The sequence below is a fragment of the Diospyros lotus genome, chromosome 3 (genome assembly GCF_014633365.1).
Source record: "Diospyros lotus cultivar Yz01 chromosome 3, ASM1463336v1, whole genome shotgun sequence".
In the NCBI taxonomy this organism is placed as follows: domain Eukaryota; kingdom Viridiplantae; phylum Streptophyta; class Magnoliopsida; order Ericales; family Ebenaceae; genus Diospyros; species Diospyros lotus.
Genome location: NC_068340.1, coordinates 38070755 through 38213199, shown reverse-complemented (window position 1 = coordinate 38213199; position 142445 = coordinate 38070755). Strand labels below are relative to the sequence as shown.

Below are 142445 nucleotides of genomic sequence, written 5' to 3'. Positions count from 1 at the left end.
TTATATGAGGCCATTCTTATGCTTTCTTGATAGCAATTAATATAAGCAAATTCTACCAAACTTAGATATTCGTCCCAATTGCCTCCAAAATCTTGCACACAAGCCCGAAGCATGTCTTCCAAAATCTGATTAACCCGTTTGGTTTGACCGTCTGTTCGAGGGTGATAGGCTGTGCTAAAATTCATATGGGTTCCAAGTTCTTCTTGCACATCTTTCCAAAAGTTTGACATGAATCGACTATCCCTATTTAATACGATGCTCCCAGGAACTTCGTGCAAGCGAACAATTTCCTAGATATAGAGTTGGGCAAGTTGTTCAACACCTATAGTGCTCCTTATAGGTAAGAAATGTGCCAACTTTGTTAGTCGGTCCACCACAACCCATATAGCATCCGCCTTCCTCATGGTCCGGGGTAAACCCATGATGAAATCGGTTGTTACATGCTCCCATTTCCATTCCGGGATCTCCAAAGGTTGCAAGCTTCCTGATGGTTTTTGATGTTCAGCTTTTACCCGTTGACAGGTGTCACATGCTCTTACGAACTCTGCTACGTCTTTCTTCATTCCTGGCCACCAATACACTTCCCGAAGATCACGATATATCTTGGTAGCTCCGGGGTGTGCTGTATAGGGTGTCGATGTGCCTCATTTAGAATCTCTTATTGTAGCTTCCCCAAGGCTAGCACGTACACCCGCCCATTCATTCGGAGTATTCCATTACGATACTCAAATTCTGGCTGCTTGGGTAGCCCATTCTCATCTATCCATTGTTCCAAATTCCTCTCATAAGCCGTAGCAAGTTTAATCTTATCCCACATATCAACTTGTAATCGCATCTGTGCCACAATTGTTGTATCGCCTTGTGGTTCTGCCTTGATGGTTAAATTTGCGAACTTTTCAGTTAAGGCATGTAAACAGATAGCCAAGCATACCCCTGATGCAATGCCTTTCCGACTCAATCCATCTGCTACCATATTTGCTCGTCCTGGGCGGTAATGGATGGTATAAGCATAATCTTTTAGGAGCTCCATCCACTGACGTTGTCGAAGATTTAAATCTCGTTGAGTGAAAATATACTTTAGACTCTGATGGTCCACATATATAACGATTTTTTCTCCGTATAAGTAATGCTGCCACAACTTTAAGGCATGTACCACAACTGCCAATTCCATGTCGTGTACCAGGTAATTCTTTTCATGGGGGCACAATTATCTACATCCATATGCAATTACCTTACCATGTTGCATTAGTACGCACCCTAACCCTATTCCCGAGGCATCGGAGTACGCCTCATATCCTTCAGACCCTTCAGGTATAGCCAATATTGGTGCTTCGGTTAACCTACACTTGAGCTCCTGGAAAGCTTTTTCACAAGATTCATCCCAGACAAACTTGGTTCCTTTTTGGGTCAATTGAGTTAACGGGGCAGCAATACTCGATAATTTCTCAACAAATTTTCGATAATACCCCGCCAAACCAAGAAAACTTCTAATTTCAGAGACAGTAGTAGGTTATGGCCATTCTTTTACCGCTTCCACCTTGGTAGGGTCCATAGATATGCCTTATCCTGAAATTATGTGCCCCAAGAAAGCAACTTCCTTCAACCAGAAATCACATTTGCTAAATTTGACATAGAGCTTGTGCTCCTTCAGTGTCAACAAAGTAATTCTCAAGTGTTCTTGGTGAGCCTCCTCATTGGACGAGTATACCAATATATCGTCAATAAATACGATAATAAATTTATCCAGATAAGGTTGGAACGTCCAATTCATAAGATCCATAAAAGCTGCTAGCGCATTAGTTAAACCAAATGGCATTACCATATATTCATAATAGCTATATCGTGACCGAAACGCGATTTTGGGAATATCCTCATCTTTTATTCTCAATTGATAATACCCTGATCGTAAATCAATTTTGGAGAAAATCCGAGCTCCGTGTAACTAATCAAATAGGTCATCAATCCGGGGCAAAGGGTACTTATTCTTTATTGTAACCTTATTTAGAGCACGATAGTCAATGCACATTCTCAGACTACCATCTTTCTTTCATACAAACAATACAGGTGTACCCCAGGGCGATATATTGGGGCGAATAAAACCCTTTTCTAGTAAATCTTGCAATTGAACCTTAAGCTCTCGCAGTTCTGCTGGGGCCAATCTATATAGAGGGATAGATATCGGTCGAGATTGAGCTTCAGGAGGTAAGCCAATGGCAAACTCAATTTCTCTGTTAGGTGGTAGACTCGGCAAATCCTTTGGGAATACATCCAGGTACTCCCTTACAATTTCAACATCCTCACATTTTCTCTATGCTTTTCCATTAGTCACCACCTACATTGCGTACCCCAGGGCCCTTTTTTCTAGACATTTTTTAACTCTTAATGCAGATACAATTTTCAAGGGTTTCCCTACTTGGGTCCCGACAAATTTTACAATCTGTTTATCAGGTCCAATTAGTTTGACTGCTCATTTCCCGCAGTCCAGCTGAGCTTGGTTTTGGGATAGGAAATCCATTCTTAGTATAATATCGAAATCTTGGATCTCCAACAAGTTCAAGTCCACTAGAAATATGGTTTCCCTTATCGTAATTGGACACTCTGGCATTATCCGTTGTGAACAAAACCAAGTTCCCATTTGGGTTTGCACACTCATAGGTACAATGGACTCTTTGGTGCTTAATTCTGCACATTTTACTGCGGCATATGATATAAATGAGTGGTTGGCTCCTAAGTCTATCAATGTATGCATACATATATCTTGAACAAGAAACGTACCTTCAATCACTTGTGGGTTTGCTGTCGCGTCCACTTTGGTCAGATTGAACACCCTCTTAGTTGCCGCTCGTGCTTCTTCCCTGGTTGATCTCGGCGGTCCAGTCTTTCCACGTTAGAGACACCAGGAAGTTATGTGCCCTGGTGTATTGCAATTAAAGCATACTATTGGTTTCCTCTAAACCCCTCTATCTTAACAGTGTTCGTCTCTAACCATTTCGAACAATTTCGGACAATATGTCCCATCTCACCACAGTGATAGCACTCCTTGGTGGCTCTGAGAATTCTGCAGGGAAGATTCCATCGATAAGGTTTATGACATTTGGGGCATGCTCTTAATTCCTTCTTAAATTTACCTGCCCCCGGGCGAGTAAACTGATATTCCTACTTTGGCACAACTTTCTTTAGCCCTTCATTGGACGGTTCCTTTGCTCGAGTGATCTCCCCATAATTCATTAGTCTCTTTTCAATATTCACGGCCCTAGCCACAGCTTCACGAAAAGTATGGGCCTCAACGTAGTTCATCCCTCGATGTACCTCCGGACATAACCCTTGCATAAATCGCTCTATCTTATCAACCTCTGACAACATATAAGTTGGAATATATTTCAACAACTTCACAAATTCATTTTCATACTGTGACACCGTTAGGTGAGACTGTTGCTTGAGTTCCATGAAATTTGTTTCTTTTGAATCTGCCAATCGTGAGGATAATACTTCTCGTTAAACGCTTCCCTAAACTATTCCCAACTTATCAGTTGTACTTGCTCATCGACAGTCGCCAACTGAGCATTCCGCTCTCTTAGCATCTCAGCTATCGATCACCACCATACCCTGACCTGTTCGGTGAATATAAAAGTGGCGCATCTCACCCATTGGTCTTTAGGATAATCCATGTATTCTAACAACTGATAAACATCTTCAACCCAATACTCTGCTATGCTCGAATCAGCATCCAGCTGTCATTTGAACGTTGGAGGGTGCAAATCTATGAATGCTTTCAACCAGTTGGCCGCTTCGGCATCCACTTGGCAACCACCAGCTAGTTCTCACCCAATTAAATGACTTTGGATGTCTTTATAACACTCAAGCCCCCTCCTTATGGCCTCTCGGCCAGCATTTCTCGACTAGGAATTACGGACAGTTGCTCGTGTCATTGGTGCCATCTACACACCACAACCATTTCCCATTAAACACATGTCATCAAAATATAACAACAAAGGTTTATTAACTATAAAGAAATTATAGTCCATTTCTTACGAGCACACAAAAAACATGATTCAATTCCAAGTAGCTAGCATTTAATCAATCACTCTAGCTAGTTCAAACTTGTAACTTTTCCAATCCTCAAGTGAATTGGAAACTTTAGCACCTTACGATCATTGCCATCTTCACTCCAAGCGCGCTTGAAATTGTTGATCAGATCATCCGTCAATAACTCAATCCCTTTTTCTTTTGCAATCTGATACGCTGACCATGACCTTATGAATGTCAAGAAGTTGTCCAAATCCATCAACTTCTCAGAAGCAAACTCAAAAGGCCCCGTGTGATCGGTTCCATCCACAGGCTCAAATGGAAAATCAATCGTCGTGTATTTGTTATCCACAAGCTCACGTGCGCTATTGCAAAAAGGAGAACAATCGACCAAGTAAAATTGTCGGAAGATGGCGTCGAAGCCGTCATTGATTTCAGGCATGGTGTAGCACCATGCAGCCAAGATTCCATGGGATGGCTTGAGCAACCGTTTGACTTGCTGGTAAAAAATAGGAAGATCGAACCAGTGCATGGCTTGAGCTATGGTTACAAGATCAAGGCTTCCCTCGGCTGCAATGTAGGTGTTGAGCTCGGCCGTGGACATGGTGGGAGGAGTGCATTGGTAGCGCACGTTAGGGAGCTTGGGCGCAAAATCAAGTTGCTTCTGGCTGGCATCGCTAGCTATCACATTCTTATAGATTCCAGCTAACTAGAAACATATATGATGGGGTAATATCATCAGTAATCTTATATATGGTCTTGTATGGTAGGATTTTCCTTTTTGATTTTGTAGTTCAGTTTTACTATTTTGAATCAAAAATAGAAAATAGCTTCTAATTGGGTTTTTGTAAAACTAAAAAAAATAAAATTTCTAGTTTGAGAGGGTTCAAAACTTTTATTTTTGTAGTCAATCCTCAATTCATTTCAAAAAACATGAAAACTTATTAGGATAAAAGTTTAATTTGGACCTTCTATTTTTCACCATATGTTATTTTAGCCTCTAAACTCTTTTTTTTTTTTAGTCCTTTATAATGTAGGGTTAGACTAAAATTATTCGTAAATTATGGAGCTAGGTGTATTTGAGCCAAAAACAAAAATTTAGGGGCTAACCTCCCAACCTTTTTTCTGTTCAAATCAACTCTTGAACTTTTTTTTTTTTTTCAAATACACCCATATATTTTACAAAGTGAGTTGTTTAATTTAACCCTATGACTAACAATTCTTTAATGAAATAGTAAAAGCCGATCAATTTATTAAGTTGAGAAAAAATTTTATGAAATAAAATGATAAATCTCTAAAAAAAGTCAGACCGAATTGAGCTTTTATCCAACTTATTGTAATTAATGTATGACAATTTTTGTTTTCTTTTTATTTTTCTTTTCTCACCTTAAACCGTAGTAAATCCACTCTTCATCAAGGATGGACAATCACTGGAAGAGTTATTTGAGATTGTCAAAGGAGACACCAGATTGGGAATGTACCCTAGGGGATTCCCTTTTAATTTTGTAAAAAATAATTTGTCCTGGGCGGTGATATTAACACTCCCAAAATAGACCTTTTGGGCATGTGAATAATAATAATAATAATAATAATAATATCACGACCCATTAGTCTTCCATTTTTCAAACTAAGACTCTTAAGACATTTGGACGTCATCATCGAAAGTAGAGTGAAGGGGAGATCAGGCTCACCGATGAAGCGGCTTGACCGGTACCAGTGGCGACATCCCATGCAAGGTCGTGGCACGGCGTTTTGGATGCGATGAATCGGAAAAGCTCCGCTGGATAACTTGGCCGCCCGGCCGCGTAATGCTTCCCTTGCCTCAAGAACAACTCTGCCATCTCCCTCTCTCTCTCTTCTCTCTCTCCGTTTGGTTTCGCTTCGGATCCCACTAGCTATTTGTAAAGCAGTGAGAGATTATTGGTTCAGAGGAAGCAACGCAATGCGTCATGCATTACGTGGTAGCTTACTTGTCCTTGACTGCCTCGTCTAATTTGGAACCAATTTGGCCACGGCTCTCCCAACAGACAAAGAATTAGCTAACTTTGACATAATATTTCTGGATAATGATTCTTAATTTCAAAATATAGCCATAATGGGAATGGCGGCTACATTTATAAAAAAAAAATATTTAAATTTTTTATTTGTTTAAAGTGTTATATATTGAACTTGAGCAAGTAAGTTTAAAACTGAGGTTCAATTCGTGAGTTCAAGTTATATTAAATGTGCACTATGAGATTTTCATATGATTTTTTTTTTTTTTATAAATTTTAAATTTAAAACTTGATTTCAAACTCATGAATGTACAGCATTTAAAATTAGTTATTTTAATATTAAACAATACACATCATACCGTCAAAAAAATCTTTAATTGTAATTTTTTCAAAATAGGTTCACAAAATTAATTTTTTCTTTTTTTTTTGTAAGTCACAAAATTATTATTTTTTTTAAACCTTAATAGGGTTTGAAAATTCTGTAAATTTTAATTCAAAACCTTCTTCTATTCTAATAAATCATTTGATCGTGTCAGGCTGCAAATTTTTTGAGACTGAGATTATTGAAGTTTAGTTTGTTTATTTAGAATATTATTGAATTGAAGGTTTAGCTTAAATTTAGCTCATTTATGTAAAATAAACACAAATTTTTGTAGAATATGTAACATTAGTTTCATTATATATTTAAATTTTAAATAATACAGATAATATGACAAAAAAAATCTCATACAATACAATTTTTTTTTTTATAAACAGGTTAGATACTTTAAACTTGAAATTCAACTTGCTTAAATAATTTTAAAAGGGACTTGAATGGCAGAGATCAGATGCCTCAAGTTAGTCAATAACATTATTACGAAATTGAATCTAGAATAAACCACTATTAAACTATAATATTTACACGAACATAAAAATTTTCGTGAAAAACTCAAATTAAAAAAAATTACAAGTAGAAAAATAAAATATCATTAAATAAATAATTACTAGTATAAAAGTGATATTGTGACACATAAAATATTACTAAACAAATATTGTTATAACAAAAATGATATAACCGTAACTAATTTTTGGACATTGAACATCTATTTATAGATCTAAAATCATCTATAAATATAAATGTATACAACAAATCATATCTTGATCAAAACATGATTTATGAGAATATTCTTTCAAATGAAATAAATTCAACTTAAAATTGAATTTGACTAATATTTTAATCATAATTAAATTTAAAATTATAATTATAATCGAATTAGGAGTCCTAATCTCAATCAAATTTAAATTTCGAATCACAATTGTAACTAACATTCATTCTGGATCAAACTTCCAACTCTTCCAATCCTCAAGTGAATTGGAAACTTGACTACCTTAATATCATTGCCATCTTCACTCCAAGTGCGCTTGAAATTGTTGATCACATCATCTGGCAAGAGCTCAACCCCCTTCTCTTTTGCTAGTTGATAGGTGACCATGACTTTATGAACAACAAAAGATTGTCCAAATTCATCAACCTTTCATAAGCAAACTCAAATGGCCCAGTGTGGTCGACTCCATCCACAGGCTCAAATGGGAAATCAATCCCCGTGTATCCAAAAAGGACCGCAATCAATGGAGTAAAAAGATGGCGTCAAAGTTGTCATTGATTTGAGGTATGGTGTAGCCCCATGCTGCCATCACTCCGTGGGGTGGCTTGAGCAACCGTTTGACTTGCTGGTAGAAGATGGGTAGGTTGAACCAGTACAAAGCTTGAGTAACGGTGACAAGGTCAAGGCTGGCCTCAGCTGCAATGTTGGGTTTGAGCTCGACCATTGACATGGTGGGAGGAGTGCATCGGCAGCACACAATGGGGAGCTTGGGTGCAAAATCAAGTTGCTTCTGACTGGCATCGCTCGCTATCACATTTTTATAGATCTCTGCCAACTAGAGAGAATGATATTGGGCTATTATCATTACTTGTATTATATTATATTTTGTTGAGGTTTTGGTATAAATGTAGGGAAGATTAGGCCGACTCATCATGTTCACATGGACCCGACCCACCTAGCTGAGCCTGTGAAGGCCCAGCCCGACCCACTCCATGACTGCCAACGGGCTGACCCATTTGGCAGCCTCTACCAAACTTTTGGGAACCCCTTTGAGTCACTCGAAGCCCTTATTAACTCAAATGAATTAAAGTTAGGGAATAATATTTATTTTTTTGAATTCAATTTTCATTTTTTTCAGGAAAATGAAAACTTATTATGACATTTGACAATTTCGCTTTGTATTTGATTTTTTATTTTGTATATATTTCCCGTATCCACTTGTCCAATCGTCATGGACAAGCGAACGTTGAATGGCATTTTTGGAAGCGATGAATTGGAAAAGCTCCGTCGGATAACTTGGCTGCCCATCCACTTAATGCTTTGCTTGCATCAGAAACAACTTTGCCATCCCTCTCTCTCTCTCTCTCTCTCGTATCGCTCCAAATTAATCCTTCATCTATTTATAAGACGGATTATTCTATTTTGTCCAACGAGCTTACAAGCAGGCTTACTGAATGGGGTCGAAAAGACCCAAATGCCCTTGCTCAACCTTCCCCTCTCTCCCTTCTCCCATGGTCGCGCGACCGTCGACCCCTGACGCTACTGCCTTCACCTCGCCGTGTCATTGTCATCACCTTGCCGACCATCGGAGGATGCAACGATGATAGACGAAGCGATGGCAGCGAGGCGACGATGCGATGGTGGCCAGGTGAGGCGACAGCGTAGGGGTCGGCGGTCGTGCGACCATGGGAGAAGGGAGAGAAGAGAGATGCGAAGGCTGGGTAGTGGCATTCCTTGCAAATTTATATTTTAAGTTAGAGTATTTTGATATTTTCGACTCTATTTTGTAAGTCTTTCGATGAAATTTTCTATCCCTATAATAAAACTCTTATAAGACAAGCTGGAGCAAAGCAATTGAGAGGACGAGGTCAACTGAACTTATTTAAGTGATTATAGGAGTAATGTTTAGAAGTTATGATGCATTTTTTTTTATTGGTTGAAAGTAAAAGTATCATGTCATTATTTTTTTAATAAAAATATGATACATAATTGATGATACCTAACATTTCTCCTAACATTACTCATAGTTAAAGTGTGATGTTAGTTAATATTTTAATTTTAAAATAGGGCGGGACGAGGCCTTTGTTTTATTTAATGTAGAGTTTTGAGTAATTGTGAGTATTATTTTAATTTTTTGAACCATAAAAAATTACTTTGCTGGGTATTATAAGATCTTTTTATGAGATTGGAAATAGCATTGGATTATTTTGTAAAATATTAAATTTATTATTCATTTTTTCTAAAAGTATATAATAATAATAATAATAATATATTTTGGGCCAATTGAACAAATATTCTACACTTGTAATCATTCCAACAAACCACGACTGGGGGCTTCGTGATATGGCATCCAAAATAATATTTTTTTATACCAAGTGAAAAATAATATATATTTTTTTTATTGGTGGAGGGGAAGCAACGTGCCAACAAGGACTGCGTCATGGATTACTTAAGCAGCTTCCTTGTTGTCCTTCACGGCCCCCCCCCCCCCCCCCCCTTATATTATTGTTTTTATATTAATAAAAAAAACTCTAAATTTACAATAATAGAGTATATAAAATTACCACTGTCCAAGAATATGAAAATAATAATAATACAAATCAAATTTACTTCATAATTTCTATAATAATAATAATGGTAGAATCTTTTCTTGAGATTTGCCTTAGTATAAGACACATTTAATTGTACAGTTACCGCACAATGGCAGTTCAAACAACCTTCTCTTGAGATTTGTCTTACAGTTAATTTGTTCAATTATTTTCTATATGAATGAATTGGTCACCAAATCTAACTTTTTTAAGTTAGTAGAACTATTACTTAAATACTCTCCAAGTAATAGATGGAAAATAGAGAGTGAGCTATTAAAAGTAACATAGAGAGATATAAAACCCAAGTGCTCACTCGTCCTTATTTTATTAGACTAAGACACGTCATCCGACGGAACAATCCTCTCTAACTAATAATTTTTTAGTGATATATATAAACTTGAGATCGCTTCACGCCCATCTCATCTCACTCTAGATTGGTGTGACGAGATCGGACGGCCTCGGGGCTCTGATCCAATATCTCAGCCAATTGGAACACCACCATCTCGAACAACACGAACATCGCCCCCTCGTACACGCTCCCCATCGGAAGCAACGGCCGAGATCCTCCTTCCTCCGCCGCCTCACCCCCATCGTCCGCCATGGTCTGCGCCGGGATGTAGCCGATCGCACTCGCGTACTTCGCGGCCGATCCGGACTCGGGCCGGGCCGTGAGCAGAAGGATCCGGGCGCCGCATGACCTGGCGACGCCGCAGATGGCGTCGACTGTGGAGAAGCCGCCCGGGCCCGCGGAGGCGATGAGGAGGTCCGGGGCGGAGATGGGAGGAGCGGTCATGTCGAAGACGCAGTGGGCCTGGAGGCCCAGGTGGGCCAGCCTCATGCAGAGGGCTTTGAGCATCAGGCCCTCTCGGCCCACTCCGTAGACGAAGATTCGGGCGTTCCGGGCGGCGGCGGCGGCGACCTCCTCCCGCATGACGTCCAGCGCCGGTGGACTTGAGGTGGACTTGGCGAAGACGGAGTTGATTTGGTTGCATATTTGGGTGGCCAACGCCGCCGTTAGAGTGATCTTGGGCTCTGCCATCAGTATCCAAGTCTCTCTCTCTCTCTCCCTACCCCTTTTCTGGGTCAGGTATCGCGGTGGAAGTGGATATAATGATTAAGCGATGATATCCAACCAAATAATATATATGCTACATAAATGTGGTGGGCACATATACAAGGAAACAAATGGAAGATATAAATTAAAACAGGGGGGTTTAATTTGTAATTTTATTTTCGGTTTTTTGTTTTTATTTTTTAAATTTTACGAATAAATTTAAAAATAAAAATAAAAAACTAAACAAACGATATTGCACTAAAACAAATTCTAATTAAGTAAAAGAATAGATTAAACTTTAAATAACAAAAAAGGTAAATTACAAAAAGGAAAAAGTTAGGGCCTTTCAGTTGTAAAAAATATTTTTTATTTCTTAATTTTAATTTTTATTAAATAATTGATTTTTTCACTAAAAAATAGAATACTCATTTTTATAATCTTTCAACTTTATATATAAATATATTTATATTTTTTAAAAAAATTTAAGAGTAATTCATCTAGAGACCTCGACTCGTCCCATTCTAATTAGTTACTAATTCTTAATTCTAATTTGATATTAATTATATAGACTCTTGGTTTACAGGGCCTGTTATGGCAAATGCTTGTTTGTTCATATAATCGAGTAGGAGATTTTAGTTTATTATTTAAAATTTTGGGTTTTTATTATTTGGCAGTGCAGTTGCTAAATCTGCACAATTCCCTCTTTATGAATGTACGTTTACTCTAATGCCGCTACTAATTAATACTATGGTAGCAGCGGGAATTTTTCATCCATTAACTGGTGATGAAAACAATGTTCCTATCATTATCAAGCGTCACCTTAAGTTGTGGAGGCAATGGTTCAAAATTTTGTTATATTTGGTTTCAGCCAAACTTTTGCCATAGGCAGGATTCACCAGCCCACCATTACGGCAGCTGGGTGGCTTTTTCTTCCACACTTGCTGCCAGTTCAAAAACAATTAAGCATTTTCTCCGGCACTAGAAAAGATGGCAAACTATCAAAAGAAATTCCAAGTAGAAAATCAGAGGCCAAGAGTCAATTCCAAATATGCAGCATCTGTTATTCACTTTTAATCACTGGCGACATTCTCCAACAATTCAACATAATGCACCCAGAAGTTAAAATCTCTGTTTTCTTGATGAAAGTTACAGCCTTAATACTACAGTATGATTACCGCAGGAACATTCTAATTCTATACTAGGAAAATAAACTTACTTCTTCCGGGAACACTCCCATATATAACTCTTTCTTGGCATCTTCACGTTGGAGAATTTTCAGTTCAGAGGGGCGTTGATCATCACTCTTTGTCAGCGTCAGCAGCAGCTGCGCTTTCTGTAAGTCCAGCAGCTGTGCTCCCAGATGGGCCATTTCCTGCAGGCTTGTCATCAACATTGTCATTGGTTGCCTCAACAGGTTCGCCACTGGATGATCCATCCGTCACTGGTACTGTCTTCTTAACAGTCCCAACTTTCACATACTTGCTCATGAACTTGTACTCCCAGTCCTGTAATGCATCGAGTTCAAATGGACCAAGACTAGAGATATCCCCAGTTAGATCTTTCTCCTCAAAAGACATCTTTGCTAGAGCCCTGCTAGCATCCTTTCCAGCAAATAGAGCATAAGGGCCCCCAGGTCCATAAAACATCCTGCAATAAGCGATCAATTAAAATGCAAGTCAATAGGAAGATTCATTATCTATCAAACTAAACATCTTGCAAGTACCAATGGCTTATTTTAAGTGTTGTAAATAAGTACCCAGTAAAAATAGCGTGTGGATACTAGGGATGGGGGAGGAGAAAGGGAGAAAAAAAATAGAGAAAAGAGAAGGAAGGAAGAAAGAAATAAACAAGTCCTTTTTTAAGTTATTTTCACAAGAAAAACAAAACTAATAATCTGTGCAGGCTATGCCCACAACAGTAGTTCTTCTTCCTCTATTTGGATGAAGAAATGTTGAACTTAGAGAATTGGAATATGTCGATAAAGCCCGTATTACATAAATGGATTTCCGCAAGATTCAGTTATACTCGTGTCCAAGCTCATCTTGTATGGTAAAATCATCATATAATGCGACAAATATGGCTAAGTTACCCAATCAGTGTCTGTGTCATTATACCATGATGTACTACTCGTTACAGAGACATTAGAAACTATGTTTACTGGCGAACACAAATACAACAGCCAAACCAAGTCTGTCGAGTCATCTGTAGAGGAACCAAGGGCAGAGTAAACTAATCATAACATACGAGTGCAATTAAAAAAAGAATCCTCTTGGAAGGTGCAAGGACAAAAAAGAGCAGGGGAACAATAGAACAACTAAGAAATACCGGCAACGCCAAATGATTCAAGACAAATTCTAGCTGAACAAAGGTAACGATCGGAAAAATTCCATGTAGAATCTAACTACCAAAAAAGTATCACCTAATCGGTTCTTCACAAAATTCTTCTACAGATAAAGAAGATAGCAAATGATAGTCAACCACAAACGCCATGAAGAAAGGAAAAACTCGCAAACACTTAGAGGGGGGGGGGGGGGGGGGGGGGGGGTGTTATAAATGGAGGAGCAAGAAAAGAGATTAAAATGTTTCCACCATAAATGACCAATTTGCAATAAGCTAAATAATCCAAACAAATTTTATGTATCCCTTCAAACATAATTCCCATAAACGGAATTAAAATGTTTCCACCATAAATGACCAATTTGATATAAGCTAAATAATCCAAGTAAATTTTATGTATCCCTTCAAGCATAATTCCCATAAACGGAATCCAAAGTAAGCAAGCCCCTTCGCTTGCACCACATAAAAGTAAAATGCTTTTCAAAAGTCAAAGAACCAGCCAGCAGCAGGAACCCAAACTTACAAAAAGAACTGGTAGAATCAAAGGGCAGAGGAACCCAAAATGACTTGCTTTATACAAAAATACAACAAAGGGACAGATGCCAAATTTCAACTGCGAATATTCCTAATTCATCACAATTACACGCTAATAACTACAGAAATCATCGATCGAAATTCTTGATATTCAAACACGAAGCATTAGCAAACATTCCATTACAGTACTATGCCCTAGAAAAGGTCATATTATTGAAGTTCTTGACATCCAAATGGAATAAGTTAAAAATACCACAAAAATAAACTAAAAGGCCACAACATCAAACAGTATCTAGGTGCATAACAAAAATCCTCCGGATCGATATCATGAAACTCAAATAGATGAAGCTAAAACACGATGAAATACACTAAACCGCCCAATTAAACGAAATCCAAATGCAAAAAACAAATCCAGTTTCTCTAAACACGGAGGGGGATTTCAAATTTCAATCGATATACCTGCTCTGCGACACATCATAGATCTGGCCCTTGATGGCCATAAGCAGCGGCTTCTGTGGATCTGTGCCATCGTAGGCCTTCAACTCCTCCTCGGTGATCTCCCCGACCTGAACCGGAGGAGGAAGAGGCTGCATCTCCTCCTGGGAAGCCCTGCTCAACCGCTCGTACTGACGATCGGGGGATCCAAACAGCGCGGAGACCACATAATAGACGGCCAAAGCCAGGGCCAGAGCGGTGAAGAAGGCGGCCGGAGAGAGACCGGTGTAGACTGTGATCGATTCTTTGAGGGTTTCCCAGAGTTGCAGCGCCATGGCTATGGCTGTGGCCGTGTATCTCGACGGGGCGGCTAGGCGACAACTACAAGGACGAGAGAAGACAGCTTTCTTCTTCTTTGAATGAACTGTCGATGATATCTACGTTCTACCTGCTATTTATCGACTCGTAAATCTGTGGTTTGGTCTTCCGTTTGACTCTTTTCCATTTATTTTTCTTATTCGTGTTTGATGGGCTCCACTTCCACTTATCACTTCGTAATTTCATTTTTTTCCTCCAAATTTTCGAAATTTCACTTCTTTAATTCAAACACTTAATTAAATTTCAAATTTTACTTAATTAATCCCTCTTTCTTAAGTTTTAAGGTTATCCTATGACAAGTTTTAAAAAATTTAAAGTAACTAACAAAATTTAAAATTTTAAAATATGTTATTGCCGACCAAAATTTAGGGAATATTATCATATATCACCTCAAAAATAAAACTATAAATTGACAAAGATTATAGATAAATAAATAAAAATCTTTTATCTAAAAACATTCCATATATAATCATCAAATCTCTTAATTTTAAATTATCAAACAATCACTTAAACAATTAAAGAAAACTCACATTAAATCATGTAATTTTCTTCATTCCAATAGAAAAAATATGCAATTATTTGACATTCATTTCTTAGAAATTGAAAGAGGTTGGCACAAAATTTGACCAATGACAATTTATTCCAACAAAATGTAGATTTGGTCAAGGTGAAAACGTCAGTAGGGCGAAAGATGTAAAGGCTATCGACGATCTTTATATCTTCTTCCATCATTGATGCTTTTGTTAATTCGCCTTTTATCTTTTTCAATTAACGACAACTTCCACATATTCTATCATAGTCAGTAGCCTATACCTATTTTGTTGGTGACTAATGAATAAAGAAGTTATGGCAAATATGGTGGTTGTGTGGGAAATAATTTCAATATTTTAACTTGCGTGTATTGTACACTCTAACTGAGGTATGTAATTGAGTTGAAAATATATAATTTATCGGTATAATTAAAATAACAAAAAAATTGAGTAATTATAGGAAAAAATTATATAAAAATAAAAATATGTATTAGCCTTAAATTACTAGGACACATAACTTCTATTACTAATGATATTAACAAAATTAAAATTAATCTCTATTTAATTATTACCCCTTGAAGAGTTGGATAATTGACTTTTCATACCCTCCGTGGAATTAGTTTCATCACGCGTGGCGTGATGAAATGCGGCAATACACCATCAATTTTAAGCTGCTGAAAGCAATAGCCTACCTCTGCTCTCTACATCGACTTCCCTTTTTCTTAATTTTTTTTTTTTTTAACAAAATATATATTTTAGTTTCTATAGTTATACATTTTTTCACTTAGACACTTATTTTTTTATTATTTTAATTATACTCTTAAATTATACAATTTTAAGTAAATTGTACCCTTAATTTGTTTTATTATTTTAATTATACTCTTGAATTATATTTAATTCATTATTCTTAATTAAATTAAAATTATATAGTTCTAATTGAATAATAAAATTTTTTGAATGTTTAAATAAAAAAAACATATAACTACAAGAAATAAAATATGTATTTTACCTTTATTTCTTAAAGATCAAACCTTTCTCCGAAGTTTAACAAATTCTTCCCTTCAATTCCAGCAACAAAAAAAAAAAAAAAAAAATATTCCTTTCAAAAAGTTGGTTAGTCAACTTAGTCAGCTAGCAGAATTCGTATCTTTTGATTGTTTAATAAATTAATATGTAATTTTTAAGAATTTACAGTTTATGCCTGAATATATTATGTAAATGCACAAAATAGTCCAATACAAGTACAACCATGTCATCGGCCCAACTCTTGCCGTAGAATCCTTTACTTCTTACTATTCGATTCAACATTATTTCACTTCGTCATTTAAACTATAAAATTCAAAATATTTTAATTTGTCCTAAGAACAAATGAGAGGTCAAATGACCATATTTAAGCACAACTTTTAAGTAATATGTATATAATAATATTATTTGATTCAATTAGTCCAACAACTTAACTTTAGGGAATACTTTTGAATTTTTTCAAATAGGTTATCAAAGTGAAACATGTTATTGGATTCCATTGAGTAACCCAACCAGATTTAAGTCCATTGTTTGAACTCAACATCTTATTGGGTTCATGATGAATTCATTGAGGACAAAAATAGATGGAGAAAGAATATAAAAAAAAGGGGGTAAAAGTAATCAGATTATTACTTTTTATAATAGTTAAAAAGAAGAAGATATGAGAGAGAGAGAGAAGAGGAGAGAGTAAATTTTTTTAAATAAAGGCAAAGATTTCATGCAAGGAGGTTTGTAAAGCGAAGGAAGTTTCGTTGCTATTTTTCATACCTCAAAGGTATCGCTTACAATTAATCCAAACATTTGAGGTACCCAAATGTATCTTTTCTTAAAAATTATAAAATAAATATATTTAATAATACATTTCTTTAATCGATAAATTTCGCACAACACTTATAAAGTTTAACTATATAAATCCACGTCAATCTTTCTTGGTTTTCATAATTCCACATCAATTTCCTCATTGTCATCTGAAAATGGTCTTTAAATATTTTGTAAATGTACTAAACACCAGCATAATTATATCAATCAATCAATTTTTTATTCACATCACCTTTTTCTTTCACTTTCATATATATCTTACCGGCAAAATATTGCAAATTTGATCGATGAAATTGTTGGAGACCATGCTATTCTCTTCTATTCCTTTAAAAAATACAATACCCCAATAAGTATGATTACAAAGAAGTTGTAAACACCTCGCTTGGATATTCTAACCACCCAAAATACCCGAACGGAAGCATTTTCGAAAAGAGAAAGAATGAAATATACAAGATAAAAACTACCCTGGCATGCATAAACAAGAATTAAAACAACGAAAGCAAAGCTATATATATATATACATGCATGTACTACGGGTACCCTGCTAGTACAGTGATCATAAGATAAATAAATGATTACAGACACCTATGCCGATATACATGAGGCACAAGAAAAGACCCGGCACAGTCAAGAATAATAGAGTAAATCTTACTCAAACATCAGAGTTGACGGGGACTGACGAAACTGCTTGTACACCATACCGACTCTGTCGCTAAACGCTAGCTCCCTTGTCCGGACCCACGCTGCGACTACCTGGAATGATGGAAAAACAAAGTGAGTCGAGAGACTCAGCAAACATAATAAAAAAAAGGCTGAATGTTGTATGGATCCAATAAACTTTCCCCTCGAACACCAACGCTCAAGCACATATAAGCCATGAGACGCTACTACACAAAAGTATAGCATAATGAAAGCACATATCGGTCCTTGGGGCCCACACAAGACACACGGCACCCAAGTCCCATACCAACCTGCCGCTATCCTAAAAGACAACATAAATCTCCAACAAACCTGCGCGCACTGTCCCGGGTCGGTGCTCCTGTCACTCGTGTGTTCGTGTCGGTACTCCCGACACACCGAGCCATAGGCTCCATCGGAACGGTTCTCCCGTTCGAGAACTAATAATTACCAATAATCATGTAATACACATAAAAATACAATGGCGTAGTGAGCATCAACGTGATATACTGGCGTCCATACATCCAGGCATCAGGCCATGCTCCGCCCATATAGTAAACCACACACGATGCATATGCCTATGCTGGATGCAACCTAACCAAGCTAGAATGTTCGTGTCCAAGCATACTCAATAAATGAATATCCAACATGCATCTCGTACCCATGTACATACCAAATCATGAACAGTAATACAATGTAACTAGTCATACAATAAATCACATACTGGCAAAGCAAGTCAGCAGTGCCTGGCACCGGTCAACGGCTAGTGACTAAGAGTGTCCACCCGACGGTCCACATCAGGGCCGTACAATAGTCTACCCCACTTCATCAACAATCGACCCTTGCCCTACTACTCAATAGCTCTAATAGAACCATAAATAAACCTAAGAAAATAGTAAATAAACTCGCATGTCTAGGAATCTAGTCCCCAAGTTGGGTTTTGCATCATTCCAAAAGGAATGGGGGCGGTACAAACCCCTGTAGGCTTTCAAAATTAAATTCTAGAAGTCCAAATTTAATTTAAATTAAATTAAATGAATAATAATTCAATAATTAATGCCAGACGCCAAATTAGAGTAACGGAGAGGATAACATATGGGAAATCACGGGGTCTTTCACTGGAATTAAAGATCATAAAGAGAGGGTTAGGAGTTTGCCTTTTAATAGTAGATTTCCACCTCCTTGCTCAGCCGCTACACAAATTAATAATTTTTACTAATTAAACTAAGCTTCTGTATGGAACCCATATGCGTATCTCCAATAATCTAACTAAATCAGTCTAAATTCGAAGTTATTACGGGTATAAAAGGTCACTAAAAACTAAAAAGTAAAAAGAGCTTACCTTATTTTACAGATTTTTAGCCTTAAATGCTCACGCACTGTAAAATAATTATAACATTAAAATAAGCTAAAATACAGCCTAAAAACAAAATTTAATCCATAGAAAATGGTTAATAATAGCTGATTAACCTACCTCGCTCTTCAGATCTAGAAAAATCAATTTTCCTGAATTTCTCCTATATTTTCTCCTTTTTCCTCGTTTTCTCGCGACTGTTTCCTCTCCCAAATGCTCTCTGTTTTAATCTTCAATTAAGCTTCAATTGAAGCTTTAATAGTAGCAGAAATCGGCCAAAAAATATGGCCAATTTAGCCTTAAATTTCGTGCAAAAATAGAAGACAAATGAGCAGCCGCGCGGACGCACTAGCGCCCGCCACGTGGCCGCGCAATGGGCCAGCACTGGCGCCCCAAAATGGCGCCGTTTTAGCGCCCCCTTGCTGCCCAAAACAATTAATTTTTTTCCCAGCCGCGCGTGCACGCTCGCCCCTTGGCTCGATCCCGCGCCTCACGCCAGCACCCACGCACACGTTACTTCCTTAGCAATATAGACACACTTAATTAATTTTATAGTGACTTTCAGTCACTTCCGAAAATCCACACTTAACCCCACAACTTCCAAAAACCTCCACGTACACCCCTAACTCTCATTTCCTTTATTACACTTATACCCAAAACATTTCAGAAATTTTTCCAAATTACTTTATTTTAATCTTTTCCTAAATATTCTCCAATAAATAATTATTTCCTCAAAATAACATAAATAAATATTTTTCTTAAATCTCTAAATACCCAAATAAATTAATATTTCTTTTTAACCCACAATTATTCAATAATCATCACAAATACAATAATTAATAATGATTAACCATTTTCAAATAATTTAATTAATTACCTTTAATTCCTTATTTTTCTCAAACCACAAATAAATATTTTCTCTTAAATTTTTAAATATTCAATAATGTCTTCAAAAATTGATTTGAGTAATTATTATTTATTTTTAAATTTTAAAATATTACAGAAGTCCTATAACCTATTACTTATGAGTTTGTAAAACCCATTTACCATACCATTATTGCCAACGAGGATGCAAGACTACCAATTGGTATAAAAAGGAATAACATCACGGTGGTGACATTGTTTTTACTTGGTGACAATATTGAGTATATTTTTATTTCTTTAAATTAGTGAATTTTCTTTCTTTCTCTTTTTTTCTTTATTCATCTCTTTGTTTTTTGTTTTTTTTCATATTAAAAAAATTGTCATGAACACGAGACAACTATGTTATGTTAGTCAAGGTTGGAATAGGTTTGAAATAAGTCAAAATAATTAGAATAAAGTAGATCTAAACTGTTAATAATAGAGAATTTTATTTTATTATTCGTATAAAGAATTCAATGCAGACTAACAAAGGGAGACGTATGTAACTCAATATTTTTATAATAATAAATATCGTAGATCGGAGTTTTGTTACCGTTTGTTTGCTAATTTCTAAGAGGAGATGGACATTACCATGCCAATCTCTTTATAAATAATGTCGAGTGAATCCAACAAATCTATCAATCAAATTGCATTGAAAAGTCTCTCGTCTTCTGTCCTTTCCTTTTCGAGCTCGGGAGTTCTTTTCTTCTTCCTCACCCACTATGAGCCGTAAGAGGGGACAAGGGAGGGGTCAAGCAGTGTAAAATCGGGTTCATTTTCAAACTTGAGGATAAAGAAAAGTTAATCTTCAAACTTGAGGATGACAAAGCCCACCTGAGTTTGAGTTTTGGATTTGTTAATCTCGTACTGCGTTCAAATTAAATTTATCGTTCATTTGGTTCTGTTTCTTTATTTTAATTTTTTTTTCTCTTATCTCTCAGAAGCTGCCATGCCCAAACCCGTGATGATACCATCAATGAAAGAAAAAAAGGAAAATATAAATAAGAGTAAAAGAATCAGTGAAGCTGCTTCAAATTTATCCTATTTTATTTATTTATTTGTTGAGAACCCTACTTTAATCTTTGTGCAGTATTTTTTGGTTGTCTTATTTTGTTCGTCCTCCGAAGTGCCGTAGTTGAGATCAGAGACGGAGAAAAATGGAGAGTCGGGGAGGAAGAAGGCAAAGATGGGCGGTGGAGGAGATCACGGCGGAGGAGACTTCAGAAGCAAAGTATGGAGCATGACTGGTGGCCCATACTGCTGGCCTAAGCACTGGAAACGGAACACTGCCATTACCATGGCCGGTGTCTTCCTCATCTGCATCCCCATCGCCATGAAATCTAGCTGAAGTCGAGGTATTTGTATATTTTTCCTCTTAAATTTTCAGTTCGATCAATTTTACTGCGGCAGAAAGATTTGAGCATTTGGCAGGAACTGTGATGATACGATGTTGATAAGGTTTTTTTTTATTATTATTATTATTTTTTTGCTGAGGTTGATGAGGGTTTTTAGTTTTATCCATGATCGAATTTCTGTTGCCTGTTATTTGCTTACTATTGAAGATTGAATCTTTTAAATGAAATTGTGATTATACGTCGTCTAATCATAATTTGTCAATTTCTCAGTCTGTTTTCTCAGTTGTTGGTATCATGTTGTAAATTGTAATCTGTGTCGGGGATATTAGAATAAAATAAAGACATATAGACTTTTTGTTAATTAATCTATGACTTCAATTTATAAGAGAAAACTAAATATGAAAGTAGCAAGTTCAGAAATAACTTGGAATGAAGATTGAAGCACACAGAATGCACTCTCAAAAGAACTGAAAGGCCTCCTGCACTAGATTTGACAGCGTTCTCCTCCCAAGACAGTATAATCTCTCCAAGGAGTCTCGTGCAGTACAATCTCTGACAAACCTCATTTACCTCTATGCTGCAAACATAAAAAGCATATAGAAATCAAGAACTTGAAATAATGATGAAAAATTGCAGCAAGATGAAGTTTTTCTTCTTTTTTCTTATGCACATTTTCCAACAAAATAAAGGGTTTGATGTTGTTGGCAGATTGATATGGATGGATTGATCATCCCATCCACAACTCCTTTTATGCTAGAGAGGGCCGCCCACCAAAATTTTTTAGTATTGAGTCCTGTTGCCAAAGGATAAATATTAAAGCTATTCTCCTTAAGATGGCTCAGGAACGGCCCCAGCTATAGAATTGATTCTAACATTATAAAATATTTAAGAGAGATTTAAGCAACTAATGGAGATGAGGGAAGGTGGTTAAAGACCAACTCAACAAGAGAGAAAGAGAATTAAAATCAAATAATAAAAAAAACAAATAATCATATATAACAATCCCCCACATGGTTATTTATTTTATCATAAGGAAAATATTAAAATTATATTGGAGCATTTTTACTATGTAATAGGTTTAGATATTTTCAAGACTGGAACATTCACTTAGTGTAAGCACAATTTTTATATAAAAGAATAAGAGTGAAATAAATGTTGAACTCTTATCCTTTATTTTGGACTTCAAAAATGCCACACATAGTGCAAGATATATGAAGGTCTTGTCATGTTTGTTTTTACGGTTATGCACACATATCTTAGTTTCATTAAGTGCCTTTAAGGAAATGTCCAAAATCCTATAGTAACAAGCCTACTACCACACTCAATTAGGTGAGTCCTCCAAGGGTGTTCTATGACCAACACCCTGCAGAATCTTCCTTCGATCCCATTTAGAGGTAAATGTGTTCCTCAAAATCTCACAGTTTGAGCACTCTTACCATCGAAATGGAGCCAGGGATATCCCTCAAATGCATATAGATATCAATGCTCAACATTGTCACCCTACAGCTTTGTTTTATTCCCATTGAACCGCATTCATGGGATCTCCAATCAAAGTGGTTTGGTGTCCATTGTGGTGACTAATTGGTGGGCTTCAGTCCCATTTCCCTTGATAATTCAATAACTGACTTTACATTAAATGTAAATTTTATAACTGCAACCCAAGCAAGTTATCCTTCTCCGTCTTGGATATCTGACCAATAAGAATTATAGATGCAATTCCTCCAAGACGCTTGTATAGGGTTCCAGACAATCAGTGTAAAAGGAAACCACTTGTGCTCAACTGCACCACAAAATTAATGAATGAAGCAACCATCTTTAGAACATAATCAGCCACAGTGTTTGATACATTAACATCTTAATGCTAACACACCTTGGCAATCATGCAAACATATGGACTGATAAAACAGACATGGTTTGGACACAACAATTGGAAAATCAGACTCACTTTACCACTAAGTGTATTTTCCTTTTTTTCCTGATTATGGAGGTTTCATATATTTGATTGCTTCAGTAAATACTTAAAACTTGTATTTTTTACTCACAAGAAAAGAAACTCATGGGCTGAATACAAGCAATTGATTTGGATCAATGTCAATCCAACCCCCACACTTTGAGATATTTATAGCAAGGCCTTTTATTTTCCATAATTCATGTGGAATTTTATTTGTTTTATTAATAGTTGGATTGGACGAGTTGCCCCCCACAAAATCCATGTATCATCAACTTGAAGGACATTGAAATTGGCAAAATTCCAATTTTATCTTAATCCAAAGCTACAGATCTGTAAAATATTCATGTTTGAAGGCGCCCTTGGGTTTCGCATTATCTCTACAAATAAAACAATAGATCTAATAAAGCTCATGCAGTTTTTGTAAATATGTAAAGCCCATTAATAGAGCTTCACTAAATTGCCCTTTAAAAATGAATAAAAATAATACATTCTGGAAAGTTTTTTTCACTTCTCCAAGTGTTCAATCTCTACTTTCTCCCCATTTTATATGACTCCAGGACAGACAAATCCCTCATGAAGAGTTTAACTTGACATGCGCCGAAAACACGTAGCAGTCAGTAGTTCCACCAAGGAGTAACAGATTGAGCATGCATGTTCAGGCATAAACATATTAATATGTACCAGTCTCCTATTAGTGTTTAATCTTTTTAAAACTTGAAACTTCTCCAACACTTCATATAATCCATGGAAACGACATGTATGTCTATTAACAAAATAGATTTGTACTGCAAGTTTAAAATAATCAGTTATAAATAAAAAATTATGTCTACCGAGCAAAAAAAAAAAAATCCTATTTGGCTAGTTATTTGACCTTGTTACTCTTAATTACTTAACCACGTTCTAGTTTTATTAAGAAGTCCACCTGTGTGGAGTAATCCTTTCAACGCTTATAGTGTTGAAGCTAGTTCAATCTTGTTACATCAAGGACAAGGTATTTCCAACACAACTGGTCCCGGGTTCTGATAAAGAAGGATTGTGTTAGGTAGCTGACATACAACATAAAAGTTGTTAGATCTTTCATCATTATGTCTTAATTTCATTAGGAATTCTTACAAATTACACAAAAGAATTCATGTACTATACAGTCACCATATCAAGTCAGTCAGGTTTATAATGACTTTTTCAGGCATTGTAAAATTATGATTTTGTAATACCAGTTAAATATTTGAAAGAGCTTTGAGCTCTCTCTTCCATTCCTTATCTCTCCTTCTGTTCTAGATTTCTGCCTCTATGCCTCTGCATTCTCTTCCCTTCTCTTCTTGTTATCTTTTCTTGTTCCTCTTTCCCATGTTTCTTCTTAATTTCTTCCACTTCCTTGTTTCTGAATCACCTCTGTTGTTGCTGATCTCCTCCTACTTTTTCTCTTCTCCTTCTAATCTTTCTTTTACTGTTGTTCCGTTCTTCTATTGCTACCCTCCCTCCCCCTACAAGTTATGTGCTCTCTGCCTAATTAGTCTTCTTTATATTCTATCTCAACTTATTTGTATATCCTGTCCTTCCTCCTTCTCTTACTTCTCTTTTTACTTTCTACCAGTCTATCTGTCCAGTGGTACTGCTGCTACATTTTTCTTTAGGTGTGATTTTTCAGGCTACATGTATCAGAGGAAAGATCCTATGTTAAGGGTCTTCCCAATTGTGAAAATTGGCAAAGCTTGAAATCGAGTTTTCTTGAACAAGGTTGTGAAACATAAGATAACTAATAAAGTCACTAATTTGATGGGATTAAGAGTTTTTGGTTTTATCTTAAAAAGTATTTTAGTTTTGTTAGGAGGTTTAGTAGAGTATATGAGAGAATAGATAACTAAGAAAGTCATTAATCCTTGTCGGGGGGTGGAGAATAAAGTCATTAGTTTGATGCAATAAGAATTTTCGGTTCTATCTCAATGTATTTTAGTTTTATTAGGAGGTATAGTAGATTACATGAGAGAATTTGAATGGTATTAGCTTACTATGTCAGGTAGGACTGTTTTTAGGAGTTTATCAAGCGTATAAATATTGGCTTATTCAGGTAATATGAAATAAATGGTTTTGAGAATGAATAGTTAAATTTTTGGAAGAGCTTTACCCCTTGTTTGGGTGGGTGTTGGGGGGGGGGGGGGGGGGGGGGGTTGTTAGAGACTAGAGAGGGGAAATCCTTGCCTTTTTTTGGAAGAGAATTTAATAATGAAAGGGAAGGGAAGGGGGGACATGATACCCTCCCTCTCCCTTCCCCTTCCATTTACACTTTATTATCTATTCAATGTGTCCCAACTGTCTTAACTGCATTCGTTTCTCTTTACTACATTCCCTTCTTTCTTAGTATTAGTTCTTTAGACCAATCCTAAAGAAAAGTTTGTTGAACTCTTTTTTTTTTTTCTTTCTTTCTTTCTTTCTCCAAAGCTCCAAATGAAATTGGTAAATTGATAATTTCTAAGTGTCTTATGAGAATAAGCATCTCTTCTTGTTCCTTTTGTGGATCAAGATGCAGTTTTGAAAAATTCGAATGATTAAGAGAGATATACAGAAACCCTCAATATTTTGGATAATGGGTTTCTCAACTTGGTTTTCATGTGCTTGCTATCTCTTTATCAATCTTTGAGAGTACCGACTACCAAGTTTTCTGGCAGCTTTTAGGACTAAGCCTGTTTTAGGAATCTAAGTATTATATAGAATATGATAAGTTTTATCATGTCTCCTCTTGTTTATGCTACTTCTTTCTATATGCTCTTTGGCCTGCCTTTCTATATCATATGAAAGGTTATAGATGTTCCTGTGAGAAAAGTGGATGAAAATGAAAGAAATTTGTAGCTAAAATGTTCCTTCCTTTATCTGATGGGGGCTGACTCAGCCCCAGAAGCCTTACTTTTGTCCAAAAGGTGATGGCCATGAAGAAAGCTGTAAAAAATTGTCATTGGAATCAATCTCCCAATATTGAGTTTCTTATTCAGCTCATCCTTAATGTTTGGGGAAAGAACCATGTAATGGTGTCCATCATTCCTACTCTTTTATCCACTTTGAGGATTGTTGGAAGGGTTTTACAAGAAACCTAACCATGCAACTTCACATGAAATGCCATTCTTGATAATCAAGTTTAGCAAAATTTTGTAGCTTTTGAGCTTCTTTGAGTCAACCGGTGAGCAGAGACCTGCATAACCCAAGTGCTTCAGTGATTCTGGTGAAATCCAAATATAGCCACATTTAAGAATTACCCACACCATTCCTCATCGTATGAGGACCCAAATTGTTGATTTTGTGTGATTCAAAATTACTTAAATGTTTTCTCATTTTTTGTTGATTTGTCAAATCTGATTGCATGCTGATTATATGAAATTGTTGAGCTACATTTGTTACTCATTTTTCAAATGAATTTAAAATGATGTTTAATATATATAATCTGTTGGTATATCATATGGGCTATCTGTTTTCATGTGGGCTGAGTTTGCTATGGGTCGAGCCCATGTCCGTATTATTTCCGTGTTGCATCTGCTGCTGGCCCAGCCCATTTCCGTCCATTTTGATGATGCTATATAAGGGCGGTAAGATGCCCTAATCTCGTCAAATTGCACTCTCTCTTTTCTTGAAACCCTAAGTCGGCGATTTCTTGAAGTGAGACATATCCTGTGAATCCTTCGTTCTGATTTCTGGTTTCGATCGGTTAGTTGATTGTTTCCATGGTAAGATCGTATGGTAAGTGGCTTTATTGCTTAATCTCTATGTTGTTTTAAACGCCTGAGGCGTGAGAGATTGGTTGGCTGAAAGAACAGATCCTTAGTCTTGATCGCGAGATCAGTATAAAACAAATCTACTCTTGTTCTTGTTTTTTGGTTTCTGTTTTAATTGTATTTTTGCAATATTGTTTTACTTCCGTTTGATATCTTGTACCCGATTGTAAAACTTGAGATCTAGTGGATTGACTAGAGGCAGAGACTTTGCCGTGAGTAGGATCTATTGATGCTGTGTCGATTATTTGTACGTGTGAGTTGTGGTTGTAACTTTCGTTTCTGTGTTCGTGTTTACTGCACTTGATCTGTGTTTGGCCGAGATAATAGGTTGGTTAAAGCCTACACAAACTCTTCTTCCATCCAAATAGAAAAACACGCAGATTTGGAATTATTTTGCAGCAGTCAATAGACAGGAATATTAAACATGGATCAAGCTTGTCCTATTTTTGCGTTTGAATAGTCTTTATGCGTTAAAGGAAATGAAGCAAGGTAACACTTGGCTTATTTTTGTCTTGATATGAAGAATGTGTTGGATGCGATACAATATAACCAGACATCTTAATTGACTTATTTTATACTTGCATGAGTAGTAGGAAGATAGAAAATTCAAGGAAACTAAAGCTCACACTTGGGACACCAAAGTTGTCTTCTTTTTTTTTTTTTTGTTTCCCTGGCGTGGCGTAGGTAAAGAGGTTTGCTAGAGAAATATTCAAAGCCCCATTGCTGTCATTAGCATTTTGAGTCTGGCCGAGCAGAAAATATATTTCATAGGCTTTTTGTGCATTATTTTGCAGTCCACCTATATCAGAAATATGTTTTTTTGTTTCTTGTGTTTTAATATTGAGTGAAGTGTTAAATAAACTATTGTATTTTAGAGCGTCGGGGCCAAATTGGTCACTGTGCATTTAAGAGTTAAATAAGCCATTATATTTTTGGAGTTGAGGTTAAATTGGTCTCTGTATTTTAAAAAGACACAAATTGCAACTGTGTGGGGGTTATATTGATTTGGAGATAAAGTTGGTGATATTAATAAAATTAAAATGTGGTTAGAAGGTGTTAAAAAAAAGGTCTATCATAATAGCTAATTTGGCCTGGATATCTGAAAATATAGGGATTTATTTGGCCTTTGTCAATATATAATGATTAAATTGATCCTTAGATCAAAGTATATATAGTGGTTTATTTGACATTTTGCTCTTTAATATTTATATATATATAAAAAATATTGTGTTTTAGTATTGATACAATTTCCTCTCTGTAAAATTATCTTCTGCAGCAACGGCCACACCAACCAGTTCGCCCAATACCGTCACAGCTCTGGTGCAAGAACTTTGGGAAGAAGGATTACTGATTGATCTGTAGAAGCTTTTGCTTGGTATGAAACAAAATACAACTGCTTTTGAGTTTGGATTTATTATCCATTTTGCTCTTCTTTCTATTCAGTTTCTATTATCTCTCTCTCTCTCTCTCTCTCTCTCTCTCTCAAACAGGGGAATTCTCCTCTTTTATCTGTTTTCATCCCATTTGCATCTCCTAAATGACTGTTTAGTGTTTGATATTCGAATTAAACATTGATAGGATTAAGTTAAATATGTGATAAATTAGTAATAATAGAATTAAATAATTTCATCGGTTTAATTTTGATGTAAATTTATGCATGTTTGGTATAATAATTTTGGAGAAAGGATAATTAGGCTTCAAGGGCTAAAACGCCATTTCTGTAAGTAAAAAGAGGAGAAAATATTTGAGCTTTTATATATATGCTAGCCCATGGTGGATATGAAATTGTTTAATTCCACTTTAGTGGATAAATTAAGACATAATTTAGGTAATTTCATCTCATTTTTGTATTGTTATTCAAACGAAGTATTATCATGTAAAATGATAATAACTCTTTGACCCATGTGTCGTTAGATTAAATCAGGCTGAAAAGAGCTTCTAAGGCATGGCGAAAGTGGTAAAGTTCTCAAGTTTTCTTAAGAGTGACGAATGTTCGATTTTTAGTGAAAATAAAAATGCCTCATTTGATAGAGATTGACTGCATGATTGTTTGAAAATGTATAAATTTATGATCGCATTTAATTTACCTAGAGGTTGAATCAAAGGAGAATGTCGGTCTCTTCTAGTATTAAGCGAACGGAGCCCGAACACCTGGATCCAAAAAAAAAAAAAAAAATCAGGCTAGAAGGAATTATTCAATCTACAAATATATGGTTTACAAATCCCATTTTGGGCATGGAATTAAGCACAGAAATAAACCTCCCTTTTGCCCTTAATAACATTTCATCACCATATTTATATACATAGATGGTGTTTGTTAATTAAAATATAGAAGAAAAAATCAGATATTAGAAGTATTTTAGATGTTTGTTATTTTTAATGTGACTTCTTATTTGACTTTTTTTCAAATAAATTTATCAGATCCATTCCAAGTAATTTATTTAATATTTTACAGATGAATTTAAATTATTCATTTGTCATATAATATATTTTTAAAATTTAATTTTATTAAATTTAATTTTTATAATAAAATTAATTTAAAAAAAACTTATTTATTTAAGTTTTAATAAATTTTTAAATTACTATATGTTTTGACAATTTTTAAAATTTAAGTGATATTATTTATTTTACTAATTTTTAAAATTTAAATTTTCTTCTCTGTATATATATTTTATTATTTATTACAAATTTTTTAATTAATTTTTTAAATTATTTTATTTAACTTTATATTTTATTATTTATTATGAAAATATATTTTGATAATTTTTAATTATCTAAATGGAATTATTGTAATTTCATTGATAATTATTTTTATTTTTTGAGTCTTTTTACAATTTATTTTTGAAAATAAATTTAGAAAATAAAATATTATTTTTATTTTTATTTTTAATTTTTTAACAATTCACATTAATAATAAAATACTATTTTTAATCATAAATTTATTATTGATGTTAACATATAGTTTTGAATAAATTTAGTTAGAGGAATATTTTAATAAAAAAAATTATCTCAATACTTATTATATGTATTTAATAAACATATAAAACTAAGTATAATTCTCAGTGAATTGTAAAAAAATTAATAAATAATTTGATAAAAATTTTAAAATATTTTTCAGATTTTTCTTGATTATTTCATATTTTAGTTTTAAAAATATTTTATTTTTATTTTAATATTTTTTATCTTATTAATTTCAACATATATTATATATGTTAGAAAGAGAATGTGTTGGTGTTGGGGGACACGTCTAAGCTACCACTTCAACCATCCACAAACAAAATAATAAAAGAATAAGCTCAAAAGAAAAATGGGGTGGTCCTATAATATCCATAAATCCTTAATTGCGGGTAGGAAAGTGACGAGGATGGTGTGTCATTTTCTCTTCCATAAATTGTTGATGGATGAATATAGCCAATGTCACCAAAGAATAATATATCAAAGTGGTTAAGATCAGGAATAATAATATTATTAATTATTATATATTAAAATTGAGGATGATGAGTTTTATGTATTTTAATATTAAATAATATTAAGAATTTTGATTGATGACGATATCGTTAATTATGTGTCACTTTTTCATTTGAAGAGATTATGTATCACTATCTTTCTGTCTAACACCTTATTTGATAAAAATACAAAGTATGATTAATTTTAATAATATTTTTTAATATTCGTGTGTGTGTATGTGTGAGAGTGATTTAAATATAAAACTCGAAAGGACAATTTAATTTAAGCGGGATTATAGAATTTTTCGCATTGTCCCAATTTCTAGAAGTGGCAAGTGAATTAATAAATAAAAACATGGGATTTATTCACTTCCTAATTGTTTCAAAATTCAAACTTGAAACACACATTAAATTCGAATCTACAATTTGGTGTGATGAAGAAAATTCCACCTAGCCCTGATCTGACCATTCAGCTACCGCCCTTTGTGTGTGTGGCTGGCTGGCTGTCTGTTGCACCTTGCAAACCAAAATATTTTTAAATTATTATTATCCAAACATAACAAAATAATACTGAGTAGTGTTACGTTAAAGGGTGGGTGGGTGTATTTATTTACAGCAAGAAGGAAGGAAGGAAGGAAAGATGTGTATTTACCAGAGGGCGTGGGCAGTGAAACCTCGTACCGTGGGGCTCTCCTCGTCATGGCAGGAATAGGATTAATGGTGCTCTTAAGGTGACTTTTGCACCCAAGGAATAGGATCAATGGCCAATCAATCAAACTACTGGGATAAAAAAGCAAGCAATACGAAACCAACCACCCCCTCTCTTTTTTAAATAAATCAAAGTACCAGTCTCAAAATAGAGTGCTCAAATGTGGTCCTTCCCTTCCCTTCCATTGATGGATAAGACTCCTGCTTTTCTGGCCTCGTCAGTTATCAACTTTAAAGAAAAAAACAAGTACACTACTTGGCATCTCTTTCTTTCCCATCAAAACTCAACCCCATTTATTTAATATACGGATGTGGGCTGGGCTGGGATGGGATGGGATGGGATTACTACTGGTTTACTTTTAAAAATAAATTTGTTATCTACTGGCCGGATAGGCGTCTTTCCTAACAATTAATAAAGAGCGGAGCGGACTCCTCGATCGTACGTGTTCCAACTGAAAAAGACTAATAGATCTAAATTTCAAAATATTTATTTATGATTAATTTAAGAAAATTTGCACCTATCTGCACTTAATTAGTATTATTATATAATGGTCGCAATTAATGTTTTGATTCCACCAAATGGTCTATATATATATGATAATTGAACATTAATTTAGGTTACTCATTTTTCATTCGAGACAAAAAAAATCATGTTAAATTCTGAATCATACAAATGAATATAATAATAATAATAATTACACTATATATATATATAATCAGTAGAAAATTAATTAAACATTCTTAAGATCTTAATTATTAGGAAATAAAGATTTCAATGTTCCTCAATCGGATAAATTACTTATTTTGTTCCTTTGGCGTGTTACATATATTGTTAGGTTTCCTTAATAATAATATTATATAGCTTAAATCATTTTTTATATAGAAGACACACTACAACATTGGGAAAATTGTCCAAATTTTATTTATCATACTTTAAAATACATGAAAATTATAACCATATATATGCGTGTGTTTTTAATTTGTTCGTATTATTATTATTATTATATTCCTTGTAAAATGATCTGGACAACTTGAGCCTATATATAGTCGCAGGCAGGGCCCATCATTGATCACGCCCCTAACAAATGGGGACAGCCGTGACCGACTCCTACCAATTCGAAAGGTCACCACCAAACACATCCTCAACAAATGGCCACCATTGGTTATGTGTCGTAGCTGTTGACGACGTGTTTTGTAACTTCGAATTTTTAAGAGCAAAAGATCTCAACGACTATAAATAAATATCAACAACAGCATCTTAATTGGAGAATATATAACTTCTTCTTCTTCTTCTGTTTTTTTTGTAGATATATATAAATGGCGGAGAGAATGACTTTTTCTACGCACTCCATCTCCATCTTCCTCAATTTTCCAATTTCCTGCTTTAATTCCAGACTGACTAGCTAGTACCATTTATTTATCACCCATTTTTATATATAGAAAAGTCTAGCTCTTTAAATTCTATTGTTTAGGTGTTTTTGATTTTTTGAATATCTATATCTATACATATATACGCCTTAACTAATTTGATTCTTACGTATCAAATTGACATTTTCAAATATATATATATATATATATATATACGCCTTAACTAATTTGATTCTTACGTATCAAATTGACATTTTCAAATAAGCTCTTAATTATATATATATACTCCTAATTGGGTTTGACAGGTAAGCTAGCTACCAATCTCACCGTTGTTTAAGTTATACAAATCCAACATGTTTTTTTGACAGGTAAGCTAGCTACCAATCTCACCGTTGTTTAAGTTATACAAATCCAACATGTTTTTCCAACATCACATATGTATATATATATATATATTTGCTAAAAATCTTTATAGAGAAAACAAAAGAAAAATAAATAAATCCCATTTCCATTCTTGATTAGATAGTGTTGACACACATTTTTATAACACCCCGCATCGAGCGATAGGAAGGTCCAGCACAACTTATCTTGATGGGCCTACGTGAACTTCCCAGAGAGGTCACCAATTCTTGGATTACTCCAAATCAAGCACGTTTAACTTGAGAGTTCTTTGCTTACATTCAGCCCAAAAAATATCCAACTGGTGTTATTTCCTTTCTTACTTATTCTCGATATATACTACCCTTATCTGGGTTCTTTGAGATATTACACACATCGTGTCATCATCATGGGGCCCACAGCTACGAGTCAGCTCTCAGCTATCACTCTTTAACGACCAAAAAGCCCACCGCACTTATGAGCCCCTCAATGATTGCCCTCTGGCCAACCGATGTGGGATTCATGCCTAAGGGCCAATTGGCCCCCTAGTCGAGATCATCGCCTCAGAAGACGAGACGAGTTAAGGGATGCGAGAAACTTACCACCCTTGAGTCAGTTGTTGCGAAAGCCAGGGGTGGGAATAGGTTGAGGAGCAAAGACAAAGAAATTTCGAGACCGACAGCAATGGAATCTCGGAATCGAGAGGAAGGAAGTTGCGGAAACAAGGGGAATTTTTGATATAATGCGATAAAGAGAGATGAAGGTAAACCCCTCTCCCCTTTTATAGTTCAGGACACTCCACCGTTGGATAAAGAGATCGTTGAGCTTCCCTAGATCCAATGGTGGTGCGTGAAAGTGTGGGGCCTACGAACATGATGATTGAACTGTTGCGGGAAACGTGTGCATTAAATGCGCCATAGACAAAACGTGCAGCATGAAACAACGTGATATATGAAATGATTGGGCGGGAAGGTGAAAAGGTGTATTAATAGCTGGAGTAGCCGGTACGTGTCAGCTCCCAACCCGAAGATCGTGCTACGAGTATTTCCTGCTCTACTCTGTGTGGGCTGGACTTGATTTAGTAGGCCGACCCAACCGCTCAAGATCCAGGAGACCTCGAGCTGAGCTCATCAAAGCAAGCTCGCGTGTTGTTGGAGCCCGGGCTCATACGACGGGATCGAGTAAGCTCCTAGTAATGCCTTTAACATATCAACGTATTCAGACGAGCTCCCAACTACGTTTCGAGCTCACTCCCCGTGATCCTTGTAATCCGTTGGCTCAGTCGATCAGTTCGTGTAACAGAATGGGCGTATACCACTGTATATCAGCAGGCTAGGGGCCGCCCCAACTGGACTATTCATGCCCATTTTCCCAGCCCATTTGGCTGGCCCATGCCGGTCCCATCTTGTCCATTTTTTCACAACATCATTCCAGCTGCGTCTGGATTTCTGCGCGTTCACCTCAGATCCCATCCTCATTAATGGCAGATTCCATCCACATTAATGAGGGTTTCGTCGATACCTTGTCGCTGCATGGACATCCCCGCCGACGCCAGCTATTCTATCCCATCGTCTGTATACGTATAGCGGATGCAAAAGGGCATGCCCTCCTATATATATCAGCTAGCTCTTCTGAGAGCATATGTATGTTTTTCTTGAGTCCATAAATGAATACCTTGCACACCTACTTACTCGCTCACTGACTTGGACATCGGAGTACTTTGCAGGGAAGAACCAACAAGACAAGGCATTGAACCAAGTATCATGTTTTCTCTCCCTCGAATCCACCGTACCAGAACGGGTAAAACAAATCACGGTCGACCAATTCGGAACGTCGACAGATAGCTAGCTAGAAAGACTTACTTATATATAAAGGGTTTTTGGTCCATGGATCATATATGATATATATATACATGGTGAATCTGACTTTGATCCATTCATGAATATTCCTATACATATGAAATTTAATTTAACTATATATGGATATATATATATATATTGTACTGTACAAAATCATGTATCTTCTCGCCAAAATTCAGTTCTCAGCTTATATTCCACTTTAATTAATTTCGATCCACAACCTTAATTAATTAAGACATGCACTTTTGCAGTTGAAGAAACTAAATTTGGTTCTACAAAATGTAAGCAAAACGTACGTACGTACCCTTTCTTGTTCCTGAAACCTTAACTTGCAGTTTCATTACTTATCGTCAGCCGTAATTCTCCTTTAATTTCATGCTTCGTCATTTCTTTATGCTTAATTAAAACCAGATCGATCAAAGCCCAATTTTTTAACAAAATACAAATAATTAATCACCTATATATATATATATTCTTTGTCTCTGCAGGATCAATTGGAACATTATATAATAATAATAATTCAACTAAATTAATTACTTGTTAGCAAAATCCACACCAATTAATTAATCAAACGAATTGGCTTGGCGCAGTGTTGTTGCCCACCCTTTGTCATTTTGCTTCAAAATGAAATGGCAAATATAGAAAAAGAAAATGAAAATATTGAAAAATGTGTCACCTTAATTAATTATGAGTATCTAGCTAGCATTCTTTCGCGGAAACCTCATACACCTGCAAAACCCCATCTGATCCGCCGGCGACGAGAGCAGAGTGGTCCTCCCCCACCCGCCGCCAGCACAGGCCGCTGACGAACCCCGGCTGAGCGGCCTCCTGGAAGCCATGCACCCAAATGGGCTCGCCCCACCTCTTATCGTACACAAATACTTGGTTGCTCTCCGAACCACAGCCGATCAGCCCTCCATCTTCTCCGTGCTTCCAAACCGATAAACCCACAAATCTCTTCGAGTTCAAATGGCCTTTGTACGTTCTGACCAGGTTCTGATCCTCCGTGCTCCACAGCTTCAAGCACCCATCTGCACCCGACGTCACCACCGTCCGATGATCGAGAAATCGGACGTACGTCACTGTTTTGGAGTGCCCATCGAGGACCAGAACCGGGTCCTGCATTTTCCTCACATCGTAGCCGTACGCTCTACGGTCGGCGCATCCGACAGCTATTAGATCGCCGCCGAATGGATTGAACTCCACGCAACAGACCGAGCTGCCTGCCGCGCTGGGCTGGACAGCGCCCACACACTTGTCGCCGTCGCAGCGCGGGTCCCACATTTGCACGGTGCCATCGTCCGCACCGGATGCCCCCACGACAGGGTCCCAATGCGAATAGCCAACGCTCCAGACCCGCCGCCCGCCGTGCTCGTCGCGCTCGAAGATGGGCACTCTGCGTTCCAGATCATATTCCATGACCACGCCGTCGTAGTCGCCGGACCCGATGACCCGCCCATCCGAACAGGGCCGCCATTTCAGGCTGCTCAGCTTGGCGGGAGTACAGATACAGTAATCACAGGCACTGTTGTGATCCAACAAACTGACTTCAGTACTTTTTCCATGGGGCAACAGTGAATTGAAACTATAAACCCTAATCTTCCTGGCAATCCCGCCGGTGGCCAGGAGGTTGCCGGAGGGGTCGAATTCGATGGCGCCGAGGGTGTCGCAGGTGGAACTGCTTGATGAGACAATGGTGGAGAGGGTGAAGTCCCAGTCGCACCTGGCTCCGCTGCCTTCTTCTTCATCATCGTGTTGTCCTTTTTCTTGTTTTCCTTCTTGTTCTGTTTCTGGGTTTGGCTGAATAATATTGGAGTGAGCCGAGAAGTTTTTCATTTCCCATTCATATGAGCTGATAGGTATTTTTTTGGGTGGTAGTGGCGGATATGGATTTCTTCAGCTCACCTCTCAGCCAGTGAAAAAGCCCCCATCAGAAAGTTATCCATTCCCATATATATTATACATGCAAATTAATAATTCAGTTCTTGTGTGTTTGTAATGGAGGATGATCTATACAAAATTAAGCTTCACAAATATTGTATAGTATCTGCTGTGTATATATATATATATATATAGCTAGAGAGAGAGAGAGAGAGGGAGGGAGAGGTTATAATATGGTGGGCTTGTTTATTTCTGAAAATGGGAAGCGTTCATTAAATGGGGAGAGGTGAATACGAGTGGAGGAGGAAGATGAGACATGGGTGGAGGGTTTTGTGCCTCAATTCCATAACGAATGATGTGGATCCAGGCTGTTCCCGCAGCCTGCCTTACGTGGTCTTGTCCAAGCCTTTTGTCTCCCCCTCACAATTTTTCTATATAAAGTATTTGCAGCCAAAATTTTCAAATTAAACTTTTTACCAAAAAAAAATAAATATTGACGTACAATGATGTATTTCTATGTTTTTATTTTAGTGTTTAGTACACGTTTAATTTAATTCATGAATACAATTAGGGTTTGACCACATTTTTCATGAAACATGATTATTTTTTATTTAAATTCTAATTTTTTGAGATGTTTGATTGATTAAATTTTATAGACAAATTATTTTTTTTCACTTTTGATCACGTGATTTTTTTTTTCATTTTACTAGAAAAGGCTCACTGGGGAAGGAAGGGGGAGTAGATCAAATCTTTTAGAGAATTGAAAAACAATCTACATCTCCATCTTCTTTCTAATATATGTGTCGAAGACTCGATCTAGCAAAAAAGAAGAAGTGCGGCTGGGTCTCGAAGAGGAGCAACGAGGCCGATGGTCACAAGAAGAAGGAAAATGATCAGCAATCGCGAGGAGAAGGAGGAGTGTGGCTGGCGACAAAACTTGAAGAGAATCGTGGCGACGATGATGCTTGAGGAGAAGCAATAAAAGTAGGTACGTGTTGATTTGGGTGAAATTTGGGATGAGAGAAGAAGAGAGAGAAATGGGGAAAGAGATGGGTTTGGGGGGGGGGGGGGGGAGGATGGGGTTATCACTCATGGCAAATTAATTTTATATAAAATAGTAATAATCAATAACAAAAAATTAAAAAAAATATAATAACTTTTAGATAAAATATTAAGCTAATCAAATATTCTTAATTGATAATTTTTTTATAAATTATTTTTACACAATTCAATTACTTATAATTTTTTTTTTTCATGTAAATTTTACTGACAATCAAATGCATCCATAATATTCAGCCTAAAAATTTTATTTCTATTAAGATAATCATATATATGTGCTCTATCCTCCTAAGGTTTGCATGCATTATATATATATATATATGATATGTAATATTATTTATATTATTAGGAGTTTTATGTACGTGACGTCAGATATTTAAGTAGTGGGGTAAATAATAATTATAAAAAGGTCAAAATTTAAATTATATAACAATTATCTATATTGATAAAAAATATTATAATGTAATGTTAAAATATTATATTAAATATCATTATAGTATTTTTACATAAATTCTAACATGTATTTATGAGACCGAGACAAATAGAAATAAAAAAACATTTTTAATCTACAATCCACATCATTCGTCAACAAATCAAAATTAGAAAAATAAATTAAATCATTTTTAATCTACTTTAAAGCCATCAAAATGTCAAAAAAAAAAAAAAAAAAACTAAGAAGGAGATTTTACCCATAGTTAAGAAATTTTTTTTATTGAAACTAAGAAAATTGAAAATCCATCTTCAATTCTTCCTAACTTGTTAACAAAATTTGAGAAATAAAAAGAAAATGTCAAAAAAAATTGAGAGACAAAGAGAAGATAGAATGCAAACCGAAAAAAATAAAAATAGAGGAAGAGTTAGAGAACACGAGAAAAGGGAGAAAAGATATTTATGATGAATTTGAATTATAAGTACCATAATAATCTAACCTTTCAAAATTTTTAAACCAAAATATTAGTTGGGGGAGGGGGACATAAACCCAAAACAAATATAATAAATTGGCTAAAGCTCATTTAACCACTTGGCCTCCTCAATTTTAGAAGGTACCTATTAACCCCCTTAACTTTTATTTTAGAGCCTATTAAACACTCTAGAATGAGAATCTCTTGTGGTGCAATACACGCGCTTTGTCATTTTTGTTAGAAATGCTCAAACCTAAGCAAAAATCTATTCGTCCGAAAAGTTCTTAAATGCATTGCCTCTGTATGTATCTCTTGCTCTGGGTGTTGTTCTCGCTTTTGTTGTTGATATCGCGTTTGTTGTGGCTCTTTCACACGCCGTCGAACACATTATCGTCGTCCAGATCTTGTTGTTATCGTCCAAATCTTGTTGTTGCCATTGATCTCGGCATCGATCTTAGTCTATGTCGATATCTCGTTGTCGTCATGGGTCTTGATCTCGGTGTCTCGATCTCTCCGTCGATAACTTGGTGTCGCCGTTGATCTCGGCCTTACTCTTGGTGTTGCCGTTGATCTCGATCGATCTCGTTGTCGCTCTGTAGGTGGTGGTTGTTGGGTCTCTCCAATGAGAGCTACCTGTTCGGCTCTCGCTCTCACTAGTTATCCTAGGCGAGGTGCCTACCTTTGTGTTTCAATTTGCTACAAAATGGACTAATATTTACTACTTGTGCGTATATTTGGGTTTCTGCCTATATTATTCTGTATTGGTTATCTGAATTTTAGGGGTTCATTCTGTTGTGGTGTATGTGAATTTGCTTGAGTTTTTGCCTTTATTATCTATATTGATTATATGAATTTTAGGGATTAATTCTGTTGATGTTCACTGTGGTGTACGCAAATTTTCTTGGCTTGTCACAGGCAATCTTGGCTTTAAACCACCAGACTAAAATGAAAAGAAAATAATGCACTAACAACCAACAGCAAAAGGTTGGCAAATTACGAATAGGACAGCAACAAATTGGAGCCACAACTGAAGGATCAAGTGCGACCAACCTAGCAACAACATATAGACACGATACAGCTTCATAAAATTAATTTTGTTTTAATGCAAACATTTGTTTAATTGCATATATATTGCAAGCATTTATTTAATTTTGTTTTAATTTTACTTCCAATCCTAAAGTCTAATGTGTCAGTCTTTGATTATGAAATTATCGCATGTTTGATGTATGGATATTTGATTATGAAATAATATGTAACTGGGGACTGATCTTTTTATTACATAATTCAATACAATAATTTGATCGTCATGTTTACAATATAAAATTAAATTAAAGTTTTCTAACATATAATTTTACACTTGACTTGATAGGATATAACATCTACATTTCTCAAATATTGGCATTCTAATAAATTAAAATTACAGTAAGCAGAAAAAAAGAAAATAGCAAGCAGCAAAAATATTAGTATTTAAAAAAATTAAAATTACAGTAAGCAAGCAAGAAAATATTTAACAACAAAAAGGAAAATATTAAGCAGTATTTAACAACGAAAAGGAAAATAGTAAGAATATTTAACAATAAAAAAGAAAATAATAAGATGCTCCTATTTTTTCCACTCACGTGCTCTTCAGTGTTGTTTTATCCCACGCGCGTGCTGACTGGACCATGAGGGGGCTGATGGGTCTTTTTAAGTTGGGGTGTTTAATAGGTTCACTATCAGGTCCCAGAGACTAACTGGTTAAATGAGAAAAGGTGAGGCGGCTGCATGTGTCGTTAGCTATAATAAATTTTCAAAAAAAAAATTGTTTGGGCAGTGGGGGCAGCTGACCCCACGGTGGATCCGCCGCTGTTTATCTTCATATTATTCTCCCTATATATGCTTGAAAAGCATGAGACGGAAAACAAAACACAAGAACAAAAGATGTAATTAAGATGGCTTGAATAGAGTTGATGTGAGATGGGTAGATGAAATTAAAGAATTAGACTAAAAAGTAAAAAAAATAATTGGACTATGTTTGGAATAAAAGCTTTGTGATAGAAAAATAACATAATTTACATACATACAATTTTTTTTCCAAGTTGTGTTTATCCAGAAGATGATGATGTTGGGACTGATCTCTTGAGCCAACTTGTATTATTGTTAAGATTTTGATCATTAACAAAAGGACCCATTTTTTATTCATGTACAAATTGTTAACCCTTAATTTTATTTTTTAATAATTTTTTATGACATTAATTTAAATAAAGTATGATTATTTATTTAAATCATTTTGTAAATATTTGTTAATGGAGAAAACTTATTTTCAACATTTTTAATTCATTAGTCAACTATCCATATAGTATTAGTCGACTAAGCAGAGACATCTCTGCATAAATGTTTTATTCCATGCAACATTAGTCGACTAAATCTCAAATTAGTCGACTATTGAATTTCATTATCGACTAGAGATTCAACAATAGTCGACTAAATGTTCTAATTAGTCAACTATTCGAGTCTAACAGGTAGAAAAGTTTTAAAGGAAAGCCAATCGTCCTAAGGAGTATAAAATCTTCTTAAGCTCAATTTAAAGCCTCTTTTAATCACATTCAAGCACTCCAAGAGCCATCAACAAGAAGTTCAAAAAGCTTGTGTGCTCGATTGCTCACTCAACATCAAGCTCTAGGCAATTGAAAGTTGTAGCGCTGAAAAGATATATATTTTTTACTCCATCAACTAAGGGTATAATTAGTTTATTCTCTTATTGTTTTATAATATTTTTTTGTGATTTATTTGTGTCCTTGTGAGGACAATCTTTGTAATCGTTAAATATTTGTGTGGTTTGTTTTGGCTTTCTAGATCTGTTGAAAATCTAAGTGTTTTTGTGTAGTTTTCGAGGTAAGCGAAGGAAAAGCCTCGGCGTTGATTGGATTAATAGAACCCCAAAACTAGTTGAGATATTAGGAGTGTAGAGTAGGTGTTTGAGATATACCGAACCACTATATATTGCCATGTTTATTTCTTGTTCTTTATTGCTTTCATTTTTGCATCGTTATTTATCATATTTGTTGTAAAATAGATATATTTTGATATAAGGTGAATAATCATCTAAAAAATTGAATAAATAAAAAGTTTTATTTAATCACTCAATTCATCCTTCTATTTTTGAATGACTTAAAAATTGCCATTATTTAAGAGACCAACACGATCACTACGAGTTAGTGTTGGGCCAAGCATCTCCAAAAGAGATGAGACTTAGATCTCGCAATTTAGTTTTCCGTGTTCTCATGATAGGAGCATTTTTTTATACTTTGGTCATTTTTTTTAACTAAGGAGCTTGCCTAAAAATACAACTGCTAAGTGTGTTTTTAGGCAATTACAATTGGGCTCAGAAATACTCATGGTAAGTGTGATTTTAAGTCCCCCTTAATCAATTATTGGCCCAATCTTTTATTAACTCAAGAAGTGTTGAAAACATGTTTTAAATTTATAAAAAATTCACAACCAATGCCCAGTAGCTGCAGTTCATAGTTAATTATTGTTAATAATTTTTATAGATTTAAAATAGATTTTTAATAATTGATTAACCTCATATCACACTTGCCATTAGAAATGTTTTTAATTGTGATTTTAAGTAAGTTCAAAAATTAAAAAATAACCGGTACAAAAAAAATACTCTTACATTGGGTTGGCAAGAGCGTTTCAAGATCAAAATAAAAAACAATTTAGACGTAGATTTTCATATTGTATTTCTATCACATGTTACAAGAACATTCTTACTCGTGTAATAGTTAAAAGAGAGAATATTAAATTTAAAAACGCTTATGACTTAATAATATTATTTTAATCAAATAATCTACTTTTCTTTTTAACACTTGCCTAAAAGTTATGAAGCACGAAAACGACTTTGATTCATTGTTTTGACGTTTTCGATTTCAGAAATAAGAAAAATGACTTGAAACTTTTTTGAACAATTTTTGTAATTTATAAAAAGTTTCGAGTTGTTTCAAAAATTATATAAATTTGATGGGAACGTGTTTCTAGTCGAAAACGCGTTTTCGACGAGTGCCGCACAGATCAAGCAATAATCCTAATGATTACTTTTAGCCTTTTCTTTTCAAGGTTCTTCTTTAGTTTTATTTTTTTCTTTTCTCTTTTCTTTTCAATCTTCTCATTCTCCTTCTTCTTCTTATTCTAGCAATTACTTTTCCAATCCCACATCATCTCTTGTTGAATTGATGCTCTTTCTCTACAGTTCGTTGAAGATCAGGTCCATTGCTTCGATTTCTAACTCCCTCATCGTCGATCGTGGTCATTCCCTTTCACTCTCTTGCTTTTGTTGTGTTTTTCTTCTCCTTGCCCTTTCCTCTAAGCAACCCTCCATAATGGAGTGTACTCCAAACTTTATACTATGCATTTTTATTTTTTTGATATTTTCCTATATATAATTATTATCTTTGAAAAATTATTGTTTGCTCCAAATTTCTTTGACATGAAACGAGATAGTTTAGTATTGATTAATTTTGTTACGCCAATGATTGAAGAATGGAATAGGAATCAAAATTAAACAATCATTCTATTTATTTCTTGCAAGATCAGATTTTGAACATTGTGGAAACGGAACTTTCCACTAGAGTTTGACTTGGTGGAATAGGAAAGTGACATTTGACTTATGAGTTAAACTTAGGAAAGTTTCCAGCATTACTTTTAATTGATTTCTAGCATTTCTTTTAATTGATTTGATTTGGATAATCAACTGTAATTTAATTTGGTGGAATTAATCTTATATTATGAATTTTATATTAATTTAAAATAAAATTTTATTTGTTTATATTATGTTTAAATTATTTTTTATATAAAAAATTATATTTATAAAAAATATTTATATTTTTTAAATTTATAATTCATCCTGTATTTCTATTTTTTATATTTTTTTTAAAAAATATTTTCACATTTTCATTATTATTAAAAATATTTTCTTTTTCAAACAACCTAACTTTAAAGACAAGTATAAACCTTCACAATTTCTATTTTTTTTTCTCCCTCACGTGTAGGGATGTGCAATTAGTCATAACTGAACCGAATTGAACCGACCAGACCAAAAAATACTAACCAATTGAACCGACCAACATATAATAAACAAACCGAACTGACCAACCCCATTAACCAAACTAACCGAAACTGAAAACTAAACTGAATTAACCGAACCGATACCGATTATGCAAAATTAGTATATAAACAAACCATTATGCCAATTTGCATAAATGAAATACAAGAACAACATATGCAAAAACAGCAAAACCATTTAGAAGTTGAGAGAATACAAATTGAAATACTAATAAACTAACCCATAGCAAGGAGACGAAAATGACGACTGATCATTACTGAAAGTCAAAAAAATTGAAAAATTAAAACCCTAACCTAACGTCAATACTAACCTTTGTCTAATGGTCGATCATTGTTGGTATGGGGTCGATCGTTCAAGCACAAGGAAAGGAAGAAACAAAGAGACGAAGGGGACGACGATCAACAAAATATGTGTACCTTTGAGTCTTTGACGCAAGAGTTGAGGTCCTCGGGGATCTTGTAGCGCTTGGGAAGAAAAATGACATGGTCGACGAGCGTCGAAGGGCACGTCATCGTCGTCGTCGCCGATTGCCCTTGCGCCACTTCAGCAGCCGTCGCCATGGCCCAGATCTTGGAATAGCCCTTATCGATTGTCCAAGTATAAGGAAAAGAAGAAACAAAGGCGAGAGATGGTGGGGTGAGGGTTAGGGTTCGATTTGGTTGGGTGTGGATTCTGTGTTTTGGGGTTGCCGGAATCGATCTCGCAATCTCGCTTGCGAGTGGGAAGATGAGGAGAGAGAGAGAGAGAAAAAATGGGGTGTGATTTCAGCAACAGTCGCAGGCAAAGGTAGGGGGAGATAGAGAGAGAACTCAGAGATGGAAGGGAGTATGAGTGTCACGAGTCGGGTGGGTTCCATGTTTGGGGGGGAGGCGATTATGCTAATGAATCGGTTAGTCCAATTAACTGAATAATAGAAAATTAGAAATATTATTAATAGAACCAAATCGTTTAATAAAAAAATAGAATCAAATTAAATTATTTCATAAAAAAATCAAATCGAACCAATCAATTTGATCGATTTAATTTAGTTAATTCGATTTTTTCAAACTTTTGATCGATTTAATTTAGTTAATTCGATTTTTCCGAACTTCTGCCCAGCTATACTTGGTGGATAGGTCGGGCACCCTCTACTTGAATAATTTGGATCTAATGGTTCAGACCCGATCCATTTGGCACTCCTCCGTTAGTCAAATCTATAGTATGATGACAGGTATGGGCAAATGGTTACAGCCGACCTCAGCCCGAGAGTGGTGCGTTCCGACTCCGAGTACCAGACAGCACAGTGGTCTCGTGCCGACCCTCAAAACCCTCTCCTTTGATCCGCCGGTCCGGCCGTGTGCAAATTTCTAAAAGAGAGCAAGAGTTTAGAGAGAGATATGGTGACATCGCCGGTGGTGAACACCTACCCACTCTCGAGCTACACCTTCGGCACCAAGGAGCCCAAGATGGAAAAGGACACTTCCGTCGCCGATCGCCTTGCGCGCATGAAAGTCAAGTAACAGCTTATCCCTTTCTCTCTCTCTCTCTCTCTATATATATATATATATACATACATATATATAGATATATATACGATCCCTTCCACTATTGTAAAAACCCTAGATAAACCCTTCGAACTCAAATTCTCTCTTAATCGTCACGTCAAAAGCCCTAAGATTGTTCCACGTCCTAGGCTCTGTCCTTTATGCTATGTTTGGAAATGGATCTGGAATTCTGGAGGGAAAATATTGAAGGAATTAGGAGCTAGAAAATGAAAAAAAATGGTGGACGTATATCAAAAGGCTCAGTTTCTTGGTTTGATTATTCATTAAAAGGATGAAGGTATAAGTAATTAATTATTTTTTCATTTCATTTTCCTTCCATTGGAAAATCCTAGTTCAAACTATAGGAACAAAATGATACATAATGTAAATAATTTTATTTTCCTTTCATTTTCAGAGTTTGTAGTTTAGTTCCGATTTGCAGGCCTTTTGCTTTCAGTTTTCATTTTCACTATTTTGAAAACTAAAATAGAAAATGGCATTTGGTTGCTTGTTTAGGTTTTCATATAATTTTAAAGACTTTCCAAAATTTTGAAAGCAATATAAATTCTCCCAGTTTCTTTCAATGAGATTGCTTGAGTTTGTTCTTGTGCTGCAGCTACATGAAGGAAGGCATGCGAACTAGTGTGGAAGGAATTTTAGTGGTACTCACTCTCTCTTTGCATCCTTAAATGCTTGTTCCCTGTTGTCCAAATGATGAGCTTATGATGCACAGTGACAATTAGACATCCTTTCTTGACCGTAGGGTGTGATAATCCTTTTTAATTTGATTATTGAGAGATGGTGTTCATTCTAGTATGTTGTTTTGTTCCCTTGAAAATTTGTTACTTCTCCAATTATTAAGCAGGAATGATACAATAGTTGTGGAATATGAATGGAAATATTGAATGTTTTTATTACGAGAGGCAATTAAAATGGTTGAGTTTGTAATCTATAAATTTGAGGGCAGAGAGGGTTGAGTAAGAAGTAATTTTTTTCTGATAAATTCCCCTCCAAATAAAAAAATAAGTTGTATGCTGAGGGAGAACCTTAGTAGCAATGATAAGGTTGTTCTTTTGTGATTGAAAAGTCCTTTTGCAGAAAGCAAGGGTGGTGACGCTGCGTAAAAACAAAATCCCTCCCGGATTCTTGCAAAGCAAGGGCCCTTGTGTACTTGGGGTTCCTTTTTTAAAGTTGTATGCTTCATGAAGAAGACTACCAGTTTGTCCCCCTTGCCTCAACCCTCTAGATATAGACCTGGAATATTCATCTTTTTTTTTTTCCCATATGCATTTTGCACGTATCTGAATCCACATTGCTGCTGCCTAGGTTTTTTTTTTTCTCTGAATGTGAGAAAATTTTGATGTCACTTGTTTTGATTATCCGCTGCCTGCCCGCTACCAAATGATTCCCTAACAACAAAAATTTAAAACAGGAAATCTAGTACTAGAAAATACATTTATTAGGATCAGATTCATGAGAATTCAAAAAAATTGTGGTGATCTCTCTCTTTTTATTGTGACCGAAATAGATAAGATGATTTAATTATTAGCATTGAGTTCTTGAGAATCGTGAACTTTGGGAACATTCTTCTTTTTGTTTTCTTGTTTAGAAAAGTAGATAAAGGCACAATGATTGAGATACTCAAACCATTAACATCTTTGTTTTTTTTTCATGGATAAATCATGTAGAAAATAGCAGAGTTTGTTTTTAATTGTGTTAAATTTACTTTTAAGTACAGTTAGTAAGATTAAAACATCTAAGATGTTGCAATAGTAGTTTTCAATTTACTTTGTTTTAAGCTTAGTCTAGGCTGGTATTTTTTCTATTTGGATAATATAAGAATGCTGTGATGTGCAAACAAGTATTGACTTTCTAATACCTATAAAGCTCACAATGTTTGTTAAATGGTTGATCACAATGTTATCATCTCTTGTTTGATCACAATCTAACATGAATGCCCTATGTAGTACATGTTATTAATGAAAACAAGCTTTTTGCATCTTCCAAATGACTTTTTGACCTCCCTCCCACTCTCTTTGGCATTTGTTGTAGGATTCTTAAATTTAAAAGTCAATAAAAAGGGAACCACTAGATTAAGATTTCAACATACATTGTGTTTCATTTGGCTATTAAGCTGATGAAAACATATTGTGTGCGGCATCCTAGGTGGTACATCTCTTGCTCTTATAAAACATATTGTAGCTATTAAGCTGATGAAATCTTGTGCTTTTTACACTTCTCTTGCTCTGCGCCGTCATTTGAAGAGGAGTCTTCTTATTCTGTCCGATGCTTTAATTTATTAATGAAATGCTTTTTTTTTTTTTCCTAATCTTTTTGTCATTATGTACTATGACATCCTTTAGGGGTGTTCCTTATTTTGTTTAAATCATTAAATCGCACAAACCACTTTATAGGTGTGTTGGATCTTGTTATTTGACCTTGTTACTCTTGATTATGTACTATGATGCCATTATTTTATCTAAATCATTTTTCTCTTGCTCTGTGCTGCTGTGCTTAAAAAGCACACCGATACCAAACAGGCCTCAAGTCATTCTAAGAATGTATTGGTTAATGTATATTGGATCAATTGTCTGAAAAGATAGAGAGATTATTGAGGATACAACTCATGAATTAAGGCAAGATGATTAAAATGAAGAAGCGTGTCCAATGTGTAACGTGATATTAAAATCCCTTAAAGCTAAAAGAAAATGTTTATCAGATCAACTTTGTTGTATGGTATGAAATGTTGCACAGTAAACACCTACATATATGAGGATGTTATGATGAATGCACTACTTTATAAGAAATGATAGAATTAAACTTAGGGTTATATGTCATAAAGTTAGGGTGCTCTATTGAAGATAAGATTTGTGAGGCACGGTTAGTGTAGTTTATACATGTAAGAATAAGATAAATCATAGTTACCTAATACGCCCTCCCCTCTCGAGAACCACGTTCCAGTACGCACGCACTAAAACACGGTGCATTTGTGTCTTGGAACGCCTCGAGACAAATCCCAATTCCCCTGTAATGAAGACCCAAATCTCTGATGCCATCTTCTTCCTCTCTCTCTCTGCACCGGTGTGTCTTCTTCCTTCCTCTCTGCAACAGTTCATGGTCTTTGTCAAGAAGGTGAAGTAGTGACAAGGATTAGAACTGATATAAGTTGATGAAGATGAGGTTGCAACAAGTTCCCCAACATTGGATCTTCTCATCTCCAAACATAGGCGAGTACGGATGAACAACAAAGAAAATAAGCTTCCTTAATGATGAGCTATTTTCTCGTGATTATGAATTTCGATGGAGTACTTCAAGTTGCAGAAGTATTTGAACTTTGAACTATTTCCTTCTTCCACATTTGGAGGCTTCAAGTTAGAGTAGCAGGTGCCAGGTGGAGACAACAATTGGGTTTGCAGAGAGGCATGGCCTAGCCTCTTGTGAGTTGTGCCTTCACTTTATGGGTTTATAATATACAACTTTAAAAGTTTTATTTTGGAAGAATTTGTATTCTAAGGAGTGTGTGTATATATATATATATAAATTTTAATTAATTTTATAATTTTAAAATATTGTATAACAATTAAATATAAAACTAATAATTATGGCAACTGAACATTAAATAGCTGAAACATTTTATTGGGACTCCACATCGCCATTGTACTTTTTTGAATGTTGTGATTTTATAATTATTATATTAATATCTATTTATTGGGTATTTTTATCATTATCAATATATTTACCATATTTTTCTTACCTAATTTATATAGTCAAAAAATCTAAAATATTTTTTCAAAATTTTATATATTTGATAGGCATTCCACTAAGGCTCCCCACAGCTTACCATGACCTGAAGTGGTGAACTGATAAAGCCTACGATCCATGCACTGCGTCCTGGGAAAAGTGGCGTACCATGTCCCCGTATCGTGTTCCACGAACTAGGTAACTATGAGATAAATCTTCCCCTAAAGAGAGTGGCCTCACAAAAAATGTGATATGGAGATTGTTAGCATTCGGAGAATTCAAGGTGATATGAGTTTCCTAAAATTGGTTTAGGGAATCTTGTCTAAACCAGTCTTAGGAAACTCTCCTAAATATACAACTGCTATTCTTTCATATTGTATAGTTTCCTATTGTGTATAGATCTATAGTTTCCTATTGCATAGATTGATTGTTTTCCTTTTATGTAAATACCTCTTAGATTGATTGCTTTCCTTTTTATGTAAAACCTCTTATATAAAAGAAGAGCCCATGTAATTAGATTGATGACATAATAGAAACAAAATTTTTATTCCATTGTTTACATGGTATCAGAGTCATCATAGCCCTACAAACCCTAGTGCCTTCATTGCACCTTTCAGTGTCGTAGCAACTTCTGAAACCCTACCTGCATCACACGCATTCTTCCTGTCTTGACGCCGATCGCCTTGCATTTTTGATTAAGCTCTTTGCAGCATGTCTAAACTATCTGAAGCAATGGTAACCGGAGAGACCTCACTAGCAGTAGATCAAGTTCCCGAAGCAATCCCAGAAGCTGGGCATGGAGTAGTAGCAGGGGAGTTGCCCAATTTCCACATGTCCTATCGACTAGATGGGAAAAACTACTTGCAGTGGGCTCAATTGGTAAGGACATTTGTTAAAGGAAGGGGTAAGATCGGTCATCTCACTACCTTTCCTCCGAGGGCAACTGATCCTATGTACCTAAAATGGGATATTGAGGATTCCCAAATAATGTCTTGGCTGTGGAACGCTATGCTTCCAGAGGTAAGTAGGAATTACATGTTTTTGGGTACTACTAGAGATTTGGGAAGTTGTGAAGCGAACTTACTCCAAAATTTAGGATGCATCAGTCATCTATGAAGTAAAAACTAAAATTAGTGATTCTAAACAAGGGGAGCTATCTGTTATGAGTATTATAATCATATGAATGGTTTTTGGCTAGAGTTAGACCACTACCAGAATTAAAGGGGCAATGCTGTCATTAATTATAATTGTTTGTTAGGAGATGCTATTCATTTTGTTAAAGTGCACATGGGTGCTGTTCTACAATATTCTATCAGTGGATCAGCCTATAAATAGGCCATAGCATGTAGAGAAATGTATGCTGAAATGATATAGTGAATTCATATTTTTCCTCCCTACTTTCTCTCTCTGGTTCTTCCTTGTTTTCCTGCATTTCTCTTGATTTCTGCTCTATATCTCTTTCCAATTCCTCTCTGTCTCTCTCCCGAATTCTTCCCATTTCCTTCCTAGACCTTAGCTAAACCCTAGGGTCATGACAGCTGTGGAATGCTATGCTTCCAGAAGTAAGTAGGTATTACATGTTTTTGGATACTGCCATAGATGTTAAAGGCGCGCCTCATGAAACCAGCTGTCAAGCAGCCCGTTGCCCACCGAAACCAGCTGCCATTTTCGGTTTTAGCCTCCCCTCTTCTCAGTTCCAGCTTGCTCTCGTGAGTTTTTTACTTGTTTTATTTGATTAGAATTAGAATTAAACAAACTCGATCACAAATTGGGTTCAACTTCATCTATGGCTCTGCTACCACCACAGTTTTCCTGAAAAATCCACATTTGGGTTTTGTCTCAAATTATCCAAGCTGGGTCAAATAACGGGTTTTATTCTGAAAATCAAGATTTACTTCAACAACTTCTTTATTGATTGTGGACTTGTAATGTTTATGTGTTTGTTTAGAACTTTGCATGATGATTGGTACTTGTTTGAGGTTGAACTTTGATGATGTTTCTAGTTTAGAATTTGTATGATAAATGAATCAATTTTGATGTTGTTAGTTTAGAATTTGAAGATGATGAATCATGAATGATATGCATGTGTTATTATTAATAATTTGATAGTTGTTTATGATTTTACAAGATTTTGAATTTTTTTTCCATAAAAGACGTGTCTCGCTTCGCAAAGGCGCGCCTCAGGCTTCAGGACCCTTTGTGCCTATCACCTTTCGGAACTATGGGTATTGCTAGGGAGATTTGGGAAGTTGTGAAACGAACTTACTCCAAAATTCAGGATGCATTAGTCATCTATGAAGTAAAAACTAAAATTAGTGGTTCTAAACAAGGGGGGCTATTCGTCACCGAGTATTATAATTATATGAATGGTCTTTGGCTAGAGTTAGACCACTACCAGAATATGAAGATGATTTGCAGCATGGATGCTGCAACCCTTAACCAAATGGTCGAACGAGATAGGATTTTTGAGTTTTTGCCTAGCCTTAACCCCGAATTTGATCAAGTGAGGGTGCAGCTACGTGGTTGGACAAAACTTCCCTCTCTTAATGAGGTATTTGTTGTGGTAAGAAGTGAAAAAAATAGGAGGCTGGTGATGCTAAAGGAATCTGCCACTGACGGATCAACAATGGCAGTGAACCTTGGGGACACGGCCTAGATCTGGGCGAATAGAGGCTCAAACTCGAGCCAATGGAAGAAGAGAGGGACTATGGTGTACTCATTGTAAGAAACCCAGGCATACCCATGACACATGTTTCAAGCTTCATGGCAAAGAGGCTGTCCTAAATAGGAGTGGAGGAGGATTCAAGAATCTGGCTGTAAGAAATCAAGTTTATCTATCACACAAGGAGCAAGAGGAAGACCAGACGGGAGTGAAGGCCGAGGCTGACAACAGCTCAGATCTCACTCCATTTAATGCTGAGGAGATCAACAAGCTGAAGTCCTTCCTCAAATCAATGCAAGATGGATCTTGCTCTCTAGCACAATTGGAAATCCTAGGTAAATGCACTCGTTCTGCAATCTGTTCTACCTTAAATACTGATTGGAATGATGTTTGGATCTTGGATTTGGGAACAATAGACCATATGACACCTAACGTCTATGTATTTTCCACCTATCAACCTCTTAGGATGACCAAAATGATCGCAGTTGCTAATGGCACGGTAGTTCCTATTGTTGGCCATGGCAGTGTGGATCTTAGCCCTAATCTCTCCATTAAACCAGTTCTTCATGTCCCACACTTATCAGCTAATCTCCTGTCCATTCATCAACTCTCTAAAACCTTAAATTGCCAAGCTGTTTTTTCACCTAATATGTGTGAGTTTCAGGCACTAAAGACAAGGATGAGGATTGGTGTTGCTAAAGAAAAATGTGGGTTGTGCTGCTTTGTAGGGAAGGCTTCTTATCCATCTAGAAACTAGCCATTGGTGGCTTATTTCTCTCAAACTACAACAAATCATCACAATATATGGCTGCATCATTACTGCCTTGGTCACCCTCCATTTACTCTATTAAAAGTTACGTTTCCTACTTTATTTCATTCTATTGATCCCAATATCTTTCATTGTGATGTATGCATTCTTTCCAAATAGGATCATGTTCCTTATCCCATGAGTAATAAAATCAGTTCTAAACCTTTTGCTCTCATTCATTCTAATGTATGGGGGCCTTGTAAAATTCCTAATTACTCTGGGACTTGGTGGTTTATCTCCTTCATTGATAATTGTTACTCGAATGACATGGATGTTTTTGCTAAAAGATAATGCTGCCATAGGAACAATGTTGCCAAATTGTTGTAAGATGATTACTACTCAATTTGGAACACCTATACAGAAACTTAGAACTGATAATACCTGGGAGTATTTTAGTCACCATATGCATCGGTTTTTTCAACAAGAAGGAATTATTCATGAATCTTCTTGTATAGATACTGCACAACAAAATGGAGTAGCTGAGAGGAAGATGAGACATCTTCTTAATTTAGCTCGTACACTACCTCATCATCATAGAGTTCCTAAAAGTTTTTTGGGGGAGGCTATCCTCATTGCTGCCTTTCTTATTAATTGAGAACCCACAAAGCTCCTTCACCAAGAAAGCCCTCTTACTTGTCTAACCACTCATTTTCCAGATTTCAATGTGCAAATCCTCTTCCTCTTAGAGTATTTGGGTGTGTATCATTTGTTCACATATCCGAACAACATCGAGATAAGTTGGATCCAAGGGCACTCAAGTGTGTTTTCTTAGGTATTCTCCTACCCAAAAGAGATATAAGTGTTACCATCATTCTACTTGCAAGTTGTATGTCTCCAAAGATGTTACTTTTGTCGAATCCCTTTTTTTTTTTGGTTCCTCTCTAGCTGGTCCCCAGGGGGAGAGACTTTCCTTTGGGGACTACAGCTTCAATGAAAGCTTTGATGATACTCTCTTGTCTACCTCTCAACATACTCCAATTCTAATTCTCTTGACCAAACCAGCCCTACTACCGCTCAAACAACTCAGCCATCACCAACCTGACCTTCTCAACCTCTCATTAGTCTGTCCCCTTGCAGTCACAAAGAAGTGCATGATCAGGCTGAGTTGGGTGAACAAGCTACCATCAAAAGGTTGCCCTCTCTAGTTCGGTACAAGGGGTCTCCTTACATTTACAAGTGAAGGTAGCCTATCCAAGACACACCTTCCAGGTTTGAATCTCACGCAGGATACTTTCTCTTTTGATGACCCTATCTTTGATGATTTAGACCTACTCACATAGTTCTGAAAGGCGCGAGGCGCAAAAGGTCCTGGAGCCTGAGGCACGAGGCGCACGAGGCGAGGCGCACCTTTGCGAAGCGAGGCGCACCTTTTAGGAAAAAAACTCAAAATCTTGTAAAATCATAAACAACTATCAAATTATCAATAATAACACATTCATATCATTCATGATTCATTATCTTCAAATTCTATAAACTAACAACATCAAAGTTAATTCATTCATCATGCAAATTCTAAACTAGAAACATCATCAAAGTTCAAACTTAAAGTCTTAAACTTTACCAAGTACCAATTATAATGCAAAGTTCTAAACAAACACATAAACATTACAAGTCCACAATCAATATAAAAAAGTTTTTTAATCAATCATCATCAAGGAGATCATCAACATCAAGGTTAATATCTTCATCATCCCCTTCAATCACCCCTTCATCTTCTTCTTCATCTCTCAATTCTTCTCCCTCTTCCAAGTCTTCATCATCTTCGGTCCCTGCCTCACTTTCCTCCTCTTCAATCTCTTGAGTTACTCGCCGCTTTGAAGTCGAAGCCGAAGTTGATCCCAATTGTGATCGAGTTTGTTTAGTTCTAAATTGATAACTAGGCTCTCCAACTCCTGCAGCCGCAGCAACATTACTCCATGTCAACCCATCCCCAATGTCATCTGGAAAAACAGTTTCATCATCTTTATCATTCTCCTCATCAAGTTTTCCAGTCAACCATTCATTGCTTTCATCAATGTCAGTCAATATGATAGGGTCAATGGTATCACGCATTTGATATCGATGCCTCAATGCTCTATTGTATTTCACAAACACCAAGTCGTTTAAACGAAGTTGATCAAGCCTGTTTCTCCGTTTAGTATGAAGCTGCAACAATTTATGCAAAAACATACTAAGAATAAGTTACATGAAATAAACCAACTACTAATAAAAATTGTAAGTGTATATGTACAATGCACTTACATTTTCAAACACACTCCAATTACGTTCACACCCAGATGAACTACAAGTCAAGTTAAGAATTTTAATTGCAAATTTTTGCAACGTGGGTGTTGACATTTCATATGAAGCCCACCATTCAGCTGTCCAATAAAATTCATGGGTTAGTTATTATCTATTATCTAGAATGATTATATATATATAATGTAATATAAATATATGTACCTGGTGATTTCTTAGCTCTCTTTCTAATAGCCATATAGTTTCCAAAGAACCCATCTGCATTGTTATACATCGAAAGCTCAGTATCAATTTGGTCTTGAACATTTATATCTGGATTTAACTTTCTAATGCATTCATATAAGCCATTCATGATCTCTGGATCTATATGTTCAGCCTTGTAGAAATATTCTGGGTTCAAGTACCAACCAGCTGCGTGCAAGGGGCGATGAAACTGAACATCCCATCGATTATCAATAATCTGAAAAATGGGTGCATACTTCTTTTCATCCCCATTAAAAGAGTTAGCAATCGCTTCTTTGGCCCTATCCATGGCCTCATATATGTATCCCATAGCAGGTTTCTTCTCACCATCCACTAAGCGCAATACACGCACCAATGGACCAGCCACCTTTAAAGCAAATACAACATTGTTCCAAAATGAAGGCATCAAAATCACTTCTACAACCTTTTTAGCCCCCGCTTCTTTTACCCACTTGCTTGTCATCCACTCCTCGGAGGTAAACATCCTTCTAAGGTTGCTTTTCAGACTATGCATCCTACCCAAAGTGATAAAGGCAACTGCAAACCGTGTTTTTGCAGGCCTCAACAACTCTTTCTTGTCAGTAAACCTTCTAAGCATATTTACTAGACCCGAACGAGTATAGATATAGCTATTCACCATAACAGCTCTCTCAAATGTCTTCTTCATATTAGGCAACTTGAAAATATCTTCCAACATTAAATCCAAACAGTGCGCTGCACATGGTGTCCAAAACAACGTAGGATATTTTGCCTCCAAAAATCTTCCTGTTATTATTTAGAGTGAAATTAACAAGATATTAGTAAATAATAAATATCTAATGAATATTCAAATTGTTCTATTTATAAACATAATACAAATTACAAAAATAAATTTCATACCTGCTAAAACATTGTTTGAAGCACTATCGGTGACCACTTGCACCACATTTCTTACTCCAATCTTTTCCACACATTTACTTAATAATTGAAACATCTTTTCCCCAGTCTTTGAATAGCTAGAACCATCAACAGACTCCAAGAACATACTTCCTTTAGGAGAATTGACTAAAAAGTTAATCAATGTCCTTTCCCTCTTGTCTTTCCAGCCATCTGACAAAATGGAACATCCATATTTGGCCCACGCCTCTTCATGATCTTTCATCATTTCACGAGTGGCTTCCACCTCTTGTTTGAGAAGAGGAACCCTGACTTCATGGTAACTAGGCGGCTTCACACCCGGACCATACTGACCAACTGCTTCTATAAATACTTTAAAACTGTCATATGTCACTGCATTGAATGGAATGCCTGCATCATACATCCATCGTGCAAAGCTTCTACAAACTCGAGCTCTTAACTCTTTTTTTGCAAAATCATGCTCACCCAACCTTGTTTGCTTTCCTTTGCCCTTGCTTTTCAACACATTAACTTCTGGGTCTTTAAAAAAAACATCAAGTGGACCCTTTTGTGTTGGCCCTTTAACACTACCAATACTACCAGTACCGCTTCCACTTCCGGTAGATACATTGGGTCTTTTTCTACTTTGAGGCAGCGGCTCATCATCATCATCATCATACCCTTCACCAAATTGAATATCATCATCTAACGATGCTATATTTAGCTCATCCCTGTTATTTTTCTTCTTTTGCATGTACTCTCCAATCTCTTCTTTTACTAATGGAGGACATTTTGGACAAGCTTTAGTATTCCTAAAACCGCCCACAAGATGTTGTTTCGCCCGAAATATACCACCTTTTGTTACTTTACGACAAAATTTACATGTGGTGGTATTTCTATCATTAGGATCAGCTTCAAAATAATTCCATGCCTGGTCCATTTTGGAAGTGGTTGACGACATTTATTGGGCTGTTGCAACACAGTTCCAATTTCATCAAAATTCTCCTAATTATAGAAATAAATTATAAAGACTTAAAAGCAAATTTCAGCAACCAGCTGCCAGCAAAATAAATTAAGCAAAAATGCAAGAAATAAACAAATAAAATACAACTAAAGAACTTACAATCTGAAATTATGAATATAGGAGAAGATGTGGGCAGCAGCGGCGGCAGCTTTAGGGCCTTAGCAGCTTCAACTTGAAGAGCTCAAGAGCAGATGAGAAGAGGCGAGGAAGAGAGGAGAAGACCGTGGAGTGGGCAGACTCAGTAGAGGAGAATAGAAGAAAGGGTGCGGCTGGAGACTGGAGAGGAAGTTCGAGCAAGCAGCGAGCTGGAGAGGAGAGGAAGAGAGGAGGCAGGCGCGGCAGAGAGGAAGAGGAGGATCGGGCTGGGGCTGGAGAGAAAGAGAGGAGGGGGTCGCAGCTGGAGAGGAGAGGAAGAAGAAGATCGGGCGAGGGCGAGCTGGAGAGAAGAGGAAGAGAGGAGGCAGGCGCAGCCGCGCGGCTAGGGCTAGAGAGGAAGAGGAAGAATGGAAGATCGGGCGAGGGCGAGCGAGCAGGGAGGGCGAGCGAGCAGCGAGTTGGGAGGAGAGGCAAGCACGGTAGATGCTATAGTCGGGAGGAGTGAGGAGCGAGCAGCGAGCTGGAGAGGAGAGGCAAGCGCGATTGGGCTGCAAGATTTAAGTAGAAAACCTCAGTTTCATGAGGCACGCCTAGGCGCGCCTCACGCCCCAGCGCCTAGGCGCGCAAGGCGAGAGCCTCGCCAAAACCGCCTCGCCTTGGCCAAGGCGAGGCGCCAAACTGGCGCCTTAAGGCGCCTCGCGCCTAGGCGCACCTTTGATAACTATGCCTACTCATTGTAGTTAGAAAAGGGGTTAGGAGTTGTACACAACATCCCTTAACCAATTTTCTCTCCTATCATCGTCTCTCCCAAAAGCATAAGAGTTTCCTTGGATTCAATTATCATTCCTAAGTTAGTAAATGAGGCATTACAGGATCGGAACTGGATGAGTGCCCCAAAAAAGAACCATATATGGGATCTTGTGTCCAAACCTAAGGGGATCAATCCGATGGGGTGTAGATGGATTTTTAATGTAAAATACAAGGCTGATGACACCCTAGAGAGATATAAGGCCAAGCTGGTAGTTAAGGGATACACACAATCTTATGGAGTTGATTATCTTGAGACATTTGCTCCAGTCACAAAAATGACCATGATACGAATCCTTCTCTCATTGGCAACCTATTTTGGATGGAACCTACATTAGTTAGATGTAAAAAATGCATTCTTCCATAGGGATTTGGAGGAGGACGAATATATGGAATTGCTACCAGGGTTCCAAGAAGGGCATAAAGGGCAGGTATGTCAGCTCAAGAAAGCTTTACATGGGTTTAAGTAGTCTCTCAGGGCTTGGTTTGAACGGTTTTCCAAAGCTATGAAAGTTTTCAGGTATGATCAAAGTAGGGGAGACCACACTCTTTTCATAAAACACTTCAAAGAAGGTAAAATGACAGTTCTGTTAGTATATGTAGATGATATGATTGTCACAGGCAATGATAAGGAGGAGCAAGGAAAACTCAAGAAAAGGCTATCCAGGGAATTCGAGATCAAAGACTTGGGGGTTCTCAAGTATTTTTTGGGAATTGAGGTTGCCTATTCTAAAGCTGGGATCTTTTTTTCTCAAATGAAGTATGTGCTGGACTCGTTGGCAGAAACAGAGTTGACAGGTGGAAAAGGGTCTAAAATCCCTATTGAACCTAACAGTAGGTTGTGGAACAACCCTAGCAGCCAACAAGTGGACAATAAAAGATACCAAAGATTTGTTGGAAGGCTAATTTATCTCTCCAACACAAGGCCTGACATCACTTTTGCAGTCAGCCTTGTGAGCTAGTTCATGCACAATCCAGTTGAGAATTATATGCTTGTTGTAAGAAAAATTCTAAGTTACCTCAAGACCACTCTAGGCAAGGAAATTCTATTTAAAGCAGGGAATGAGCTAGACATCAAGGGTTTCTTAGATGCTAACTATGCTGGGTCTATCACAAATAAGCGGCCAACAAGTGATTATTGTGTTTATTTAGGCGGGAACTTGGTGTCATGGAAGAGTAAGAAACAAAGTGTTGTAGCAAAATAAAGTGCAAAAGCGAAATTTAGGGCTATGGCCCTTTGCCTATGTGAAGTTTTGTGGCTAAGAATTATCCTTGAAGACCTGAAGATTCAAGTCCAAGGACCAATTGGGCTTTGGTGTGATAACCAATAAGCAATTAGCATAGCCCATAATTCTGTCCAACGTGACAGGACTAAACATGTTGAGATAGACCAACATTTCATCAAGGAGAAATTGGAAGCCGACCTAATTCATTTACCCTATATGCCATCCGAAGAACAAGTTGCGGATATCCTAACCAAAGGGCTACCAACGAAGAGATTTGAAGACTTGGTAAGTAAGCTGGGAATGTGGGATATACATTCTCCAGTTTGAGGGGGAGTGTTAGTATTCGAAGACTTCAAGGTGATATGAGTTTCTTAAAATCAGTTTAGGAAATCTTGCCTAAACCAGTCTTAAGAAACTCTCCTAAATATGCAGTTGTTATTCTTTCCTATTATATAGTTTCCTATTGTGTATAGATCTATAGTTTCCTATTGCATAGATTGATTGCTTTCCTTTTATGTAAATACCTCTAAGATTGATTGCTTTCCTTTTTATGTAAAACCTCTTCTATAAAAGAAGAGCCCATGTAATTAGATTGAATGAAAAAATGGAAACAGAATTTTTATTCCATTGTTTACAGAGATGATTAAAGAACTTTTAACAAAAGAGGTGGTAGAGGAAGATTAAAAAAACTTGATGAAAAACTCTTAGGCATAATATGCGTCATAATGGCTTCACAAAAGATATGATATAGAGATGATTAGCGAGTCATAATCTATTTTGCGAACCCACCTAGTGGGATTAAGGATTGATATGTTATTGTGATAGTCAAAATGGGCCTATGGTTCTCAAGATTGGTTGACAGGTGGCAGCCTGGTCTTTGCTCGCTCTGTTTTTGTTTGTTATTATCTTTGCTCTTCTATACTCTTTTTAGAGTTTGATTGATATGCATTAACCTAATATATGGTGTTTTTAATTTAATTTACTCATCTGATGAATTAGTATATTTATTGATTCTTACTTATTACCTTGCCTTCGGCCATCTACTGCTTTTATTGCTGCGTAAACTTAATTTGTTAGGCATTATGCTTCTAGTTTAGACTTCACTTTTATATATTTTCACTATAGGAAGGTGGTTTTAAAACATAGAATATATGTTTTTTATTTTGTTATAGGTTAGATATTAATCTGATTTCTTTGTCTTGCAGGTGCAGGAGCATAATCATCCCCATATTCTTCTCCTGCAAATTGGAAACACATTCTGCAAACTTCCTGGTGGACGTCTGAAGCCTGGGGAGAATGGTGTGATATTATCCTCCTTCATTATTGCTGAAATTTATCTTCTTTACTATTTTAATCTCGCAAGTCACTCATAAGTTTTGAGTGTTGATTTCTGTATTTTACTCATTTGTTGATATTGCAGAGATTGAAGGTTTAAAAAGAAAACTAAACAGCAAACTTGGTGCAAATTCTCCAGCTCTTCAGCCAGACTGGCAGGTATTGTTCGATAATTTGTGATGTTGCAGGTTAAAGGGAAAGGGGTAATGTATACAAAATTACACTGGAAGTGTTCAATCTGCTAGAAGTCAGAAGGGAAACAAAAAAGAATGCTTATTAATAAACACAAAAAGGTAATATAATTCCTGGGAGGCTGGGATTTTTAGGTTCCAAAACGTACTAGGAAACAATTGTGGACATTTTGCTGCAAATTTTGTTAGTTGGGTGCCATTTTCCTTTTAATCCAAATCCAGCTACTTGTGTTTAAAATATATTCCAGTCTTTAATGGTTGTTTATTTGCATGATTTGTGCATGCTATTACAGATAGGTGAGTGTGTTGCCATCTGGTGGAGACCAAATTTTGAGACCATAATGTACCCGTACTGCCCACCTCATATAACTAAGCCAAAGGTAAACATGTGAACTACAAGGGGCTTATCCTATCTTTTGTTTTATTTTCCTCCTTTTGCAAGGGGCTTATTCTTTTTAACTTATAATGCCCCTTTTCCCTGGTAATGCAGGAATGCAAGAAACTTTTCCTTGTCCATCTTTCTGAAAGAGAGTACTTTGCAGTGCCAAAAAATTTGAAACTTCTTGCTGTTCCATTGTTTGAACTATATGATAATGTCCAGGTATGGGAAATAAAATTTTCATATTTCATAAGTTATGAAAGTAGTTACTCTGGGGCATTTTAATTTCCTTATTCAGATTTCACTTATTTAAAAAAGTAGAATAAAAAGTTAGTTTCCGTCAATCTGGCCGTTGGAGGCAGTTCTATGTTTTTGTTGCTCACTGATCGAGTTTTGGAAATCTTTCTAATCATTGACTGATTCTTCTAACATCGTGCCCCTCTTTGAAAGCAATTTTCTGGCATATTCAGCATGATTCTTTTCCCTTATCATCATCAACTACACCTAAATTAGGGTTGGTAGCAGGACATTCATAATGTCAATTGACTTCTAAAAATTACATTGACAATACAAATCCATGCAAAAGAAAAAAATGGCAAGATCCTTTTCCCTGCAAGGCTATTTTTGGAACATAGATTTTGCGTCAGAAAGAAGGAAGGAAAGAAAATCAAGTTATTTGTGTACATGCATTTTTTCCATAGGAACATTTATTTTTGTTCTACCGATCCTAGTTCCGAACATAGTTGTACCCTATGCTGCGGCCATTGTTATATCCTATAATGGCATTTTCTGTTGTGAATATCGTCTAATTTTCTATTCTTATCGATCATATTTTCCTTGTTGCTGTGGTGACTTTCAGTTTCTCTGGTAAAATTACCTTGTTTATTTTGTGGCAGAGATATGGGCCTGTCATATCTACAATTCCACAGCAGTTGTCAAGATTTCAGTTCAAGATGATCCATGCATAAATGTGGGCTTCGCGGTTTCAACCTGAATAGAAGAGTTTTGACTTCATCAGTTCCCAATTTTTCAGATGGTAAGAGACAGATCTAAATCTGCATAGTGAGACTTTCTGACCTTCGTCGGCATACATTTTTTGCTGAAATGTGCATCACACGAAATAGTTACTGGCTTTATTGTGTACACCTATATTTTTAGGCAACAATCATTTCAACTATCGTTATGACCGAATGCTAGACTTCTAGATGTCTGAAGTATGAACTCTTTTGCCACACTATATTTATTAGGAAAATGATAATCCATGCAGAACTTCTTCTACACAAAATATCACTAAGTAATGTGACAGTTGCTTGTAGTGGAAACTCTGGAATGTTGTCCCCAATGGAGGATGTCATTTCCTGAAGCCTCTAGTTTGCACGGTGAGCCCACATATGAATTTTTGTGTGTTTTCCTGATGGGTGTAATTTGTGAGCTATTGCCAGTGTTACAGAGAGTTTATCCAATGCATACTACGGATGAATCAGTGAAGTTCAGGCCTTTGTCAAGATTAAAATTCCTAACGATAGTTCTTCAAGAAGATCAAGGGTTTGTAAAATTCTCAATCTGATATTGAGAAGATGTCATGTTGCATCAACTAGGTACTTGATGCAAAATTAGCTCATGATAATTAGACAGCTAGTGGGATTTGAAACTTAAAAACTATATGTAACTTGCAGAAATTGCCTAAAGCGGGCAACAATAATATTAATGATTTAACTTAGAACTTCACAACTATAAATTCCCACAGCAAAATGGTTAGCATTTATTGTTTTCAGATATTAGGTCAATGTACATCTCTTGCCTTTCACGCTAAATGTAAAATCTTGAATAACCGGATAAAAAAAGGAAAAAAAGTTATGATTGTTGTAGCGATCGTGCCTAAACTATAAGGTGGCCAAATTTAACCCTATAAAAATATCACTACCGTATTATTATTCAACTAAAGAATTTCAGGACTCTGTTTCTATACTCAGAGATGTGACTTCTTAGCTTTACTGCGATTTCGGTTGAGCAAGCAGGGGGGAAACCAAAGCTGTAAACACCAGATTATATATGTGTGGGCCAAAAATTACAAGAAAGTGGAATGAAAGTACAAAAGGAGATGCATGGAATGGTTCGTTCAGATAATAACAAAGGCCAAGCCGAAATATCCCCATGTCTTCTTACCATTAGATATCACAATTCCGTTCCCACATAAGTAAGATAAACCATCACCACAACATTAGGCCACATCTCACAATGCAGAATAGCTATTTTCATCTTCAGGAGGAGCCTCCGACAAAACCGTCAGCACCACAAAGACTCCAAAGAGGACTGTGACAACGGCGGTGAAGTTGACAAGGAAGGCCTCGGAGCCATACTTAGCAAGCCCAGAGTTCTCGAGGAATGTCAGCTTCTCAAGAAATCCCAGCGCGGCATTGCCTACTGCCAGCACGTAAGCAAGAAGCCCCACGATCACGTGCCATGGGAGCGACCCCCTTCTGATTGCAGGCGTGCCCCCGGGGAAGAAGAAGACCACGAATCCATAGATCCACTGCAAATTGTGCCCCCATTAGCACTGCAAACTCAGAATGGAAGAGATCTGAGAGGAGCTGGCAGGTGAATTTAGATTTACCTGAATACCATACAGCACAATGATTCCCATCCCAAGCCAGGAATGTAAGCTGTATAGATTGGCAATGTTGCTCTCATTGTGATACTTGAATGCTGCATAAATGCCCACTATGCCAAGTACCAGTGCAACACCATGGAGGACTAGATGGATTAGTTTCTTCACCTCTTTCTTCAATGTAAGAGCTTTGTAACTTATAATGGCTGCAAAGGGAGAGACAAGAGAAAGAATTGCTCAGTTTGTTGAATCTACAAAGCAACCATGGAAGATGGAACCATGAGATAGAGATAGATAATTTTTTGATTACCTTCACCTCCTATGACAATGAGGCCAATCAATATCAGAACAGGATGAATCTGCAGTGGCCAAAAAGTAGTTTTCAGCTGCTTCTATTGTTTGTTGTATGGCAAATGAGAAGAACAATCTCTCCACAAAATATTTTTTTAAAAATATATTTAAAATAAATTTTAAAATTAATCCAATAGTAAAGAACTATATACACCTCATCAGTCATCAAATTTAAAATATTTTTAGAGACACTTGAATATAAATTTTGATTTGTTTACATGACACACGAGATCAATGATTTTCTTCTGTACCTCTTATAGTGTGCGAGTAAAATATATATTTGTGCCCATCTAAATGTTTTAGGTATATTTAAAATAAAAAAAAAATTATATCTAACTTTGTGAGAAAAAGGGAAAGAAATATTTCTCTATTCACTTTTCTCACCCTTAATTATTAAAATATTTATTAATTCACAAGATATAGATGATAGGTAGATTAGATTAGAGATATTAGACGAATTGGGCAATTTATGGGTATACCTGATTCGTTACTATAATGAGTGCACTTGATTAAACATGAGATCAGGTTGAGTCCATTATTTTTAAATTTGCAACTTAACTTGACTTGGCCTTGTGGGTTCAACTAGACTCGGTTAAATTTAAATTTTATAAAAAAATATAAAATTATAAAAAAATTAATTTTTGATATTTAATTTAATAACTCTAATACTTTAAAAATTATATAGATAATATCACAAATTCATAAAGACAATCAATAAATCTCAAATAATTTATATCTCATACATAATTTTACATTTGCTATAAAAAAAATTATCTCATCCAAAAAAGTTATAACCATCTTGAAAAAAAATTTAAATATATATCTCGTACACAACTATTACGTCCAAATTAAAAAAATGAAGTAATTTTTTTAATTTTTAAATTTTACAAAATTTAATACTACTTCTAAAAGTGAAACTAAAAACCATTAAAAGTTTTTCGATTCAAAATTTTAACTTTTAGTTCTAAATTTTTATTTTATGAGTGGAATTTATATTTTTTAAAATATTTTTATCTCTTTGATATTAAATAAATAAGTATATATTTTTAAAATTATTTTAAAATAGGTCAAACTAGTAGGTTTTTAACAAGCCTGGAACTTGCTCGATTCATTTTAAGTAAATTCATGAGCTAAGTCAGGCTCTCAATTTAATTAACAAATCATACTTAAAACTTAACCCAATTAGTTGAACAAGAGTCAAACAATGGGTTTGAGGAGGTCGGACTCATTTATGAGTAAGATAAGATTGTATTAAAATAAAATTAAAATATTTTTTAAATCAAAATATATAATTGTCAAGTTAAAGTTGGGAAATATTTTAAGATTTTTATCAAATTATTTGTTAAATTTTTTAAAATATACTAGAAAACATATGTATTATTTTTTTTATCTGTAAAATTCAAGATATTCTTACTGAAGGAGATGGGAGAGATAAATATATCTAGAAAATATTAAATACAAAGTCATATGATTTCTTTTTCAAAGGTCCCTAAATAAGTTTAATAAACATATTGAAAAGGATAAAATTTTTAAATGCTTTATATATTTTATATTTTTTAATTTATTTTTTGATTAACAAATTTTACCTTAATAAACTAAAGATTAGTCAGAGATGCAGATAATAATGCAACTCGGGAAAAGTTAAAAAAAAAATACAAAATCAAAATTTTATATATATATATATATATGCACTATAACATATAGAATAATGAATGCATGGATGAGAAAAATCATCTATGCAATTATGAGTTTTCTTTTTCCCCAGTGAATTATGAATGTTTCTTTTGGAAAACTTCTCCTCCTATTGAATGTTACATGCACACAACACACGTTGCTTCAAATTTCAAACGATTTTAACCATATATCAAACACTATGTATGTAGTAATCTAGTTCAAATTATAGTTCCAGTTATTGAAAGCAGCCTCTTATTTGACTTGACCACAAGAACCCCTTATGATGACCAGAATCAATCAACTCAAAGAAGAAGGAAGGAAAGGAAGGAAGGAAGACGTGAAGGATGGTGGTGCTTACATTGAAGATGAGGCTTTTGTTGGTGGCTTCCCAGGCCAAGCCACCTCTGAACTGGATGCACCAAACCACCACCATTACCGCACCAACGATGCCCAGCAAGTGTACCACATATGAGAACACCACTGCCTTCACTCCAGTCGTCATCTTCCCCTTCTGTCTTCTTCTTCTTCTTCTTTATGTTTCTGCTTCTTCCTCGATCTGGTGAATCGGCTCCAACCTATCCAGAGAGATGATACAGATAAGCATAAGCACAGGCTGTTCGCATATATACACACACACATATATATACTTATTTCCAATAAATAAAAATAGCAGAAATTAAGAAATCTATTAATGAGAGAGATATTTTTTGCATAACATTATCCTATTCTTTGCACTCACAGTATGGACCCTCGGATCCGGATCTCACATCTTCCATGGATGAATATCAGGCGGCAGCACTTGACAGACAGGGGCCATCTTAGACTTCGTGCCACTCCCTCTCCACCCATCATTCTGCCAACTAATTATATATTCATTCATTAGCATAAAAAAGTAAAAAACAAAACAGAAAAATCTAACTATATATATACATATATTAAACTTTGTAAAACAACATACACACACACACACACACTCATTAATTATCGACAAAAGGCTTCCAGATGACGTACGATGAAAAAGTCATTCTTATGGATGGAACGACAAAGTTTATTAACGCACAAGCGACGAGAGGCACATTAGAGGGTGGGTGGAGGGACAGGGACTCCCCCACATTTGGACTGTCCATCAACCTTTTCTAATTGGTTGTATACAGATTGATAGGACGTCTAGTGTGAACGAACAAGATGCTCCTCCCTCCCCACCCCAACACGCATATCCACACACACACACATATTTTACTTTATAAATATTATATAGAATTGGATACATTTATCTATATATATATATATATATATATAGCAAACTTCTGGTCAATTAAACATGCAGACAGATAGAATTGTGTATATGTTGCAGATTTCAATCATTTACGGGAAGACTTAGTTATGGCTGCTTAAAGTTGTTCTTGAGAGTCTCCCTCTAAATCGAGAGTTCCTATTAGACGTCAATGATTTTGTTAAGTCCCACCCATCTATAAGTTATTTTAATTTTTCGTAATTCAAAGGTTAACATTCACAAAATTTCTCTATAATTATATCTATAATTTACGACATTTAATTTTTTCGTATTTTTATTTTTGCCAAAAATTTCCTTTTAACATTAATTTTCAACCAAAAAACTAAATTTATATGTTAGAAAGGAAAATAACCATGATAGTTCAATCAATCTTAAACAATTATATGCAATTCTATTATTACGAATTAATTAAAAATAAAAATATCAAACTTACTTTTTAAGCAGAGAAATTAAAGTGTTACCAAATTAAATGATAATTTGAAAGGGAAAAATAAATAAAGAAGTGAAATAATATAACCACTTGCCTAACTGTTCAGGTAGAAGCACACATATGGTGTTTGAAAATTTAATTAAAAATCATATTTATTAAGGGAGCGTTCGTTAATCAAGATATGAGATGAAAAAAATCAAGATATGAAATGCATTCTGAATTTTTATAATTTTCAACATGTTTGTTAAGTTTATCGGACCATTTTTAGAAAAATCATTAATGACTTCTTATCTTGATATTTTAAGATATGTTTATCTCTCCCCCTCTTAAGATAAGTATATCTTGGTTCTTATAGATAAAAAAAAAATGATATTTATGTCATCTAGTGCATTTTAAAAAATTTAACTAACAGCTTGATAAAAATTTTGAAATGTTTTTTAATTTTATCTTGACTATTCCATATCTTGATCCGAAAATCATTCTGACTTTATCTTGATACTTTTTTATCTTATTCATTTTAACAAACACTACCTAAGAAAAAAGAAAATTTAAAGAATTTTGTGTTTCAAAATTCAAAACTCAGTATTATCTTTGAAATTCTTGAGTTTAGTAGGCTAATGGAGGATTTGAAGGATCAAATTTGGACAACAACAAAATTATCAAATATGTTTCAGATCCTTCGAGGCTAATATCTAAGAGTTGAATCTATTGACTTTTTTTTTAATCGAATATAAGGGCATATGTCATTTCTCTATTATTGGTTAATAGAGACATACATGTAGCCATATGAATTTGTTTTGCTTGCTAGAGATAGTTTAGTAATTTTATCTTTTATAAGTGTTTGCTCATCAATCTGGTATTTTTATTATTAATGAATTTTTAATAGTAGAATTGTGTAATTATTTAAAATTTATTAGAACGTTGTGGCCATTTTGTCAGGTATATAAATTTAGTTTTTTTGGGGCCAAAAATGACGTCCAAAAAAGTTTTCAATAAAAAAAAAAGAAAAACATTTTAAAACCACAAAATTAATCGACCCACATAAAGTAAATGTGAGTGCAATTTATCATATGAATAATTTTTGAAAACATATAAATACATATTTGTTATATATACAATTACATTTTTAGGATTCAATATGAGTTAAAAAAAATATGTATATATATGTTTCTTTCGGTTCAAAGGGATGGTTGGACGTGAGCTTGCAACGACAAAGAATAGACTCCGATGATTGACACAATGGGAGGTGACTGGCACCTGCAAGCAGAGCCGCCTCTACTATAAGGCTAGATAGGTGCCTAAGGCCCCCAATTGTGAAAGACACATTTTTCAAATTTTATAATTTATATATATATATTTATTTAATAACAAATACTTTATTAAAAAATTAAATTCAAAATTTTATTTTTATATATTTTTTCTGTGTTCGTTAACTTTGATTTTTTTTTTTTTTACTTTAACTTTTATTTTTTGGTGTATAACATATGTTGTTTTCTACGTTTTTATATTCTTGTGTGAGTATTTTTTTTGAATTTAATTTATTGATTATTCTGTCATAATTATTAATTAACAGCTAAGCTAGCTGTCTTTTTATTTTTTATTTTTATTACTTTTCAACTAACATATATCTCCAACTATTTTTATTTAACATAGATGATTTGAGATAGAGTCTAATATAAATTTATAATACATTTTTCATGACTCTAATGTAAATTTAAAAAAAAAAATTATTTGGTTATTTTTCATATTTAATTAAATTACTCATTTAATTTATAACTAATAATTGTAATGATTGAATTAATGTAAGTCTACCAATAATATTCTTTTACCCATTGTATGAATGTAATGTTGAATACAAATTTTATAAAATTAAACCGATGTTTTCAATTTTTATTTTTAAGAAATTAATAAATAAAAATAAAAATGACATCAATTATGTAATTGATTGAAATAAAAAATTAACAAATTTGTATTGAATTGAACTTCAATTTTTTTTAATTTAAAGAAATAAAGAAATTTTCTTGAAAAAAATATGTATTATTTATTTTTTTATAAAAAAAAATAATGCTTTTGAAAAAGTCTCAAATAAAATTTTTCGCCTAGAGTCTCCAAATTGGTTTGGTTGGCTCTGCCTGCAAGCACTCCAATACTCAAGTAAATAAGAAATTAAAGTAGCAGAGTAACAATAGACTAAAAAAAAACATATCTTGACTCTTGATAGATCTAGTTTATATAGAAGGAAGAGAAGTCCTCCTACATGTATATTTGCATTGGGTGTTGTATAGGGTGATGGAGTTGGATATTCGGCACTGACGAGACTCCCTAATAGCAGCATAGTACTTACAGAATCTTTATTAAATGTGAATAAGATTTGTCATTAATAAAGATGAGATGAGATCTGAAGCGAGCGCGAGAGTATCTAGTATACAATGATAGTGATGATTGCTACAAACTGACGTAGGGCCAAGATCGGGCCATGCGCCGAGCTGTCTTTGGGCCTTTTGAGCTGGGCCAAGCTTGATTTGGGCTAATACAATCCAAAATACATGTTATATCTATTATAAAATATCATTTTAAATTTTTAATATAGCATACATAAATTATATACACCACATTTACAAATAAAATTTTAAACTTAGCCTTCCATTCTTAGTCGAAGAATTAAAATTAAATTAACATGGCCTCACATTCCATTTATTATTATTATTATTACAAACGTTAACATAATTCAAAATCATTAAAACCATTGGCTTTAAATTTCTTTCATTTACCACATCCACACAAACAATAACAAATGTAAATTTATTTTGGGTAACATCTCAAAATTTTAAGCAAAAAAATCTGATTCCAAAAAAATTGGAAAGAGAACTTAATAGTAAGTAAACTAATTTAAAAAATAATTAATTAAAAAATGGTGTTTTCAGAATTTTGAATGTTTCCATCACTAAAATATAACAAGAAAAATAAAAACAAAACCAGTCAGAGCATAACGTTAACAGGGAACGACTTATATTCAACCAATAAATAGAAAGGATAAGAAAAGAAACCACTCCCAATTGTTTTATTTATCCTTTCGGGGGAGAGGAGAAAAATGTGGATCTGTATGGTCACGTGACGTGACTCTCAAGGCAGGGACCACCGCTATGATCGCAATGCCCGGGGAAGCCGGAGAACTTAAAATGTTACTCACACTGCTAACCTAATCCCAAGAAATTCACTCCAACTTTGGGAAAATAGTTAATTTTACTGAATGTATGGATGGCTTCATAAACTCGGTTAAATGTTGATTATAACTTTTAAGATTTTTTTTTTAAAATTTTGTTAAATCATTTTAATTTTAATTTTATTTAATTTAATGAATTGTCTAAAGAACAAGAAGTCTTGAATAATGTTGTTAAATGTTGATCATTGAACGTATGCATTTACCCATACACTCGGTGTTAAAAGGAATTTAAATATAGCTGGTCCAGTTCAAGACCCAGCATGCTCAGCCGACTCTTTGGTTTGGCGTTTGGTGTAAATCAATTTTCTCTCCTCTTCAAAAAATTTAACAAAATAAGTACTCTATAATACTATTGCTATATACTGTATACACATAATATAATATATATATATGATATGTTAATAATATAGTGATAATACGTGCCCAAAATCCCGAGAAGGAAATCTAAAAGCTATATATTTTTTAAATTGTGTTAGAAATATAGAAAAAAAAGGATCGTACAAATTAAGACTAACCAAATGAAACCAGTTTGATCCCTTTCTTGTTCGGTTTGGCTTTTTTAACAAATTCGATTCTCCACCGGTCCCATCCAAATGATTGAATACCCTAACCCATCAACCTTTAAGTATTTTTCATAAATTTGAGGACTTAGATACATGACACGTAGACCTGCACCGGACCACCCACATGGCTCCACGGTCACCTGTTCATCTAACACTAACTTAAATAATGTCACAAACAGCTCAACGTAACTGGCAAATAATGCAATCTCCACAGCCACACAATTAATACAAAATCACAGGAATACAGAGAGAGAGAGAGAGAGAGAGAGAGAGAGAGATCACATGGTTTGTGTTCTTTTCAAGATTACAGATCACTCTGGGTGTGCCTGTCTGCAAGTAATTTGATTTATCAACAAAGCATTCAGTGATGGATACAGCACGAGAGGCATCGTCAGGATGTGTTTGCCAGGGGTGCAAATTTGAAAGGGGACCTAATTTGGGTCCGCCGTTTTCCAATGTGAAAATAAACTTACCATCAGATGACTGTCACACAATTTTACTGATATTTCTTCGTAAAAATTAATTAAAAAATATCATTACTTTCCTCTCTACTGCAAGGATCCAAAACTACGGCATGAAACAAACTAACGCCCAAATACATCACATAATTGAAATTATCAATCCAGGCATAATAATATTGTTATAATTAAAAAATGACATGATAAAATTTTCATGTCAAAGCGAAGGTCTCATGATCCTCACATAATTGGTGATTCAGCTAACAGATTATAATTGGCATAACAGTAATGTTACAATAAATGCTAAGCCATGGAGCGGGTGGTAGATTAAATGCACTGAAACCAGGCTGCAGCCATGTCACAATCAGCGATTAATTCTTTCAACAACTATATGGCTATTACTCTTTTCATGGGTATGGAGCTTCAAACTCGTGGCCAAAGACCACCTAGCAAGAAAAGAACCAAGTTCACTTTTCCCTTGCAGTGAACACAGACTAGAAGCAAAGTATAGACTTGCTAGGGAATTATTTACTTAAGCTCTGAACTACGATCCACATGCCAGCACCAAAAAGAGAAATCCCACAGGATCTTGGGATAAATAAATGACTTTATGTTAAACTATTAAGACTCATATTCTTGCGTTTTAATTGGAAATTTGGAATATGCTGTCCCATCTTCAAACCTCTCCACATTTGGTTTTTTAACCAAAATTGACGATTTTGACACAGCAGAAAGCCATTTTTGTTCAACAAAAACTACATTCCCCCCCCTCCAGAGCTGTTAGATGTTTTAGCAAGCTCTATGAGATGAGTAGAGCCTGATGCAGGAGATTTTTCAGAGGTTCAGTTCGATCAAAGATGTTCAAGCCGGCAAGATGGAGGAGTCAGAAGAAGATCAAGGCTGTACTCAAGCTGCAGTTTCAGGCAACTCAGGTATACTGAGAAGACGAATCAAGGAAAAACCATAATGTTTCCTACTGTTCAACTTGAAATCGTCAGCTCATTCTTAACATGGATCAAAGCAGCTCCTTAGTTTGTGTATATAGCTAGTAATAACAAGTTCATAATACATTTACCTGGTTTGTTTGCGACTGAACCGCTTACAGGTGCCACAACTGAAAGCCAAAACCTTGACTATAGCACTGGTTCCGGCCGATGTTGGAAAGCCAACGGTGAGATTAGAGAAAGCTTCCATTGTGGATGGAAGTTGTCTTTGGGACAATCCTGTATATGAAACAGTGAAGTTAGTCAAGAAGCTGAAAACGGGGAGATTCAATGAGAAATTTTATCGTTTCATTGTGTCCACCGTAAGATACAATCACAAATGCATAATGTTCAGGTTTCCTCCATACTTCATAGTGGATTTCATTCTTGTCTACTGAAACTTGGGAATATTGCAGGGATCATCTAAAGCAGGTCTCCTCGGAGAAGTCTCAATCAATTTTGCAGATTATGCAGAGGAGGCTAAACCATCCACAATCTCCCTGCCCATTCGGACTTCTAAACCTGGAGGGAGTGGAGCAATTTTGCATGTTAGTTTCTCTCTCTCAAGAAACAATGATAAAAATTAATATTTAACAAATTTGTGTCTTTATATAACATCTTTGAAAACACATATTTACTTAGAACAACTACAATTCATTATATTATAGAATGCATCCGTTTTGCAAGAATTTCTCATATTTGATGATGTACTTGGCAGGTAACAGTTCAGAACATACAGGGTTCTGCTGATGAATGGTGATAACCAATTAGCACTCATTTAACCCTTCTTTTTTATTTTGGGGATGGGGTGTCTCTTTCTCATATTTACTAACACTAAGCTAGTAAATTTGTTTACATGAATTTACAGGGATACTGAAGAGATTGAACCCCCAAAAGCCAAACCACAAGATAGGAGCTTAAAGAACCAATTAACTAACTATAACATAAATGAAAACAGCAACCTAAACTTTACGGAAGTAAGGTCTCGCATCATTAACCTTTCTTGCTTTTAAATTTACATTTTGAGAGACCGACAAATTGTAATGAAAACTTGCTCTGACTCTCTTACAGGACGAATATACCAATCCAGTGGACAATCCTCCAATTTGTCAGGATGGGACTACTCTCATCAGAAAGGACTCTTTACCACAAAAGGGAACAGTTAATGCCTATCAGAAAAATGGCTACACGCATCAGAGATCAATCACAGATTGGTCAGCGGGTTCTGCTTCAGATGGTAGTATGGCTGACTTACCAACCAGCCCTGTGGAGAATTTCCTAAATGACAGGTCAGTAGAGGGCTCAGATAGATCCATTGAGAGACTTGTAAGAGAAATATCTATGTTGGAAAGGCAGGCCAACGTATCAGAACTGGAATTACAGTCACTTCGGAAGCAAATTATGAAGGAAAGCAAAAGGGGGCAGGACCTATCAAGACAAGTTGGTAGTCTCAGAGAAGAGAGAGATGCACTTAAAACAGAATGTGAACAACTGAAGTCTCTGCTCAAATGTAGTTATGACACTGAAGTTTCAAATCAGTTGCAAATAGAGAACCAAAATCTGAAGGGTATGTTGAAAGAAATCAGGCAAGAGCTTAATCATGAAAAAGACTTGAAAACCACTATGAGGTTGCAATTGCAGAAAACTGAAGATTCAAACTCCAAACTGATTGTTGCAGTAAGAGACCTTGATGAAATGCTGAATCAAAAGAACAGGGAAATAGATGATCTCTCAACCATAAAAAATGCCAGAATGAATGAAAAAGAGGACTATGGAAATGATCCATACTGTGACAATAAAGCCAAGGAAGTTGACATGCTTAAGCAGAGGAACACAGACCTTCATGGCCGAATAGAAGTCTGCATGAAAGAGAGAGAAGAGCTAGAGATCAACATGGAACAACTTGCCATAGATCATGAAATCTTGAAACAGGAAAACCATGGTCTATCTCTAAAGTTAGAGCAAATTGAAGTGGAGCAGACAAGAATGCAGAACGAACACGTGGACAATTTGGCGACTATAAAAGAATTAAAACTCCAGATAGAAACCTTGGAGAAAGAAATCAAAAGGCAGGCACTAGAATTATCAGAATCTTCAGATACGATTTATGAGCTTGAAAGTCAGGCAAAAACCTTGGAGGAAGAGATGGAAAAGCAGGCTCAAAGATTTCAAGATGATTTGGAAGGCACAAGACTTTCCAAAATTGAGCAGGAACAAAGGGCCATCCAGGCAGAGGAGGCCTTGAGAAGGACAAGGTCAAACAATGCTATTGCAGTTGAGCAAATCCAGGAGGAATTCAGAAGGCTTTCAGTGGAAATGTCATTGAAGTTTGATGAGAATGAGAAGCAAACTATGAAAGCAGTCACAGAAGCTAATGATCTGTGCCTGCAGAAAAGGGTCCTGGAAGAAATGCTCCAGAAAGTGAACGAAGAACTTGCCTCAACAAAAGAGCAGTATGAAGTAAAACTTCAAGAGCTCAAAAAGCAAAATGATCTGAAATCAAAACAAATAGAGCAGATATCACAGGAACTCAATGAAAAGTGTATGGAGATCGAATGCCTTTTGAAACTAGAGGAAGAAAAGAACAATTCTTGCTCAACTGAAATGAGAAAACTCAAAGGCGAGATAGAGAGACTCAAAATGGAAAGTGACGTTTCTAAAGAATCAGATTGTAAGGAAATGAGATTAAATAGGGAACAGATGAAGAAACCAATTGGTGACAAAAAGACACAAAGGTGGAGCAAAGAAAGAGAAGAACTCAAGAGAGAACTAGCTTTCACAAGAAAGGAAGTACAAAGACTACAGGAGGAATCAAATACTTCGAGGTCTTTGAAAGATGAAAAGGAGACAATGGTTAGGATTCTGCAGGGAGATGTAGAAAAACTCAGAATTCAGTATAACAGATTGAATAATGATTTGCTTAAAGCAGACATGGACAAAGAAAACCCAAGGAAAGAAGTCTCTAAGTTAGAGGATGTGCTACAGATGAATGAAGAGATGCCTGCCGTTACAGAACAGCAGCTCCAGAGTGACAACAAACAAGCTAGAAATTCAAAAGAAAGAAAAGCAGCCTCACTTTCTTCTGAGTCTGTGAAGGATGCAGTCAGCAAGAAGTTGAACATCATAGAGGTAAACACATACTCTATTTTCAAGATCGAAAGCAAACATCATTAGAAAGGAGCATAAAGCTTCGTGAATGTCACCTAAAAGAAGGTCTAAAACATTTGTTTTCCTTTATATTATCTATATATTTTGGTTAGATGGATCTAATGAACGTGTTAAGAAACAAAAAGAACATGAACTCTTATATCAAACATTAAGGAAATATGGTTTCACAAAGAATTATCTTCATTCACCACCAACCACCCAATGAAACTTTTCCATTTGAAGATGATGCTGGAACTTTATCTCATCATTCCCTTGCCAAAGTGTTGTGTTAGGAAGGGCATCTGGTGTAAAATTTTGCCACACTGCTCTTTTGCATAGATTTGTATTGTTAATATGACTTTTAGAAGTTAATACATTATAATTGTCAAGCCACCGACCCTAACTTGGTTAGGAAAAGGTGCAGTTGATGATATGATGTATGGTCTCACAAAGAATGCTTCCACTTTTCCATAATGTAGCTAACTTTACTATAGTCCACAAAGGCTTTTCCTTGATAATTATTACGCTACGAAAAACATCTGCATTAGATTATGATGCTTTTATGGTCTTTTATACAACTGAAGAAGATTCCCCTAGCCTGTTTTCACATCATCGATGAGTATTAATCTCTTTAAGGACAGAAGGGATCTGGACCAGAAACTACAATTTTATATTGAAGGAAAAATAATCGGAAACAGGTTTGAAGAAATTGAGATCATCATGAAACAACTTAATCATATTATAATTTTTATGCATACCATTTCCAAAAGCTTCAGATGTGCACTTTGTTGACAGACATATACACAGATATCTGTCAACTGAAATGGCCAAAGAACCTCATAGAGCCAGTCCTCTGGTTTCTTCGGAAAAATAAATTAAGAACTGCACTTAATAATTTGAGCCATTAATTAAAGAGCAAGTGCTTTTGAGAAAAATTGTGAACCTGCTTGTTGCTCTACTCGCATTTTAACAGGCAAGTTGCAAAGAGTGGAGTTTAACCTGACCTGATAGTGAATTATAATTGTTGTGAATAGATGTTTGATTATACATAGCCCTAAAGAAACTCATGTGACTTTTTCTATGAGATCCAACTGGATGTTGTTTAACCCAACCTTTTCAAACCTACTTTTCTATAGCATAAATGAGATGGGAATCTGATAAGTTCTAACCTTTGATAACAGGGTGCTAAACTTGCCGAGAAACTTACTGTAAATGGTAGAAAGCGCAACTTAAAGCTGTCAGAGATGAGCACTGCAGCAGACACTTCTAAACAAAATGGAGTTGGCACAACACCAGTCAAAAGGTATAATGTGCAACAAGGTCAATTATTTATTTTTAATATCTTATGCAACCATACTCTGATTTTTCATCTACTCCTATATTTCTGTCACTCTGTCTATGGATTGAGTAATCCCCTCAACACTTCTAGTGTTGAAGGTGTTCCTCCTATTTACAGTTGGTCCCAAACCCAGATAAAGGAGGAGAATTGTGTTAGATAATTGACAGTTCATGTAAAACTCATCAGATCAACTCTCATGATTTTATAGAAATGAGAAAATCATTGGGGCATAACCCCTTTAGCGACGACCTACATTGCCCAAGTGCAGTAAAAAAGAGTTAGGGACAACGCATTGAAGCCCAAATTTAGTGTTAAATTTGCAAGGATTCTCACATTTTCATGGACAGTGCACAAAAAAAAGGTAGTTCAAGATCATAGATTAACAGGTTTACTCATAGAACATCAATTTTTTGACAGAGAAATCTATGTTAGTGGTGGCCATGATGGTCAGGCTGAAGAGAAGAACTAATATATGTTATTCCGAAAGTCAAGAGGGATTGAAGAGAGCTAAAATGTTGATAGACACTGAATATGAACTTACTAGGGAAGGATCGGACAATGAATTGAATGGAAATTATGGACAAGATTTTAGAAAAATGAAAGAGTGGATGTAAAGAGAATAGAAAACATGATTATTACAACTAAAGTTGTCCTAGGAGAAAAAAGTAAGAATATTATTAGTGCATATGAAACACAACTAGATTTGTTTTATGGAATGGAATGTTCAATAAAGCACCAATATGTACAAATATGAACATAACAAAGATGGGAATGTTAGGATGGATGTGTGGCCATAAAAACAAAAGGATATATTTAAAAATGAGATTACTTGTAATAGGGTCGGACATGGATATGGGAATTTGGGTAGAATTCAAGAAGAAAGAATAGAAGTTGAGGAAGGAACGGATAGAACAAGACAGAGAAAGAGTGAAAGAGTGAGAAAGAACACGGAGAGAAATTTGAGAGAGGGAAAGAATTGAAGACATTCTGTTATTATTCCAAAACTGATCCCAACTTCTTACAAAAGCTTTCTTAAAGGATTCTCTTTTTTGTTGAGAGGAAACTGCTAACTGAAAGAGTTATAATTGTCTACAACCACTCAACCACCTGCCTAGAACCGCATAAAACTACTCAACCTCCTGTTTGTTACAATTAGTTTTAAGCTTTCCCCCCAAATGTGTAATCTACCCCTAGGGTCGTAACATTTCCCCTCCCCTTAAGAAAATTTGTCCCTAAGAATTTACAGTGACGGGCTACAGTTCAACCAATCCCTGCTTTCAATACTTGCTGCCTCCTTCTCTCCTTTGCCTTTTCCCTTTGAGTAGTAGAAGTGTAGCAGCATTCGTAGCCTTTTAATGTTCCTCCTCTGCCTTAGCCTATTCTTCAAACTCAACAGCCTGTATAGAATGCAGCTGTGACTCCTAAGCCCCCTTCTGTAATAGTTTCTACAACTCCTCCCCAGCAATCACCTTGCACTCACCGGTTTCTTCATGGAAAACAACATCTTCTTCTTCTTCCTCCTTTTCATCTAGTCATTCCATGTTCAGTAGCAGTCTTTTGCATTGGTGGCCTGGACAGAAGTTGTCTCCGCATTTATAGCACAATCCTAGCTACCTCCTCTACTCTGGCATAGGATTTTTTACTATATTAAGGATAGAGTTAACCTTGGGATTTCCTTCCAACTGCTGACTAGTGGGAGGATTATTACTCGGTGGCATTCCGTGCTTTTTGAAGATTGCTTCTAGAGTAAGCTCCTATAACTTTGCCTTCTTAGCCGCATGTTTCACCGTTGTAGGCATCATCATCTTAACCATAGGTCTCAACTCATCTTTTAATCCACTAATGAAACTAGACACAAAGTATGGTTCAGTTAGGCTCGGTTGAGAGGTCCACAACAATGCTCTCAGTTCCTCAAACTACATTTGGTATTCTATCCCCGAACCCTCTTGCTTTAGCTTGTTAAATTCTTCAACTACATTCGCCATACTCTTTATTAATACAATAGAATTGTATTAATACAATAGAATTCAGCCCAACTAGACTCACCACCCTTGGCTTGTGTCCAACCTTGATACCATGAGTTAGCCATATCGTTGTGATAGGCTGCTACCAAGGTAACCCTCTGCTCCTTATTAATACAATAGAATTGAAAAAATCTTTCACAACATCGGATCCACTATCGTGGTTTCACACCCTCAAACACTGGAATTTCCAGTCAAGGCATAAGCGTATGAACAGTAATTTGGGAAGGAGTTCCTTTTACCTGATTGCCTTGCTCCAAAGCAAGTTGATCCTCTGCTACTAGCCCTTTATCAGGTCTAGGAAGAATGCCATCTTGGGTCAAGATTTGGTCAAAACTCATTCTTGGGGGAAAATCAGGTAGTAGAAGGAATTGGGGTAGTGCGGCTAGCATGTTGAACATGTTGTTAATCTTTTGACCATATTGTTTCATCATCTCCTTGTTCTTCTCCAGTTCTCACACACTTTCCCTGACGGCTACAATATTCTCCTGGCTTTGGATCATAGCTTCTTGGGTTTGGGACATGCCAAATTCCAGCACCTCCATCCTTGATTCCAATTGCTTCATTTATTCAGGTCCCTTCAGCCATTTTTTGATCGAATCGGAAACCCGGTCTTGATCACCTTCCTTGCTTGGAGTTGCTGTCATCCGCCAATTGTCGCCCTTGCTTTCGAGTTGCACCTTAAGATCGCCAACTTTGATACCAAATTGTCACACCCTCAAGTTGAGGGTTGGGTAATTTGGGAATTTAGGTAGAATTCAAGAAGAAAGAATAGAAGTTGAGGAAGGAACAGATAGAACGAGAGAGAGTGAAAGAGCAAGAAAGAACAAAGAGAGAAATTTGAGAGAGGGAAAGAATTGAAGATATTTTGTTATTATAGCAAAAGTTGATCCCAACTTCTTACAAAAGCCTTCTTAAAGGCTTCTCTTTTCTGTTGAGAGGTAATTGTCAACTAAAGGAGTTATAATGGTCTACAACCACTCAACCATTTGCCTATAACCGCATACAACTACTCAACCTCCTGTTTGTTACAATTAGTTTTAAGCTTTCCCCCCAAATATCTAATCTACCCCTAGAGTTGTAACACTGATGAGCTAGAATTTTTGTAGCTGACTCCACCAAGTGAGATTAAGGCTTGACATGTTGTTGTTGTTGTTGTTGCATATGTTTATGTTGTATAATGGTGAGCTGACATCATCCTTCACACCAATTCACTCTTGTTTTTCACAGGGAGGTAGAAATTTGCTCAGAGAAAGGTCTGAATGTCCCCAATTTCCCTACAAGTTATGATAGCCATCTTACTGAATTGTTAAGCGAAATGGCAGTACTGAAGGAAAGGAATAAACATATGGAAGGGGAACTCAAAGAAATGCAAGAGAGATATTCAGAGATAAGTCTCAAATTTGCAGAGGTAGAAGGTGAGAGGCAACAACTAGTAATGACTGTACGTAATCTGAAGAACAATAAAAAGAACTAGCACATTTTTGAGATAATGGGACCCGTTAAAATGAAGCTATGGAAAGGTGTAGTAACAAGTAATAGTAGGCAACTATAAAGTAAAGGCTAGATAACAGTTCAAACAAAGGAAGCATACCGTGTAGATCGGCAACTAATTATTTATAGCATTGTTTGCATCGTGTTATTATTCAACTTTTCCAATAGATACAAAATAAATCTTGTATTGATTTAATTTAACGGACCTGCTCAAGCAGGAAACTGGAAACCCTGCTAGCAATCCAACAAGCAAACTTAGTCTCCAGTAGAGATTGAAGACTTTATCAGTCGTATGTGACACATCAGGGGTAGTTCCCTTGATTTGGGACCTGCTCAAAATGAAATGAGGCGCAGAAACAAAACTTTCGCCACAATGGTCAATCTAAGTCATCGTACATAGTAGCAGAAAAAAAAAAAAAAAACCAGCTTCTGAAAAAACTTGAAATCGGGGATAGATCTCTTTGTCAATCCTATTTATAAAATTTTTAGATCAATTAATTGATGTACGGGGTGAAAGTTCCTCTAGAAAATTAAGCTCAGTGTAGATCATTTTATTTCAAGGTGCATGCAAAAGCTATGCTTGAATTTTGAATTACAGAAAGAAAATAAAATTAGTTACATCCATGAAGAAGTTCATATAAGGCTTGGTTATTGTTGCTGTACATGAAGTTCATAAAACAAGTAATTTCAATTCCATTTGTTTCCTTGTTCAATTATTAAAATCCTAGTTGCAAGCTTTCCAACATAAGCTTAAATCAGCACCCTATGCCTTCACATAATTTGCCAAGTTAAAATCATCTTTTATCAAGCCAGGGAACAAATGCTCTATTTGAACTTTCAAAAACCCTATGAACATGAGGCCGAGATCTAAGTGTAGATAGCCATATACTACTAGAATATACATGTATGCACAACAAGTCGAAGTCTTAAGTTAAAATACTATGCCAAAATGCCAATCATGTCATTCTTACGGAATTTACGAGAAACAGATTCAGCCAATACAGCTGAATTGAATCTCAAATTACCTCCAGAAAAGGAACAAGTCTTCGTAAATATATACAGGCATACGCATGTATTTACAAGAAGTCGAGATTAAGTTCAAATACTCCGGAATTTTATGGTGAAAAATGGAACAGAAAACTGAGTAGAGGTAGAAAAAAAATCACATACAGCTGAATTCAATAGCAAGCACCTCTGGAAAGAATGAGTAATGGCAAAATTGATAAATTCGTTAATGGCGGACGAGTGCCAGAGAAGAACTTGAAGAGACCAATCTTTATTTGAAGAGACTGAAAGCAGAGGCGTTCCGAGCTGCGAATGCCTTTGGAAAGGGAGAAAATCGGGGGCGGGTTGCGAATGCCTTCGCAGGAGATAAGAGGGTAAAATTAATAAGCCGTCATTCAAGTTTAAATCTGTAATTATTTAGTCACTTAACTTAAAATTATAATCATAATCATAATTATAATCATAATAAGTTATTCACTAAATTACACTCAACATCAATCATTCATCATTAGTTATAATTCCGCTAATTATTACAAATAAAAAATATTTGCAGAATCTGACGTGACAAAAATTAATTTTACATACACTCACTGAATTTTAAAATATAATTATTTACTCACTGAATTTTACTTAGCGTCAATAATCCATCACTCTGGTATATCACCATCTGATATTAAAATACCCGTTATATTACCGTTTGATCTTGAAACATATTAAAATATTTTTGTATGCATTTGAAATCACCTACTTCTCAAATCAAAAACCAAAAACTAAACTAATGATTCAAATTAAAAAAGCTATTGATGCAAACTAAAAGTTAAAAAAAAATATTTGTTTAGATTTTTTTATCTCCATTACGAACAATAAAATTCACAAAAAATATATTTAATAATGAGACCAAATTGGTCATATCCAATGACCGATATACTTTCAAATTTTTGCTCTTGATCTCATTATTGAATATGTTGAATTTTGTTGTTTGTAATGGAGAGAAAAAAATTTAAGCAAACATTTTTTTTACTTTTGATTTGTATCAGTAACTTTTTAATTTGAATCATTAATTTAGTTTTTGACTTTTAGTTTGAGAAATAAATAATCTCAAATGCATACAAAAATCTTTTAATATATTTCAAAATCAGATGGTGATGTAACGGGTGTTTTAAGATCAGACGGTGATAGATGGTTGACGTTGAGCAAAGTTTAATGAATAAATAGTTACATTTTTAAAATTTAATGAGTATATGTTAAATTAATTTTTGTCACGTTAGATTCTATTAGTCACATCATATTCCATTACCGTTAGTATTTTTCGTTTGTAATAATTAACAGAATTATAACGAGTAATGGATGATTAAAATTTAATAAATAACAAATTATAATTTAAAATTTAGTGAGTAAATAATTATAACTTTAAAATTTAATGACCGTTTATTGAGATAAGATCACTATTGTTTTGAATTCGATTTGAAGCACGTTCCTATTTACTCCAAAAGTAATCAATTATTTTCTTTTATAAAAACACTTATATATATTATAATTATTATAATCCCACAATTTATGATTTAAATCTTATTATTCTATTTAAATCTTACGAATCATGAATTTATCTTATTAAACCTAAATTTACAAATAAAATAAAAGAAATCTGAACACTAAAGCTGGTGAAGCTAAAAAATTAAATTGATTGATATTAAGGAGAAATAAAATAAAAAAATGAAGCATAAAAAGAATTAAACAAGAGGATAAATAGTCGATGATAATGGTGAAGAAAAGGATGATATTGATAATGACTTTAAACCTTTATCACCATTAGTTGACGTTTGGAAAATATTAATCTTAATAATTGATATATTCTTATTTAGTTACTTAGTATTTTTTTTTGATGTATTTTTTTACTTAGTACCAAATGATATACTTTTAGGATATTAGATATTTTATATGAATATTTATTAATTTTTTATTCAATAACCTACGTGAGATTTATATTTAAACTTTATATATTTATTAGTTTAAAAAATATCTTGAATCATACAACTGGATTCAATTCTCGATTCTCCACTGAGTTTAAAATAATATATATATTATTAAATAATAATTTAAAAATCCACTGATTTTTTAAACTAAATATTAAAATTCTAATATCTCACCTAGCTTTAAATCTATCGGGCTTCCGACTTTCAAAGTATAATACCCTTAAAAATGTATTTAGAGACAATAATTATAAAAGCCCTACGATTCCTTCAAGTTCCATTTAATTAGATGAAATTTGAGAGTTTAAGGTTTGATATATGAGTTTTAACATTAATCATCTTTTTATAGCATTTTGACAATGATAATGACTAATTAGTGACTTTCAATTCTATAATTTATTTAAGAATTTTGTTAAATAGTTAGAATCTATTCAGATAAAAAGTTATTTAACGCTTGTTTTAATGATATTAAATAAAATAAAAAGATAATTTTAATCTTATAAAAAAAATTAAATTATAAAGGATAATATTGATAAATAAAATGATAAATGACATAATTATGACTAAAAAATAATTCTTATCTAAATAGATTATATTTAAATAAATTTATTATTTATTTAATTGTTTTAAAAATACAAAAACTAATGTGTCTCCTAAAACCAAAGTAGGGAGACTGAAATAGCTGAGCACACAAATCCAAGGAAAGAAAAAGAAATAGAAAAAAGCAAGGAGTAAAGGGATAAGGATTAAGGACTACAGCTAATGGATTGGAGCCGACATCTGCTGTCTCATTTTTCAGTCCTTTTGGTTATGCCTATGATCAAATTAATTAATTCACTAAATTAATATAAAATTATGTGTATTAATAATTCTATAAAATTTAATATTTTTTTAAAATTAATAAAAATTCATTCAGATAGAGAGATGAGTTTTTTTTTAAACACAATACTTTTATCTCTGTTTAATTAGAAGTATTTTGTCTTGAAAAAATACATCTGGAAAGATAGGTTTTTTTAATTAATTATAGAATAAATTTTGAAAGAAAAATATTGAATTTTTTAACATTATTAATATATATTATTATATATTAATTTAATAAAGTGACTTAATTTGATTGGTTAAGACTTAATTTGATTGGAGAACAGCTAAGGCGACTGGAAAATGACATCTCAGCTCGATTGGGAGTCTCCTGCCACGTGGATTGTAAGTAGTAGACACGCGTCGAGAAAAGGAGAACACAACACGTGGCCCACTGATGGAACGCCAACGCCATGCAGAGATGGCCAGCTCATGCAGATAACTTTATAATCTTTCCCATATAAAGCTGATCCTTTCCCTTCTTAATTTCTCCTCTCTATCCATCTTAAAACTTCCGTTGCATTCCACGTGTTCAAGAATTTCCATGGAGTCGCGAGTGCCACGTCATCACGACGACCCCCACGGCGAACATCTCCCCGCCACCGCAGGGTTGCCGGCAGGTCAGTGCAGTCCCGACGATGGCAGTTTTTGTCAACGTCGCAATTTTTATATTGTAATATATATATATATATATGTGTGTGTGTGTGTGTGTTTTAACAAGAGCTTCCTTTTTAATTTGTGTACGAAAAATATCATTCGTTTAATATTAAATGAAATTTTTATTTGACGTTTTAATTTCTGCAATTATATATAAACGACGCTAAAGCTGAAATTTTCAGTTTAGAGAGAACAATAGGTAAAAATCGATCTCATCAATATTTCCACTGTTCATGTGGATCGTGAGGATCCTCTATATATTTATAAAGCATGTTAATTATTGGTAATTATAATTAATCATAATTAATAGTTTTTCTCCTTTTTTTTTTTTTTCTTGGGTACTTCATGACGGATATATGCAGGAATTCACATTATTTAAGCTGTATTTTTTCATGAAAGATGCATCCCTTGATAATTCAGAAAATAGTGCGTTACTTGACTTGGAATTCTGTTTTAAGATAGAGCTGAATTTTCTCTTCAGCTACAGAAGGTGGACATGAAGAGCACCACCATGAGAAGCCATCTGTGATGCAGAAGGTGAAGGCAAGAGCGAAGATGATTAAAGAGACGATTAAAAAGCATGGGCATGGCCACGATCAGGATGATCATCAGAGTCACGAGGAGGAAGAGGAAGAAGATGACGAAGAGAAAATGGTTCAAGACCCAGAAGTCCACGGTTCGCCAAGTACCGTTGCTTTTCACTAAAACCATGGCTTTGCTACATATTCAACCAAAAAATATTCTTGCTGATGTTTTATGATAACGATGGATGATGTTGCAGTGTACGAATCGGCTACCGTTAGGAGCGGCGCTGCCACGCAGCAACCGGCGGTCGTTAACTTGGAAGAACCGACGATGATGGCGGAGGATCGTTACGATACTAACCTGACAGAGCCAGCAGCCAGGCCTCTTACGTCGCGGCTGGAAGAACATTCCGGACAAGAAAAGGTCGAATTGGGAAGGTCAATCCCTGGGGGACTAGAAGAGGATCCTCAAGAGCCGATTAACCCAACGGAGCCGTCCAATTATCAGAGCAAAGCCACCGATCCAACTGGCGACGGTAAGTTCAATTTTAGTTTAATTAGAAGAGTAATCTTGTTGGAAGAAACATGGAGTTGGATATAAATATTTTTTATATGAATAAAGAGCACTGAATCATTGATTGAATAATGGCAGGTGGTGAAGCAGGAATTTCTCCTCCAATTCTTCAAGCTCTCGATAAAATGTCCGTCTCCGACGAACCGGAATCGAAACCAAAGCCAGATGTATACACCGGAAGCCACGACCAGTTCTCACCGGAGCCGCTTCCGCCTTCCGCCGCCGTAAACCCAGCAGACACAGGTTCGGCCTTGAAAAGCTTCGATTCCAGCAAACCCGAGGATGCCGGCGTCCCGTTTACCAAACGCCCCTCGGACCAGAGCAGCTACACCGGCATGGTCTCCTCGGTGACGTCCACAATCGCCGATAAAGCAGCCGCTGCTAAAAACGTCGTCGCTTCGAAGCTGGGATATGGACGAAATGAGGCGAAAGAGGAGAGCGGTAAGCCGACGTCGTCTGTGGCGGAGAAGCTGGCGCCGGAGTACGAGAAGGCGGCGAATGTGGGGAGCTCGGTGGCGGCGAAAGTGCCGGGTAGAGAAACGGGAGACCAGAGGGGCGGAGAGAAAGGGGCGTCGGTGAAGGAGTATTTGGCGGAGAAGTTGAGGCCGGGCGACGAAGACAAGGCCCTCTCGGAGGCGATATCGTCGGCTCTGCACAAGCCGAAACAAGAGCAGCAGAAGGCTGCTACGGCTGCAGAGGAGGAGGAGAAGCCGGTTGCGAAAGTGACGACGTCGGAGGGGTTGGAGCGGCGGTTGGGTAGCCAAAATGAGGACCTGAACAAGGAGGCGGCGGCGGCGGAGGAGAAGCCGGTTGCGAAAGTGACGGCGTCGGAGGGGCTGAAGCGGCGGTTGGGTAGCCAAAATGAGGACCTGAACAAGGAGGCGGCGGAGGAGGAGAAGAAGCCGGTTGCGAAAGTGACGGCGTCGGAGGGGCTGGACAAGGAGCGCGGAGCTGGTGGCGCCGGCGGCATGGCCATGGTGGGCAAGGTGAAAGGAGTTGTCGGGTCATGGTTTGGGATGGGCTCTGGAGATCAGTCGCAAAATTCCCAACAGTCTCAGGGAACAACACATGGTTAACACGTCATCCAAATTTCTAATTTTGATTTTGACTTCTTAACAAATTGGAGGTTTAATAACACCTTTTACAGTTTCAGGTTCCGCCGGCGGAGAAGACGATGGCGAGCAGCAGCAGCGGAGGCTTAAGGAATCGGCGAATTGATGAGGACGTCGCCGGCGGGCCTTTTGGAGACGGGAGTGTTGTGTGTGCCCTTTAATTAGTGTGTGCTTGAGTTGTGATATTTGTTTGATTGGAGATGGATGATATTTGTTTTGATTTTTTTTTGGTAATGGAAATATTGTTTATTGGAAATATTTTATTTTCTTCTATTTGGATATGGTAAATGAGGTGGGCCGCAGTGTATGATGGGCCGTGCCTGTCCGGTCCGTCAACACTGCCAGTCCGGCTCAGGGATCAATTCATGGGTCGGTTTTAATTGATTTAATTTCTTCATCTTCAAGAATTCAGTTGTTATTTTTTAGTAAATAATATTCTTAGATTTGAATTTTATATTTCTTAAAAAATTAATTATTATATTTTAATTTTTTTTATAATTTAGTTTTTTTTTATCAAATTTATGTTAAAAGAAATTAATTTGGTACCCCTTAATATATATCTTAAATCATTTGATTGTGGAGTTTATGGTTATTTTAACATCTAAGTAATATTAGATTTATATTATTATATATCATGTCAATTTTCATTTTAATAAAAAATTAAAAACAGACTAAATAACAACAAATAAAGTTTTAATAGTTGTAGTGATTAAAATTAAAATATGAAAGATTTATAATATAATTTATATTTTCTTTTTATATTGATCCTTAAAATGTCTTAAGACTTACATAAGGTATAAATAAATTTTTTTAAAAGATAGATGAAATATTAAGGTTGGGTTTTTTTTTTACTGTTTTTAAGTTATTTTTAGTTTTTAATTTTTTAAAATAATAAAAATATGTTATTTTTACTATTTTTAAAAATATATTTTTGAAAATAAAAATTATTTTATAAAGAAAATTCAAAACAACAAAAAGTTATTTTAAAATTTTTCATTCAAAACAAATTCTAAATTCAAAACATATTTATTTATTTATATTTTATTATTATAATGAAAAATTATTATAAAATTCATTAATTTTAAAAAATATATATTTTTAATAATATATTAATATTAAATATTTATAATTTACTTAATAATCAAATTTATTAAATAAAATATTAATAAAAAAATATTTTCAAAATTTCAAGAGTATACGTTTTCTAATTTTCTATTTTGAAAAATAGATTTTTAAAATGACAAAGAGAATATATTTTTAATTTTTTAAAAACAGACTACTAAAATAAAAAATTAAAAATAAATTTAAAATTTAAAATTTAAAATTAAAAATTAAAAAATAAAGAGAACGCAGGTTAACATCCATTGGAATTTACTCCTAAATTTGGATATGATTTATTTGTGGTTCACCTTGGATTCTTTCTAATTTTTGATTCCCTTGTAAATTCAAATGAATTTAGTTTAAATACTGAATTATGATTTATGACGAGAAGATGAGTTGAGCAATGACGATTTGGATACAGTGCTCTAATTCTTTAAAAGAAGACCATAGAAGGACTGATTGGCTTTTGTACGAGTCTTGGAAGGCCAGACTCAATGCATCATCATCCAAAGCGAAGGCAGAAGGCCCAAGCTGGATCCAGTACTGACACCTGCCCCGTATGCGCATGCATGCTAAGGGTTCATATATATTAAAATTTCGTATAAAACATATATATTAAGTAATAATTATATACTAAAAATAATCATCAAAATTACTTACAATTACAAACATGTCATGTAAAATGATTTTTTATTTATTTTATAAAAACCCAATAATAATTCTATTGGGGGAGACGAGCAATTGTCATAATTACCTATTGTTTTCTGCAGCCTGGAGGTCATGCCATGCGTACATAGCAAGCTCATATTATAAGCACAAATTACAGAGTCAAGTTAATTTTACTATAAAATTATACTGTGTATGTCATAAATTTAGAAAATTATACTTTAAAAATGAAAAGTATTATATGCAATGTAAATATATATGATGTGAGAAGTTAATCTCTGATAGTTAATAAAACATAAGAAGTAAGTACTCAAAATATTTTCATCAAATAGGGTGTGTTTTATCTTATTAGTAAGTAAATATTGAAGACGAATAAATCAACATCAATTGAGGCTGAAGCCATTTTGGCACTTTGTCATATGATATGAGTGATGTTCAAGAAATTATTCTCTGTCTCTGTCACCTTCCAGTATTTCTTCACAGACAGCTAATGCATAGAAAGTCGATATTTTCGAATTTAAAATCAATAAAACCAACCATTTCAATTGGATCACTTCACCTTCAAATGATCTAAGCCTTAATTTGCCGTGTAAGCGAAGGAATTAATCATTTCCAAGCAATCTCTTACACACACATACAAAAGAAAAAAAAAACAAATAATTAATTAAAATTATTTAACAAATTAAGACCCTTTTTTTTTTTTTCTTTGTTAACGAGCACATTTAACAAAGATATTTTAAAACAAATAATGCTGGGAAAATACCTTTTTAGTAATGAGACTCTTTAAGTAAAAAATCAGAATATATTTATCACATGACTCGATACTTTTTTAAAAAAATGGTGACAAAAAAACTCTTCTCGTCATTTGTTCATTGACAAAACTTGTGGACGATCAAGTGATATTCACTCAAATTGGGAATAAAGAATCATTTAAAATGTAAAATTAATTTCACGCAACATTATTAATTTAATTAATTACGAGTTATAGTACTAATAATAATAATAATAATAATAATAGTAATAAAAGTTAAATGGTAATTAACCAAACAGACCTTGCCGTTAGTTTCCTTCCCTGTTGTTCTCTAATTAAGACCTGAGATATTCATAGAATGGAATCCGATGATCGATGGATGCAGTTATTTCTTCTTGTCATCCTTCTTGTCCGCCTCTTTGGGCTTCTTGTTGTCGTCTTTCTTCTGATCTTCTTTCTTGGCTTCCTTCTTCTCTTCTTTGGCTGGCCCAACTGATATGATTTCTACCTTCGCCACCTTCTTCAGCTTCTTCACCACCGCCACTGCGTCCATCTGTCCGATCACCGTCAGCTTCTGCTCCCTCAGATCCGCAGCTATGGAATCCACCCCTGAGAGAGAGAGAGAGAGAGAGAGATTCCTAGTTTAGGTTTTTGAAGAGAATTAAAGTCTTCATAAAGGGAGATCTAGATTTTGTATACAATTATAAGAAAATGGCAGGAGAGGTGAGGAGATAAATTAGTGTTGAAGTACCAAAGATATCGGCGGCGGCTTCCATGGCTTTCTGCTTGGACTTATCATCGGTCATGGTCATCACCTTCAGCACCACTTTCTGCAAACAATTATACAATTTCAAACCAGAAAATTAAACCAAGCAAATAATTAAATTTGAACGGAAAATTCCTCTTAATTTCTTGCATATATGTGTGTGTGGTGGTTAATGCTGACAACGGATATGTACCTGAGCCATTTGATGATCAAGGGAGAGGTCAACTGTGAGAAAGAAAAGATTAGAATGATCTCGATGTAAATGAAGGTAGCTTCGAGTCTGTCGACGATTTTTTTGGGTTTGCGTGGGAAAGCGTCTCCTGTATTAATCTGGGCAAGAATATATAAGATTGTACATTTACGGTGGCATCATAGGGGCCACCTCTGCCTTTGCCTTTACATTTTTATCATTAATTAATTGAACAGCTAGCTGCGTTTGTAATTTGGTACCTAGTTGATATTACGCTGTTATCCATCAAGTCTTGTGTCCTCTGCGCATGGACAAAAATTCCAAAGCAATATTAATAACAGTGATCTATTCAGTGGAAAATAATTTGATATTTTTATAATAAAAATGTTATTATTATTATAAATAAATATATATGGTCTTGACAGCGTATCACCTGCTGCTGCGTGCCAAACACGGGAACGTGTGGGGCTCCGGACGTTTCAAGTGTATCGGCTACCACCCAAAAAAAAAAAAAAACACAGAATTCGAAGGAAAATGGTCAAAGTACGTACCATACCATTATGGCCCAAAATATTTTGTTTCTGTTTTCAAAAATTTCAATGTAAACTCTCTTATCAAAACAACTGTACCGTACGTGATATTATCACACGATTCATGTTATTTATATGTCATTTATATATGTATTGAATTACATAATATATATAAATAATATAAATACTCTACGCACCTTATCATTTTGCCTCACTGTCTTGAATTAAGGATATTTTAATCATGCGTCTCACTATCTCACGGCACCTCACCATCTTGAGTAAGAGGTATTTTAGATATTGATACATCATTATATAGTCTAAAATATACACGATTATATACCAATAATATTTTCCATTATCACACATTCAAAATTCATAATAATGTTACTTTAAGAGCTAGTTTGGTATTTATGATTAGGTTTGAATTTTATTATATTTGAGACGTTAATTTTACGAGTGTGCATGATTTGGTTTTTAACAAATATCAAACTAAATCAAATCGCTCGGTTTCTTTGATCCGTCGAACTGAAAATGAATCGAGGCCTGTTTTTTCTTATTTTTTGAGGGCAAAAATAAAATATTAAACCTGTTGTTATCATATAGTTTTGGACAGACTGGAGAATTGAGGAGAGACTGGCCGTGGACGGGACTGCCAGAATGAGGTGGCAGAGGCTAGGCGGTGGCGGTTTCCGGTCGACGGTTGCGCCTACGGCGGACGGAACAGACTGGCTTTCTGTTTATGCGGTGGGTGAGTGGATCGATAGGTGGCAGTGGCGGTGGGCTGTGGCTGTGCGTAGTGGGCTGAGGAGAGAAGAAGTAGGGTTTTTTCACTTCACGTTTATTTTTATTATAATGTATAATTATATTTAATATATATATAACATGTAAACATAAGAGAGTAAAATATTAATAAAAAAGGAAATATATATATATAAATTAAAATTTCGATCATAGAACTAAACATGATCCTTTGTATGGACAATAATTAATGCCATACAAATAAAAAGATGATTAAAAAATTTGGGTTAAATCACGTAAGATTTGACAATTGGCATGAATAAATTATAGTCATTGATATTATATATTAAAGATGTTATACTATGGCATTGTCTTTCTGATAATAATTTCTAACAATAATTTTAGTAAAGTAATGATTCCTCTATAATTAATTAATCACGTCTCAAACTCAAATTGTAAAAAATACAAATAGCCCTTCAATTCCCAAATAAAAAATTTTGACAATACCCTTTGGAAAAGAAGGATCAGTGTATTGACTATTGGGCCAACTTCTTGTCTTCATATAGAAGTACTGTTGAAGATTCTCTTTCTTTCAAGTAACAGTAGTTAAGGTAACGTGGTAATTATTGATGCATAGAAATAACCTTTCAAAAGTTGGAATGAATACAAAAGCGGCCGGGCAGAGCATCCATCGGTCCAACTGATCCTTCAGTACCTCTAAAGGACTCCCAACAACAAGAAGACCCCCTAATGTATATAGTGTTTGTCTAAATTGTTTCGCATCTTAAATATTATTTTAGATAAATATAAGCTTTCATGTTCTACTTTCATTTGTAATTTTCTTTCTCACCTAACTTACTTATTTGTCATATTTATTTATTATTAATCTAAAGATAAAAAGTAGGTATTATCTATTTTTTTGATTGGTTCTATCGGTTTTAAACTTTAAATCTTAAATTTCAAACTTAAATAAGATATAAATTTTTATGCAACGAATGACATCAAATTCTTTCTTTACAAAAACTAAATTTGATTTCACGGATTAGCATTCCTTTGAGTTTGGTATCCAATGATGAACACGAAGACGTTGGGACATCTGATTCATATATATATAATATAAGACCTTGCATCATAGGCGACATGAAGCTTCCGTCAATGGGTTACGTACTGCATATGTGCAGCTCCTTTCTGTATTTTCTTTTCAATGGTATCCATACTTTCAAGCAACTTTGGATTTTACTAGCCGTTGATGTATAGTATAGGGTTGTTTATCAAACATGTGCCTTCACTCTGTTGGGTTTGTGTTTTCTAATAAAGTTTAAGGCAATGATAATTTTTTAGATAGGTCTAAATTTTATATACTTCGACCCATAATTAAAGTATCAATCAAGTCCAATACCATTTATAAATAGTTCAAAAATAGAAGTCAAGCCATAAATCCATTAATTTTTATTTTAGAGGAGAAATGAGTCTAAGCCTATTTGCTCAAGTAATCGGAGTCCAGCTCACTGTCTCTCTTGCCCTAACTTTATTATATGTAAGTGTTGTCTTCTCTCTTCCTTTCTTGTGTGATGATCGAATCCTCTCCCCCCATCCTGGTGTTGGTGACACCATGTGCATCGCCTCCTTATCGATTGTGTGTGTTGTCACTTTGCTGCTTTGTGTTGTATATCTTGGATCTTCTTTGACGTTATGGCCGATCTAATCAAAGCCTCATGCTTCGCCTATTTAAACCGCTTCAATGACTCTCTTAGAAAGCAAGTTCTTGGCTAGTATTCTTCAACCTAATATCTTTGTGACTCTTGCTCCTTTATGAACTCTACTTCCTTAGAGTATTCAATTTATTTTGACAAGATGGGTTGGAAGAGGTGAGATGGTCGCAAGAGGGGCGATTTGTGGTTGGGCTCATTGGTAGCTTGATGGTCTTATTCTTGGTGTTACCCAAGTGGTGTCAGATACCTAGATCTGAGCCTTGATCTATAGTTTTCGTGACTGCCTTCGTTGGCCAAAGGGAATTATTTGATTATTTGTATACTTTTGGTATTCTGTTTTGATTTAATCCTTGCATTAACCCTTGATTTTGTAGGTATTTCCGCTCACACACTCCATCCATTTTAGATGCTAGCGTTGCTGGTTTAGCTCGAAGGTATACGTTGATTTGCATTTTGGTAGTCAGTTTGTTTCATTGTCTAGTTAGCGTCACATTTTCTAGTCAAGTTGAATTTGCATTTAAGTATGTACTGAGCAATTGGAGGCACACCGTTTAGGATCATTCCCCAGAATACTGTGGCTGCAATGGCTATATATGAAGTGAGAGGCAAATGGGGTCTCAATTAATATTTATTTTTATACTTACTATAATGTTAAATAGAGTTTATTGAAATCCATTGGAAGTGTGAAAGTTTCTTGTTAAAATAGTAAAATGATTAAAATAATAAATAATATATTATTTTTTAAATTATTTTACAAAAAATAAAAATTATACTCCAACCTAGAGATGAAAAATGGGCTGGCCAGGCTTCTGCTTCACTAACATATTTTGTGGGTCAGGTCGAATTTGACTCGCGAGGGAGGCGGGCCATGCCGAACAATGAAAAATGGGGCCAGCATGACCCTATAGTTCTTAATAAATGAGCCAAGACTGGCCGGGTTGAGTCGTGGGCCTACCGAGTCCCCATTTCCCATTGCCCCGCCCTATAACCTTTAATAAATGGGCCAAGACGGATTGACTTGCATTCTCGGGGCTGGCCCAACTCAACCCGTTAGCTACATTATCAAGCAGGGCCAAGTTAGGTTAGGAGGCGGGCTGGCCGGGAGGGCTCATGACCCGCCCAACCCATTTGCCCACCCTACTCCAAACTAAGTTATGTTGGTATGAAAGAAACACCCCTAACGAAGGCAAGACCGAGCGGACCCTAAATGGGTTAATTAAGTTAAGCCATCCCCTGACACTGGCCTCAGGGTCGATTTTCTATCTCGAAGGAGACTTTATGGAATGTTCATTTCAAACTTATCCCAAAGCAAGAACTTATTGGCAGCCCATGATGATGGTGCCTCATCTACCTTTCAGGATTTTTTCAAATATCTCTTATTAATTTTAAAGATTTTTATATACATTATGATTTATTATGTGATATTTTTTATTTTTTATATGAATAGTCTTTTTAATATCTTATATTTAAGAAAAATAAGTATAGAAATGTTATAAAAAAAGAGAATATATATATTTACCTTAAATATTGTATTTTAATTACACCAATGTTAATATATTATATTTTAAACATTATAAACTTTTTAATCCCATGACAATATCTATGACGCTCACTCCAGCGGACACTCCATGAGCTATTTTGGGCCAAAATCAATCATGATTTTAAAGATGGCGACAACCCCCTCTGTTTATTTTGAGCCAAAATAGGGTTTTTATTGCATGGCTAAGTTACTAGAAAATGACTACAAAAACACATATATTAGACATTCATGGAGAAGAAGAAGAAGACGAGAGAGATCACATGATGGTACAAGCATGCGGGTTGTCGTCACTGAAAAGGGAAGCGAGAGCGTCGTCAGACGCCACGGCCGGGGAGTAAAGCGAGGGGGTGTGGAAGAAGGCGTAGACGTTGGCCGCCGGCGCCGTGTTCCTGTAGCTATCGTAATAGCTGCTGATAATGTGGGTCGGGTACTTGTAGAACGATGTGAAATGATGGTGCCCCGCCGGGTAAGGCCAGGGCTCCGCCGCCTTGCCGGCGCGCTTTATGGCCTTCAGCACCTTCTTCTCCTCCAACCCGTACCCTCTCACCGTCACTTTCTGTGCCTCCATCTCTATCTCTATCTCCTCCACTCCTATATATATATATATATATATAAACCAACATTATTCTTCTTAATTAATTTCTCAATCAATTATATAATAGATATATATATATATATGTGTGTGTGTGTGTGTGTGTGTGTGTGTACCTTTGAGCTTACAGATAGATTTTCTAAGCTTAGAAGCGCATCCCTCGCAATCCAGGTTTGGGACTCTCACTTCCACCAGTACCTGCAGACAGTTGAGAAAAACTTTTCTTTAATTATGCTATAAAAGCAGAATTTAATTTGACAGGAATACATACGTAATCATAATAGTTTGTATTTTTGCCAAATAGATCACTGCTATCGCACCCAGATAACATTTTCTGGACAAAAATTTAAACGAATATCATTTTCACACACACATCTTAGCCGCGCGTAAGCATCCATGGGGAGAGAAAGAGAGACTTACAGACATGTTTTGGTTGAGAATATTAAAGATGGCTGAAACGGGTGGGTTTTTTATATCTTGAGATGGCTCTGACGAGGAAGACAACATCTGTATATATATGCGCTACAAACACTGCTGTTACTTACCACATGATGGTAACCCAGCAGTTATATATCTAAATTAGTGAATCAAAGAAGATTTGGGTTGACAAATCATGGCTTGACCATATCTTAAACTTTGGTCCATTAATTCACTTATATATATATATCTAATCAAGCAAAATTTTTCCTTCCTGTTGTTTTAGATCTTCCTTAATTATTGTTATATTAAATTATTAACAGCGATATTAAATGCTCATGAAAATTATTTATGATTGTAAAAAATATTTGTATTAATATAAGTTGTTTGGAACGTTGGGTTTTGAAATTGGAAGGCAGAGTGATTTCAATTTTCACGCGTAGAGTGGGAAAGCGGGAACCTTGTGCCCCTCCAAAGCTCTCTCTCTCTCTCTCTCTCTCTCACACACTCTTCCAAAGCGCTCTAAACATAATTAATACTACTATAATTATAAGAAAACATAATTAATACCACCATAACTGTTCTATTGATGATAGATATAAAAAGTCACACCCTTTAATATGAAATTTTTATGCACTAAACTCCACAAATTATTATGGATTATTATAATAATAGGATTTCCCACTTCCCAATTGATGTATAATTTTTTTTTTTTTTTTTTGCATGAAAAAACAAACACGCCACAAAGTACAAGCAGAAATGATTAAGAAGCATCTCCCTCCAAACAAGCCCCAAAATTTGTGTGGTCATTCTGGTCCTGTCTTGCTCGCTCTGAGTCTCCCCACAACAACTGAATCAGCAGCTTTCCTGCTCTAAAAAAATATTCTCAGGACAAAGATATGTTGGTGACATAAGCTGACACCCAAACAGACCGTTATCTCAACATTTAATTGTTTTTAGTGTGGTTTAAATGACAGACGCCAGAATTTTAAAATATTTAAATAAATTTATTTCTGATTTTTTCGTGAATAGCCCCTCCCTTTTATTAATAGGATAGATGAAACCTGAATATACAGAGAAGATTAGCAGGGTGAGACAGAGAATTCAACATTCTCTTTTGTACCAATGGGGGGTGTTGGAGTTTCGTCTTTTGATTGCTCATCGAAATGAAAACAGAATTAAGAAAAAAAATATATAAAAACAAAAAATATGAAATACCCATATAACAAGAACATCAAGTTTATGTGTTCGGATTCTTAAATAAATTTTACTCACGAGAGAAATTATTCCCTAGTCAATCCATTAAAAAAATAAGAAAATTATAGAGAATGCAAATTATAAGAAAAACTCTATAATAATTCACCGAATATAAGTTCAAATCCCGAGGCACCTAATATTTACCGTTTTTTCCCTCTCTCAATATAATGACACATGCTTTTGTGTATAATGGAAAATATGAGAAATTTTTTTTAGCCCTCTATAACTCGTTCTATTTTTATTTATAAAAATGTTCAATGAATTCAAAATAGAAGACAATTTTCATTAAGACACAAAGTACTTGATGGTCGTTGGAACTATAGTCTCTAATGACCAAATTTAATATAATTGTTGACAAACAATTGAACATTAATTCAACTCGATGATTAATGATATTTGAATCAACTTTCCACAATCTCAGCCAATTTTGAGGCCCTAACTAACATGGAGAAATAGCTTTCATATGGCTAAACTAGTCAACTTGCACTTGTGATGATGAGTTAGATGGGATGTAGATGATCAGATTGCGACCGTCTGATCAATTGTGAATGAATGATGATAGATATTCAATGGAAGGCTGCAAAAATACAGGAAGGTGACATAAAGCAAATGAGAGAGAGAGAGAGAGAGGGAGAGGGGAAGTGTAGATGATCATTCTCATCTGTCCCTTCTCAGAGAGGAAAAGAGTGAGATGCTCATCATATGGGAGGCCTTATTCGGAGCATAATCATCGCAAACATCATTGCTTTCTAAGCAATATAATTATCGAACAGTCTTACTCTTAATTTCAAGGGGTTAACTCACTCAGTGTTACCTATTTTTGTAAGAGATATTATATTATAACAAAAAATTAAAAACTATACCGACTTTATAATTATAAAAATATCACAACAGAGGAAATTAAATGCCTTCAAACACAATGTATTAATTCCTAGCTTGTTCTGAACTTTAGTTAACAAAAACGATTTAGTATGGTAATTTGGAAGCAGCTTAATTGTAAGCTAATTAATATGTCGAAATAGCTAGTTTCGAACTTAAGCTTCATAATTTTAGTGAACATTTTAAGAATGCTTGTAATTGAAATTGCAATATATCTATTTACAAATAGTTTTAGGTATATATAAACTTTGGTGAAAATAGTTATGCATTTTCCAGCTTATTGGCAAATGAAATGTCAAGAAGGAAAAGAGAAAAAGAGACTGCACATCTCAAGATAACTAGCTGAGTAGCTGGTGACAAAGATGGCGATGGGTGATGAAATGTCATGGGCTTGTGCTTGCACTGGTCCAGTCCAGCATTTGGAGTTTTTAATGCAATTTTCTCTCCCTCGATCCCTCTTTTCTTTCTTTCTTTTCTTTCCCGGGAAAGTGACGACGGCATATTCTTAGTTCCTGTTTAAGGGTGCCAACAGGACAATCGGATGGCTGCAGTGCTGATGTTGAAGAGCCGAGATCTGCTGTCTTATTTTGCTGTCTTTTTTTTTGTCCAGCTAATGAGAAGCAACCACATCATCTATTTTTAAATAGTAATTTTTATAAAAAAGTTATAAAATCAAACAAAAAAAATTATAAATGAAATATATGTTGATTATACATATGTTATTATTTGATTTTATAACTTTTTTACAAAAATTACTATTTAAAAATGGATGATGTGGCTGCTTCTCATTGACTGGACATGAAAGAAGACAACAAAATAAGACAGCAAATCTCGACTCGATGTTGAAGTGTATCCTCAAGAGACATCTCTTATTTTATAGTGTTGACTTACTTGAAGGGAATTGTCAGTCATATAATACAAATGGTGAAAGACAAATAAAGAAACTGTATTTAATAAATATAACTAATTTCTGAGCTTTATAAATAGTTTAATATTATAAAGATATGCATCACTATAAAAAGTGTAAGTGATGTTTAATTCAGTTGCCATTTCTGCTGAAAATCATATGATTTTTTTAAATTTGAGGATTAGTTTATGGACGAGGACGACTAGATTCTTTGAAATAATAAGGTACAGAAGCAGAAGAATAGAAGACAATATCAGTTCTATGGCTCTGAATACAACAATTGTATTACACGTACTTCACACACACACAAAAAAAATGTTAAAAAGCAAGAAATTAATAAACACGTGCAAGCAAAGCAAATTAAGCATTGCTTGACAAGCAGAACAATTAGGAGGAACCATAAAACAATAAGAGAATGCATAGTATTACTATTACATTACCCTAGCTAGGGCATGGTTCAGAATTTGCCAAAAACATGCATGAAACCAATTAAATTAAGATCAATCATGACTCACTCCAATATTACGAAAGGAGAGATCAGAAGAGAAGAATTGGGAGAGAGATTCTTCATGAATTCAAAGGGCTCGAGCTTTAATAATGTCGAGGCTCATTTCGCTGGGATCAGTGGCTTGCAACTCAACTTGAATCCCATCCAGTTCCCTCTTGAATCTATCCTTGGAGCTTGCATAAACCATCTTCATCCTCACCTTTGATGTGTCCGGTGACCTAATCAATTCACACCATATTAGAACATTTTTTAAGTTAATTCTCCGTGCATGTTAGCAAATCAAAGCAAATCATTTGTCACATGTGAGCTCTAGTGGCCCTTGGCGGAGAGTTTCTGGCAAATTTTGGTGGCTCAGAGGTGGGTTGGAAATAGAGCACTAGCGGGCTTGGGTTTGTTTGAAAATTTTATATAAATTTAAATATGAATTAATTATGACTAAGTTTAGAATTTTGAATCAAAAACCAATCCAATCATAGAACAAACAATTAAGCCAAACCAACTCAACTCAATTAAATTTGGGTTGGGTCTCCGTTATAAAAACTAAAAAATCATATAAAAATTTAATTTAAAACCTGGAGCACATTAAAATATTAAGATTTAAAAAAAAAATTAACATAGATTCTAAAAAATGAACAAATTTTCCTAAATAGAAATTAGAAAAAAAAAAGAGAATTTAAAAAAAAAAAAAACGAACTTTAACCCAGACCTGGTGTGATATCAATTCAAATGTTAAAAAAATAAAATCAAAACTAAACCAAACTGAAAAATTTCGAATCAAAGAAACCCAATCATATTAATCAATTTCATTTTTTGGTATCCTTGGTTGAAAGAGAGATGTGAGTGGTTACAACATGGGATGGAAGAGCTTGGTGGGACTGATGTGGTAGATCAACGTTGTTGAATATGTAAGTTTATAATTGAAGAAAGAGGAAACAGTGAGTCTGGTTTACCTATTCTCTGTTTGGTTTTGCAAAGGCTGTTATGATCCGACTACACACTTCTAGAAATAGAGGAGGAAATTGACACAGTTAAGAAAAGCCTAAGAATATTCTACAAGAAACAATGGTGTAATTCACTATAAATTGCTATAATGTAAGTTTTTTATTCAATTTAATATAAAAAAGATATTATCCTTCAACTAATATCAAAAAATAATATCGTCCTATGGAACGTTATCCCTTGAAAAAGTTGCCTGTGTGTAGAGATGTTAACTGGCTGGGCCATGTCTATTGGCCCGGCCCAACCCTCCCCCTTAAACTGTAATAGCATATTGATATCTATACGTATCCATGTGTCATTTTAGCAGTAGAAAATTAATGAGAAGAACACCACAGATGAGTGGGTATTACCAAGCAATGAAGAAAATCTTGCTCTTCTGGCAATTCTCATCGGTAGTGAAATCGAAATCAAAGACAGCGTAGCGGCACTCATCAGCCGGCAGCGAGTTAGTGAAGTCTCCGTAGCTATCCGCGGGACTTCCGAGCTTGTCCACCACCACCTGCTGGCCCTCGATCCTGAAGATGATGTAACGGTAGTTCCTCTTCGCCTTCAGCTCCAAGAACTTCAGCTTACAGTCATCTTGCACGGCCATTCCGGACGCCGAATTCGACTGCATGTCCAACATTTAATTTGTTTAAAGCAAGCCGGAAAAAGAGAGAGAGAGATGCAGAAAAATATGTTAGAATACTGCATCTAACACGAACAATGATCATGCTGATTCTTCTTAGTTCAATGGACCGGACATGAAACAGATTTGGTTATTCAAATGTTTACAGCGGATTTGAAGAATACAATCGCCCAAATCCTTTGTATTACTTCTTGTAGGTAAAATGACAACTACAAAAATTTCAATTTTATAAATTTGTTATAATTTACATCCATCATTCACGCCAAACTCTATAAAACGCCAAGGCTAATAAGAAATTTCCGAAGATCCGAGCAGACACACACACACACACACACACACACACATATATATATATATATATAACGAGAGAGAGAGAGAGAGAGGACGTACCATGGCGGCTCTTGGTTAGCGTTAGGGCGGAGGTCTGGGAAATGAGAAAGAAGGTGAAGGGGAAGAGGAAGAGGAAGAGGCAGAGGCAGCCGAGAGATGAAAGTAGCGAGGAGAATCGAGAGATCCTTGAATTTGGGAAGACAAGGGGAGAGGTCGGCCATTTTTAGGAGGAATGAGAGAAATGCGGCGGACGATCCAGAGAGAGAGAGAGAGAGAGAGAGTTTTGAGGAGGAAGGAGGAGCCTCCATTCATCGCCCAAATTAAGGTTCAGAATTGCCTCCCGCCCTTGAGGTTTGATCGCTTCCACATCCTTCCCACGCTTTCTTCTTTCCCTCTTGCATCGATTCGCCATTTTCTCATCTCCCTAATTTCTTCCCTTTTCTATTTTCCAAAATTGTTATTTTACTATAAGCTTTGACTTATTATTATCATAAAAAATAAGTAGTAACGTTATTACTGCTAAATATATATATATATACTTCTATTATTATAAATAATCAAATTCAAGTGTGCCACAGCCACATTAATCTCAATAAATTTTTTTTTGTTTATTTTATTTTTCCAACCCACAAATAAATCTTTATGAGGTGAGGTGTGTTCTCTTTTATTCATTTCAAGAAAAACAATTAATTGTAGTAAATGTTAAGATTCAATTATTATGCATTTATTTATTTAATCAAAATAATTCTGGATGATTTTCACAACATTTTATAGTTAGAAGTTCACTAAAAGAAGACAATTTTTGTTTAAAAAGTGCAAAATCAGCTGTAAGGAAAAGAGGGCTCTGACTTAAATCGGTTCAGTGGACATCTCCCAGACAAACACAACAATGAGAATTGAGAAATAGCTTTTGAACTCACTATTCAAATACATTTGCAAGGTTGCGACTATAACTAACCCTCTCATCAATCAATCATCATTAGCAAACACAACATTTGAGTGACTCGTTCCAAAACAAAGGGAGAGTAATCAACCTACAAAATTCACGACTTTGGGACCCTGTTTCTTCTTCGCTTTTATAGAATTATCCTTGGAATCAGTAGAAGCACTTGTATTTTCTACTGTGAAGTCATCGCCAAGATCGTCACCACTGAAGAATTTGGTCACCTGTCCCCTTCGCACTTCTTCACCTTCAGTTGCTGGAAACATGCCAAAAACCAGGAACAGCCATCTTTATTCAGCAAACCAGATATAAGAAAAGGAATGCAGAATAACCAAAACATGAATGACCGAACATTCAACATTGCCCAACAGCAACAAGTAGATTTTGGTGTATCATAGCCGATTCCAAGCAAGCCCAGATATTTGAGTAGCCAACAGCCAGTGTAAAACCCGTCACAAACATGAATTCTAGACAAATGAATTGGAGAATTATAATTCATGTAGTCGACCTCATATGGTAGGAGGATTAAGGCTTTATATGCAGTTTCTGAAGATTTAGAACGGGCATTACCATTCCTTAATCCAGGAAAAATTACGAGCTGTACATTGATATTTTGAGATTAACTCCACAAATTTTGACACCTACTTACATGATACTGCTCGTGCTGAAATACAAACCTACATCTAGGACGTGGTCGGATATATAAGCATGCTCCTCTTCATCAATTAGCTAAAATTTCATCAAATGATTGTACAGAACTGGTTGCCACAAATAGAGCAGCTGCTCATTTATACCAACTAGACATCTTTTCACCATACATTCTTTGGACATTGCAATCAATATTCCAATGCATGAATAAGAAAAGGGTGTCCCAACCCAAGTATCCCAAACCTTTCAGATGTAAATCCTATATTGATAGTATAAATATTTTTTTGTTAGGTGAATAGAATATCAATGGTATTTTATTCTCAGGTTTCCATTGGACAGGAAAGAAAGAATTGTCTTATAACTTCTAACATTTTTACAGCATAAGGTGCTACTTATGTTGCATCAAATAGTTTTGGCAGGATATATAGTTTCCTGGACAGGGAAGTCAATAATGGGTGAAGTTATTGCTCTAGCTACGTAATAACACCTAAACTGGTATACTAGCTATGCTACATGGTCACTCTAAAGCGTATCAAGGTTTTGATTTGTGCAAACATGTCTTTTCTAGAAGCAAAATAGTTTAGAACTCATTACATATAACAATGAGAAGTAGATGGTAAATCTGGATGGTCAACTGCAAAAGATATTTGGATCACTTATCAAAATATCAAAATATACACTAACAGCTCCATTATCAAAATATACCAGCAATATTTGGATCACTTATATCAAAATTTAACTGAATCAAAGGAACACACCAACACAATATCAAAATATACCAGCAATATTTGGATCAATTACACGTTATACCAGCTCCATTACCTGCGTTAGAAGCTTTATTGCCCTTATCAGGACAATCTTTAGCTAAATGTGTTACACCACCACAAATTTTACAGCAACCACCCTATTTTGAAAATCATTTCAAAATGTCAGATTCAATTAAATAATGGGAGCTGAAAAGGAAATGAAGAATATATGTCCTTACATGGCTCAATGGCTCATAAGTCATAACATGAAACAATGACCATTTAAAGCTTAAGCAAGAACTGAGATTAGAGATGTCCCTAATATAGCAAATAAAAATATCAACATAGCAAATTATATGTACCTTAGGGTAGATTCCATGAGTATTTTGGGGACAGTTCTTACTTAAATGTCCACGTTCATTACAAATAAAACAATTTGCAAATTTTGTCCCCCCTGCATTTCAGAGAAACCAGTTATAGTAGATGACAAGACAAGTCATAGTAAACACTATAACTAGAAAAATAAGCTCATTTTAATTTTGTTGCAGCAAAGGACAAGTACACTGAACCAATTTGGCTATTTACAGACCAGGCTTATACCTGCTTAATTAGCATGACCTAATTCAAAGATATTATCAGCAGATTCATAAACTAACCTTTAGTAAATCTGTCTGCAAAATTTACAGCTAACAATGCTTCTACTGAATTTATTTACACTATATAATAATATATAGGAAGGAGCGAAGCACAAACTAGAAGGCAAGGATAGACAGCTCATTACACATGATGTCTAAATGCAGAAACAAATTTTTCTAAGTCAGCTTAATACCATAATAAAACCTGTACAAATTTAACCTCCTACTAGCTGCCATCATAACATATACTTACAATATGTGAACAATGGCCATTAGAACATTTCTCAATTCCTTTGCATGACAGGAATAAATCTGCCTCCAACAATATTTAAAAGTTGGATAATTCAAACATACATTAGGCTGAATTCTTACCCATTTATGTCATGATCCAATCCCACATCAGTAATCTACTAAGGAGGTGACATGGAGGAGACTAGCCATTGACCCTTTGTGGTGGATATGATGATAATGAGAAGAACCAATATTATTTGCCTTCAAGAGACAAAATACATTGGTGAGATGGATAAAATGCTGATTGAGTTTGGATATAAAATTTAGTGCTGAGAAAATATTGTACAAGGAACGGAGTAGAGATTAGCATGAGCAAGACCTTAAAGGAGGCATAGGAGATGTGAAGAGATTGAGAGATAGGATTATCGTAATTACAGTTAGGTAAGAGACTTTAGATATTATTATTACACATGCATCATAAGTTGGTTGAGAGGAGATAAAGACAATTTTGGGAGGATTTAAAGGGGTTGTTACAAAGAATACCTAAAGAAAAAAAAAACATTATATGAGGTCAATTAAATGGTTATGCGGGCAGAGAAATAAATACGTACAGAGATGTCTATGAAGGTTAATGCCCTAGAGAAAGAAATAATGAGGAAATAGCTATTTTAGATTTTGCCATGATATGATCTCATCATGACTGACACTATGTTTAATAAGTGGTATGAACACTTGATCACAAATAAAAATGGCTTATCAAACATCCAAACATATCTTTTTATGAGACAAAAGGATCGGTTATGTTATAAGGATTATAAAATTATACTAGGAGTGTGTCTAATTACTCAACATAGGCTGTTAGTCCTCAATGTCAACATAAAAAATAAAAAAAATGGAGAAAGAATGACAAGAAATGAAGTCATTTGGGATTTAAAGGGAAAAATAAGTTACTTTCAAGGGAAAAGATGTATGATAGAAGAGATTGGACTATAGAAAATGAGGTTAAGGTTGCTACAAAGTTGACCCTCCTCTCACCCTTGCAAAGCGAGGAACTTCATGCATTGGGGACCGACCCCCACCCCCCCCCCCCCCCCAAAAAAAAAAAAAAAAACAAAATTCAAGATTGGAGTTCTTAGATGGGGACCAATAGTTAAGTTCTAACAATTATCATGTACCAATATTCTCCCAATTGTGCATGCAAGATAGAGACAAACAAATTCTCCTTCTCAAGAAATCAAAATTGTATATAGATGCAGTAAGTTGTAAGTTTTAATATGCATAACTACATTCATCTCAATACCCATGCTTAATAATAACATGATGTAAATTTTCCTTGAAACAAAATCCCTTAATATTACTAAAAAGGGGGAAAATGAAAGCAAAACCTTCAATGATTTTGAGTTGGATAAATTCACATATAAAATCCTCAAGTGCTCCAACATCGTAAAGAAATTAAAATTTAGCAGCGACATGCAATTGGTTATTTGAAGAAATTATTTTACATGCCTCCCAAATTTGCAACTTCAGCTATTCAAAACATGCTTCACACAACACAACCAACTAGAAAATTCAAACAGAAGAGAACTAAATTAATCTTTTGCACTACGTTCCACAAGCCATGTGTTTGACGGAAAAGGATGCCATAGACTAAGAAATAATTGATTATCTCACGACTGATAAAGGAAGCAAACTTACCTACAATAACACACTAGTTTTCTAGCCATTATACTTGGTTATGCATTAAAGAGGATGGTCATGTACATATCAACAATAGCTTGTTGCATTAATACAGGAGATTTCCAAGTAAGGTCATCTAAATCAAGCAGTAATTTCAGAAAACAAAAGGCGCAAAAAAACATGTCCAAAGTGTAAGGTAAACAAAAAGTACTCTGAAGTTAAAAAGGAATTACTGAAATACCATCTTGAAGAGGTTGGGGACACTGAGCAAGAGAATGGCCAGTTTGCCCACAATTATAACACAGTTTCTTATCCATGGTCTCATCATTCTTGTTAGGACAATTCTTGAGACTGTGTCCCCGTCTCCGGCAAAGCAAGCATATCTACAAAGATCATATTATTACACAAAACCACCACTATTAGTTCACTCCAAACAAAGACTTTTGCAGATTGCCCAACTAAACTCAATGTCAATCGTGTATGTACACAACAAAATTTTAGCGTCTTTTTTCTTAATTGGTACTCCATAACCAAAATCTTTGAGATGCAACAAAGTCTCAAACGCAAGTAGTCCATTAGGACCATTGCGTATATGCTGGCAGCAGATTACTAACAATATAAAATAGAATGCAAACCCAACTAGCAATTTCGTTAACTGAATGCTGAGAAAGAAATACCCGCATAAGATTTAGGAATAAATATCTTTCTATGATGACAAATACCCTAAAACTTGAACTGAAAATAGCAAACCTTGTTCTTCTCCCACTCAGCCTTTTGTGGGCAATGCTTGGCTATGTGGTCCTGGGCTTTACATATGAAGCAGCTCTCACCAGGCTTCATTCCAGGGACTCTAAGCGGGTGCTTTCTGAATTTTTCCTTCCCCTCTGCTTTCTTGCGCTTGAGCACGCTCTTCTTCTTCTTCTTCTTCTTGTTCGGGTCTTTGGGTGGCGTTGGCTCCGGCTTTGGGAACATCTCCGGGTGCGCTTCTTTGAACAGCTTGCGAGCTAATTTCTGCCGTTTGCTTACCATCTTTTCTGCAATGAAAGTGAACAGCCGAACAGGTCCTTGATTCAGCAGTCCGGATTGGCTACGGAAGACAACTGTGACTGTAGGCGCTCTGCTTGGAGAAGGGTTTCTTTCGCCAGAATGAAGAAGAAAGGAGCTTTGAACCGGAAGGATCCCGACCCGTACTCGCGGGTCTAGGTTTCAGTTCAACCCTGGCTTAGTTTGTCCATTGGATCCGGCCCAAGCCGACCCGGGTTATACATAGGAGGGGACGTTTAACGGGGCGGGCCGAGGTATAAGTTACAATCGGGCCTAATCGAAGTTTTCGGCCCACACGTTAAAAACTAAAGCCTTTTTTTCATAAAAATTAAAAATAAAGCTCTAGTTGTATATAACCATATGGCAGTCTTAAGATTTAATGAAAAGTCATATATTATTCTTGTATTTTAAAAAATATCATACGTCTCTCTTGTCATTATGAGATCAAATGAAGTGATTATTGTGCCTTTTAAAATTTTTTTGCTTTTTTTCTCTCTCATTTCCATTCCCCTTCTGTTTCTTTCATCTCCTTTTCTTTTTTGTATGCCACTAGTTATGGCAACCCTCAATTACAAAAATTATATCTTTAAAGTTTTACAAAATTATATGAATTTTTGAACATTTTTTGAGTTAATAAAAGATTAGTGTAATTTATAGAATGTAAATAGTAATTGTTGTAATTTAGTAAAATTTAAGCATCTTGAGGTGAGTTACACACAAACATTTTTTTTTTTTTTTAAGTTTTATACCCTCCTCAATACTTAAATTTATATAATAAAACAAAACAATTTTTGAAAATGTCTAACATACATTTTGATCCTATGGCTAAGATAAATTTTGAATATTAATCAATGGTTGAGCTCAAAGACCTACATATTCCCCCCCCCTTCCCTCAAAACCATCTCATCCTCTCTCACTGCCCTTCTCTCTCTCTCTTATAAACCCGCCTACCTACTCCCTTACTCACTATCTCTCTCTTTTTCTCTCTCACAGACCCCCCACTCACACCATTGCGCGCGCCCCTTGTCTCTTCCAAACACACACATGCATATATATACACACATATATATATATATATATACAAGAAAAATAAAGGAGAGTATGGGAAAGAAAAAGATGAAAAAGAAAGAAAAGAAAAAAAATATATAAAATATAGAAAAAAAAGGTTTGGACCGTGCGTGAAAGAGAAGCAGGAAGAAGAAGAAGATAGGAAGGAAAAAATAAAATAAAAAAATATAAAATATGAAAAAAAGAAAAAATTGAGGGAAATTACATTGTTGATGGGTGGGTTTTGGCGCAAAGAAGACAGTCAAAGAGGTGACGCAAGTGTGAGCGTTTTTTAGGTTTTTTCTCCAAATTGATTGATGTAAAAATAATTAATTTTGAATTATTTAAACATTTGATTGGTGTTACTTGAAAATTATTGATAGGTGGGTTTTGCGGGTCCGGCTCATTTCCGTTGTTTTTTTTTTTTTTTGTGAAAATATTTTTAGATAAAATATTTTATAATTTTTTTTAAATAAAAAATTTAAAGTTAGAAACATTAATCAATATTTAAAGTTTAAAGTACAATTAAAAATATTACACTTATAATTTTTTTAGATAAAATATTTAAAGTTAAAAACATTAATAGAAAGTAAAAAAAAAAGATAAAATTACCTTAATCGATATTTAAAATTAGAAACATTACACTTATAATCTGTGTTTATTTACATATGCCTGTTAATAAGATAAAATTATAATTATAATTTGTGTCTACTCAACCACTATAAAATATAGAGTATCATAGATTTCGATTTTTGTTTTAATTTTTCTTAAAGAGTATTATTCTAAATATTTTAATTTTAAAAACATTTAATACTTAATTTTTAAGTATTCGAAATATCAATAGTGTAACTTTTAAAATATCTATATAATAAAATAGAACGATTTTTGAAAATGTCTAACATACATTTTAATCTTATGACTGAGATGAATTTTGAATATTAATTAATAGCTGAGATCAAATACCTATATATTTTCTCCCCTAAAAAAAAAAACCATTTCATTCTTCCTCACTACCTTTCTTTTTTTTTCTCTCTCACAAACCCACCCACCCACTCCCTTACTCATGTCTCTCTTTCCCTCTCTCTCAGAGACCCCTACTCACATCATTGCCCGCCCCTTTATCGCCCAAAACACACACATACATATATACACACACATACACATACAAATATATACACACATAGAAAAAAGAAAGGAGAAGTAGGAAGAAGAATAAGATGTGAAGGAAAAAAGAAAATAAAGAAAGAAAATATAAAATATAGAAAAAAAAATGTTTCGAAGGAGAATTAGGAGGAAGAAAAAGATAAGAAGGAAAAAATAAAAAAAAAAAAGAAAAGAAAGAAAATATAAAATATGAAAAAAAGAAAAAATTGAGGGAAATGACATTATTGGTGGGTGGGTTTTGGCGCAAGAAAGGCAGCTAAAAAGGCTACGCGAGTGTGAGTGTTTGTTGGGTTTTTCTCACTACAAGAAACTAGTTGTTTAAAGACGGATTTTGAGATGAATTTTTGGTTTAAGACGGATTTTAGTCCGTCGCAAAAATGCTCCTCACAGATTTTGAGAATGATTTGAAATGGATTTTTCTGTCTGAAATTTGAGAAGGATTTTGAGACTACCATTTCCATCTCAAATTTGAAATGGATTTAGAGACAAATTTTTTAGTTTAAAATTTGAGACGAATTTTTTTGGTTCGAAATCCATCTAAAATTTGGGAGGGATATTGAGACGGCTTTTCCATCTCAAATTTGACACGGATTTAGAGATGGATTTTTTCGTCTCAAATTTGAGATGAATTCTTCCGTCTCAAATTTGAGAAAGATTTTGAGATAGATTTTTAATCTCAAATTTGAGACGGATTTTTCCGTCTCGAAATTCGTTTCAAATTTAAAAGGGATTTTTAGACATATTTTTCATCTCAAATTTAAAACGAATTTGTTTTGTCTTAAATTTTAGACGAATTTTTTTGTCTCAAAATCCGTCTCAATTTTGAGAGGGGTTGTGAGATGGATTTTTTCGTCTCAAATTTTAGAGGGATTTTTCCATTTCTAAATCTATTTGAAATTTAAAGACGAAAAAATCTTTCTCAAATTTGAGACGGATTTTTCTATTTTGTCGATTTTTAAGAGGAATTTTGAGATTGATTTTTCCGTCTCTAAATCTGGCTCAAATTATAAAATAATAATTTAATTTTCTTTTAAAAAAATTTAAAAATCAACGTAATAAACACATATACGAACTAAAAAAATTCATCCATACCATACAATAAATCCATAGAGTAATACACATTATCCATAAACCTTTGGTTGGTGTTGTTTGGAAATTGTTGATGGGTGGGTTTTGCGGGTCGGGCCCATTCCTGTTGTTTTTTTTTATTTTTGTGAAAATATTTTTAGATAAAATATTTTAGAAACTTTTTTTAAATAAAAAATTTAAAGTTAGAAACATTAATCAATATTTGAAGTTTAAAGTAAAACTAAAAATATTACACTTATATTTTTTTTAGATAAAATATTTAAAGTTAAAAAACATTAATAGAAAGTAAAAAAATTTTAGATAAAATTACCTTAATCGATATTTAAAATTAGAAATATTACACTTATAATTTGTGTTTATTCGACCACTAAAATAAAGAGTATCATAAACTATGATTTTTTTTAATTTTTCTTAAAAGTATCATTCTAAATATTCTAATTTTAAAAGCATTTAATACTTAATTTTAAAGTATTCTAAATATCAACTGTGTAAGTTTTAAAATATTATATAAATTTTAAATAAAAAAACACCAACAATGTAAGTTTTAATGTATAAGAATTTGACATGATCTAAAAGAAATAAAAATATTTTTTTAAAATCATTGATGATCAAATACTATTTTTAGTGTAAAACTTTATTCAAAATAGAAAGCTTAATTTAAAATTTAATATTTTTATCTTTAGGTGTTGAATCTTTGATGTTTAAAGAAATGTGAAATTGGTTAATGTATCATATTGAGTTACTTAAAGATGTAAATATTCAAAAAAAAATTATTTTTTTAAATTAAAATAATATAAAAATCAAAGAGTTTCTGACAACGCATGGCAAAGAATCTAAGATTTGGGAACACAAAGTTTTCTCCCTACTTACATTGAAAATTAGATTTACCTAGATTTTAACGGATCTAGAAAACCTATATAATGGTCAATAATAATTTAAATGTTTATAAATAATTTGTCCACACTTGGACACAAATAAGCAATTAAGAACAAATTATATAAGTCAATAATATTTAAATAAATAAATAAATTTGTAATATTAAATGGAGAAGTTCAGATTTATCGTAAAAGACTTGAAGAGTTTTTCTCCTCTTACCTTGTGGCTCTTCAGTGGATGTGCAATAATGTTTCGAGAGTCTCGAATTGCTTGGATGTTTTGCTTGAGAGCGTTTGAGAGCTTTCAGGTACTTTGGATATATAATGAAAGTACTTTGATTATCAAAAAATGAGTTTGGGGGTATTTATAAGTATTTTAGTCACTAAAGAAATGGTTAATATGAAGTTTGAAATTCAAAAATATTTAGGCTTTCTCAAACAATAAGAAAATATGTTTCACTTTTAATTCAGAATAAATTTACTTTTTGTATGAGAAATTAATATTTAAAAATTCAAATATAAATTTTTGAGACATAAATGATTAAAATAATAAAACATGTTTAAAAGAAATCTTCTTTAATTCAAAATAAATTTACTTTTTGTATGAATAAGGAAAATATGTCTAAAAATAATTTTTCTTTAATTCAAAATTTAAAAATTTAAATATAAACTTTTGAGATATAAATGATTAAAACAAGAAAACATATCTAAAAGTAATTATAAAAATAAATTTAAATTTACTTTTTATATGAATAAGAGAAAATATTTGTATCATAAAAATATTTTTATTAATCATTAAAATTTAATTAATATGAATAAGTTAGCTCAACACCTAACATTCAAACTAATTAAGTACAAGTAATACCCACATTATGGAGAAATAATTTTTATATGTATTTTTATGCCAACCAATATATGTATATTAAGAGAGACATTGAGAGAGCATATATATATATATATATAAATATTTCACACAAATTCAAATTCAAACCCAAATCCAATCTAAGCAATAAAAACAATACAATACAATACAACAGTAAGTTGCTAAACTTGCTGAATTACAGTAGAGGAGAGGAGAAAGCATCTGTTTTCTTTCTAATTCCAACGTCAACTTAATTTCTTTTTGATTCTATATATATGGTTGCAATGGTGACGTACGGTCTCGCACAAGAATGGCGAAATTTATTAAACACAAGCAAAAAGCACTCCGAAAGAAGAGGAAGCACTTATAATTATTCCTTAACAACTTGATTGAAAACCCAATATATATATATATATATATATATATTAATTAATTAATTATAGGGAGGCATTGCAGGTCCAAGCATCAACTTGTGAGGGACAAAGCCGCCGTCGGCGCTTCCTGATTCAATAGGCCCACTCGCCACAGTCAGCCCTGAGCTTCTGATCTCCGCCATTCCCCTCCTCGCCTTTCCGCCTTGCTCTTCACAATATTTTGGAAGAAATATACCTGCAAGTAAGTTTGTACTTAAAAACTAAATTAGTAACCTTTTCTTTTCTCGTGGTCTTGGTGAAAAAAAGACCCAAGTTTGAATTTCTAATAGGGCCAAGTTTAAATATATTTGATTTTCAAATAAAATATACTTATTGTAATTTATTTATAATATTTAGATAATTTTATTAATTAATTAATAGTAAATGTACGATGTTTTAAATCATTTACGAACAAATTAACGTTGTTTTCAGTTGTAGGTACCTTCAGCAGCAGCAAGACTGAAGTAGAGGTCGACGATGTTGGGGCAGCCGCCGTAGCACTGCGGCGAGCAGAGCTTCTGCCTGAAGTCGGCCTCCAGAAGAGAGTCCGACGAGATGCCGAGCACCGTCCTCTCCAGCCCGCAGTCGTCTACGCATTGCTGGCTCTCTACCCAATCCTTGAGCTTGCCGCCGGCGTCGATCTCCGACGTCCGGCACTCGTACGCTTCTTCCCCGCTCCTCCTCACGGACCTCTCCAGAAAGCACCGTTTGCCGGAGGATGATACGGCGAACGCGCACGAGTCTTCATTCAGGTTCTCGCATTCCACCCCCCCGCCTAATTACATAATTAGTATTACTGTTATTATTATAATACAGATGAAAAGCGTTAATTTCTGATAATAAACTCATGAATTTAACAAGAAGAATATTCATATCTCAAATATATATATATATATAGCAACCTAATTAGATTTCATCACTTCAAAATAAATTATAACATATTTAAATGACTTTCATATATCTCTATTAGGTGTAATTAATCTCATATTATTATATATTGATGTAATTCACCTGAGGGGGTAGAAATGAGCCACATGCATCATTCTACTTCTGTTTTCAATTTAAAAATTTTATCTTTATAACATCATCATATGTAAATATGTTTTACAATTATATTAACCACCCACAATATTTTTGAATATTGGAAGATCAAGCAAGAGTCAAATTAAGAAAGAAGAACAAGCTGCATGCATGATGCTAATTAATTAAAATGCCCATGCATATATATATATGTGTGTATATAATTTAACTCTGTGTACTCACTCAGAGCGCCATGGACGCAGAAAGCAAGTGCGAGAGCCAGGATTGCCAGGGCGTTGGAGATACCATAGTAAGCCATGGTTACAGAAGCTAATTAATTAAGGAAATGAAGATATATAAAGTTGGAAAGGCAAATATTATTATGTGTTCGGTTCCCAACTCTACGAAGCATTCCTCCTTCCAAGACCTATATTTATACCATATTTTGAGGAGACTACGTACAGGAGTACTTTGAAATTGGGGTTTATTAAATATGTGCCATACATTTTTGTTTTGTTTAGTAGAAAATTAATATTGTTGGAAAATGATCGAGGTGGCCTCTTCATGCTCAGTTATTGAGAATAAAAAATCTTTGATAATGGTGCAATCAAACTATGGTACAGTTCTATGCAAAGTATTATTTATTGGCATATAGATACTACAGTATAATTTTATTTTTAAAATAGCTCTCAGGAATAGAAAATGGTTCCTTATTTAGAATTTGTTTGGTATTTCCGAGTTGTGTTTTTTTTTATAATTTGTTGTAGAAAGATCGATGTTAAAAAAGTGATATTTGGTTAATTAAATGTAACGTTGTACTTATTAATGTTAAAATAATTATAAATATAGATCTTACTATAAGTTATTTGCTTTCATTATATAATTAAAAAGAATGAGGCTCTTTACTTTTGGTTTTAAGTAGCTTAATTTGGTTTTTTAGAGAATCAATTACAGTTTAAAAGTGAAGTTATGCATGACCAAACATTATTTTTTTAGAACTTAAAAAGAAAAATAGAAAATTTACTTTAAAATCACAGTAAAATATACTCTTATAGCCCAAAATTCATCCTTATCTTGCATTGACCTTGGGATTGACTCTTCCAAACACGAACCTCCAATTTTGGGTACTTTAGTGTGGGTTGTGCGTATAGAGAAGTTTCTCATAAATAATATTATTGATGGAGTTAAAATATTGTTATACCTCATATGAGTTATTATTTATTTTAGTTTAGACATATTTGTATTTGTACATAATTATACGGTTTTGTCATCAAAAGGGTTATCATAAACTAAAATAAATAATAAGTGATTCCTTACTTATAATAAACCACAAATTATCCTTAACTTTCACTAAACCCTAACAAATAAGGAAGAAGATAAAAAATTAATTCTAGAAAAAATACTAATTTTTCATAAAAATATGCTATAACCCAAATGGAAAGCTATTTTTACCAAAATTATTTAATTTTATGATAAAATCTGGGAATCATTAATAGTTTTAAATTGTTGAGTTAGAATAGTGAAATAATTTTGTACACAATCATGAGAATTTAAGAAAATTATAATGGTTGTAACGTAGAAGTTAAAGCACTGATCATAATAATAATATTCATGAAAAATTGAAAACAACGTGACCCTAATTTCTTTAGACCTTAGTGAAGAAGTTCCAAGGAGGAGTGGTGCTTGAATTCCCAGTTGAGAAGGGAACAGACCGTGTAACGGTCAAATGATGTCGCAAAGACAAGCAGTCTCTTTGGTTGTTTTGTGCAATAATATGGCTTCGTTTGGCTTCTTGTTGTGTGTAATTCAAGTGAGAATAGAACACTACTAATGTTAAGTCATCCTTCCGTCAAAATCATGAAAAAATTTAGGAGACATATATAACTCACTTGAAAGATACAATTCGACGCCACCAAGCTAAGCTAACAAAATCAAGGTTTGGTTATTCTAAATGTTAGGTCATGGCTACGAAAAAAGAAAAAGGGTGGTCTTCATCAAATCCTATTTACGTGTCATTCCATCTGGTTTGTTGGGTTAAAAGATTAAATTCATGTTTAAAAAACCCAAAGATATTGTCTTTTAACTTTGATGCGATGGGATGGGATGAGATTTGTGCATTCCACATTTAAAATATCTAAACTAACTTATGTCGGAAGCCACACCACACATTGGCTTCATATTATTAAAATTTTTAAATTGATTCAATATTCCAGTCATGAAACAATTGAGTGTATTTGATTGTACATTTTTTCTATAAAAAAAACTATTGAGGTGTATTTGATTGTATATTTTTTCTATAAAAAATGGTCAATTTCTACTCAAATGTTAGGTTTTGTAGTATTTGATTAACTAATTTTTTCATGAAAAATATTTGATTAACCCTCATTTCCCACTTTTATTGTAATCTATTTTCTCATGGGAGGCTAAAATAGATTTATCAGACAATGAGAGATGAGTGATTTGGCAGAGGTAGAGGAGAAGAAGAGTGGTTGAAAAAGAGGGTAAACGAGAGAGAGTGCGATCGAATGAGAGGAATTGCGAGAGGCAGCGGCCGAGGGAACAACGACGATGGCGACAGAGGAAGCTCGACGGCAACAATGGCAATGGCGACGACAAACTAAGCAAGAGAGGACTAAGCAAGAGAGGACTAAGCAAGAAAGAGGGCGAGCGAGAGCGGCTATTAGTGACGGCGACGACGACCATTGAAGGCGACGATGGGGGTAGCAGCGGTAGCCAGTGACGACGACCATGGGAACCAAAATCAAGCTGTATGTATATATATATGTATATATATTTGATTTTTTAAATATTTTGTGTAATATTTTTGATTTATTTTTACATAATTTCTTGAAATTTAATTGAACCAATTAAACACCTTCAATTGATATTTTGACTAGAATTTAATTTTAGATAATTCAATTCTTTGAAATTCATTTTCTTTCCACTCAAATTCTACCATTGCAATCAAACGCACTCTAAGTAAAAAAAATTTTGAGGTCGTAAACGTTACCCTTTAATTAGAGGGTGTTTGTTAATCAAGATAAGAGGGAGAAAATATCAGATGTGGAAAGTATTCCGGATGTTTGGTATTTCCAACGTGTTTGTTAAGTTTATCTGACCATTTTCGAAAAATGTCTCACGTGACTTTTTATCTCCCTTTTTCAAGATAAATTTATCCGACATCCCTCTCGAATAAATTTATCTGATTTTTTTAAGATAAGGCTCAATTACTTATTTGCCCATTGTAAGATAGTTAATGCCATTTAATGTATTTTAAAAATTTAAATTTATTTAAAAAAATTATTTATTTAACTCTTATAATTCCTATTATTTAATATATTTTAAAATTATTATATGTTTTGACAATTTTTAAAATTTAAATGACATTATTCATTTCATTGATTTTTAAAATTTAAATCTCTCTCTCTATACATATTTTATTAACTAATATAATTCCTTTTATCAATTTTTAAATTATTTTATTTAATTTTATATTTTATTATCTATTATAAAAATATGTTTTGGCCATTTTTAATTATCTAGGTAGAATTATTGTAATTCTAAAAATTATTATTTATACTTTTCAACTCTTCTTAAATTTATTTTTGAACATGAATTTAGAAAATAAAATATTATTTTTAATTTTAATCTTATTTTTTTTGATAATTCATATTAATCACAAAATACTATTTTAATCATAAATTTGGTAATAGGGATATTTTGGTAAAAAAAACCTTTATCTTGATACTTATCATATGTATTAACAAACACATGAAAAGAAAAAGTATAGTTATAAGTGGATTTTAAAAAATTTAACAAACAGTTTGATAGAAATCTTAAAATGCTTCCTGGCCTTATTTTGACCATTCTATATCTTAATCCAGAAAGCATCCAACTTATCTTGATACTACCTTATTTTGTTCATTTTAACAAACGCCCCCTTAGAGAATTACTCAAATCATATTAATATAAATATGTAATATATCAATATAAAATATAATTTTGGTTAATTAAAATTCCACAAGCAGACTTTGATTTGTTTTGTACGTACCCCGTTGTTTACGGGCATACTAACAAGGACTAAAGTCTTGTTAGGGCATAGATGGATAATGAATGAAGACTTAAATCATTGACTTCATGGGACTCTTGCTTTTGAATTTTCTGACCGTAATTAATTCACAACGTTTTTTCCGTTTGTTTTGCCTTTTCTTTTTGAAAACAAAAAATAAAATAGAACAAATATTAAAGAACAACAACTAATATTAAAAAATATAAAGACTATAGAAATAGTCTTTTAACACTTTTAAAGGTAATTAAGAAAAGTGTTGGTAAAACTATAAATTTAAAATAATTTGATTGAGAGAGGTTTTAGGAATAGAAAAAAAAGGGTGCGACCACAAATTTTGAAACCATATATTTGACATATAAAGAAATTGTAAACCATAAAAGTATATATGTAGTTATACAAATTTGGAAAAATATGTGGTATTGCTATGAATGGGAACTCGATCGGAACATCAAGCATTAATTCCCATAAAAGTAAGGTTTTTGTAATTTAATGTGGACTCCGATGACCAAATTAATGCTCAATATAAAGAGAATATATTGAGAGGATGAGCACCAAAAAATATGTGATCTTGAAGGGCGCTTCTAATTGAATCAGTTTTTGTGTATCTATTCATTCAATTTAATGAGGGGGTGTTTGTTAATCAAGATAAAGGAGAGAAAATATCAAATATGAGAAACATTTCGAATATTTGATCTTTTCAACGTGTTTGTTAAGATTATTTGATCACTTCCGAAAAAGCCCTTATATGACCTCTTATCTCCCATTTTCAAGATAAATTTATCCGACCTCCCCCTCCGATAAATTTTTTGGCTTTTTCAAGATAATGCTTAATTACTTATATGTCTCTTATAGGATAGTTAATGCCATTTAATGCATTTTAAAGATTTAAATTTATTTAAAAAACTTATTTATTTAACTCTTATAATTAATATTACTTAATGCATTTTTAAATTGTTATATGTTTTGACAATTTTTAAATTTTAAATAACATTATTCATTTCATTGATTTTTAAAATTTAAATTCTCTCTCTATATATTTTATTAACTAATATAATTCATTTCACCGATTTTTTAAATTATTTTATTTAATTTTATATTTTATTACCTATTATGAAAATATGTTTTGACCATTTTTAATTATCTAGGTGGAATTATTGTAATTCTAACAATAATTATTTCTACTTTTCAATTTTTTTAAATTTATTTTTGAACATGAATTTAGAAAATAAAATTTTAATTTTAATTTTTTTGACAATTCATATTAATCATAAAATACTATTTTAATCATAAATTTGGTAATAGGAATATTTTGGTAAAAAAATTCTTATCTTGGTGCTTATCATATGCATTAACAAATATATAAAAAGAAAAAAATATAATTATTAGTGAATTTCAAAATATTTAACAAACACTCTGATAGAAATCTTGGAATGCTTTCCGGCCTTATCTTGACCATTCCATATCTTAGTCCGGAAAGCATCCCAATTTTATTTTGATATCACTTTATTTTATTCATTTTAACAAACGCTGGCTTAGTAATTCTTGTTAGGACAATTCTTGAGACTGTGTCCCCGCCTCCGGCAAAGCAAGCATATCTACAAAGATCATATTATTACACAAAACCACCGCTATTAGTTCACTCCAAACAAAGACTTTTGCAGATTGCCCAACTAAACTCAATGTCAATCGTGTATGTACACAACAAAATTTTAGCGTCTTTTTTCTTAATTGGTACTCCATAACCAAAATCTTTGAGATGCAACAAAGTCTCAAACGCAAGTAGTCCATTAGGACCATTACGTATATGCTGGCAGCAGATTACTAACAATATAAAATAGAATGCAAACCCAACTAGCAATTTCGTTAACTGAATGCTGAGAAAGAAATACCCGCATAAGATTTAGGAATAAATATCTATCTATGATGACAAATACTGTAAGCACCCCCGCCCGGATATCCCAACCGCCCTGTCAATCCGAACGAGAACGCCTACATAAGAGAAGAGAAACAAACACAAGACAAAAATACCCTGGCATGCATACATATGAAAAATACAACAGCGGAAGCAAAACAATAGACATGCACGCTTACAAGTACCGTGCTGGAACAGCAGTCAAGGAGTATATAAAAATATACAGACACCTGTGCCAACGATAAATGATACAAGGAACAACCGGGCACAGTAAAAAATGAGAATCAGAACTCCTAACAAAACATCAGAGAAAACGGGGGCAGCTAACTGTACACCCTACCGACACGGCTGGCTGCTAAGTGGCACGGTCCTCGCCCTCGACTTTAGCCTTACCCTTACCTGGAATGATGTAAAGCAAGGTGAGTCGCAAGACTCAGCAAGTTTATATAATAAGGAAGGCTGTAAACGAAACAGAAGAGAAGATCACCCCAAATATAAACCCACATGTACACACAAGTCATGTGATGCAACAACGCAACAGTGCCGCATAATAAAACATATACCGGTCCTTGGGCCCACATAGAACACCTGGCACCCAAGTCCCATACCAACCTGCCGCTGCCCTGAAAGGCAACATAAATCACCACAAACCTGTGCGCACTGTCCCGGGTCAGTACTCCCGTCACCCGTATCCCTGCCGGTACTCCCGACAGCCGAGCCAAAGGCTCCCTCGGAACGGTACTCCCGTCCGAGAACTAATAACTACCAGTAACCATGCAATGCATATAAAATGCAAGGCATAATGAGCACCAACGTGATACAAGGCGCCCATACATCCAGGCATCAAGCCATGCTCCGCCCACGTAGTAAATCACACGCGATGCATATGCCCGTGCTGGATGCATCATAATCAAGCTAAAATGTCCGTGACCAAGCATAACCAAATCATGTTAATCCCAACATGCAGCCCGTACCCATGTGCACATCAAGCCATGCAACGAGAATAAAATATAAGCAGGCATGCTATAATCACATAACGGCTAAGCAAGTTAGCAGTGCCTGGCACCGATCAACGGTCAGTGGGTAGGAGAGACTCGCCAGCGGCCTAAGGTAGTCCGTACGACAGTCACTCCATCACCGAACCGCCGATCCTAGCCCCCACTGCACAACCGCTCCGGCCAGAAAATAACCAAAAATCCAATTAATACCCGAACCGCTAAGAACCTATCCCCGGGTGAGTACGACATCATTCCCAACAGGCAGGGGGGTGGCACAAACCCCCGTAAGCAACCAACGAATAAAACCCACGAGATCCATTTAATAAATTAAATCTTAAACTAACCGTTTAAAAACTTCATAATTAATTAATCACCGAAACAAATGAAGGGAGGCCCAATAAATCACCAACGACAGAAACGTCGAGATAGGTAAGAAGAACTTGCCTTAACAGAGATATCTTTGGGCTTGTTGGGTCCAAAAGCAGTAAAACTTATACAAACTTCAATATCCCAATTATTTGCCAAAATTAATAAAATTGGACGCAAAACGAAATTCTGACCGTACAGAATATTAATTACTAGCTGCTCTACATACCTGGATAATTAAATCTAGAATTAAACACAATTTAATCCAAATTTTTCAGCCCCAAAATCTCACAAATTTCTCCAGTGCGCGCGCTGGTTTTTCTCTGAAATTGCTACTGTTTCTATGCTCAAAATCACGCCCGAAATCGGGCTTAAATGCGGCAAAAAATAAGCGGAGGAGACGCGACCACGTGGCAGCGCGTGGGCCAGCCACTGGGAGGCCACCGCCTCACCGAAACGACGTCGTTTCGACGTCTAAAGGCTGAATTAAATCAGCCAAAAATTCCCTCTCCTCGCGCGCCTGCCCGCGGATTCGAAGCTGCGTCCACCGCCTGGCCGCCTCGCGCGCAACCGCTCGCGCTCGCATGCATCTTCAACCTATATATGCATTATGTTATATTTATTGTGATTTTTAGGCCTTTCTGCAATACACGCCAGCACCTGAAACTTTTCATTAATTGCACTAACGCCCACTTAATTAATTACATTAACTCCCGAAATTTCTGAAAATCCCATTATTGAATTTCTTTTAATTTTCCTATAATTCCATAAATTCCTAATACAAATTAATTAATTATTTTAATTTCTTATTTCCTTAAAATCACCTAATTTAATTTTATTTAACCACCACAAATTATTTTGATATTTCTCTTAAACTCAATTACCCCAAAATTAAATTAATAGCTATTTACGGGCGTTACAAATACCCTAAAACTTGAACTGAAAATAGCAAACCTTGTTCTTCTCCCACTCAGCCTTTTGTGGGCAATGCTTGGCTATGTGGTCCTGGGCTTTACATATGAAGCAGCTCTCACCAGGCTTCATTCCAGGGACTCTAAGCGGGTGCTTTCTGAATTTTTCCTTCCCCTCTGCTTTCTTGCGCTTGAGCACGCTTTTCTTCTTCTTCTTCTTGTCCGGGTCTTTGGGTGGCGTTGGCTCCGGCTTTGGGAACATCTCCGGGTGCGCTTCTTTGAACAGCTTGCGAGCTAATTTCTGCCGTTTGCTTACCTTCTTTTCTGCAATGAAAGTGAACAGCCGAACAGGTCCTTGATTCAACAGTCCGGATTGGCTACGGAAGACAACTGTGACTGTAGGCGCTATGCTTGGAGAAGGGTTTCTTTCGCCAGAATGAAGAAGAAAGGAGCTTTGAACCGGAAGGATCCCGACCCGTACTCGCGGGTCTAGGTTTCAGTTCAACCCTGGCTTAGTTTGTCCATTGGATCCGGCCCAAGCCGACCCGGGTTATACATAGGAGGGGACGTTTAACGGGGCGGGCCGAGGTATAAGTTACAATCGGGCCTAATCGAAGTTTTCGGCCCACACGTTAAAAAATAAAGCCTTTTTTTCATAAAAATTTAAAAATAAAGCTCTAGTTGTATATAACCATATAGCAGTCTTAAGATTTAATGAAAAGTCATATATTATTCTTGTATTTTAAAAAATATCATACGTCTCTCTTGTCATTATGAGATCAAATGAAGTGATTATTTTGCCTTTTAATTTCTTTTTGCTTTTTCTCTCTCTCATTTCCATCCCCCTTCTATTTCTTTCATCTCCTTTTCTTTTTTGTATGCCAGTAGTTATGGCAACCCTCAAAAGATAATTATTTAGAAATGATATTACAAAAATTATATCTTTAAATTTTTACAAAATTATATGAATTTTTGAACATTTTTTGAGTTAATAAAAGATTAGTGTAATTTATAGGATGTAAATAGTAATTGTTGTAATTTAGTAAAATTTAAGAATCTTGAGGTGAGTTACCCACAATTTTTTTTTTTTAAAGTTTTATACCCTCCTCAATGCCCAAATTTATATAATAAAACAGAACGATTTTTGAAAATGCCTAACATATATTTTGATCCTATAACTAAGATGAATTTTAAATATTAATTAATGACTGAGATCAAAGACCTACATATTACCCCCTTCAAAACCATCTCATCCTCCCTCACTGCCCCTCTCTCTTATAGACCCGCCTACCTACTCCTATACTCATTGTCTCTCTCTCTCCCTTTCTCTCACAAACCCCCAACCACGTCATTGCGTGTCCCATTGTCTCTTCCAAACACACACATGTATATATACACACACATACACGTATACATATATACACATAGAAAAAACAAATGAGAAGTAGGAGGAAAAAAAAGATGGGAAGGAAAAAAAATAAAGAAAGAAAAGAAAAAAGAAAAGAAATTATAAAATATAGAAAAATAAAGGTTTCGGTTGTGTGTGAAGAAGAAGCAAGAGGAAGAAGAAGATGGAAAGGAAAAAATAAAATAAAAAAGGAAAAAAATATAAAATATGAAAAAAAGAAAAAATTGGGGGAAATGGCGTTATTGATAGGTGGGTTTTGGCACAAGGAAGGCAGTTAAAGAGGTGACGCAGGTGTGAGCATTTTTTGGGTTTTTCTTCTAAATTGATTGATGTAAAAATAATTATTTTTGAATTATTTAAACCTTTGATTGATGTTGCTTCGAAATTGTTGATGGGTGGATTTTGCGGGTCGGGCCCTTTCCGTTGTTTTTTTTTTTTTTGTGAAAATATTTTTAGATAAAATATTTTAGATTTTTTTAAAATAAAAAATTTAAAGTTAGGAATATTAATCTATATTTAAAGTTTAAAGTAAAATTAAAAATATTACACTTACAATTTTTTTAGATAAAATATTTAAAGTTAAAAACATTAATAGAAAGTAAAAAAAAAATAGATAAAATTACTTTAATCGATATCTAAAATTAGAAATATTATACTTATAATTTGTGTTTATTTACATATGCCTGTTAATAAAATAAAATTATAATTATAATTTGTGTCTACTCGACTACTATAAAATAAAGAGTATCATAGAGTTCGATTTTTGTTTTAATTTTTCTTAAAGAGTATTATTATAAATATTTTAATTTTAAAAACATTTAATACTTAATTTTTAAGTATTCTAAATATCAACAATGTAACTTTTAAAATATTTATATAATAAAATAGAACGATTTTTGAAAATGTCTAACATGCATTTTGATCTTATGACTGAGATAAATTTTGAATATTAATCAACGCTGAGATTAAATACCTATATATTTCTCTCTTCTCCCAAAAAACCATTTCATCATTTCTCACTACCTCTCTCTTTCTCACAAATCCATCCACCCAATCCCTGACTCAGTGTTTCTCTCTCTCTCTCTCTCAGAGACTCCTACCCACGTCGTTGTCAACTCATTTGTCACCCTCAAACACACACATACACATACAAATATATACACACACAGAAAAAAGAAAGGAGGAAGAAGAAAATGGGAAGGAAAAAAGAAAATAAAGAAAGAAAAGAAAAAAATATAAAATATAGAAAAAAAAAAAAGAAGGTTTCGGCTATGCATGAAGGGGAATCAAAAGGAAGAAAAAGATAGAAAGGGAAAAAAGGAAAATAAAAAATAAAAAATATGAAAAAAAGAAAAAATTAATAGAAATTTCATTGTTGATGGGTGGGTTTTGGCGCAAAAGGGGTAGCTAAAGAGGCTACGCGGGTGTGAGCATTTGTTGGGTTTTTCCTCTAGATTGATTGATGTAAAAATAATTATTTTTAAATTATTTAAACCTTTGATTGGTGTTGTTTGGAAATTGTTAATGGGTGGATTTTGCGGGTCAGGCCCCTTCTCGCTGTTTTTTTTTTTTTTTTGTGAAAATATTTTTAGATAAAATATTTTAGAAACTTTTTTAGATAAAAAAAATTAAAGTTAGAAACATTAATCGATATTTAAAGTTTAAAGTAAAATTAAAAATATTACACTTATAATTTTTTTAGATAAAATATTTAAAGTTAAAAACATTAATAGAAAGTAAAAAAAAAAAATAGATAAAATTACCTTAATCGATATTTAAAATTAGAAACATTACAATTATAATTTGTGTTTACTCAACCACTATAAAATAAAGAGTATCATAAACTACGATTTTTTTTAAATTTTTCTTAAAGAGTATTATTCTAAATATTCTAATTTTAAAAGCATTTAATACTTAATTTTAAAGTATTCTAAATATCAATAGTGTAAGTTTTAAAATATCATGTAAGTTTTAAATAAAAAAACACCAACAATGTAAATTTTAATGTATAAGAATTTGACATGGATGATCTAAAAGAAATAAAAATATCTTTTTTAAATCATTGATGATCAAATACTGTTTTTAGTGTAAAACTTTATTCAAAGTAGAAAGCTTAATTTAAAATTTAATATTTTTATCTTTAGGTGTTGAATTTTTGATGTTTAAAGAAATGTGAAATTGGTTAATGTATCATATTGAGTTACTTAAAGGTGTAAATATTTAAAAAGAATTTATTTTTTTAATTCTATTTTTATTTTATTAATTCTATTTTTAATTTTTTTAAATTAAAATAATATACAAATCAAAGAGTTCTTGACCATACATGGCAAAGAATCTAAGGTTTGGGAACACAAGGTTTTTTCCCTAACTTACATTAAAAACTAAATTCACCTACATTTTAACGGATTTAGGAAACTTATACAATGCTCAATAATAATTTAAATGTTTACAAATAATTTGTCCACACTTGGATACAAATAAGCAATTAAGAATAAATTATATAAGACAATAATATTTAAATAAATAAATAAATTTGTAATATCAAATGGAAAAGTTCAGATTTGTCGTAAAAGACTTGAAGAACTTTTCTACTCTTGCCTTGTAACTCTCCGGTGGATGTACAATAATGCTTCGAGAGCCTCGGATTGCTTGGATGCTTTACTTGAGAGCATTTGAGAGCTTTGGATATGCAATGAAATACTTTGATTATCAAAAAATGAGTTTGAGGGTATTTATAAGTATTTTAGTCACTAAAGAAATAGTTAATATGAAGTTTAAAATTTAAAAAATGTTTAGATTTTCTCAAACAATAAGAAAATATGTCTCACCTTTAATTTAGAATAAATTTACTTTTTGTATCAGAAATCAAGATTTGAAAATTCAAATATAAGTTTTTGAGACATAAATGATTAAAACAATAAAACATGTTTAAAAGGAATTTTTTTTAATTCAAAATAAATTTACTTTTTGTTTGAGTAAGAGAAACATGTCTAAAAATAATTATCCTTTAATTCAAAATTTAAAAATTTAAATATAAGTTTTTGAGACATAAATGATTAAAACAAGAAAATATATTTAAAAGTAATCTCCTTTAATTCAAAATAAATTTACTTTTTATATTAATAAAAGAAAATATTTGTATCATAAAAATATTTTTATTAATCATCAAAATTTAATTAATATGAATAAAATCATGCTAGATGTACATCCATTTTGTACATTTTGGGCTACATAAGGGGGTATTATGACCAAAATACCCTGTGCCTCACATGTGCCTCACGCGCCTCTATGCATCTCATGAGAGGCTTTTTTGTCATTGGTACACCTTTATATAGTCTAAAGTGTACACAAAGGTATATCAATAACATTTTCTATATAAATAAGTTGGTTAAACACCTCCTCACATTTAAATAAGTACAAGTAATACCCCACATGATGGAGAAATAATTTTTATATGTATTTTTATGCCAACCAATATATGTATATTAAGAGAGACATTGAGAGAGCATATATATATATATATATATATTTCACACAAATTCAAATTCAAATTCAAACCCAAATCCAATCTAAGCAATAAATACAATACAATACAATACAACAGTAAGTTGCTAAACTTGCTGAATTACAGTAGAGTAGAGGAGAAAGCATCTCTTTTCTCTCTAATTCCAACGTCACCTTAATTTCTTTTTGATTCTATATATGGGTTGCAATGGTGATGTACGGCCTCGCACAATAATGGCGAAATTTATTAAACACAAGCAAAAGCACTCCGAAAGAAGAGGAAGCAGCTAGCTAATTAACTTATAATTATTCCTTAACAACTTGATTGAAAACCCAATATATATATATAAATATATATTTAATTAATTAATTATAGGGAGGCATTGCAGGTCCAAGCATCAACTTATGAGGGACAAAGCCGCCGTCGGCGCTTCCTGATTCAATAGGCCCACTCGCCAGAGTCAGCCCTGAGCTTCTGATCTCCGCCATTCCCCTCCTCGCCTTTCCGCCTTGCTCTTCACAATATTTTGGAAGAAATATACCTGCAAGTAAGTTTGTACTTACAAACTAAATTGGTAACCTTTTCTTTCCTCGTGGTCTTGGTGAAAAGACCCAAGTTTGAATTTCTAATAGGGCCAGGTTTAAATATATTTTATTTTCAAATAAAATATATTTATTGTAATTTATTTTTAATATTTAGATAATTTTATTAATTAATTAATAGTAAATGTACGATGTTTTAAATCATTTACGAACAAATTAACGTTGTTTTCAGTTGTAGGTACCTTCAGCAGCAGCAAGACTGAAGTAGAGGTCGACGATATTGAGGCAGCCGCCGTAGCACTGCGTCGAGCAGAGCTTCTGCCGGAAGTCGGCCTCCAGAAGAGAGTCCGACGAGATGCCGAGCACCGTCCTCTCCAGCCCGCAGTCGTCTACGCATTGCTGGCTCTCTACCCAATCCTTGAGCTTGCCGCCGGCGTCGATCTCCGACGTCCGGCACTCGTACGCTTCTTCCCCGCTCCTCCTCACGGACCTCTCCAGAAAGCACCGTTTGCCGGAGGATGATACGGCGAACGCGCACGAGTCTTTATTCAGGTTCTCGCATTCCACCCCCCCGCCTAATTACATTAATTAGTATTATTGTTATTATTGTAATACATATGAAAAGCGTTAATTTCTGATAATAAACTCATGAATTTAACAAGAAGAATATTCCGATCTCAAATATATATAGCAAACTAATTAGATTTCATCACTTCAAAATAAATTATAACATATTTAAATGACTTCCATGTATCTCTATTAGGTGTAATTAATCTCACATTATTATATATTGATGTAATTCACCTGAGGGGTTAGAAATGAGCCACATGCATCATTCTACTTCTGTTTTCAATTTAAAATTTTTATCTTTATAACATCATCATATGTAAATATGTTTTACAATTATATTAACCACCCACAATATTTTTGAATATTGGAAGATCAAGCAAGAGTCAAATTAAGAAAGAAGAACAAGCTGCATGCATGATGCTAATTAATTAAAATGCCCATGCATATATATATATGTGTGTGTATATAATTTAACTCTGTGTACTCACTCAGAGCGCCATGGACGCAGAAAGCAAGTGCGAGAGCCAGGATTGCCAGGGCCTTGGAGATACCATAGTAAGCCATGGTTACAGAAGCTAATTAATTAAGGAAATGAAGATATATAAAGTTGGAAAGGCAAATATTATTATGTGTTCGGTTCCCAACTCTACGAAGCATTCCTCCTTCCAAGACCTATATTTATACCATATTTTGAGGAGACTACGTACAGGAGTACTTTGAAATTGGGGTTTATTAAATATGTGCCATACATTTTTGTTTTGTTTAGTAGAAAATTAATATTGTTGGAAAATGATCGAGGTGGCCTCTTCATGCTCAGTTATTGAGAATAAAAAATCTTTGATAATGGTGCAATCAAACTATGGTACAGTTCTATGCAAAGTATTATTTATTGGCATATAGATACTACAGTATAATTTTATTTTTAAAATAGCTCTCAGGAATAGAAAATGGTTCCTTATTTAGAATTTGTTTGGTATTTCCGAGTTGTGTTTTTTTTTATAATTTGTTGTAGAAAGATCGATGTTAAAAAAGTGATATTTGGTTAATTAAATGTAACGTTGTACTTATTAATGTTAAAATAATTATAAATATAGATCTTACTATAAGTTATTTGCTTTCATTATATAATTAAAAAGAATGAGGCTCTTTACTTTTGGTTTTAAGTAGCTTAATTTGGTTTTTTAGAGAATCAATTACAGTTTAAAAGTGAAGTTATGCATGACCAAACATTATTTTTTTAGAACTTAAAAAGAAAAATAGAAAATTTACTTTAAAATCACAGTAAAATATACTCTTATAGCCCAAAATTCATCCTTATCTTGCATTGACCTTGGGATTGACTCTTCCAAACACGAACCTCCAATTTTGGGTACTTTAGTGTGGGTTGTGCGTATAGAGAAGTTTCTCATAAATAATATTATTGATGGAGTTAAAATATTGTTATACCTCATATGAGTTATTATTTATTTTAGTTTAGACATATTTGTATTTGTACATAATTATACGGTTTTGTCATCAAAAGGGTTATCATAAACTAAAATAAATAATAAGTGATTCCTTACTTATAATAAACCACAAATTATCCTTAACTTTCACTAAACCCTAACAAATAAGGAAGAAGATAAAAAATTAATTCTAGAAAAAATACTAATTTTTCATAAAAATATGCTATAACCCAAATGGAAAGCTATTTTTACCAAAATTATTTAATTTTATGATAAAATCTGGGAATCATTAATAGTTTTAAATTGTTGAGTTAGAATAGTGAAATAATTTTGTACACAATCATGAGAATTTAAGAAAATTATAATGGTTGTAACGTAGAAGTTAAAGCACTGATCATAATAATAATATTCATGAAAAATTGAAAACAACGTGACCCTAATTTCTTTAGACCTTAGTGAAGAAGTTCCAAGGAGGAGTGGTGCTTGAATTCCCAGTTGAGAAGGGAACAGACCGTGTAACGGTCAAATGATGTCGCAAAGACAAGCAGTCTCTTTGGTTGTTTTGTGCAATAATATGGCTTCGTTTGGCTTCTTGTTGTGTGTAATTCAAGTGAGAATAGAACACTACTAATGTTAAGTCATCCTTCCGTCAAAATCATGAAAAAATTTAGGAGACATATATAACTCACTTGAAAGATACAATTCGACGCCACCAAGCTAAGCTAACAAAATCAAGGTTTGGTTATTCTAAATGTTAGGTCATGGCTACGAAAAAAGAAAAAGGGTGGTCTTCATCAAATCCTATTTACGTGTCATTCCATCTGGTTTGTTGGGTTAAAAGATTAAATTCATGTTTAAAAAACCCAAAGATATTGTCTTTTAACTTTGATGCGATGGGATGGGATGAGATTTGTGCATTCCACATTTAAAATATCTAAACTAACTTATGTCGGAAGCCACACCACACATTGGCTTCATATTATTAAAATTTTTAAATTGATTCAATATTCCAGTCATGAAACAATTGAGTGTATTTGATTGTACATTTTTTTTATAAAAAAAACTATTAAGGTGTATTTGATTGCATATTTTTTCTATAAAAAATGGTCAATTTCTACTCAAATGTTAGGTTTTGTAGTATTTGATTAACTAATTTTTTCATGAAAAATATTTGATTAACCCTCATTTCCCACTTTTATTGTAATCTATTTTCTCATGGGAGGCTAAAATAGATTTATCAGACAATGAGAGATGAGTGATTTGGCAGAGGCAGAGGAGAAGAAGAGTGGTTGAAAAAGAGGGTAAACGAGAGAGAGTGCGATCGAATGAGAGGAATTGCGAGAGGCAACGGCCGAGGGAACAACGACGATGGCGACAGAGAAAGCTCGACGGCAACAATGGCAGTGGCGACGACAGACTAAGCAAGAGAGGACTAAGCAAGAAAGAGGGCGAGCGAGAGCGGCTATTAGTGACGGCGACGACGACCATTGAAGGCGACGATGGGGGTAGCAGCGGTAGCCAGCGACGGCGACCATGGGAACCAAAATCAAGCTGTATGTATATATATATATGTATATATATTTGATTTTTTAAATATTTTGTGTAATATTTTTTATTTATTTTTACATAATTTCTTGAAATTTAATTAAACCAATTAAACACCTTCAATTGATATTTTGACTAGAATTTAATTTTAGATAATTCAATTCTTTGAAATTCATTTTCTTTCTACTCAAATTCTACCATTGCAATCAAAAGCACTCTAAGTAAAAAAAAATTTGAGGTCGTAAACGTTACCCTTTAATTAGAGGGTGTTTGTTAATCAAGATAAGAGGGAGAAAATATCAGATGTGGAAAGTATTCCGAATATTTGGTATTTCCAACGTATTTGTTAAGTTTATCTGACCATTTCCGAAAAATGTCTCACGTGACCTTTTATCTCATTTTTTCAAGATAAATTTATCCGACATCCTTCTCGGATAAATTTATCTGATTTTTTTAAGATAAGACTCAATTACTTATTTGCCCATTGTAAGATAGTTAATGCCATTTAATGTATTTTAAAAATTTAAATTTATTTAAAAAAATTATTTATTTAACTCTTATAATTCCTATTATTTAATATATTTTAAAATTATTATATGTTTTGACAATTTTTAAAATTTAAATGACATTATTCATTTCATTGATTTTTAAAATTTAAATCTCTCTCTATACATATTTTATTAACTAATATAATTCCTTTTATCAATTTTTAAATTATTTTATTTAATTTTATATTTTATTATCTATTATGAAAATATGTTTTGGCCATTTTTAATTATCTAGATGGAATTATTGTAATTCTAAAAATTATTATTTATACTTTTCAACTCTTTTTAAATTTATTTTTGAACACGAATTTAGAAAATAAAATATTATTTTTAATTTTAATCTTATTTTTTTTGACAATTCATATTAATCACAAAATATTATTTTAATCATAAATTTGGTAATAGGGATATTTTGATAAAAAATCTTTATCTTGATACTTATCATATGTATTAACAAACACATGAAAAGAAAAAGTATAGTTATCAGTGGATTTTAAAAAATTTAACAAACAGTTTAATAGAAATTTTAAAATGCTTCCCGGCCTTATTTTGACCATTCTATATCTTAATTCAGAAAGCATCCCAACTTATCTTGATACTAGCTTATCTTGTTTATTTTAATGCCCCTTAGAGAATTACTCAAATCATATTAATATAAATATGTAATATATCAATATAAAATATAATTTTGGTTAATTAAAATTCCACAAGCAGACTTTGATTTGTTTTGTACGTACCCCGTTGTTTACGGGCATACTAACAAGGACTAAAGTCTTGTTAGGGCATAGATGGATAATGAATGAAGACTTAAATCATTGACTTCATGGGACTCTTGCTTTTGAATTTTCTGACCGTAATTAATTCACAACGTTTTTTCCGTTTGTTTTGCCTTTTCTTTTTGAAAACAAAAAATAAAATAGAACAAATATTAAAGAACAACAACTAATATTAAAAAATATAAAGACTATAGAAATAGTCTTTTAACACTTTTAAAGGTAATTAAGAAAAGTGTTGGTAAAACTATAAATTTAAAATAATTTGATTGAGAGAGGTTTTAGGAATAGAAAAAAAGGGTGCAACCACAAATTTTGAAACCATATATTTGACATATAAAGAAATTGTAAACCATAAAAGTATATATGTAGTTATACAAATTTGGAAAAATATGTGGTATTGCTATGAATGGGAACTCGATCGGAACATCAAGCATTAATTCCCATAAAAGTAAGGTTTTTGTAATTTAATGTAGACTCCGACGACTAAATTAATGCTCAATATAAAGAAAATATATTGAGAGGATGAGCATCAAAAAATATGTGATCTTGAATGGCGCTTGTAATTGAATCAGTTTTTGTGTATCTATTCATTCAATTTAATGAGGGGGTGTTTGTTAATCAAGATAAAGGGGAGAAAATATCAGATATGAGAAGCATTTCGAATATTTGATCTTTCTAACGTGTTTGTTAAGATTATTTGATCACTTCCAAAAAAGCCCTTATAAGACCTCTTATCTCCCATTTTCAAGATAAATTTATCCGACCTCCCATTCGGATAAATTTTTTGGCTTTTTCAAGATAATGCTTAATTACTTATATGTCTCTTATAGGATAGTTAATGCTATTTAATGCATTTTAAATATTTAAATTTATTTAAAAAACTTATTTATTTAACTCTTATAATTAATATTACTTAATACATTTTTAAATTGTTATATGTTTTGACAATTTTTAAATTTTAAATGACATTATTCATTTCATTGATTTTTAAAATTTAAATTCTCTCTCTATATATTTTATTAACTAATATAATTCATTTCACCAAATTTTAAATTATTTTATTTAATTTTATATTTTATTACCTATTATGAAAATATGTTTTGACCATTTTTAATTATCTAGGTGGAATTATTGTAATTCTAACAATAATTATTTCTACTTTTCAATTTTTTTAAATTTATTTTTGAACATGAATTTAGAAAATAAAATTTTAATTTTAATTTTTTTGACAATTCATATTAATAATAAAATACTATTTTAATCATAAATTTGGTAATAGGAATATTTTGGTAAAAAAATTCTTATCTTGGTGCTTATCATATGCATTAACAAATATATAAAAAGAAAAAATATAATTATTAGTGAATTTCAAAATATTTAACAAACACTCTGATAGAAATCTTGGAATGCTTTCCGGTCTTATCTTGACCATTCCATATCTTGGTCCAGAAAACATCTCAATTTTATCTTGATATCACTTTATTTTGTTTATTTTAACAAACGCTACCTTAGTCATTCTTGTTAGGACAATTCTTGAGACTGTGTCCCCGCCTCCGGCAAAGCAAGCATATCTACAAAGATCATATTATTACACAAAACCACCACTATTAGTTCACTCCAAACAAAGACTTTTGCAGATTGCCCAACTAAACTCAATGTCAATCGTGTATGTACACAACAAAATTTTAGCGTCTTTTTTCTTAATTGGTACTCCATAACCAAAATCTTTGAGATGCAACAAAGTCTCAAACGCAAGTAGTCCATTAGGACCATTGCGTATATGCTGGCAGCAGATTACTAACAATATAAAATAGAATGCAAACCCAACTAGCAATTTCGTTAACTGAATGCTGAGAAAGAAATACCCGCATAAGATTTAGGAATAAATATCTTTCTATGATGACAAATACCCTAAAACTTGAACTGAAAATAGCAAACCTTGTTCTTCTCCCACTCAGCCTTTTGTGGGCAATGCTTGGCTATGTGGTCCTGGGCTTTACATATGAAGCAGCTCTCACCAGGCTTCATTCCAGGGACTCTAAGCGGGTGCTTTCTGAATTTTTCCTTCCCCTCTGCTTTCTTGCGCTTGAGCACGCTTTTCTTCTTCTTCTTCTTGTCCGGGTCTTTGGGTGGCGTTGGCTCCGGCTTTGGGAACATCTCCGGGTGCGCTTCTTTGAACAGCTTGCGAGCTAATTTCTGCCGTTTGCTTACCTTCTTTTCTGCAATGAAAGTGAACAGCCGAACAGGTCCTTGATTCAACAGTCCGGATTGGCTACGGAAGACAACTGTGACTGTAGGCGCTCTGCTTGGAGAAGGGTTTCTTTCGCCAGAATGAAGAAGAAAGGAGCTTTGAACCGGAAGGATCCCGACCCGTACTCGCGGGTCTAGGTTTCAGTTCAACCCTGGCTTAGTTTGTCCATTGGATCCGGCCCAAGCCGACCCGGGTTATACATAGGAGGGGACGTTTAACGGGGCGGGCCGAGGTATAAGTTACAATCGGGCCTAATCGAAGTTTTCGGCCCACACGTTAAAAAATAAAGCCTTTTTTTCATAAAAATTTAAAAATAAAGCTCTAGTTGTATATAACCATATAGCAGTCTTAAGATTTAATGAAAAGTCATATATTATTCTTGTATTTTAAAAAATATCATACGTCTCTCTTGTCATTATGAGATCAAATGAAGTGATTATTTTGCCTTTTAATTTTTTTTTACTTTTTCTCTCTCTCATTTCCATCCCCCTTCTATTTCTTTCATCTCCTTTTCTTTTTTGTATGCCAGTAGTTATGGCAACCCTCAAAAGATAATTATTTAGAAATGATATTACAAAAATTATATCTTTAAATTTTTACAAAATTATATGAATTTTTGAACATTTTTTGAGTTAATAAAAGATTAGTGTAATTTATAGGATGTAAATAGTAATTGTTGTAATTTAGTAAAATTTAAGTATCTTGAGGTGAATTACCCACAATTTTTTTTTTTTTAAGTTTTATACCCTCCTCAATGCCCAAATTTATATAATAAAACAAAACGATTTTTGAAAATGCCTAACATACATTTTGATCCTATAACTAAGATGAATTTTGAATATTAATTAATGATTGAGATCAAAGACCTACATATTACCCCCCTCAAAACCATCTCATCCTCCCTCACTTCCCTTCTCTCTTACAGACCCGCCTACCCACTCCTATACTCACTGTCTCTCTCTCTCCCTTTCTCTCACAAACCCCCAACCACGTCATTGCGTGCCCCCTTGTCTCTTTCAAACACACACATGTTTATATACACACACATACATGTATATATATATATACACACAGAAAAAACAAAGGAGAAGTAGGAGGAAAAAAAAGATGGGAAAGAAAAAAAATAAAGAAAGAAAAGAAAAAAAAAAGACATTATAAAATATAGAAAAATAAAGGTTTCGGTTGTGTGTGAAGGAGAAGCAAGAGGAAGAAGAAGATAAAAAGGAAAAAAATATAAAATATGAAAAAAAGAAAAAATTGGGGGAAATGACGTTATTGATGGGTGGGTTTTGGCGCAAAGAAGGCACTTAAAGAGGTGACGCAGGTGTGAGCATTTTTTGGGTTTTTCTTCCAAATTAATTGATGTAAAAATAATTATTTTTGAATTATTTAAACATTTGATTGGTGTTGCTTCGAAATTGTTGATGGGTGGATTTTGCGGGTCGGGCCCCTTTCCGTTGTTTTTTTTTTTTTTGTGAAAATATTTTTAGATAAAATATTTTAGATTTTTTTTAAATAAAAAATTTAAAGTTAGGAATATTAATCGATATTTAAAGTTTAAAGTAAAATTAAAAATATTACACTTACAATTTTTTTAGATAAAATATTTAAAGTTAAAAACATTAATAGAAAGTAAAAAAAAAAAAATAGATAAAATTACCTTAATCGATATCTAAAATTAGAAATATTACACTTATAATTTGTGTTTATTTACATATGCTTGTTAATAAAATAAAATTATAATTATAATTTGTGTCTCCTCGACTACTATAAAATAAAGAGTATCATAGAGTTCGATTTTTGTTTTAATTTTTCTTAAAGAGTATTATTATAAATATTTTAATTTTAAAAACATTTAATACTTAATTTTTAAGTATTCTAAATATCAACAATGTAACTTTTAAAATATTTATATAATAAAATAGAACGATTTTTGAAAATGTTTAACATGCATTTTGATCTTATGACTGAGATAAATTTTGAATATTAATCAACGGCTGAGATTAAATACCTATATATTTCTCTCTTCTCCCAAAAAACCATCTCATCATTTCTCACTACCTCTCTCTTTCTCACAAATCCATCCACCCAATCCCTTACTCAGTGTGTTTCTCTCTCTCTCACAGAGACCCCTACCCACGTCGTTGTCAGCTCATTTGTCACCCCCAAACACACACATACACATACACATACAAATATATACACATGCAGAAAAAAGAAAGGAGGAAGAAGAAAATAGGAAGGAAAAAAGAGAATAAAGAAAGAAAAGAAAAAATATAAAATATAGAAAAAAAAAAAAGAAGGTTTCGGCTATGCATGAAGGAGAATCAAAAGGAAGAAAAAGATAGAAAGGAAAAAAAGGAAAATAAGAAATAAAAAATATGAAAAAAAGAAAAAATTAATAGAAATTTCATTGTTGATGGGTGGGTTTTGGCGCAAAAGGGGTAGCTAAAGAGGCTACGCGGGTGTGAGCATTTGTTGGGTTTTTTCTCTAGATTGATTGATGTAAAAATAATTATTTTTGAATTATTTAAACCTTTGATTGGTGTTTTTTGGAAATTGTTAATGGGTGGATTTTGCGGGTCAGGCCCTTCTCGCTGTTTTTTTTTTTTTTTGTGAAAATATTTTTAGATAAAATATTTTAGAAACTTTTTTAGATAAAAAAAATTAAAGTTAGAAACATTAATCAATATTTAAAGTTTAAAGTAAAATTAAAAATATTACACTTATAATTTTTTTAGATAAAATATTTAAAGTTAAAAACATTAATAGAAAGTAAAAAAAAAAAGATAAAATTACCTTAATCGATATTTAAAATTAGAAACATTACACTTATAATTTGTGTTTACTCAACCACTATAAAATAAAGAGTATCATAAACTACGATTTTTTTTAAATTTTTCTTAAAGAGTATTATTCTAAATATTCTAATTTTAAAAGCATTTAATACTTAATTTTAAAGTATTCTAAATATCAATAGTGTAACTTTTAAAATATCATGTAAGTTTTAAATAAAAAAACACCAACAATGTAAGTTTTAATATATAAGAATTTGACATGGATGATCTAAAAGAAATAAAAATATCTTTTTTAAATCATAGATGATCAAATACTGTTTTTAGTGTAAAACTTTATTCAAAGTAGAAAGTTTAATTTAAAATTTAATATTTTTATCTTTAGGTGTTGAATTTTTGATGTTTAAAGAAATGTGAAATTGGTTAATGTATCATATTGAGTTACTTAAAGGTGTAAATATTTAAAAAGAATTTATTTTTTTAATTCTATTTTTATTTTATTAATTATATTTTTAATTTTTTTAAATTAAAATAATATAAAAATCAAAGAGTTCTTGACCATACATGGCAAAGAATCTAAGGTTTGGGAACACAAGGTTTTTTTCTTAATTTATATTGAAAACTAAATTCACCTACATTTTAACGGATTTAGGAAACTTATACAATGCTCAATAATAATTTAAATGTTTACAAATAATTTGTCCACATTTGGATACAAATAAGCAATTAAGAATAAATTATATAAGACAATAATATCTAAATAAATAAATAAATTTGTAATATCAAATGGAAAAGTTCAGATTTGTCGTAAAAGACTTGAAGAACTTTTCTACTCTTGCCTTCTAACTCTTCGGTAGATGTACAATAATGTTTCGAGAGCCTCGGATTGCTTGGATGCTTTACTTGAGAGCGTTTGAGAGCTTTTGAATGCTTTGGATATGCAATGAAATACTTTGATTATCAAAAAATGAGTTTGAGGGTATTTATAAGTATTTTAGTCACTAAAAAAATAGTTAATATGAAGTTTAAAATTTAAAAAATATTTAAGTTTTCTCAAACAATAAGAAAATATGTCTCACCTTTAATTCAGAATAAATTTACTTTTTGTATCAGAAATCAAGATTTGAAAATTCAAATATAAGTTTTCGAGACATAAATGATTAAAACAATAAAACATGTTTAAAATGAATTTCTTTTAATTCAAAATAAATTTACTTTTTGTTTGAGTAAGAAAAACATGTCTAAAAATAATTATCCTTTAATTCAAAATTTAAAAATTTAAATATAAGTTTTTGAGACATAAATGATTAAAACAAGAAAACATATTTAAAAGTAATCTCCTTTAATTCAAAATAAATTTACTTTTTATATTAATAAAAGAAAATATTTGTATCATAAAAATATTTTTATTAATCATCAAAATTTAATTAATATGAATAAAATCATGCTAGATGTACATCCATTTTGTACATTTTGGACTACATAAGGGGGTATTATGACCAAAATACCCTGCGCCTCACATGTGCCTCATGCGCCTCTATGCGTCTCATGAGAGGCTTTTTTATCATTGGTACACCTTTATATAGTCTAAAGTATACACAAAGATATACCAATAACATTTTCCATATAAATAAGTTGGTTAAACACCTCCTAACATTCAAATAAGTACAAGTAATACCCCACATGATGGAGAAATAATTTTTATATGTATTTTTATGCCAATCAATATATGTATATTAAGAGAGACATTGAGAGAGCATATATATATATATATTTCACACAAATTCAAATTCAAATTCAAACCCAAATCCAATCTAAGCAATAAATACAATACAATACAATACAATACAATACGACAGTAAGTTGCTAAACTTGCTGAATTACAGTAGAGTAGAGGAGAAAGCATCTCTTTTCTCTCTAATTCCAACGTCACCTTAATTTCTTTTTGATTCTATATATGGGTTGCAATGGTGATGTACGGTCTCGCACAATAATGGCGAAATTTATTAAACACAAGCAAAAGCACTCCGAAAGAAGAGGAAGCAGCTAGCTAATTAACTTATAATTATTCCTTAACAACTTGATTGAAAACCCAATATATATATATAAATATATATTTAATTAATTAATTATAGGGAGGCATTGCAGGTCCAAGCATCAACTTATGAGGGACAAAGCCGCCGTCGGCGCTTCCTGATTCAATAGGCCCACTCGCCAGAGTCAGCCCTGAGCTTCTGATCTCCGCCATTCCCCTCCTCGCCTTTCCGCCTTGCTCTTCACAATATTTTGGAAGAAATATACCTGCAAGTAAGTTTGTACTTACAAACTAAATTGGTAACCTTTTCTTTCCTCGTGGTCTTGGTGAAAAGACCCAAGTTTGAATTTCTAATAGGGCCAGGTTTAAATATATTTTATTTTCAAATAAAATATATTTATTGTAATTTATTTTTAATATTTAGATAATTTTATTAATTAATTAATAGTAAATGTACGATGTTTTAAATCATTTACGAACAAATTAACGTTGTTTTCAGTTGTAGGTACCTTCAGCAGCAGCAAGACTGAAGTAGAGGTCGACGATGTTGGGGCAGCCGCCGTAGCACTGCGGCGAGCAGAGCTTCTGCCTGAAGTCGGCCTCCAGAAGAGAGTCCGACGAGATGCCGAGCACCGTCCTCTCCAGCCCGCAGTCGTCTACGCATTGCTGGCTCTCTACCCAATCCTTGAGCTTGCCGCCGGCGTCGATCTCCGACGTCCGGCACTCGTACGCTTCTTCCCCGCTCCTCCTCACGGACCTCTCCAGAAAGCACCGTTTGCCGGAGGATGATACGGCGAACGCGCACGAGTCTTTATTCAGGTTCTCGCATTCCACCCCCCCGCCTAATTACATTAATTAGTATTATTGTTATTATTGTAATACATATGAAAAGCGTTAATTTCTGATAATAAACTCATGAATTTAACAAGAAGAATATTCCGATCTCAAATATATATAGCAAACTAATTAGATTTCATCACTTCAAAATAAATTTTAACATATTTAAATGACTTCCATGTATCTCTATTAGGTGTAATTAATCTCACATTATTATATATTGATGTAATTCACCTGAGGGGGTAGAAATGAGCCACATGCATCATTCTACTTCTGTTTTCAATTTAAAATTTTTATCTTTATAACATCATCATATGTAAATATGTTTTACAATTATATTAACCACCCACAATATTTTTGAATATTGGAAGATCAAGCAAGAGTCAAATTAAGAAAGAAGAACAAGCTGCATGCATGATGCTAATTAATTAAAATGCCCATGCATATATATATATATGTGTGTGTATATAATTTAACTCTGTGTACTCACTCAGAGCGTCATGGACGCAGAAAGCAAGTGCGAGAGCCAGGATTGCCAGGGCGTTGGAGATACCATAGTAAGCCATGGTTACAGAAGCTAATTAATTAAGGAAATGAAGATATATAAAGTTGGAAAGGCAAATATTATTATGTGTTCGGTTCCCAACTCTACGAAGCATTCCTCCTTCCAAGACCTATATTTATACCATATTTTGAGGAGACAACGCACAGGAGTACTTTGAAATTGGGGTTTATTAAATATGTGCCATACATTTTTGTTTTGTTTAGTAGAAAATTAATATTGTTGGAAAATGATCGAGGTGGCCTCTTCATGCTCAGTTATTGAGAATAAAAAATCTTTGATAATGGTGCAATCAAACTATGGTACAGTTCTATGCAAAGTATTATTTATTGGCATATAGATACTACAGTATAATTTTATTTTTAAAATTGCTCTAGGAATAGAAAATGGTTCCTTATTTAGAATTTGTTTGGTATTTCCGAGTTGTGTTTTTTTTTATAATTTGTTGTAGAAAGATCGATGTTAAAAAAGTAATATTTGGTTAATTAAATGTAACGTTGTACTTATTAATGTTAAAATAATTATAAATATAGATCTTACTATAAGTTATTTGCTTTCATTATATAATTAAAAAGAATGAGGCTCTTTACTTTTGGTTTTAAGTAGCTTAATTTGGTTTTTTAGAGAATCAATTACAGTTTAAAAGTGAAGTTATGCATGACCAAACATTATTTTTTTAGAACTTAAAAAGAAAAATAGAAAATTTACTTTAAAATCACAGTAAAATATACTCTTATAGCCCAAAATTCATCCTTATCTTGCATTGACCTTGGGATTGACTCTTCCAAACACGAACCTCCAATTTTGGGTACTTTAGTGTGGGTTGTGCGTATAGAGAAGTTTCTCATAAATAATATTATTGATGGAGTTAAAATATTGTTATACCTCATATGAGTTATTATTTATTTTAGTTTAGACATATTTGTATTTGTACATAATTATACGGTTTTGTCATCAAAAGGGTTATCATAAACTAAAATAAATAATAAGTGATTCCTTACTTATAATAAACCACAAATTATCCTTAACTTTCACTAAACCCTAACAAATAAGGAAGAAGATAAAAAATTAATTCTAGAAAAAATACTAATTTTTCATAAAAATATGCTATAACCCAAATGGAAAGCTATTTTTACCAAAATTATTTAATTTTATGATAAAATCTGGGAATCATTAATAGTTTTAAATTGTTGAGTTAGAATAGTGAAATAATTTTGTACACAATCATGAGAATTTAAGAAAATTATAATGGTTGTAACGTAGAAGTTAAAGCACTGATCATAATAATAATATTCGTGAAAAATTGAAAACAACGTGACCCTAATTTCTTTAGACCTTAGTGAAGAAGTTCCAAGGAGGAGTGGTGCTTGAATTCCCAGTTGAGAAGGGAACAGACCGTGTAACGGTCAAATGATGTCGCAAAGACAAGCAGTCTCTTTGGTTGTTTTGTGCAATAATATGGCTTCGTTTGGCTTCTTGTTGTGTGTAATTCAAGTGAGAATAGAACACTACTAATGTTAA

At 34.0% G+C, this 142445-nt stretch overlaps 14 protein-coding genes, 1 long non-coding RNA gene and 1 pseudogene across 29 annotated transcripts; 4 read left to right on the top strand and 12 right to left on the bottom strand.

Moving 5' to 3' along the window:
• Positions 1–3972: 3972 nt before the first annotated feature.
• On the bottom strand, positions 3973–5912 carry LOC127797910 (uncharacterized). The gene is made up of 2 exons (XM_052331108.1): positions 5718–5912; positions 3973–4735 (listed from the first exon to the last, which is right to left on the bottom strand). The coding sequence occupies exons 1-2, from the start codon at positions 5865–5867 to the stop codon at positions 4091–4093; spliced, it is 795 nt and encodes a 264-aa protein (XP_052187068.1). The 5' UTR covers positions 5868–5912; the 3' UTR covers positions 3973–4090.
• A 1409-nt stretch (positions 5913–7321) lies between these two features.
• On the bottom strand, positions 7322–8691 carry LOC127796986 (uncharacterized; annotated as a pseudogene).
• Positions 8692–9941: 1250 nt separating this feature from the next.
• LOC127797749 (uncharacterized) lies at positions 9942–10869 on the bottom strand. The gene has a single exon (XM_052330887.1). The coding sequence runs from the start codon at positions 10730–10732 to the stop codon at positions 10118–10120; it is 615 nt and encodes a 204-aa protein (XP_052186847.1). The 5' UTR covers positions 10733–10869; the 3' UTR covers positions 9942–10117.
• Positions 10870–11783: 914 nt separating this feature from the next.
• Positions 11784–14486, bottom strand: LOC127797748 (membrane steroid-binding protein 1). The gene is made up of 2 exons (XM_052330886.1): positions 14078–14486; positions 11784–12394 (listed from the first exon to the last, which is right to left on the bottom strand). The coding sequence occupies exons 1-2, from the start codon at positions 14386–14388 to the stop codon at positions 12046–12048; spliced, it is 660 nt and encodes a 219-aa protein (XP_052186846.1). The 5' UTR covers positions 14389–14486; the 3' UTR covers positions 11784–12045.
• Positions 14487–20368: 5882 nt separating this feature from the next.
• Positions 20369–28241, top strand: LOC127797951 (uncharacterized). Its single transcript, XM_052331190.1, is given in 3 exon segments — positions 20369–21087; positions 27744–27748; positions 28082–28241. Coding segments are annotated over 3 exon segments (243 nt in total). The 5' UTR covers positions 20369–20924; the 3' UTR covers positions 28157–28241.
• A 6886-nt stretch (positions 28242–35127) lies between these two features.
• LOC127797669 (WD repeat-containing protein RUP2) lies at positions 35128–36695 on the bottom strand. The gene has a single exon (XM_052330767.1). It carries the CDS (start codon positions 36398–36400, stop codon positions 35264–35266), a length of 1137 nt encoding a protein of 378 aa, XP_052186727.1. The 5' UTR covers positions 36401–36695; the 3' UTR covers positions 35128–35263.
• An 8023-nt stretch (positions 36696–44718) lies between these two features.
• On the top strand, positions 44719–63576 carry LOC127797465 (pre-mRNA cleavage factor Im 25 kDa subunit 2-like). 4 transcript variants are annotated; one of them, XR_008022230.1, is made up of 8 exons: positions 44719–45005; positions 45650–45695; positions 59960–60053; positions 60175–60248; positions 60574–60660; positions 60771–60881; positions 61556–61695; positions 62102–63576. XR_008022230.1 is itself a non-coding variant. In XM_052330387.1 (7 exons), the coding sequence occupies exons 1-7, from the start codon at positions 44887–44889 to the stop codon at positions 61625–61627; spliced, it is 603 nt and encodes a 200-aa protein (XP_052186347.1). In that variant the 5' UTR covers positions 44719–44886; the 3' UTR covers positions 61628–61921. The 4 variants fall into 4 exon arrangements, 1 of the variants encoding a protein (XP_052186347.1); XR_008022229.1 differs by lacking the exon at positions 62102–63576 and adding an exon at positions 61966–62083; XR_008022228.1 differs by lacking the exon at positions 62102–63576 and adding an exon at positions 61927–62080.
• LOC127797464 (transmembrane ascorbate ferrireductase 1-like) lies at positions 62682–66164 on the bottom strand. The gene is made up of 5 exons (XM_052330386.1): positions 66032–66164; positions 65651–65867; positions 63578–63626; positions 63274–63473; positions 62682–63192 (listed from the first exon to the last, which is right to left on the bottom strand). Exons 2-5 carry the CDS (start codon positions 65792–65794, stop codon positions 62893–62895), a joined length of 693 nt encoding a protein of 230 aa, XP_052186346.1. The 5' UTR covers positions 65795–65867; positions 66032–66164; the 3' UTR covers positions 62682–62892.
• Positions 66165–70948: 4784 nt separating this feature from the next.
• On the bottom strand, positions 70949–81606 carry LOC127797315 (uncharacterized). Of its 4 annotated transcripts, none has more exons than XR_008022181.1 (4): positions 80451–80573; positions 72612–72765; positions 72336–72483; positions 70949–71233 (listed from the first exon to the last, which is right to left on the bottom strand). It is a non-coding gene; the product is annotated as an uncharacterized LOC127797315 (long non-coding RNA). The 4 variants fall into 4 exon arrangements; XR_008022182.1 differs by lacking the exon at positions 70949–71233 and adding an exon at positions 81415–81606 and having other exon boundaries at positions 71411–72483; XR_008022184.1 differs by lacking the exon at positions 70949–71233 and adding an exon at positions 81437–81606 and having other exon boundaries at positions 71830–72483.
• LOC127797314 (uncharacterized) lies at positions 72044–80262 on the top strand. Its single transcript, XM_052330118.1, has 8 exons — positions 72044–72192; positions 72366–72566; positions 72660–72791; positions 72962–72999; positions 73112–73220; positions 73315–75372; positions 76572–76693; positions 79981–80262. Exons 1-8 carry the CDS (start codon positions 72118–72120, stop codon positions 80225–80227), a joined length of 2982 nt encoding a protein of 993 aa, XP_052186078.1. The 5' UTR covers positions 72044–72117; the 3' UTR covers positions 80228–80262.
• A 2958-nt stretch (positions 81607–84564) lies between the features above and the next one.
• On the top strand, positions 84565–87200 carry LOC127798292 (low-temperature-induced 65 kDa protein-like). 4 transcript variants are annotated; one of them, XM_052331758.1, is made up of 6 exons: positions 84565–84697; positions 85216–85419; positions 85516–85794; positions 85911–86605; positions 86702–86903; positions 86980–87200. In XM_052331758.1, the coding sequence occupies exons 1-6, from the start codon at positions 84622–84624 to the stop codon at positions 87048–87050; spliced, it is 1527 nt and encodes a 508-aa protein (XP_052187718.1). In that variant the 5' UTR covers positions 84565–84621; the 3' UTR covers positions 87051–87200. The 4 variants fall into 4 exon arrangements, with proteins under 4 accessions (XP_052187718.1, XP_052187717.1, XP_052187716.1 ...); XM_052331757.1 differs by having other exon boundaries at positions 85216–85410; positions 85911–86903; XM_052331756.1 differs by having other exon boundaries at positions 85911–86903; positions 86986–87200.
• A 2423-nt stretch (positions 87201–89623) lies between these two features.
• LOC127797758 (heavy metal-associated isoprenylated plant protein 39-like) lies at positions 89624–90577 on the bottom strand. The gene is made up of 3 exons (XM_052330896.1): positions 90422–90577; positions 90214–90292; positions 89624–90071 (listed from the first exon to the last, which is right to left on the bottom strand). Exons 1-3 carry the CDS (start codon positions 90428–90430, stop codon positions 89848–89850), a joined length of 312 nt encoding a protein of 103 aa, XP_052186856.1. The 5' UTR covers positions 90431–90577; the 3' UTR covers positions 89624–89847.
• Positions 90578–95102: 4525 nt separating this feature from the next.
• Positions 95103–96050, bottom strand: LOC127798056 (heavy metal-associated isoprenylated plant protein 31). Its single transcript, XM_052331351.1, has 3 exons — positions 95951–96050; positions 95647–95728; positions 95103–95529 (listed from the first exon to the last, which is right to left on the bottom strand). Exons 1-3 carry the CDS (start codon positions 96035–96037, stop codon positions 95195–95197), a joined length of 504 nt encoding a protein of 167 aa, XP_052187311.1. The 5' UTR covers positions 96038–96050; the 3' UTR covers positions 95103–95194.
• Positions 96051–99262: 3212 nt separating this feature from the next.
• Positions 99263–107921, bottom strand: LOC127797690 (actin-depolymerizing factor 7-like). Of its 2 annotated transcripts, XM_052330796.1 has the most exons (7): positions 107086–107921; positions 106577–106718; positions 104155–104246; positions 103869–103950; positions 102530–102654; positions 100848–101107; positions 99331–99716 (listed from the first exon to the last, which is right to left on the bottom strand). In XM_052330796.1, the coding sequence occupies exons 1-7, from the start codon at positions 107362–107364 to the stop codon at positions 99566–99568; spliced, it is 1131 nt and encodes a 376-aa protein (XP_052186756.1). In that variant the 5' UTR covers positions 107365–107921; the 3' UTR covers positions 99331–99565. The 2 variants fall into 2 exon arrangements, with proteins under 2 accessions (XP_052186755.1, XP_052186756.1); XM_052330795.1 differs by lacking the exons at positions 102530–102654; positions 103869–103950; positions 104155–104246; positions 106577–106718; positions 107086–107921 and adding an exon at positions 101516–101864 and having other exon boundaries at positions 99263–99716.
• Positions 107922–112465: 4544 nt separating this feature from the next.
• LOC127797688 (uncharacterized) lies at positions 112466–128792 on the bottom strand. Of its 4 annotated transcripts, XR_008022264.1 has the most exons (4): positions 128619–128792; positions 127803–128135; positions 127304–127559; positions 112466–112779 (listed from the first exon to the last, which is right to left on the bottom strand). XR_008022264.1 is itself a non-coding variant. In XM_052330793.1 (3 exons), exons 1-3 carry the CDS (start codon positions 114166–114168, stop codon positions 112850–112852), a joined length of 585 nt encoding a protein of 194 aa, XP_052186753.1. In that variant the 5' UTR covers positions 114169–114259; the 3' UTR covers positions 112797–112849. The 4 variants fall into 4 exon arrangements, 3 of the variants coding, with proteins under 3 accessions (XP_052186753.1, XP_052186751.1, XP_052186750.1); XM_052330793.1 differs by lacking the exons at positions 112466–112779; positions 127304–127559; positions 127803–128135; positions 128619–128792 and adding exons at positions 112797–113025; positions 113272–113604; positions 114093–114259; XM_052330791.1 differs by lacking the exons at positions 112466–112779; positions 127304–127559; positions 127803–128135 and adding exons at positions 112798–113025; positions 113272–113604 and having other exon boundaries at positions 128619–128790.
• Positions 127084–141008, bottom strand: LOC127797689 (uncharacterized). Of its 2 annotated transcripts, XR_008022265.1 has the most exons (4): positions 140853–141008; positions 140035–140367; positions 139424–139791; positions 127084–127191 (listed from the first exon to the last, which is right to left on the bottom strand). XR_008022265.1 is itself a non-coding variant. In XM_052330794.1 (3 exons), the coding sequence occupies exons 1-3, from the start codon at positions 140926–140928 to the stop codon at positions 139616–139618; spliced, it is 585 nt and encodes a 194-aa protein (XP_052186754.1). In that variant the 5' UTR covers positions 140929–141008; the 3' UTR covers positions 139334–139615. The 2 variants fall into 2 exon arrangements, 1 of the variants encoding a protein (XP_052186754.1); XM_052330794.1 differs by lacking the exon at positions 127084–127191 and having other exon boundaries at positions 139334–139791.
• Between the last annotated feature and the right edge of the window lie 1437 nt (positions 141009–142445).

What these genes read in the sequence shown, in the direction of transcription:
- LOC127797690 (XM_052330796.1), bottom strand. Translation starts at nt 107,364, where the DNA reads ATGGTAAGCAAACGGCAGAAATTAGCTCGCAAGCTGTTCAAAGAAGCG. An exon ending in TCCCCAACCTCTTCAAGATG is followed by an intron (nt 104,247 to 106,576) that starts GTATTTCAGTAA and finishes TCTGAAATGCAG; the next exon opens with GGGGGACAAAATTTGCAAAT. An exon ending in CCAAGGATAATTCTATAAAA is followed by an intron (nt 101,108 to 102,529) that starts GCGAAGAAGAAA and finishes TTGGACATGCAG; the next exon opens with TCGAATTCGGCGTCCGGAAT.
- LOC127797749 (XM_052330887.1), bottom strand. Translation starts at nt 10,732, where the DNA reads ATGGCAGAGCCCAAGATCACTCTAACGGCGGCGTTGGCCACCCAAATA.
- LOC127798056 (XM_052331351.1), bottom strand. Translation starts at nt 96,037, where the DNA reads ATGTTGTCTTCCTCGTCAGAGCCATCTCAAGATATAAAAAACCCACCC. An exon ending in TTCTCAACCAAAACATGTCT is followed by an intron (nt 95,729 to 95,950) that starts GTAAGTCTCTCT and finishes AACTGTCTGCAG; the next exon opens with GTACTGGTGGAAGTGAGAGT. An exon ending in ATCTATCTGTAAGCTCAAAG is followed by an intron (nt 95,530 to 95,646) that starts GTACACACACAC and finishes ATATATATATAG; the next exon opens with GAGTGGAGGAGATAGAGATA.
- LOC127797314 (XM_052330118.1), top strand. Translation starts at nt 72,118, where the DNA reads ATGTTCAAGCCGGCAAGATGGAGGAGTCAGAAGAAGATCAAGGCTGTA. An exon ending in TGCAGTTTCAGGCAACTCAG is followed by an intron (nt 72,193 to 72,365) that starts GTATACTGAGAA and finishes AACCGCTTACAG; the next exon opens with GTGCCACAACTGAAAGCCAA. An exon ending in GGCACAACACCAGTCAAAAG is followed by an intron (nt 76,694 to 79,980) that starts GTATAATGTGCA and finishes TGTTTTTCACAG; the next exon opens with GGAGGTAGAAATTTGCTCAG.
- LOC127797688 (XM_052330790.1), bottom strand. Translation starts at nt 128,694, where the DNA reads ATGGCTTACTATGGTATCTCCAAGGCCCTGGCAATCCTGGCTCTCGCA. An exon ending in CTGCGTCCATGGCGCTCTGA is followed by an intron (nt 128,136 to 128,618) that starts GTGAGTACACAG and finishes TAATGTAATTAG; the next exon opens with GCGGGGGGGTGGAATGCGAG. An exon ending in CAGTCTTGCTGCTGCTGAAG is followed by an intron (nt 127,560 to 127,802) that starts GTACCTACAACT and finishes ACTTACTTGCAG; the next exon opens with GTATATTTCTTCCAAAATAT.
- LOC127797464 (XM_052330386.1), bottom strand. Translation starts at nt 65,794, where the DNA reads ATGACGACTGGAGTGAAGGCAGTGGTGTTCTCATATGTGGTACACTTG. An exon ending in ACAAAAGCCTCATCTTCAAT is followed by an intron (nt 63,627 to 65,650) that starts GTAAGCACCACC and finishes TGGCCACTGCAG; the next exon opens with ATTCATCCTGTTCTGATATT. An exon ending in TTGTGCTGTATGGTATTCAG is followed by an intron (nt 63,193 to 63,273) that starts GTAAATCTAAAT and finishes CACAATTTGCAG; the next exon opens with TGGATCTATGGATTCGTGGT.
- LOC127797689 (XM_052330794.1), bottom strand. Translation starts at nt 140,928, where the DNA reads ATGGCTTACTATGGTATCTCCAACGCCCTGGCAATCCTGGCTCTCGCA. An exon ending in CTGCGTCCATGACGCTCTGA is followed by an intron (nt 140,368 to 140,852) that starts GTGAGTACACAG and finishes TAATGTAATTAG; the next exon opens with GCGGGGGGGTGGAATGCGAG. An exon ending in CAGTCTTGCTGCTGCTGAAG is followed by an intron (nt 139,792 to 140,034) that starts GTACCTACAACT and finishes ACTTACTTGCAG; the next exon opens with GTATATTTCTTCCAAAATAT.
- LOC127797465 (XM_052330387.1), top strand. Translation starts at nt 44,887, where the DNA reads ATGGTGACATCGCCGGTGGTGAACACCTACCCACTCTCGAGCTACACC. An exon ending in CTTGCGCGCATGAAAGTCAA is followed by an intron (nt 45,006 to 45,649) that starts GTAACAGCTTAT and finishes CTTGTGCTGCAG; the next exon opens with CTACATGAAGGAAGGCATGC. An exon ending in TCTGAAGCCTGGGGAGAATG is followed by an intron (nt 60,054 to 60,174) that starts GTGTGATATTAT and finishes TTGATATTGCAG; the next exon opens with AGATTGAAGGTTTAAAAAGA.
- LOC127798292 (XM_052331755.1), top strand. Translation starts at nt 84,622, where the DNA reads ATGGAGTCGCGAGTGCCACGTCATCACGACGACCCCCACGGCGAACAT. An exon ending in CACCGCAGGGTTGCCGGCAG is followed by an intron (nt 84,698 to 85,215) that starts GTCAGTGCAGTC and finishes TTTTCTCTTCAG; the next exon opens with CTACAGAAGGTGGACATGAA. An exon ending in CACCGATCCAACTGGCGACG is followed by an intron (nt 85,795 to 85,910) that starts GTAAGTTCAATT and finishes GAATAATGGCAG; the next exon opens with GTGGTGAAGCAGGAATTTCT.
- LOC127797758 (XM_052330896.1), bottom strand. An exon ending in AGCCGCCGCCGATATCTTTG is followed by an intron (nt 90,072 to 90,213) that starts GTACTTCAACAC and finishes TCTCTCTCTCAG; the next exon opens with GGGTGGATTCCATAGCTGCG.
- LOC127797910 (XM_052331108.1), bottom strand. Translation starts at nt 5,867, where the DNA reads ATGGCAGAGTTGTTCTTGAGGCAAGGGAAGCATTACGCGGCCGGGCGG. An exon ending in CCGGTCAAGCCGCTTCATCG is followed by an intron (nt 4,736 to 5,717) that starts GTGAGCCTGATC and finishes ATATGTTTCTAG; the next exon opens with TTAGCTGGAATCTATAAGAA.
- LOC127797748 (XM_052330886.1), bottom strand. Translation starts at nt 14,388, where the DNA reads ATGGCGCTGCAACTCTGGGAAACCCTCAAAGAATCGATCACAGTCTAC. An exon ending in TATGATGTGTCGCAGAGCAG is followed by an intron (nt 12,395 to 14,077) that starts GTATATCGATTG and finishes CGCTTATTGCAG; the next exon opens with GATGTTTTATGGACCTGGGG.
- LOC127797669 (XM_052330767.1), bottom strand. Translation starts at nt 36,400, where the DNA reads ATGAAAAACTTCTCGGCTCACTCCAATATTATTCAGCCAAACCCAGAA.